Source organism: Equus przewalskii, unplaced genomic scaffold (genome assembly GCF_037783145.1).
Source record: "Equus przewalskii isolate Varuska unplaced genomic scaffold, EquPr2 ChrUn-13, whole genome shotgun sequence".
NCBI lineage: Eukaryota > Metazoa > Chordata > Mammalia > Perissodactyla > Equidae > Equus > Equus przewalskii.
In genome coordinates this window covers 8,733,170-8,862,635 of record NW_027228750.1, presented here as the reverse complement: position 1 = coordinate 8,862,635, position 129,466 = coordinate 8,733,170, and the positions used below count along the sequence as shown (strand labels likewise).

The 129,466-nt window shown below is 44.3% G+C and overlaps 4 protein-coding genes and 1 long non-coding RNA gene across 9 annotated transcripts; 2 read left to right on the top strand and 3 right to left on the bottom strand.

Annotated features, from left to right (window-relative positions):
* Positions 1-10,480: 10,480 nt before the first annotated feature.
* LOC139081657 (uncharacterized) lies at positions 10,481-11,372 on the bottom strand. Its single transcript, XR_011536833.1, has 2 exons — positions 11,282-11,372; positions 10,481-10,756 (listed from the first exon to the last, which is right to left on the bottom strand). It is a non-coding gene; the product is annotated as an uncharacterized lncRNA (long non-coding RNA).
* Positions 11,373-30,519: 19,147 nt separating this feature from the next.
* RBM15 (RNA binding motif protein 15) lies at positions 30,520-39,070 on the top strand. Of its 2 annotated transcripts, none has more exons than XR_011536799.1 (2): positions 30,520-35,083; positions 38,698-39,070. XR_011536799.1 is itself a non-coding variant. In XM_070608054.1 (2 exons), exons 1-2 carry the CDS (start codon positions 31,797-31,799, stop codon positions 38,718-38,720), a joined length of 2,889 nt encoding a protein of 962 aa, XP_070464155.1. In that variant the 5' UTR covers positions 30,520-31,796; the 3' UTR covers positions 38,721-39,070. The 2 variants fall into 2 exon arrangements, 1 of the variants encoding a protein (XP_070464155.1); XM_070608054.1 differs by having other exon boundaries at positions 30,520-34,662.
* A 12,589-nt stretch (positions 39,071-51,659) lies between these two features.
* On the bottom strand, positions 51,660-84,980 carry SLC16A4 (solute carrier family 16 member 4). Of its 4 annotated transcripts, none has more exons than XM_008528152.2 (10): positions 84,438-84,980; positions 75,088-75,133; positions 73,723-73,841; positions 68,299-68,431; positions 67,454-67,597; positions 67,124-67,285; positions 65,041-65,559; positions 62,845-63,056; positions 61,589-61,682; positions 51,660-52,390 (listed from the first exon to the last, which is right to left on the bottom strand). In XM_008528152.2, exons 3-10 carry the CDS (start codon positions 73,807-73,809, stop codon positions 52,266-52,268), a joined length of 1,476 nt encoding a protein of 491 aa, XP_008526374.1. In that variant the 5' UTR covers positions 73,810-73,841; positions 75,088-75,133; positions 84,438-84,980; the 3' UTR covers positions 51,660-52,265. The 4 variants fall into 4 exon arrangements, with proteins under 4 accessions (XP_008526374.1, XP_070464157.1, XP_070464156.1 ...); XM_070608056.1 differs by lacking the exon at positions 84,438-84,980 and adding an exon at positions 78,928-79,011; XM_070608055.1 differs by lacking the exon at positions 84,438-84,980 and having other exon boundaries at positions 75,088-75,249.
* A 5-nt stretch (positions 84,981-84,985) lies between these two features.
* Positions 84,986-90,835, bottom strand: LAMTOR5 (late endosomal/lysosomal adaptor, MAPK and MTOR activator 5). The gene is made up of 5 exons (XM_008528151.2): positions 90,527-90,835; positions 89,155-89,681; positions 88,070-88,131; positions 85,985-86,102; positions 84,986-85,313 (listed from the first exon to the last, which is right to left on the bottom strand). Exons 2-5 carry the CDS (start codon positions 89,187-89,189, stop codon positions 85,253-85,255), a joined length of 276 nt encoding a protein of 91 aa, XP_008526373.1. The 5' UTR covers positions 89,190-89,681; positions 90,527-90,835; the 3' UTR covers positions 84,986-85,252.
* Positions 90,836-123,127: 32,292 nt separating this feature from the next.
* Positions 123,128-129,216, top strand: PROK1 (prokineticin 1). The gene is made up of 3 exons (XM_008528150.2): positions 123,128-123,561; positions 126,187-126,312; positions 127,921-129,216. The coding sequence occupies exons 1-3, from the start codon at positions 123,484-123,486 to the stop codon at positions 128,038-128,040; spliced, it is 324 nt and encodes a 107-aa protein (XP_008526372.2). The 5' UTR covers positions 123,128-123,483; the 3' UTR covers positions 128,041-129,216.
* The last annotated feature ends 250 nt before the right edge of the window (positions 129,217-129,466 follow it).

The window sequence follows — 129,466 nt, the reverse complement described above, 5'->3', positions numbered from 1 at the left end:
AGCAGAATGAATACTCCAACCAGTCTCTCACTGCTTCTGATCTCCTCCCAAAGCTTCCTGTTAATCTAACCCAAACTGGAAGGCAGAGAGCGAGGCAGCCCTGTGACACCATCCACAGGGATCCATCTCCTAAAGCACAGAGCAGGCAGAAAATGGGTCTTGGGTTGGGAGCAAAGCAAAATCATAAAGCCAGCAGAGGGGGTGTGGTAGATGTTACACTCCATCTACAATATGAATCCTGATTTCACTGCTTGTGCCTGTGTGATCTTGGGCAAGTCACTAGCTCTCTGAGCCTGGTTCTCTTCTTGGGGGCTAATCATAGCCTCTTAATGGAGTGGTTGTGAGGCTTAAATGAGGTGCCTTGTGGGAAAGTGCCAAACACATACTAGGTGCTTATCAAGGTCAGTTTCCCCTCCTTCAGAGCCCCTCTCCCAAGCTCTGCTGAATTGGAGGCACCAGGGCAGAGTGGAACGGAGAAAATATACAGGCTCAGATCTGGACCCTGGCTCCACAGCTACCACCTGCATGACCTTGAACAAGTCACTTGTCCTCTCTAACTTTGTTTTCTTAACAGTAAAAAGGGAAGATCCTGCTCATAAGGTTGTTGTGAGAATTAGAAATTGTCACCTAGTAAGGTATTGGGCTCATGGTAGGTGGACCTTGGAGTCACACTAATTCAAACCCCAAGCCCCTTCTTGTTAATCACGTGACCCTGGTCAAGTTTTTGAATCTATCTGAGCCTCAGTTTCTTCATCTATAACATGTGGATGATAAAAACACCTTTCTCTTAGGGTTGTGATAATGAAATGTAGTGGGCACTAAACATACCAGGCGGAGTCAACCCTCAAAGTTTGCTGTTGGTATTCATCGTTACTGTCATCAGTGCTGCAATGTCCCTGTGTTTCTTTCTCCAGTCAAACATCCAACCCCTCTCCTGAGACCCCAAAGTCTTTACTAGAGAAAGGCCAATAGAGAATGGGAGGAGGGGAGATAGACAGCAAATCCCAAGGGGAGGGGTTCAGGGCAGGCGGATGGCTCAGCCTGGTTGACAAACACCCTTGCCCAGCACACGCATGCAGATATGAGGTTCAGTTCAATACTTGGCCTGTAACTTGTCCTGGCCCTCCTCCACCCGGTCACCCAGACCACAGGAAGGACTGTCCTGCTTTCCTATCACCCCTAGGGCTGCCTAGTGCCTTGTTGTGACTCTGGCTGGCTTTCAGTTGGATGAAAACAGAGGGAAGAGGGGATTGTATGGTATGACTAGACCTGAAACTGTCTCCCTCCAATAATAACTTATTAAACACTCCCTATGAGCTAGGTACCGTTGGAGACTTAGTGTAATTAACTCTCATCAATTTCAACAATATCATGAAATTAGTAATGTTGGAATAGTAACATTACTGATATTGGAAGTTGAAGCCCAGAGAGGTTAGGGAACATGGCCAGCATCACACAGACAGTAGTGGGTGGAGTCCTCATTTGAAATCAGGTCTGATCGTTCCTAAAGGCCAAGCTTGGGCAGCCATGCCAGGTGGGCTCCCAGATGAATGGCCCATGTGTTGAACATCAGTGGAGGTAGTTGGAAATAGAATGGGAAGACAAGAGTGACGAATGAGTCTGGAACAGATGTGTGAACTGCATGGTCTGCCATCTCTGGTCATTTCCCAAGAGGGTTGGATACTGAGGATCTCTGGGGCTCCTTCCCCTCTGATACCCTGTGAGCCAGACCCTGACAACCAGGACCTTGGAGAACGGAGGGAACAATCCTGCTTCCCAGGCTCCAGGAATTTGCTCCTTTCCTCTACCCCATCCTGCTCCCTTGGGGCCTTGATCACTTTTCCTACCCTGACCTGCAGATAGCCTTGTGGCTAATGACTTTGTGTGCTAATCCTCCCCCAGGTGTGTCCCAGAGGGCACCTGGAGAGCGGTAGTGGGGTCTCAGTGGTAGGGGGAGCACTTTCCTACATCACAATGCCCAGGTGCTTTTGAGCACTTAATCTGCCAGCTTGTCAGGCAGGTCTGTGGTCTCAGGTGCTGACTGACTGGCCAAAGAGTTATGGGGAGGGGCAGCTAAACCCCTGTGGCCACAGTCAACCCCTTCAGAGCACAGGGGCTCTTCTTGGGACCTCTGAAGCCTGGACAAGAGGAGAGAAGCAGAGAAACCTGGGGGCACCATTATGATGCGCCCCGCCGTGGAGTTGCGTGGGTGGGAGAAGCACACGGCTCTGGGTCTTCAGAACTGGCCCCCAAGGTGCTGTTCTAATTCATTGTTTTTTTCACTGATTCCACAAACAGTTATTCGGAGCTTACTTTGGGGTAAGCCTCGTGCAGGCTGAATCCGACAGCATCCTGCCCTCAAATTGCTCAGATCCAGTAGGAGTGATAAAACATGTGCACACTAAAAAAATATCAAAGCATGAAAGTTATACAAACCTGTCTTTGGCATTTATGAGAGTTACAAGGGTTCAGAGGAGAGAGAGACAGCTGGTGGGGGGAGGGGGATGCTTACATAGCACTTACCCCGTGCCAGTCAAAGTTCTAAGTGCTTTGCATACATTCACTCTGTTAATCCTCACAATCACCCTGTCATTTTGCAGATGATGAAACAGGCGTGGAGAGGATGAGTAACTTTCCCAAGGGCTGGTAAGTGGATTTGACCAGGCTGTGTGGTGCTCTCAACACCTAGGTTATTCTCCTGCTCCTGCCTTGCCCTCATGTCTTACCACCTGATTGTTAAAATGCAATTATAAAAATGAGCACTGGGCCCGGCCCCATGGCCCAGTGGTTAAAGTTCTGTACATTCCACTTAGACGGCCTGGGTTTGCGGGTTGGGATCCCAGGCGTGGACCTGCTCCACTGACCAGCCATGCTGCGGAGGTGTCCCACATACAAAAAAATAGAGGAAGATTAGCACAGATGTTAGCTCAGGGCTAATCTTCCTCAAGCAAAAAAAAAAAAAAGAGCACTGATGTCTGTACCAGTATTCTGTTCAGCATTAAAAACCAGTATATCTACAGCATGTTCGTGTGTGTCATCACTAGATTATAAACTACAAAGAATCTCATTCAGCTACACTTATTGAGTGTCTGCCAAGAGCCAGACACTGTTGTAGCTGCTTTCGCATATTCTAGGTCAATTTACTCCTTGCTACAGCCTTGGGAAATAGTGGCAATTTCCCCTGTTTTCCAGAGGAGGAAAATGGGAGACTGAGAGGAAAGAGACTTGCTCACCAGTAACTCCTGGAACTAAGCTTTGAACACACTTCTTTTAATACCAATTTACTTCTTTTAATTTTAAAGATTAACATTAATACTATTAATTGTTATTATATAGAACCACATACAGCATCGCCTAGAACTACTATCTTTTTCATTTGTTTTTGTTTGTTTTTGCATGTGAGGTAGGCTTTATTTTTTTATTTTTTTAGAACTAGCATCTTAATGCCTCACATTTAAAAGCATGGAACGTGAGCTTTGGATCTGGCTCCCAGTTCAAGTGTTCTGACCATCACTCTAGGTATGTAAACTTGGGCAAATCTCCTCGAATCTCTGAACCCCAACTTCCTCATCTATAAAATAGTGATTGTAATAACCGAACCTACAAGATTATTGTGAGAATTATATTAAATAGCATATAGAAAGTGCCAAGAACTGTGTAGGACACCCAGTAGGGTCCCAGTGAAAGGACACTATTCTGTATGGAGAGCCACACAGCATAGGTCCAATAAATACACATTGGAGTGATGGGTTTTACACAGTACTCTGACATACATTTTCATTTCATCACGTCAGTAACCTTGTAAGATAGATATTCCCATTTAGAGACAGATATTCCACAAATAGGAACTGGCAGAGCAGAATCTCAAATGCATGTCTCAGGACTCTCCATCCCAGTGCTCTCTCTGCCTTCTGTCACCTGTACAACGGAGACAGTGTCCATGTTAGTCTTACCATCCAGGGAAAGGTTGGGAGATTCACAAGATGGCACAGATGCCCAGAAATGCCTTAGAAACAAAAGGACCAAAAAATCCATGGGGGTCTTAGGCTCCCACATCTTTCTTCTTGGAAAATCACAATGTACATTAACATATTAAGGGTCCTAAGAAATGTGTTTTAATTGGTCATGGGTCTCTTTATCCTATAACAGCTATTAATATCCTGCAATCCATAGAATTCATGTTGGGGAACATTGTCCTAGCAGAAGAGATCCCTAGTTCCATTGACCTAATGGAAGAGAACCCGAGTTCCACAAACCCCTTAATGGGCATCCACTTCTGAGCAATCAATAAAGAAGCATTAAAGTTTACCATGTGTAAGGTCCTGTGGGGGAATGTGGAGAATGTGGGAGGCTACAAAGCTGTGCTGAGGCCCTGAGCGTGTTCTCAAGGAATCCATGGCAGGACGGAGAGAGGTGAAGCACAGCCACACCATTGAGGCTCAAGGAGGCCAAGTGTGATTTGGTGCTAAAGATGGTGTAAGGAGATGCACCCAGGAAGGAGGCCAGGGGAGAGAAAGGAGTTGGGTGATCAATTGGTGCTAGCCCAGGCAGCAGGGATGTTCCTTCAAAGAAGAAGGAAAAGGCAGCCCAACTTGGAACCAAAGACAGCAATCCCAGTGAGGCTGAGAACCCGGCCAGGTACACCATCAGGTGTGGAGGAGGAAACTTGGCAGGGTCCTGGCTGAGCGAATGGCAGAGTGGTGGAAGAGCAGCCACCGCCGAAGCCCTGCACAGAAGGAGCATCCGTGAATAAGACGTCTTGGCTGTTCCCAGGGACGGGGGAGGCTGTGGGAAGCCGGGCCCAAGAGAGCAGTCCAGAGATGGGGGAGAGCTTGTTGGCCCCACTTTGAAATCTCTGACTCTAGATTCATATGGGGGCAGTGGGTGGGGAGAAGTGGCTTACATCAGTTGTCCCTAAGACTATCCTTTGCATTTCCCCGTAGTCCAGAAAACAACAAAGTATAAAACAACTTAATCTGAGCTCAGCTTCGTCCTGAGAGCTGAGCACTGGGAGTTAATCATCCAATAAATATTTATGGAGTATCTGCGCTGTGAAAGAGATTCTACCAGCCCTACCTGGGTCTCCATCCTTCAGCGAGGAGAGGGTTGGGGGTAGAGGTCATGCGTGGAAAACGACAGCTTTCAGCACCAGGCAATGCGTGAGGAGCACTTGATAAATGGTGTCAGCTGAAGGTCTCCTCATTCATTCTCTCATCTGTCAGTTCTGAACCAGGACTCACAATCTGGCTTCAGGCAGGGAGAAGGCCTCCCAGGCTGCGAGTCAGGGTGGGCTTCATTCCATTCAACCAGCAGATATGAATGAGCCCAGCTGGGCGCTCGGTGCTAGGGGTAGGTGTGGGGATAGATAAGGAAATAAAACTACAAAACCTCACCTAGGTGCTTTGACAGAACCAAGTAGGACCAGTGCCAGCTGTCTGGCACTAGGGAGACAAGGAATATCTTACAGGGGTTGTGTGCCCGAGCAGATCTGAAAGGTGATGCAGAGTGAGGGCGTTCCTTGAGCAGAAGAGAAATGAGTGGATTTAGAGCTAGCTCACAGAGAACTGTGAATAATCTTGGCTATGCCCAGAGGAATACGCCTTCTGTAGGACCATCATGCCTTGCGTGTGTGAACAAGAGGGGGAAAAAAAGGTTAGTTTCCTGGCCTGATTGGAGTGTGGGGCTGGAGAAGAGGAATGGGTCTTGACACACCTTGTAAGTCACGCTAAGAAGTCTGGACTTTATTGGAGAGCCACTGAGGGTCCACTGGAAGATGTTACACAGTGCAAGACACCTTAGCTCTGCCCTTTAGAAAGAGCCTTCTGGCCCCCATTGTAAGGAGGAGGCCTAGTGAGACCAGAGGCAGGGGAGTCAGGAAGAGCTTGAGCCGGGACTTGAGGATGCTTCAGTTCAGGCCTGTGGAGAGTGGGGCAGCCTTCAAGGCAGAAAGAAAAGCTTGGGCTTGTGGAAAAGTTGACCCCAGGTACGGGGGCAGGAAGCAGACCAGACACCACCTGGACTCCAGCCCACGGGCCCTGCAGCCACACTGTGCCCCATCTCTCTCCTGTAAACATCCCCCTACCACCTTCAAATAGTATTTTTGGGACCAGCCAACGTTGTAGCCTGTAGAGAGGATGAAAACCAGCTCTCCCCAGAGGGGAGGAGAATAGAGAAGGAGAAGAGGGAGGAGAAAGAACTGTGCCGAGAGAGGGGAAGGAATTGATGCAGGTCCTGCCCCTCCAGCTTTGTGCTTGGGTCAAGGGGTGGTCAGGGGGCACTCTTGAGGGTAGAGCAGACTGCAGGACTCAGGCGTTGCTCTGAACACTGACAAGGCAGCCCTGGCCTGGGGGTCCCTCAGGACCCAGATGAACAGCCATGTCTATCGATAATGTTCCCCTTCAGCATTTTGAAGTGATGAGAGTGTGGCAGACAGTGACAATAGGCATCAAAGCAGAGCTGATTTAGCTGGTCTTGGAACCAGGAAAGGGGATGTGCTAGAAAGGAACAAAGTGCTGACGATTCAAAGTGAAGCGGGGAGGGCATAGTGGGGGGAGGGGAATAGCAGGCATCAAAGCGTTCATCGTTGAGACAGTCTGGGCACGCAGCAGGTGAGTGGCAGATGCAATTACGTCTCCCATCCTTGAGCTGCGACATTGCCCTGAGCATCTTGTGGAGTGCATCCGCCAAGCCTCAGTGGCTCAGACCCTTCAGCCCAAAGCCTTGAAACCAAGGCCAGAGAACACTAGCTCCAAGCCCCTTCCGGAGCTCTAAAACTAGGACTATGAAGATTTGGTAATGCTTCCTGGCTGCCTGGCACCCTGACTAATCTCTTCCCCATGTCTTGCTGGTCAGTCTCAGAGACCTACAGGGATGAAAGCAAATGATCTCAGAGGACCAAATCTGCCTAACCCGAGGGTAGAATTCAACCTGCTGTCCACCCAGGACTCATCATAGGCCAAAGCTGGGCTGGAGCCGAGGGCCCAGGTGTAGTGATAGGCAGAGAGAAAGGTCTCTCAGCTAAAGTTACCAACAACCCACTCCCTGCTTCCCCTGGGCTGAAACCATGCTGTCCAATTCCGTAGTGGCTAGCCACATATGGCTATTTGTGTCTAAATTCCTTAAAATTGTACAATTTAAAATTTAGTTCCTCAGTCACACTAGCCACACTTCACGTGCTCAATAGGCACACATGGCTAGTGGTTACCATATTGGACAGCACAGGGAGAGAACATTTCCGTGATTGCAGAAAATTCTATTGGGTAGCTCAGTAACACCCTAAAGTAACAACACCAGCATTAAAACCGAGAGCTACACCTCTTATACCATGCACCAAAGAGGGTCCTTTGGCTCCACGTCTCTGTTCTCCTGCAGTGCCCTTTCTCCTTTCTCTGTGTCCCTCCTCCTCAGATGCCTGGGCTCCCTGCTCACCCAGACCTTCCTGAGGAGTGACACCCCTCCTGCCTGCTGACCTCCAGGTTGTCTCCTCCTCCTAGGTCCTGGCTCCCTGGCTCTCCTTGCACACAGGTGGGGCACAGGAGAATGGCACATGGGATTGCAGTGTGGGGTGTGTCCTGGGCCCCTGCCTTCTTTCCTATGCTGGTGCCCTGGCCAGACCTAGGGCTCCCTATACCTGCCTCATCTGAGCCCAGAGCTCACCCTGAGTGACCAGGCCCTTGCCTTCTCTTCAGAGCATTCTCAGGCCTCCAGAGCATCCTTTCCCCCAGGCTCAGAGCTGCCCAGTTCTTCTAGCTGTCCTAGTGGACTCTAACCTGACTCTCCTACATGTCTCCCTACAGGGCCCCCTCTCCTAAGGCTAAGGAAAGAGGTATCTGTTAAGGCTACCCCAAGGTGGGATGTTGTTCCAAGCCCTCCATGTCTCTTCAATCTGTTGATTTCTCAGGTGGCTCTTCCTAACCCTCTATCATCAAATGTCCTGCGTGATTTGGGGCATGTGGCAGAGATTGCTGACAGATCACCAAACCCATTGCATCTCCTTTCTGGGCACACAGCGAGGCTTCATTTTCTAGCATCACTTGCAGTTTAGTTGTGTCCTTGGGAATGAATTCTGGCCAATGGCACGTGAGGTGGTATGCGCCACTTCCAGGCCTGACCATAAAGATGTCCCAGGTACAGTCTTCATGGTTTTTTCCCTATCAGCTGGGTGTTGGAAGGCAGGGCCGCCTCGTATGAGAGATGGCAAAACCAGGACCACCTGGGCCCCTGAATAACTGCAGAACCCCACCCCACCAACCTGGGCCTGGAGTAGTGAGGGGGCACTCACACAGGCACACATCTGTCCACAGGGCCTCTTCCCATGAAGCTAGAGGTGCTCCTCTGGCTCCCGGTCCTATTTCTGGTAAACAGCCAGGGCATGTCTGCCTTGAGGCTGTGTGGATGAAGGAACTTTTACTTCCCCAGCCACCTCCCCGCCCATGTCACCTTTCAAGTTAGTCTGCAAATTGCTTTGGACAATCTCACTTGGGTCCTGAGGCCAGAAAGACCATTTCTGCCCCTGCAGGCTGGTTAATGACTTGGCTCCCGCCACTTGGCAAGCTTCTGCCTCTCTTGCTGTGGAGAAATGAGCTGAGTGATGGTCAGAGGAGGGAGCAAGGCCTCTAGTTGAGAGCAGCCCCCGTTTCTAAATTATGGAAAGAGGCCTCTAACCTCCTCCCTCCCTGACCTCTTGCAGGTAGAAGCCTCCGTGTCAGCAAATTTTGATTCACGTTGCAGAGATTAGATTTGAAGCTCAGAAAGACCTTGCTTGATTGGACAAAGAGGCGCAGTGCACTGCCGGCAGAGGCCTTCCTCTGTGCTGTCTCTAGCAACTTTCTGTTGCCCCGCCCTGGGCTGAGAACAGGCGGAAGTCTCCATGGACTGTGTCTGTGGGTCTGGGGTCCTTCTGCTTCTACTGCTCTCTGCTCCCTCCTGGGAGGTGTCTTCAGCGAGGCACGTGCTCCAGCTGAAGCCATCTCAGTCTAAACCGAGTTAGAAGGAGTGTCATACTAGCTGAAGAGGCTGAGTCAAGTGTTCATCAAGCCGTAAATGAACAGCTGCCTCCCTCTTTGAGCCCGATGCCTGGATTATTCATTCCTTTTGGCTTTCAGATCCTTCTTTTGGATCCAGACAGAAACTGCTCCTTCCACGGCCACCTTAGTTTGTGATGTCATCCTTTCTGCCACCCCCACCCCCACTCCCAGCCTTCGTCTTATTTTGGTTGGGTGGGTGCGTCTCTCTCTTCTCCAGGCCTCTTCTTTCTTCCTGGACAGTCTCTGGGACACTGCTCCAGGCTTCTCTCGCCTCTAGCCAATTTCTTTCCCCCTCTTGTCCCAGCAGTCTTACACTTATTTTGTTGGCTCCTCTCCATTTTACTGAACTTTCCTTAAAATAACTTCTTTCTTTTTATCAGTCTCTACTCTACCATCCCCTAAGAAGGAAGCAAGTTTGGTCATTAGCAGAATCTTTGTTTCTGCATGTCTCCTGGGGCTGCCTCTTTCTTTCCACCTCACCACCATCCACCTTGGCCAGTCTCCACCCCTCAGGTGTTATAATACATGTAATTTCCTGAGCGTGTAACATGTGCCAGGTACTGTGTAAATGCTTTGCCTGCATTTTTTCTTTTCATCCTCACAACACCCCATGATGGTAGATACTATTGTCTCACTTTAGAGTTGAGGAAACTGAAGGAGGCCCAGAGAGGTTGAGTGACTTGCCCAAGGTCACAGAGTCAGTGGAAGTACGGATTCTGACCCAGGTCTGTCATGCTTTCTACTCACTCTGCCTGACACATCTCAAGTCAACAAACATTTATCAAAAGCCCACAGCATGCAAAGCAATAGGAGTGACAGTTACTTAGAGAGGAAATAAAGAGAAATTACACCACATTCTGTCCATGCCCTCAGAGAGCATCTGCCTGGAACCAGAGACAGATGTGTAAATGCAAATAATACGTGGAAAGTGTAAGGGATAAACATAGCCACAGTGTTCTGAACACTTAGGAGAAGGAATAACTATTAGTGTGAGGGACAAGAAGGCCCCTTCAGGAGGGCCTTGCTTATCTAAACAAAAACCTAAAGACAGAATGAAAGCATATTTCCAGGAAGGATCCTCCAGGCACGGCGGGAAAGTGGGAATTGTTGCAGAGCCTCTTAGATGTTTAGCTCTTGGGCTCTGGGTCAGATTCTCGATCATTTTGGCCTTAGGCAAGTAACCTAACATCTTGAAGCCTCAGTTTCTTTATCTGAAAAATGGGGAGATACATACTACCTGCCTCATAGGAGTGTCAGAAGGCTTAATTGAGATAATATAGTACAAATAAAGAATTGAGCATAGTAACTCATATGTTTTAAGTATTCAATGATTATCATTCCCACAATTTTTCTTCTTGCCACAAAGTCCCCCCACTGCTACCCCATGAAGAACAGAATTTATCGAGTGTCTTCGTAGACTTAGGTGGCTTCACGTGAATTAACTCATTCAATTCTCAGAACCAAGCTACAAGTTTTATTTGGCATGGTTGCTTGTCATCATCTTAACAGATGAGAGATCCCAAGCTTAGAGGGTTCTAAAATTCGCTCAAGGTCATCTGGCTACTGAGAGGCCTCCACCAGGACTCCAGTGGGCTCTGCCTGCTCTGCAAGGCCATGATTTTCCCTCTGCACAAGTCACCAGGAAGTCCTGGAGTGGAGTTGTTGAGTGGAAGTGGAGGCATCAAGATCCAGGGGGAACTCAAAGGACATCAGGTCCCAAGCCCAAGTATCTGTGGAAGAAGAAGGCCACTGGGCATGCTCCTGGTGACCCTGCAAACACTGAGCTGTTTTCCTGCTTACAGTGGGTACAGGCAACCAGAGCAGCTGATTTTCCTCAGAAATATTTACATTTCCAGCAAAATCTGCCCAGTCTTCGTGGGATGGGGGTTGGGGGGTGGTTGTTGTCCATTCTTGCTTCAAGGCAATAGGAGGGCAGTGGGAGTTGGTATCTTATTGGAAATGGACACAAGATTTGGAAATAGTTGCATACACATTATTTCAAATCCCAGCTCCAAGCCTCAGAAGCTAGGCGACCTGGGTGGGGCACTTCTGACTAGTCCTCAGGTTGCTTGTCTGCAGACAAGAATAATCATAATCACACCAGCCTCCAGTGACTCCAGAGAGTGGTCACTAGAGCCAGTGAGTCAATGCTTGGGGCATTTTACAGAGTCAGGGACACCTGGCATTTGTCGTGTTGAATGAATGAAGTGGGTATTCGGGATGGCTCACTGCCCAGGGGAGAAAGACCAACCTACCTCCTGCCTGACCAAAGAGAGCAGACAGCTCTGGGCCACCTCCTGAGAGCCTTTGGAGCCCCTAGGATTGACTTCTCTGCCTCCCCCACAGCCCTGCCCCACCACATGTTCATGGTCCACACCATCTACCTTTCTCATGCATCATAAAGCCCTCAAAGCCAGCCCTGTCTGACCCCTCTGATGACACCCCCAGAGCTGCTCCCCGGTCCCACCAGCAGAGGACAGCAGAATCACTGCTTATGGACTGACTGAGTCAGGGATCAGAGGCCTCTTTGGCCCCTGCCTGTTTGCCTTTGCAGAGCCTCCTCCTCCCAGTACTTCCCTCCTCACAAGGAGTCCATCCCTCACACGCCTTTTCAAATAGGAGACTTCCCCTAGGCCCCTGGCCACTGTTTCCTTGCAGGTCTTCATCATTTCCCAGGTGGCTGAGTTTGTGGATTTCAAAGCAAGGCCACAGAACGTGAGCTCCAGGCTGTTTTTTCATAGCTTCTGCCAGCCCTACTGCTCCTTCTCATCCTTCCCTGAAAAGCTTTAAGCTTTGGCTGGAACTGGATGCCAAGAGGCCAAAGTCCCTGTTGCTTGGCCCTTCACAGCATCCAAACCAGCAAACCAGGGGCTTCCCTGGGGCGGAGTGGCCTCCTCTGGGCAGTGGGCCAGAGCCCAGCAAAGTGCTGTCTGTTTAGCTGCTCTGGCTGTGTGAGGCCTGGGCTGCATCCCAGAGAAGGAGGGCCTGGCTCTGTGGCTGAGATTCTCAGGGGGCACAGGGCTGCAGGGACCTTAGAGATGGCCAAGCTGAACCTCTGCATTGTCCAGAGGAGGAGATGAAGGGCTGAGGAGGCGTAGCAACTGGGATACAGTCACAATGCAACTTGGGAGCAGAGATGCACTGGGCCACCACCCTGTTCCTCAGCCTGGGCTATTTCCACCACCCAAAAGCTCCTAGTGCCTGGACTGGAAGATTCCAAAGTCGAGCTTCCACTCCTTCCTTTTGGGTCCTGCTGTTTGGCTTTCCCAGAGAAAAAGAAGACTGTTTCATTTACTCTTGTTTCCAATTTCAGATTAAGGGACTGGAAAGAATAGTATTTGTAAGGAAAATACTATTATTGTTACCATTTTATAGATGAGGAAACAGGCTCAGGATGTGAATTACCTTGCCCAAGGTCTCACAGCTAGTACACAGCAGTGCTGGGATTCCAACTCAGGCAACTGGCTTGACCACGTTATGCTGCCCAGTCGTCCCCAACCTCAGAAGCACTGGCTGATCTTTGGAGCCCTAGAGGCCAGCCTGGGGCTGGGAGAACTCGGTCTGTCTCATACCTGAGGTTGGGGAATATAAGCAGTGGCCAGAGGTCAAGCAGGGAGGATGTGGGTGCAGAGAATTCCCCAAGGAGAGGGGGAGACTCCTGGGTTTGGGCAGCTCACTGTCGGGATCCAGCCACTTTCTCCAGACAGTCACAGATGAAGATTCTAGAAGTAACTGAAAAGGGCAGGAACTTTCCTTTCTCTGGCCCCACTGTTCTCTGAGCTTCCTTTTTTTTTAGGCTTTTTTTAAAAATCAGTAAAACAGGGGGTTCAAATGAGTTCTCCAAGATTCCCTCCTCATTAACAACCAACAAGCATTGAGCACTGTGCTGAGCCCTCATGTGGAAGCATCAGCGCCTGCCACCCTGTACTGGAGAGGAAGGGGCAGCGCAGTCCTTGCTTGGATGAGTGGAGAAAACAGTCTGGAAGAACGCATAAACAGGTCCTTGACCTCAGGTTCCAGTGGCCCTTCCACCTACACAGGTCCATGGGAGGAGCAGAGTTTCAGGGTGGCCCCTCCCCATTCCGTCCCCCAGGCCCCTTCTCATTCCAGGTCTGTTCCCCCTCCCTGATTTCTCAACCTTCAAAGACCTCAAGAGATCACAGTTTGGTGGGGGGAGAGAGACGTGCTTTCCCCAGCCCTCGAATCTCTCTGTAGCAGGTGCTGTGGGATGGAGAGGAGTGTGGGGAGAGGCGGCCCTGTGGGCTTTTCCAGAACAGCGTCCCTGCAGGATGAGTTCACCCTACCTGGTTAGACTGTACCCAACCGCACAGTGGGCATCCCCTCCTCATGGCTTTGCTCAAAAGGCCTCTGCTTTCACTGTTATCCCCGGGGAAGGGTGCCTGCCAGGGTGGGAGGAGGAGAGGAGGAGAAAGAACAATACTCTGGTGAGCTCAAGTCGTTCTTCCACTTAATCTTCGGAGTAGCACCCCCAGTTTATAGAAAAGGAAACTAAGTCTGGAAAATGACTTGCCCAAAGTCCTATAACCTATAGGTGGCAAAACGAGGACACAAAAGCAAATTTGACTCCAAACCTGACTCCTAACCGTGAGCTGTCAAGTCTCTCATCCACTGATTCACATTCCAGCTAGTTAGCTCTTTCCTCCGAGTCCAAATGGAGGTTTCAAGCCAGCCGGAGTGAGCCTCAGACTCCTTCGTTGTGTCACAGGCTCCCTCTGAAGCAAATCGCCTGACCACCTCTGCCTTGGAAGGCCTGCCCCTCCCTCCCTGTCTTCACTAGTATATGGCTTGGGATGTGTCTAGCTCCATGAAACCCCTGGCTGGGACAAGATCCCTCCAGCCTTCTCCCCCAGCCCTGAGCCATCCCATGTTATCAATCTCATCCTTCCTTCTGCAAGCAGGGGTTACTTCTGCCAGGCCAGAGCCAACGGCCCTGTCAGGTGGCATCTGGGACCTCACAGCCCTTGCTGGGAAGCCCAATGTGCCCACCCTCCTTGGACTGTTTCCCGCTTGGCAGGACTGAGTGACCCAGTTTCCCCAGTGGGGAAGCTCAGCTAGTCGGCTGCGCAGTTTGGCATCTGTGTGTCTCTCCTGCCCTCTGCCGGTCACCGGGCAACAGGCTCTGGAGCACAGGCCATCCCATACAGGGGCCACTGGGGGAATTGACTCTCAGGCCTGTAAATGTTTGCCGAATTAACTGAATGAGTGAGTTGACTGTTTACAGTTCCAGGCTCTGGGGCCTAAAGTGGCTGTGGAGACAGGGAGTGATCTTGGCCAAACAGTGAATTCAGCCGAGCTGAGCCTGCGCTCCCATCAGCCTCCCCCTTGGCAGTCTGTTTCTCCCTTCCTGCGTGTCCCTCTGGCTCCTCCCTCACTGGCATGCTGCATTCCTAAGAGGAGCTAGAATTTCTCAGGCCCTGGTCAACTAGTTTCTCCTCTCCTACCTCATTATAGTCTCCTCTATCACATCCCCCTTGAGTGGTCTCCAGTCTCCGCTTGAAGGCCTCTAGTGACAGGGCACTCGCTATCAGAGTAGCCTTTTCCACTTTCTGAGAACTATAATCAAAGAATGGTCTTCCTTTCTTCTTGAGACTAAATCTGCCCTTTGTCACTTCCCCTCAGAGACCTAGTTCTTGCCTCTTGGGTGAGTCACTCAGAAGTGTCTGACCTGTCCACACTGTGACAGACTCTCAGCTCCTTAAAGATGGCAGTCACATCCCCAAGATTTCTCTTCTCTCCCCTCAAACATGCTTGGCTCTCTACTTCCTGAGACTTCCTTAATAGAGGAGTCTTGAAAACCAGAAATCCTGGGAGACACGGATAATGAATCTCCAGTGGGAATTCTAGTCTTTTAGTCTGACGATTTTCTGAAAGGCAGCTATCTGCTTACTCCTAGGAGAAGCCCTAAATAACAAAATGGGATAATGCCTTAATCACTATTTGCACAGTTTTAGAGTTAGAACTTACAAAGCTCTTTCACAGGCACTATCCCAGCTGAGTGAAATTATTTTCATACCCATTTTACAGGTGAGAAAAGCGAAGACTCAGAGAGAAAAAATGTCATACCCATGATCACAGAGTAAGCAAAAGATAGCTGGCACTCACCCTGACTTCTGAGCGCAAGTCTACCATTCTTTCCACAAAAGTGTTCATTCCTGCTTCTGCCCCCTAAGAATGTAAAAAGACCAAAAAAAAAAAGGCAGGAAAAAAGTACTAAGTGCTTACTATATGCCAGACACTATTCTAAGTACTGAATATGTATGTGTTAAGTTAATGTTCCAAACAAGCGTATAAGATATGTACCATTATTGTTATTTTTAAATTTTTAAAAAATTTTTTGTTTGAGGAAGATTAGCCCTGAGCGAACGTCTGCCAATCCTCCTCTTTTTGCTGAGGAAGACTGGCCCTGAGCTAACATCCGTGCCCATCTTCCTCTACTTTATATGTGGGGTGCCTACCACAGCATGGCTTGCCAAGCGGTGCCATGTCCGCACCCGGGATCTGAACCGGCAAACCACTGGCTGCCGAAGCGGAACATGCGAACTTAACCACTGCACCACCAGGCTGGCCCCGTACCGTTATTGTTATTATTCCCATTTTCCTTACTAGGGTTAGTAAGTCAAAACTCCAGCGTACTGACCCACGCAGTCCAGCTCTACAGCCAGCACTTCTAACCACAACGCGCACCTCTCTGTGCTTGCCTGAGTTTGTGCACACAGCTTTGTTTCTCTCCTGTCCTCTCACGTATCTGCCCGATAGTATTGAGAAGAAGGTTCAAGGAGAGCTCCCTAGGGACAGGGGTGGGGAGACCTTCCTTCTGCGGCAGTGCTGTGCGATAGTCAATCGGGAGCCTAGAGGGTGGTTCAGATCCTGGCTCTGCACTTTTCAGAGCAACTTCGGGCAAGTCGGTCAGCCTCTCCCCACCTCAGTTTCATCATTTGTAAATGGAGGTAACACTGACACCTGCCCCATTGTGTGCCTGTGAGTTATGAGTTAACATTTTTGAAAAGTGCTTAGAGCAGTGAATTTTTACTATTAAATCAGAAACTTTGGCTGTTTGGAGTGACTGGGGAGAAGCCTGGAGGGTGGGTTAAAGCAGAGGCATCCTGTGCCAGCATATAGGGAAAGGGTCCTGGAGCCGGAGCGCACATGGCGGGAGGGGAATGATGGAGGACATGAATGATATTCAGTGGGACATTTTTCATGGGGTCACGGGTTCTCTGAATTAAAAGGATCTTTCTGAGGCTTCTAATCCAGCCAGGCAGTGGAGCAGGCAGGAGTCTCCAGACTCAGACAGAGGCCTTAGAAGATCAGGAATTCCCTGCTTCCTGAGACCATGGGACAACTGCAATAAAATAAATGACACTCGGGAGGCTGGGTGGGGAGAGGGTCTCTTTGGCCTCTTAAGGAAACTTGACAGCAGGGATATAGGGTCCAGAGCATTTACACCTGGCCTCAATCGGGTTTCATATCCTGTCAATTCTTAGGAATGATGCAAATCTGCAGCATACAAATCTGTATGCATTCTAAGCTGATAACTGCACTGATAATAACAGCTGACATTTATGGATTCCCCTGCACCAGGCACAATTCTCAACACTCGCTTATGTTAACACATTTAATTTTTATATCATTGCTTTGACATCAGTATGAGCCTCACTTTACCCAGGAGGAAATGGACACACTGAGAGATTAAAATACTTGCCCATTATCATGCAGTGAGTAGTGATTCAAGTCAGAGGATGAGAACCAGACCCTCTGACTCCAGAACAAGTACTCTTAATCACAATGGAAAGCCAGTCATTACTCTCATTTCAAAAATGATTGAAATTGTGCGTTGAAAAATTCTTTATTTTGTCTGAAAATTTAACTGGATCTTTAAAGGTTTCAGAGAAGCAGGTTTCTCTTACAGCTTGTGGCAGCATTTTTTCAGAACCAGCTGGTCTATGGATAGCATCCTTTATTCCTCCAGCAGTACCTGGGTACCTGTTTTGTGCCAGGTGATGTACTAGGCCCTGGGGATGCTGTACAGAGTGACATGGCCTGAGTCGCTGCCCCATGGAGTTTACCATCCGGTAAGGTAGAGAAATCCTGGACAAACAGTTACACCAGTATATAATTCCACATAATGAGCACTCTGAAGGACAAGTCCAGGATGCTCTGAGAGTATATGATGGGGCCAGGCCCTGCCCAGGCCTGGTGGGGAAGAGGGCACGTGGCAGGAAAAATTTTGCCTCTGAGTGTGTCAATGAAGCTTTTTCATATGAAAGAACATCTTTTTTTTAAGATTATTTCTGAGCAAGTGTAAACAATGGACATGGACTCAAATTTCACCCAGAGAAAAGAGGCTTAGTACTTACTTTCTACCTCTTGGCAGAGGCTCAGAGGTCCAGACACAGGGAGGCACTGCCAAGACGGCTTCCGAGGCTGTGCAGTCCCCAGGTGGGTGAAGAGAGTGAGACACACTTCTCCGGAGTCCAGTCGAAAGTATTTTTGTGATCCCAGATCCCAGGACCTTACAGCGCCCCAGCTCTCCTTTATAAAAATGACAGTTCATACACATTTAGGGTATGCCCACCTTTAGTAGCAGAGTGACACTGTGAGGAGCACTGGCTCTGGAGTCACACTAATTGGGGGAAGTTACTTAATTCCCATAGGCCTCAGTTCCTACTCTGTAAAATAGGTGAATGATTGATACCTCCAGGATTAATATGAGAAGTAAATGAGACAATGCCTTTGAAGCACCCTAGAATCATGCTGGACACATGGCAGGTTGATGAGTGTTAGCCTAAGACTTCAACTATGCAAGGTTAGGATATTAGGATGAATCTGTATTTACCTCAAGAAATATGATGGAATTGAGTTTATTTCTAAATAAACACATTGCTTAAGTTGTCTCAACACTTTGGCTTCTTCTTTCCTTCCTTTTCTATGTACACGACATAAAACTACTTGGTGTTTCTTATGTGAAAGAGAAAGAGAATCAATATGGGAATTGAATTCCATTTGGCGTTCCCAAAGGTTAGTTATAAAATCTACCTGGAGGGAGAAACAGCACTCTAAACATAAAAACCATGTGGAAACTTCCATTTAGGGAGCCCCAACGTGCTTTATTTTTCATTTACTGTTATGACTGTGGAAGCTATTGTTAAATTTTAGGCACTATGTGGTGGCGGGAAAACCCCAAGTGAATTTTGCCCACAACTTTTCTGAGGTCCAAGGGAGGAGGAGTCGCTGTGAGTGGCCCTCAGAATCCAAGCACACGCGGCAGCTGCCTTGGTGGAGGCTTCCAGCAGTGCACTTGGGGAAGGCTTCTCCCTGTCCCCAAAGCAGTAAGGAATGTACAAAGAGAAAGATGACCCTATGGGGGGGTTCCTGCCCAGGTGTGCCCTGGGTGTAAGAAAGCCATATCCAGCTTCCTAATCCTCCCAGGGCAGGAAAACAGGCTCCCAGAGAACATACTATCATCTATCTCCCTATCTTGACAATGGCTGGAATGCTGCCTCTCCGGGCAAAAATAATTACTCACCATAATTACACTTGGCATTTGGGCAACACTTTACAGCCACTAATTAGTTAAATATACACAGCACTCTGTGAGTCCAAGAAGGATCCCTGGCTCTGCTTTCCGGGCAGGAACAAAGGGAGAGGAGCAGAACCTTGAGCTATGGCTCATGTCAGGGTGGCACTGGTTCCCAGGCTCTGCTCCTGCTCTGGACTGTGGCAAGGGTTTTAGCTTTCTTCTCCTCCAGAAAGACAATGAGGTGGTGATTTCCTAAACCATTCATTCTACTATGGAAATGGAAATTGAAAACAGTACACTGAGTGATCTCTTCATTAACCAGAGGGTCTGGTTAATGGATCGCCAAGCATCTCTTGAGCTCCAACTGTAAATGTATGTATGTACTTATCTCTATGCTGAACATCCTGGGGGAAAAGGTAAGCCTCATTCCTTCCCTCAGAGTGCATAACCTAGCAGGGGTGGAAGGAGGCCAAATAACATAAATGAAATAATCAGAGGGTAAGCCAAAATGGAGAGAGGAATGGAGTTTGCTGAAGGTCGAATGGAAGAAGGACTTGAAGTTGAGCCTGGGAGCACTAAGGATAAGGTGTGCCACGGGTGGTGTGACTGAAGAGGCAAAGGCGCTGGTGAATGGGGGATACTCTGGGACAGGCTGCCCCTTTGGGGAAGGACCTGTCGCTCCAGCTCCTGGGAGTGCTGTGAGTGGATGCCTGCAGCTGTCAGCCACTTCAGGGGATTCCTCAACTGCAGAGAGGGGCTTTGCTGGAAGTCACGCTACTTTCCATGGTAGCCTATATAATGACTGAACAATGCAGAAATATAAAGGTCCAGCCATCTCAGCCCATCTCGGGACAACTCTGAAGGCCACTAACTAGTGGGACATTCTAACTCCACTGCAGAGCTCCTCATGGGGTCAGCTGAGGCTGTTGTTGGGTCTGTATTGCAGCTTCACATTTTCTTCTTCTGAATCCTAGTTCCTTCCCCTTCCTTCCACAGGTGTCGATCTCAGTAACTCTTTAAGAAACACCCTGCAAGCTAAACTTTGTCTCAGAGTTCACTTTCCGGGAACCCATTATCAGGAAGTTAGATAAATGGATGTTCATTAGTGGCCCACTCCAGAATGTTGAGTAGAAAAGTGGGATGTGGGATTTGGGAAAGACTAACCAGGCTGGGGTATGTAAAATGGATAGAAGCAAGGGAGAGGATGGAAGTGAGAAGACAAGCTGGGGGACCAAGAGGTGAGGAGGAGCTGGACCAGGGTGATGGCAGGGGATGAAGAGAATCTAAGAGCCAATATGAAGAAGGAAGCAAGGTCAGGATTTGGTAGCAGGTTATTTTCAAAGAAAGAAAAATCAAAGATAAAAGCTTTAGTCTACGTTGCCTTTTTTACCAAAATGGTAAGATTCTTGGGATGGAGGATTATTGTCATAAATTCTATTTTAGACTTGAGTTCGAGTTGACAACAAGACTTCCTGGTAGAGATATCTTGTGGGCAGTTGTGTATATAAAACAAGAGAGTAGATAAGAAGTCAGGATGGAAGAGGTCGATTTGGGACCTATGTCAGACTGTTTCTTCCAAAGATGGCCACAATATCTTCCATCCCACATGCTCTTCTACATTGTTAGGTTGCAATGGTGACGGGAACAGGGCTCATCAGCACAGCGAGAATAGGACCTCATCATTGTGTCCTGCATAACGAGCTCCCATCCTCCCACCTTGTTCCACTGCACTGTATCCTGCCTCACCTACCCTACTCCACACTACCACTTACCTTCCACATAGCTGTCAGGGAGCCTTCTTAAATGGTGCCCAGTTAATCTGATCAAATCACTGCCCTTCTTGAAAAACTTCCATGGCTCCAAATGGCCTGCAAATGTCCTAGAATTTCAGTATGTATTATAAGGTGCTGTGGGGGTTCATTGTATGACCATGGAGTGCTCAGACATTTGGTCAAACACAATTTTGGATGTGTCTGTGAGGATGTTTCTGGATGAGGTTAGCATTTGAATTGTAGACGGAGTAAAGCAGATTGCACCCCCCTTGCCATGTAGGTGGGCCTCATCTAATCAATTAAAGATCTGAATAGAACAAAAAGGTTGAGTAAAAGTCCCCCTGACTGTTGAAACTGAGAAGTTAGTCTTTTACTGCCTTTGGACTTGAATTGAAAAATTGGTTCCTTTGGGGTCTTGAGGCTGTCGGCTTTCAGACTGGAACTTACAGCATTGGCTCTCCTATTTCTCAGGCCTTTGGACTCTGATTAGAACCTCTTGGGACTTCTCTCTCTCTCTCACACATCTATGTTCTGTTTCTTTGGAGAACCCTGACTAATACAGGTGGAATCCAGGAATTTGCTTTTTCTAATGAAATCCCCAGGTGATTTTGATTCTAAACACTGGTTGACCAACCCTAACCTACAGGATATAGTCCTTCACAACCCAATATTCCACTCCCACTTTTGTTAAACATAAAAATCTCACCACTACCCTCAAGAGGACAACGGCTTTACTGCAGAACCTGTGTATCCTCTATATTTATCTACCAGCTTTCTTAGTTTTTGAGCTTTAATTTCTGTAATTTGTATTATGAAAACAATTTTATTCTCATTTTTGATATATAAATGTATAAAACTGAATCTGTAAATTAATAACTTACGTAACGTCGTTTTCAATATGTGTGTACATAACATTTATAAATTAAATAGAAACAGTAGGAAAAAATATCTCTTTTGGATAAACATTATCCTCAACACCAATCCTTCCGTGCCCCCAAAGAATCTGATATTCTGCGCCACTGAGTTGAAAACCACTACTTTAGCCAATAGGGCTCCCTGAAGTTCCCCTATTCATGCTATTCTGTCTGCCTGGAGGGCTTTTGTCCTTTGATAAATATTTATTGAAGATTTAGCATGTGCCAGGCACTGTGCTATGCAATATAGCCCCCCTCCTAGAAAGAAACAATTGATTCTTTCTCTGAGGGCCACAGCCCCGGCGTTGGTACTTCTCTTGCAGCCTCATCATTCGTGATATGTTAGCTGTCTCCTTCACTAGACTGTGCAGCTTCTTAGGTCAGGGACTGTATCTTGTTCATCTTTGCATCTCAGTTACTGGCACAGTGACCAACATGCAGTAGGAACTCAATTAATGTTGATGAATGAGTTCATAAACGAATGATGATAGTCCAGTGTCTGGTACATCACAGATTATCAATAAATATTGGTTGAAATGCAATTGAATTGAAAGTACAGTTCACAGAACCAAGAGCAGAGAGAATTTCAAGAAGGAGGGGTTGTTGAATACTGTCAAAAAGGATACCAAAAGATCAAAGAGGATGAATGGTGGGAAGAAAAAGACCCAGAAACATTGGATTTGACAAAAAGAAAGTCAATGTTAAATCCTAGAATAAATAGCAATTGACAAAACGTTTATCACAAAATCAAGTGAAGACCGGTATTTATTTACCCTCAAAGTATTAGTGGTACCTCTTTAGATCCAGTAACTGGGTAATATCCTTTGAACTCTGTAGTTTATTATGCACAGTCTTCACTGACCAGCTAGTTAAAACGCCCACACATTAACTCTCAGAGCTTAAAATCTTCCACTCACACTTGAATTTTAAGACTAACCATACAATTTTCCTTTCTATGAAGAGATGGGACAACTGGCTGAGGTGTTATCACCCCAGGTATTTCTCCCTCCATTCTTTCTTTGAACTAGTATTTATTGTGCTACAAATTGTGCTGAGTAGAGTCCATTCTTCAGCTAATGGGGCAGCTTCAATTTGTAGAGCTTGCTTGTGCTCCTCGCTCCATTTTTTGAATTTTAAATCCTAGACTTGCCTGGATTCCCAGGGCAGCTTAACCTCTGGGGAAATCCCTCTTAGGAAACATTTAGAACTCTTTCTGCCATTTGCTGCTCCAGAAACATCACCAGCATGGGTAAGATGCTAGCATATCTTCCCTGAGTAGAAACATTGCCAAGAATATGTTCTGGGGAATCCTGTTTTATACTTTGTGGTCAAAGCAAGTTGAGGGCTTCTTTACTGCAGGATTTGCCAGAGTTTTTATATGCAAAGATGTATGGGGTTTGGGGCAGAGGCTTGGATAATATGATATAAAGTGTTTTCTAAACTCATTTGACTTTTTTTCCTTAGGATCATTCTATAGGATATTGGGAAATGCCACAGATTATGTTCATTCATTCACTCAACAAAAATTTTTGCGTCAGTTATGTGCCTTGCAGTGTGCTGAGAACTGTGGGTAAAATGATAAGTAACCAGACACACAGGGCTGTCCTTATGAAGACTTGGGCAGAGATAGACATGAATCAAATGCACTAAGTTGTAAATCAAATAATCACAATAAATGTAAAATTGTAATTGTAACAGGTGCAATGAAGGAGAGGCACATCACATGGCCAAATGAGAGCCTATAATAGGGGACTTCAGTCTGGTCAGAGAAGGCTGCCCTGAGGAGGTGACCTGGAGCTCACCTCTGAAGTATGAGTAGGAGTTGATGTGGTGATGAGGGTGGAGAAGAGCATATGTCCTGGGATGGGGAATGTGTGGGACAGAAAGAAGGCCAGTGGGGGATGGGGAGCAAGATGAGGCTGGAATGGGAGAAAAGGTCAAACCACACAGGGCCTTATAGACCACGTAGGAATTTTTGTCTTTATCTGAGGAGCAATGGAAGCCACCAGATTTGTGTTTTGGAAAGATCACTCAAGCTGCTGAATGGAGAACTGATTGGAGATGGGCCAGAGTGGGTCTACATGGACTCTTTAGAAGGCTATTGAAGTGGCTCAGGATAATGGTAATTTGGCCCATGAGATGGTGGTGGAAGAGAAGCTGAAAAGAATTCATTCTCATGGGTTTAGATCAAGTCCCTCTTCTACAAAGCAGCTGAATCTACACAGAACTGGCTTTGTAATAACATGTAGACATGCATCCACTTCACCAGAAATATTTCCTCTGTACCTGAGGGACTGGGGAGTTGGTAAGGGTACGGTCTGCTCTCACCTCAGTTCATTCAAGTAAAGCATTGTATAGAAACATTTGTCCTAGGATTAGATATGTCTAGAGCATCCACCATTGGGATCCAAGAGCCCCAGGGCTCTCTCTCCAGTCTAGCCCCTACCTGTAACCATGTTCTTTGGTCCCTTTCCTTTACTCTATGTGACAACAGGTTGGTTTCTCAGCATCTGGGAATTTCAAAGCTGGGAGGAATCTTAGAGCTTATCTTCACCCTCAACTGTATGCAAGAATTCCTTCTACGTATCTGAAAACACTGCAAAAAAGAGTCAGTTCATTCTATCCCCAATTACACTAACCTATTAGGATCCCAGATATAGCCGTCTCATCCTGTCCCCAAGCCTCTGGGGTCTTTAGAGCTTAAACACTATCTCACAACTCACCCATTATAATTCCTTACATTCTCATAGTTTACATACTATTTCATTTCCTTAAAATAGCTTCAATTTACAGAGAGGTTAAGTGATGTGTCCAAGGTCACACAGTAAGGAAATTTAGGGTCAGCACCGCTTAGAAAACATGGCTTGGAACTTAATCAGAATTCTACACTGTGCATTCTGTTATGTCTGGAATTTTACAAGCAACACATATAACTCTCCTGATTATCCCCACCCCCCCACAGCCCGTACTGAGCTCTCCTATCACTAAACTTTTATACTTGACTTAACTTTTAAAAATTTACATTTTAGTAATTTATTGACTAATTTTGAGTGTCACTCATTTTTGTTCCCATCCAAGAAAATTCTGGGTAGGAATCGTGTCATACAATGTCTTCCTGTATTTTCACTGTGCTAGACATACAGAACATGCTTACTTAATACTGATTAACTGATTGATTAGTTAAAGGAGCTCATAATTTTTAAATGTCATGAAAATACTGTTTATATTCATGCTACATATACACAAACATTTGCATGAGTCCATTTTTCCACTAGATAATTCACAGCTGTGTTGAGGGGCTGCATTTCCTCAAAGCTGGTCTCTTTTCACTAACAGTGGGCTCACAGAGACGGCTTGTGAAATCTCAGAAGTTAATTGCATTTATATGAGAAACTTTATGTACTAAACACACCGGGAAATATCTGAATCTGCAAGTTTTTGTCCAATTGAAACACAGTTGGTGACAGAAGCACTCACAGTCTATTAACTTTTATAACCTCACCAGTTTTTATAGGTGGGTAGAATTTGACATGTGAAAGATAGGAAGACTATATAGAAAAGACTAGCAAGGGCTCTTTAAATTGGAATCTCCACTCAACACAGGGAAGAACAAGAGGATTTTACCTAATACCCAACAAGGAGTAGCAAATTAAGCTTTCACTGCCTCTGACTTTAGAAGCTTTGTCCAGTAATTGAGAGTCCATGAATCCCCATATCCTTTGCAAAACACCTAATTTTTGCTTCTCAGCTGCCTACAGTCAGGGGCCAGCCTGGTGGTGCAGTGGTTAAGTTCGCACGTTCTGCTTCTCAGCGGCCTGGGGTTCGCCGATTCGGATGCCAGGTTCAGACATGGCACTGCTTGGCATGCCATGCAAAAAAGAGGACTGGCAGTAGTTAGCTCAGGGCTAATCTTCCTCAAAAAAGAAACATTCTCTTTGAAATCAGGAATAATACAGGAGTGCTCACTATCACTCTATTTTTAACGTTGTGTCAAAGATTCTAGTTAGCACAGTAAGACCAGAAAACTTAAAATTATAAGGGTTAGAAAGGAAGAAATATTCTTACTATTTTTAGATGATATGATTGCACAGAAAACTCAAAGTGATCCATACACTAAATTAACATAAGTAACAGGACAGGTTAGCAAGTTGCTGTATTTCAAATCACTAACAACACATAGAAAGCATAACTTTTTTAAAAGAAAGATACCATTAATAATGGCAACAAACCATAATAAAACACATGCAAGAGTACTCATCAAAGTATAGCAATTTTGCTGAAGGAAATTAAATAAGATCTAATTAAATGAAAAGATATCTCCGTTCACTGAAGGGAAGGCTTAATTTCATAGAGATGTCACTTTTCCCTAAATGAATTAATAGGTTTAATGAAACCCAAGTCATAGACAGCTGTTCATGGAAATGAATGAAGTGATTCTAAAATGTATAAGAAAGAACAAAACTTTAATATAAGTGAAAATACTGGTGGCAGGGTTGGGGGAAGTGAAGAGGATTTCTTAGACAATATACAAAAAGTGCTAACTAATAAAGGTTGTTAAATTCAAACTTTTTTAAATTAAGAACTTCTGTTTATTAAAAAACAATTTAAATTAAATGAAAAGATAAGCTGCAAATGAGAAAAAGATATTTTCCATATATATACACCACAAAAGATTAGAATCAAGAATATATGGAAAACTCCTATACATATAAGAAAGATATAACTCAATAGATGAGCAAAAGACATGAATAGATATATCAAAGATAAAGAAACATATATGGCTTATATGCTTCTTATATGTAAACTGATAAAGAGATATGCAACCTCGCTAGTAATCAGGAAAATAAAAGATCAAAGCTGCAGAGAGGTACTATTTGATACTCATTTGTTTGGCAAAAAATAAGTTATAAAATGCAAATGACTGGATCAATGAGATCTCATACATTGCTGGTGAGACTGTACATTGATAAAAACCACTTTAGAAAACAATTTGGCATTATCTTGTAAAATTGACCATTTGATGTACCCTTTAGCCCAGTAATTCCACTCCTAGGTATCCTCTACTCACCACCTCCCTATCCTATCCCAGAGAAATTTTTGCTTGTGTGCCTGACGACACACGAATAAGAATCTTCACAGTAGCACTGTTCATCAAAGCACAAAAACAGGAAATGATCCATATGTCCATCAAAAGAAGAATGGATATATAAATGGTGGTTATTCAATACAATGGAATATTGTACAGTGATGGAAATAGATAAATTACAGCTACATATAAATACATGGAGGAATCACAGTAACACTACGAATGAAAAATGAAAGTCTCATAAGATTACAAATACTATATTGTTCAAATATAAATTTGTATAAAATTTAAAAACAAGCAAAAATAAAATAATGTACTTTTAAGGTGATGTATATGCATGTACATGCACGCACAGGCACACACACATGCATATATACAAATTCTCTAAAACTTCTTTAAAAACTTCTTTCAAGTTCTTAAGACAAAACAAAACAAAACAAGGGATTACTAAATACCAGATTCAGCACAGTAGCTACCTATGAGGATAGGCAGTGGATAAGGAAGGAGCATTTAGTAGATGTAAATTATCAGTAACGTTCTATTTCTTGGATTGAGCGATAGGTTCATGGGTATTCACTATGTTCTTGACAGATAGTGAAAAGTTTAAAGGCCCATGGATGGACCACTGATGATTGTGTATCATGAACTAAGGATTATGATTAATCCAATTCTATGTACTTAAATTTAAAGAGAAAATATATTGGTAATAGCAAACATTTATATAGTCCTTACCGTGTACCAGGCACCGTTCTCAGCTCTTTATATGTTTTAACCCATTTAATCTCCCAGTGAAGAGATTCTATGATTGTTCCCATTTTATAGATGAGAATATCAAGGCCCAGAGAGATTAACAGTAACTCTTCTGAGGCCTACAGCAGAGCTGGGATTTAATCCAGGCTGGCTGTTGCAGAGTCCTTGCTCTTACCCACTGCCCTCTAAAATGTCTAAATAAATGAAAGAGAATTATAGTAGGGCTTAGTCACGTAGGGCAAGCTATAGCAGAGAGCTTCTGTAACAGTGTTAAGGGATGAACCACCTGCACAGCTCTGCTAAGTATACTGAAACCACTGCATTCTACCCTTTAAATGGATGAACTTTACGGTATGTAAATTACATCTTAACAAAGCTGTTAAGAAAACCTCCACCAACCACAAATAAGTAAGTGACTTTATAATGCAAACTGGGTCCTAAATGATTGTTTGCTATTTTAGGGATTTCATATATGCCTGTGGGTAAAATACACACTTTTTCTGCAGACCAAACAAAACCGCCCTCACTGTCAGGAGACCGCTCCCTTTATGAAAGAAGATGAAATAGAAAATTTTAATCCACTATTGGGGCTGGAAAAAAATTTCAGTTCCCAGCTTCAGGCCTTTTTGCATCTGCCAGGAAATCAAATAGCTCCCAGCTCCCAAGATAAATGTCATATTGCAATCATAATTGTCTGCGTGTGTATTGAGGATACACAAACAATAAAACCTAGGAAGGAAGAGGGTAGAAAGAAGACATTTGATTGAAAACATACTGATATCTTTTTTTTTTTTTTGAGGAAGATTAGCCCTGAGCTAACTACTGTCAGTCCTCATCTTTTTTTGCTGAGGAAGCCTGGCCCTGAGCTAACATCCGTGCCCATCTTCCTCTACTTTCTATGTGGGATGCCTGCCACAGCATGGCGTGCCAAGCAGTGCCATGTCCACACCGGGGATCCGAACCAGCGAACCCCGGGCGACTGAAAAGCGGAACGTGTGAGCTTGACCGCTGCGGCACCGGGCCGGCCCCTGATATCTTTTAATTGCTCAATTTTCTTCCCTGTGCACAAATTTTATTTTGCTTTTCCCTTTTAAATGTAAAACTGATTTTAAAGGAGATGGAGCAAGCACTTCATATAGAAACCTAGTTGTGGCTGCTCTCCTGCTGGGCTGAGTCCTCTGGGGCTTCAAGTTGCACAGCTCCAAGGGGCCAACACTGACACCAGAATGGGCTATTGCAGCTTTTCCTCAATGCTATTTCTTGGTTTTTGACAAGGCACTAAAAGAAGAGATCAGCACGCTGCTAGGATGCTCAGGGAATCTGTTGGTAGCTTAAACATGTTTCCACAACTACTGAAAGATCCTCCTCACCCAGGTCAGCTGGCTTCACAAATTTGACCATAGATCACAAGGATATCAGATGAAAGCTTGGACTGGACCTCAACAAGTCCATCAGCAGCACCAGAGAATGGGTTCCAAGTCCTGGCCCTCTAAACGATGGGTCACTTTTATCCTCTCCCAGCCTCTCTAAGGCACATGTGTGAAAATAGGCTGATATAACCTCACTAAGCAGCTTCACACTTTAAAGAACACAAAGAAATGAAAAAATAAATCACTTATTTTGACTATAGCATGGATCAACATATTATGTCATTATTCAGTTCCGTCATGGACACACACACACGTGCGCGCACACACACATCACAGGCTATATTTTGGCTCCACGACTGATAATGGAATCCAGGCCTTTTCTGTCTACACTTTATATTACCAGTCCTCTTGACACAAGACACGCTATCAGTGCCCTTAGGCAAGGCTTCCTGCTGTAGTCAGCTATGGGCAGTAGCTCCCATCAAGCTCTCTAGTATTTCAAATGGTAAGCCATTAAGCCTAGCAGAGCCTCAGGCACTGCCACACATACTGGTACCAGCTCTCTGAATTCTTTCCCTCAGCTCTTGTGTTCCCTTAATCCTTATCATGAGGTTGGGAAACTATACTGGTTTGGTCATTATCTTTTTATTTGATCAGTGAGTCACCTCAGCAGGCCAATTTAGGCCAAAATTTGTCACCCTGGAGCCTGATTTATTTACGTTGGCCATTACAATAAAAGAATAGCTTAACTTTAATTGTGTTGTATTAATACAACCTGAAATAGATTAAATCCTCCTGACTACGTAAAGGTTTTTCTTTGAGCGTTTTTTGCTTTTACAAATAATGTGTTGGTAGTTGTTGGGTTTTTTTTATCCTATAGCATCCAGATTTTTATCTTTAAACATCATTTCCCACTAAAAAGAACCAGAGCTCCTTGGAGAAATGACTGAATCCATGTCTGGAGCAAGAAATGTACCAGATAAGCCGGGAACAAAATAATGAAGAGGGGCGAGAGTGGGAAGAGAGTGCGGATGAAAATAGATTGACATGAGTTGATAATGGTTGAAATTGGGTGTTGGGCACATGGGAGTTCTTTACAGTATTCTACTTTTGTATATTTTTTACTTTTTCCATAAAAAAGTCTTTAAGGAAAGCTAAAAGTAATTTGTTTTAAAAAAATGAAACTAATAGCATGCACATAGTAAAACAAGTTTTCTTTTAACAATGCATAAATATGGTATTCAATGAAAAGTTGTCTCTCTCACCCAGACCCTCAAACTCCTAGCCTGATCTTAGTAACAACTTGCCAAATATTCTCCATGAAGTTTCTACGAATAAATAAAAAGAACACATGTACATACACATATATATCATTTGTAAATACCACAAATGATAGCATATTACACACCGATCTATGCCTGACGAAGCTTGATGTTAATAGCTAGTCTTAATACAATGAGAATGTCTACACACTACAATACCGTGGATTTTTATGCTTTTACATACCGGGCTTCTTTCAAGCTTCTTTGATTTAATTAAGAGATAAAAAGCCCACATCTTTACCTTCCTCAAGATTATTCAGAAAGAGAGGGATGGCTAAGGCAGGGCTAAATAGGTTGCAGTCCCTAATCTTAAAACGTTTTTCAAGCTTCGGTTTGAGCCTTTGGGACACTATTGTTATCTTGAAAAACGTCACGTTTAAAAACATCTCACATTCTCAGACCGTGAGAGGTTGAGGAGAGGATCGATACGAGAACCCTCATGACCTCCGCCCGGAGACACCTGGGAGGCCCGCAGAAAGCCTGACTGGAACCGCTGTGATGAACTCGGCACCGCCTTCTAATCTCGCTATCACCAGCACCTCGCACAGGTGCTTTTGTGTCTGACACGAGAAAGGTCTCCGGAAAGAACGAAAGTTGGGTTCTGAAGCGAATAACTGAGGGAGCCAAAAGAAGAGGATTTAGAGACAGCAGGGTGGCTGTGCCACTGGGTTCTAATACAGAATATAACCGGAGGTGCCGGGCGGGACAAGAAGCCACAGAAAAAAATGCATGGAGCGTAAATTTCACTCGATTGTATAACCAGGAGAGGCATTACACATAAAAAACGAACATAAATATATTATGGGACTACACAATCCAAAGTCCACTTGAATTCGCAACGTAAATCAGGAAGCACACATACACTTTCGTGGCGGCCCTACAGTCCCAGCCACCCGCGGGCGGCGAAGCTGGGAGCGTCGGCCCCTCCCCTCGGTTCCTCTGGGTCTGCGCGGGAACTGGGAGCGCCCAGAAGCCGAGGGCTGCGTTTGGCCTGCGCGGCTTTAGCCGCGGGACCCGAGAGCCCGCGCCCGGCGTTTGCACCGCCCCGGGGCGCTGGTGTGAACCGTGACCTCCCGGCCGGGCCTGCCCTGCAGGCCCACGGAGCGCGGGCGGCGCCCTGGCGCGCAGGGGCTTTTTCAGGCTGTTCACCCTTGGGGCCGGGGGACCAAGGTGGTGTATGGTGGGTGCCCGGGACGGCTGCCTGAGAGACTCGCGGACCTGACGGCCGGAGACCCTGGCCAGCCAGTCCCTTCTCCCGCACAGGTAGGAAGCGAGGAGCCCAGAAATTTCGAGCTCCGAGGGTCGAAGCACAGCCAAGTACGCCACGGGACCGAACCAACGTTTGAAGAGAGAACGCCGAAAGCGCGGAGAGGCGGAGCTGACTCGCGAACCCCACCTCGCGACGTCTAAGTGACGTCGCACAGCAGGCGCGTGTTCTGCTTTTTCACCTTCAGTCAGTCCCTTCAGTGTATGGGCCTACCCCTTTAAGCGAGTGATGGACACTTTTTCAGCCTATCAACTTCCTCATAAACATCCAATCAGATTTAAACTTCTTTCGGCCGCCGGAGGAGTTGGAAGAAGGGAGTCGAAAGAGAGAGCGCTCTCTCTCTCGCGAGATCTTTGTGAGCCGGCCTCTCAGGAAAAAACGCCAGAGCAGATGGCCCGACTTCCCAAATAGTGGGTTAAAAGACGGGGTCATAAGCCAATGAAAGGGATGAGGAGGTGGGATCACTGCTTTCACCTCTCAAGAAGTACCGTTACGGGGCAGACTTTTTGTCCAATCAACGCCTCCAGACTTTGGGTCAGGTGACCATAGAGTGCAAGGGGCGGAGCTACAGCCTGGCGCGAGGAACCGTTAAGATGGACAACGAGTAGGACCAATGAGGTACTCTGACTAGGGCGTTGGGAACCCAATAACAGTGGCCGGGCGGGCGCCTTCCCCGAGCGCGGGGAGATCTGAAGACAGACAAACAGTTTTCCCAATGAGACTGTAGAGGAGAAGTGCTAATTGACCAATGAGGACTGCGGGGCGGGAGCCTTTGCCGCGGCGGAGTCCAAGATGGCGGCGTGCGGTTCCGCTGTGTGAAGCGAGCGCGGGGCGGCGGGTTCACCAGCTCCGCGAAGACGACCTCCGGCGACCCGCAACAATGAAGGGGAAAGAGCGCTCCCCAGTCAAGCCCAAACGCTCGCGTGGTGGCGAGGACTCGACTTCCCGCGGGGAGCGGAGCAAGAAGTTAGGGGGCTCTGGTGGCAGCAATGGGAGCAGCAGCGGAAAGACCGACAGCGGCGGCGGGTCGCGGCGCAGCCTTCACCTGGACAAGTCCAGCAGCCGAGGGGGCAGCCGCGAGTATGACACCGGTGGGGGCAGCTCCAGTAGCCGCTTGCACAGTTACAGCTCCCCGAGCACCAAAAATTCCTCGGGCGGGGGCGAGTCGCGCAGCAGCTCCCGGGGTGGAGGCGGGGAGTCACGTTCCTCTGGGGCCGCCTCCTCAGCTCCTGGCGGCGGGGACGGCGGGGAATACAAGACGCTGAAGATAAGCGAGTTGGGGTCCCAGCTGAGTGACGAAGCTGTGGAGGACGGACTGTTTCACGAGTTCAAACGCTTCGGTGATGTAAGTGTCAAAATCAGTCATCTCTCGGGTTCTGGCAGCGGGGATGAGCGAGTAGCCTTTGTGAACTTCCGGCGGCCAGAGGACGCGCGGGCGGCCAAGCATGCCAGAGGCCGCCTGGTGCTCTATGACCGGCCCCTGAAGATAGAAGCGGTGTATGTGAGCCGGCGCCGCAGCCGTTCCCCTTTAGACAAAGATGCTTATCCCCCGTCAGCCAGCGTGGTCGGGGCCTCTGTAGGTGGTCACCGGCACCCGCCTGGAGGAGGTGGTGGCGGCCAGAGATCACTTTCCCCTGGTGGCGCAGCCTTGGGATACAGAGACTACCGGTTGCAGCAATTGGCTCTTGGCCGCCTGCCTCCTCCACCTCCGCCACCGTTGCCCCGAGAGCTAGAGAGGGAGCGAGACTACCCGTTCTATGAGAGAGTGCGCCCAGCATACAGTCTTGAGCCAAGGGTGGGAGCTGGAGCAGGTGCTGCTCCTTTCAGAGAAGTGGATGAGATCTCGCCCGAGGATGATCAGCGAGCTAACCGGACGCTTTTCTTGGGCAACCTAGACATCACTGTGACAGAGAGTGATCTGAGAAGGGCTTTTGACCGCTTTGGAGTCATCACAGAAGTAGACATCAAAAGGCCTTCTCGGGGCCAGACCAGTACCTATGGCTTTCTCAAATTTGAGAACCTAGACATGTCTCACCGGGCCAAACTAGCAATGTCTGGCAAAATTATAATTCGGAATCCTATCAAAATTGGTTATGGTAAAGCAACACCCACCACCCGCCTCTGGGTAGGTGGCCTGGGACCTTGGGTGCCTCTTGCTGCCCTGGCTCGAGAGTTTGACAGATTTGGCACAATACGTACCATAGACTACCGCAAAGGTGATAGTTGGGCGTATATCCAGTATGAAAGCCTGGATGCAGCTCATGCTGCCTGGACCCATATGCGGGGCTTCCCCCTTGGTGGCCCAGATCGTCGCCTTAGAGTAGACTTTGCAGACACAGAACATCGTTACCAGCAGCAATATCTGCAGCCCCTGCCGTTAACTCATTATGAATTGGTAACAGATGCTTTTGGACATCGGGCACCTGACCCTTTGAGGGGTGCTCGGGATAGGACGCCACCCTTACTATACAGAGATCGTGATAGAGACCTTTATGCTGACTCTGATTGGGTGCCACCCCCACCCCCAGTCCGTGAACGCAGCACTCGGACTGCAGCTACTGCTGTACCTGCTTATGAGCCACTGGATAGCCTGGATCGCAGGCGGGATGGCTGGTCCTTGGACCGGGACAGAGGTGAGCGAGATCTGCCCAGCAGCAGAGACCAGCCTCGGAAGCGAAGGCTGCCAGAGGAGAGTGGTGGGCGGCATCTGGATAGGTCCCCTGAGAGCGACCGTCCACGAAAACGTCACTGCGCTCCTTCTCCTGACCGCAGTCCAGAATTGAGCAGTAGCCGGGATCGCTACAACAGTGACAATGATCGATCCTCGCGTCTTGTCTTGGAAAGGCCCTCTCCAATCAGAGACAGACGAGGTAGTTTGGAGAAGAGCCAGGGTGACAAGCGAGACCGTAAAAACTCCGCATCAGCTGAACGGGATAGGAAGCACCGGACAGCTGCTCCCACTGAGGGAAAAAGTCCTTTGAAAAAAGAAGACCGGTCTGATGGGAGTGCAGCCAGCACCAGCACTGCTTCGTCGAAGCTGAAGTCCCCTTCCCAGAAACAGGATGGTGGGACAGCCCCTGCAGCAGCAGCCTCTCCCAAACTCTGTTTGGCCTGGCAGGGCATGCTTCTATTGAAGAACAGCAACTTTCCTTCCAACATGCATCTGTTGCAAGGAGACCTCCAAGTGGCTAGTAGTCTTCTTGTGGAGGGCTCGACTGGAGGCAAAGTGGCTCAGCTCAAGATCACTCAGCGTCTTCGTTTGGACCAGCCCAAGTTGGATGAAGTAACTCGACGCATCAAAGTGGCAGGGCCCAATGGTTATGCCATTCTTCTGGCTGTGCCTGGAAGTTCTGACAGCAGATCCTCCTCTTCCTCCGCCACGTCAGACACTGCCACCTCTACTCAGAGGCCACTTAGGAACCTTGTGTCCTATTTAAAGCAAAAGCAGGCCGCTGGGGTGATCAGCCTCCCTGTGGGGGGCAACAAAGACAAAGAAAACACCGGGGTCCTTCATGCCTTCCCACCCTGTGAGTTCTCCCAGCAGTTCCTGGATTCCCCTGCCAAGGCACTGGCCAAATCTGAAGAAGATTACCTGGTCATGATCATTGTCCGTGGTGCGTCCTAAAGTCCATGTGTAACGTGTATTTAATACTTTGACATGGTTCCTGTTTTGTGATGTGTAATGGGATACAGCATCAGATGAAATTTTCTTTTTAATTAGTTGTTTAGTTGTAGTTTTTTTCTTTTTTATATTTTTATAAACCTTTAAAATAGAAGTCAAGACACTTTAGCTATTATTTTAAGTGAAAGGGATGCCCTTGTAGGTAGCAGGCAGGTGGATTTACTTTAATTAGGAGTTCCTACTCTTATGAGTAACTTGTTTTCCTCTTTTTCTTCATTTTTTTTTTCCTTATTAACCTTGAGCTTAAAAAAATCCTCAAAGTAACAAAACCAAAATTTTGACAAGTCAGAATTTGGAGAAGAGCCCACTGACTATATAAAGATGGTAATAGACACCTAAAGATGGCTTCATTGGTATGTAGATGAGTAATTCCTGTACCAGAAATGTTATTTGTGTGGCTGAAATTCGATCAGGGATCTCAAAAGTATAAGCTGGTGAATTGTGTAGCAATGTAATTTTTAAAATCAGGTATTTGAGTATTTCTCTTAAAGTACACGGTTTATTCCCAGAGAGTTTGCTTTAATATACGCATTTTTATCATTAGTTCTTGAGTTCTGTATCCCGTATATGCACTTTTGGTTTGTAGCTGTAACTGTTCAGTAAAAATTGAGGAGTATGTTACAAACCATATATGTCTTATGCTTACACTAGTATGCAAGAAGTGAGTAGGTGCTTTGAAAATCAGAATTCTTTGGTCAGTTATTGGTGTGTGGTGGATGTTTTTACTGACTTTTTCAGAGAGGTGTAGCAGGTACAGTTCTAATTTGTGCATATTTCAAAACTTGTGTTTTTCATCAAAGATGAGTTTTTGGTTTTTTATCCATTCAAATTTCTGATTTCAATAATAGAAAGAAGAGTTGTCTGCAGGCTAGTGTGTCACCTTTTGTTTCAGTGGGCATTAATCAGCCATATCTGGATTGCAGAATTTTTTAAAGTCATCATAAAATGCCTTTGACGTGGTCTTTTTAAATTTTGCTTGTATTTTTATTTTCATATTTAAGCAGCGATGACAGTACATTATTGAAAATGTTTTGAATATCTTCACAATTTTGTGTTTAATATTTTCACTGGTCTCTAACCAGAGAATTGAAATGTCACTGTAGGAAAACCCTTTTTTATTGTTTTATTTTCCCAGACATCTGGAATTAATTCAGAATAATTTAATCCACTCACAGTTTTTTTCAAAACTGAAGATTATATCAACTTCTGGTTGTTAACAAGGGCTTTTGCTGCTTAACAGTGATGAATCATTTTCTTTTTTGTCTTACTTTTTTATCTACCCCTCTGCCCCACCCCTAGTTTCTCAGGTCATTAATAAGTATATTTCCCTCCTTGATTTAAATGCTGAGGACGTTAGCTAAGGCCCTTGATCTTTAATTATGATTAGAAACTTTAGGACCTTGTGGATCATGGTCATGTTTCTATTCCGTGAAAATGACTTATTGAAAGCCTGGCAGAACCCAACTGTTCTCTTTCTGTTATCAAAGCTGGTAGTTTTGAAATAGCACCAATAATAACCCAGGGAAACGTCATATAGTTTTTTATTTTCTGTTATGACAGGTGTCTAATGCATGTCAGCATGAAAGCCTCATCACTGCTGTGTCATCCTTTTTGGTTTTCACTGTGCATTTATCAATTTTCTTTTTAAGTTTGGAAGTTTTCGTGTTTTTTGTTTTTAAACCGGAAAAACTAGCCATTTGAGAGAAGGATGGGACTAGGCTGTGAGCGCAAAGGTTCTTGGTTAGCCTGTAGGAAAATGCCTGAAATTCTACAATTAAGACTTTTGGTGCTTTTTGCTTTTAAAAAGTCATACTTGGCATGCTAGTATGAAATAGTTCAGAAACTAATGCAAGTGTAGTCTCTCTATACATGGGGTCAAAGTACAATTTGTGGCTAGATACATTTTTCCAGTTTAAATAATCTTACTAACCATTAACTTTTGAATATCTTGATGAGATGGCTGGATAAGATTTGCTCCTTTAGGGAGTGAAGTCCATCACATCTAATTTTACTATAATCCAAAGTGTGTGTGGTTTCCCCTTTTTCTTTTTTCTTTTCTTTTTTTTATGTTGATGGCAACAGCTTACTGAATAGTACTGTGGTTTTTGCTCCGTGTTTATTTGAATCTTTATCTGACATCGCGACTTTTGTTAGATCTGGGCAATTTGTGCTTCAGTGTTTTTGAAACAATGGCTTGATACCATTTCTAAATGTATGTATTATAAATAACTAATTATGTTTAGTTCAGTGCTTACCTATGGAGTGCTATCACTTAGATGACTCTCTTATTTGTGTTGCCCATTCTGTTGTGCAGGTTCATAATATTGGTAAACTATCTACTTAAACCTTCAGAATGGAATGAAAGCAAAAGTCTAAAACTATCTGGTTCTCATTCTGATTAGCCAGAACTTCATAATCTCAACATTGGGTGTTCCCTATAACAACCAATTTTTTCTTCTTTTTTTAAATATTGTTTAATTGATTTTTCCGGAACTCAATTCAAATGAATGGAAAGAAAATTTCTTCATTATATCATTTAATGACTTATAAAGTATTACTGGTGAAAAACATCAAGCTAATTAAGACTTGTAAATCATAACTGCAAACTTTGTGGAAAGTTAAGCAATCATTCAGCTCCTAGCTAATTTTTTAATATTATTTTGTTGGTTGTAACTGGGATTACTATAAAGAGTTTTCCACACAAAAATTTAAATTCCTGCTTTAAGGTACATACTTTGACTCTCAACTGAGAGTAGGTAGAGTTTTCTCTTTAATGATTATATCTTAAAATGTCCATCCTCTGGCTGGTATAAGCTTTTGTCACATTTTGAAGATAATAGAACTTTGGCCCTTCTTAATTAGATTATTTCAGGTACAGTGGTAAAAATTAGGCGTGTATTTGTTGCTTTCAGAGTCAAACACTGTTTAGGTTTATTTTAAAACTATTTTATGAGCAAGTTTTCACTGACAGTGCTTTTTTTTCCTTAATTTTAAGTCCACCTTCTTTAGATGGTGAAATTGCTCATTATGCAGGTACAGCTTGAACTGCAGTTTGGATCCACAGAGGAACCATTCACCCAAAACTCTGTGGTAACAGAATTAGGAAATCCTCTTGAGAAGACGGCCTTAATGACCTTTCATGTTAAATTTTTGGAGAGAATTTTTGGACATTTTTTTTTCTGTCTGTGCCACAGTGTTTGATTTTGAGTAGGAGTTAGGTATGAAAACAAGAGAAGTGGAGCTCACCCTGTTAACATTCTGGTTATAGTGATGTCTCTAAAGGGAGAAAATAATTTCAGGTAGCTACAGTGAACTGTCTCGCTTAATGAAGAATTTTATATGTATGATTTAAACTGAGTTGAAAAGTAAAAGTCCTAAAGTGTTCTTTGGCTGTTTAGCAATTGTTTGTATGAGTATTTTCTTAAAAGAAAATAACAGCTGCTGTCTTTGGTAACACAGATGAAGGTGGATTTTTAAATGGCTTTGTATCCTGACCCCTTTCTACAATAACAGAGTAGTTCTGTATTGCTCCATATAAATTACAGAATGAAAATAGAGGGGGTAAAAGTTTGACTAAACTCCACCTTTTTATAGTTTCATTTTTTTAAGTTATATTTAGAATATATTGATTATAAATTGATTATAAACTTGCTTTTTTATGAATTTTTTTGATGTGTTTTACTCAGTTACATGAGTGTAAAGGATATGTTCAGGCCTATAATCCTCACTTAATTGCAGTCTTTAAGAAAATCCACCCTATTGTTCTACTTGTTATTTGTCTATTCATACAGTAGATTCATTTCAAAGTTTGTGCCAGTGGGTATTATTGGTGCTTTTTGAAGTCAAGATGGACTATCCAGGAAGGTCTTGTTAACATTATGTTCATCTATAATGGCATAGGGGAAATATATATATTTTTAATATTGTAAACATTTGTACTGAATAACCTTTTTTTCCCCCCCGCAAGCAAAACTGGTGAACAGCGGATGAAGATATGGAATTCAAAGCTCTAATGGACCTTTTTGAAGAGAAGTTGTGGCTTATGTGGAGTTTACATGGGCCTCTTGATGGAAGAAAGCTAATCTGTTTAGTATTTGTGCATTTTACTAAAATGGCAGCTTAAAGTTGTGTATCTGCTATTGTGATGCCAATGCCGGTGTTTTAAGTGGAAAAAAAATGACCTCTTGCTTTGTGCTGTGTACACAAGATTTCTGGAAAAGTAAAGAAAAACCCTTTTTATGGCTCACACAGCTTAAAAGTAGCTGTCACTCAAACGTGCGCTCACAGTTGAGCTGCTTTTGTTTTATTCTAAATAAATTGTTTCTTTTGAGGAAAATGTTTTTCTGCCTGGAAGTGAATTGACGGCAAACCTTTGACCCCTTTGTTTGCAGCTGAGGGGGTACTTGCTGCTGCTCAGATCTTGTATGTCTTGAGCAAGAAGCAGGGAGACCATCATTTTGACTATCACGGTGTGTCAATTCTGAAGGATCACTAGTGTTACCGTGACCCCCTTTGTTTGCAGTGAAGGGGATCATTTGCTTCTCAGTCCTCAACTTGATGAGGAAATGGTGCTGTTTGCTGGCACGCAAGAAGCCGGGGCAAGCACCGTAAGCCTCACCACAGTGCACGAGTCGGGGGCTTTGCTGGTTTGAAGAGCCGGAGTTGCTGAAATTTAAGTTTTGATTTATTTTGTTCACCCATCACGTTTGGCCTTAGTTTCATTTTTAATTTGAAGAAAAGTTTGAAATTGCTTTATCTTGCACTTAACCTTTGCACCAAATTGCCAAAAGAAGGAGAAATGCTCCGTTTGCTTTTTAAATGTTATTGATGATGTTAATAAAGCCTTTCCTGACACATTTGAGGAGCTCCTCCGTCTCCAGGGGCTTCTTACCAGAGTTATGCAGTGATGGGTTTAGTTCTGAATGGATGAAGAGTTCCTGAGAGCTAGCGTTTGTAATTAGAACCGTTACTTGGTATCTGTGCCTTATTTGACCTGTGGTTCCACATGCCTTGGATGTGCATGCACCGTGACGGTTTCATAGGTACGAACGCACACTCAGGCCCAGTCACTTCGGTTGGTAGTACAGATTGTGAGGAAAAAAATGGAGGCATCCTTAAGGAGGAAAAAGTGTTTGCCTTTAGTTCCTGCATTATCCTGTACAGGGGCTCCTGAGTTTTGGAAGCTGTTCCCAGTACAGGAGAACAACTCCCCTGTTTGCAGCAGGAGACTTCGGTGCACAGTGACAACGCTGGAGTTCAAGAGGAAGCCAGCAGTGCTGCACCATTGGCTTCAGACACCATTGTTGTTTGCCAGTTTTAAACGTAACTAGTTGCAGACGAAGACCACCTTGAAATGCAGGCTTGTTGGGCTTGTTTTGAATTTTAACCTCGGATGGAAGAGCCCTAGTGCTGTCTGTCTCCATGCGGGATGATGATTACTTAGGCAACAGGTGATTATCAACAAAGGATGCCACGGTTATACTCTGCAAGGTGGTGTTCCAGTGGCAAACAGCTGTATAAACTCTTGTAAACAGGTAAGAGGGTTTTTAGAGATCAAAAATGCATTATAATTAATAGGGTGAGGGCTTTTAATGTTTTGTATATGTTTCTCTGATTGGAAGTGTGTAGGGACTCTGCTGCTGTTACTAGCTTCTTCACCTCACTAAAGTGTTGTATTTATGAAATTCCAGGCCAGAACTTTTGTTCTACTTGGTATTTTTATTTTTAAATTTATTTTAACATGAAAAAAATATTTTAATGTGGGAGCCAAAGTAGTAAAGTCCTGGTTATGGATTCGGGACCTACAGCCTTAAATCCTTTAACATTTTGACGTTTTCCATTAACTGTGGCCCTCACCCTTAGTGGTGATTTAATGGTGCTGGAAGAACTTGCTGCTGTAAAAATGTTGCTCATTACAAACACTGACTTCTAAACCTCCAAGTTAAGAACATTATGGTATATAGCAAAAAAAAAAAAGTGTACCATCAGACTGAGAATGATAGATAATCTACCTGAAAGTTTGTTTTGTTCTTATCCCACAGAGAGATTAATTAATTATAAAATTAGGTAACTACAACTTTAGGGAAGTGAATAGGCAATGTTGAGAAAAATCTAGTTTTTGTCTGCTCTTACCATTTTCATTGTCCATGTAGTCCTACTAGCCTTCTGAGGCCTTCCAGCCCCTTTCCTTGACAAGCAAGTGTGAAGCTTTGGCAGCTTAACGCAAGCACAACTTTTTAAGTGTATAGTACATTTTAGGTTCCCTTGCTTTGTTTTAAATGGGATCAAAAAATTTTAATAAGAATTACTCTTTCATGAAAATTTTGTTTTTCATCTCTTTCCAAAGGAGAAAAGTGAAGTACAGTGATTTTTTTTCAGGTTCTTAGTGTGTCATTTACAAGAGTTTTTAAAACCTCTGCTTATGAGTTAGCTGCCATCTAAAGCTTTGCTAAATGATTGCTCACCTGTATTTCTTTCAGCATTTTATGCCTTTTAGAAATGTCAGTTTCTGGTATATTTTCTTTCTCTGGCTAGTCCACACTGAAAGCCCGTTAAGTATTTTTTCTGATTAGTGAGCAAGTATTTTAGGTAGCTATGATGATTTGTGGAAGATTATGTTACACTTTATCTCTACATCTTTAGTGTCTTTCTGAGGTCCCAGGCTTCATCTCTCAAGAACAAGAAAAAGGTGTTGCAAACAGGGCATTTGTTTATTTGTATATGAAACCGTATCATGCAAAATGGAAAGGTACACAGCATGACAGTTTTTTGAAACTATTCATGAAATCTTTTTATTTCTAGCTGCACCATGAAGGAAAAATTATTCATTGGGTTGAGTGTTAGATCTAGAGTTCTGGTTTTATAAATTGGAAACTGCCCTTTTGGATTATTTGTGTAGTTTGTCGGTGTGTTTCTTATGATCTAAATTTGGGGTTCTGCTATAAAGGAAATGGTTCCAAGAACATCTCTGAATTGACTTGTGGTCATTTTGAAAAGCCTGGCTATGAGTATTAAAATTGAAAATAGCAATTAGCCTGACTATAGTGAAACAAGCTACATTTTATATATTGTCACTTCTGTAACTTAAGTCACATTACTGTTTACAAGCTGTTTATCTGAGGCAATAAATCTAGTGCTTATGGCTTGTACAGCATCTATTTTTCTTTTTGCACTAGGATATCTGATTATGGCTTAACTAACCATCACCTTCATCTTCCATTCCAATTTACTCTCTTTAAATTTCCATAGGAAAAAGACCCTTTTCTTGAAAAGTTGAATTACAAGCTAGTTTTAAATTCTTAGCAGAGGAATTTTGTGAGTAACAAAATTCCTTCAACCCTCAGACAAGATTGTTCTTAACAACCAAGAAGAGATTTTGACTTTAAGGTAAAATTACTTAACATGATTCTGTCTGAATGCTATAATATTAAGCTTTTAGGTAGGGTTTCTGTAGAATCATTTGAATGCTGACTGTCTGTTATGAACTAAGGTACTGAGCATACAGAGGAAAGTATCAAATAGTCTCTACCTGTCAGCAATTTATACTCTAATGGAGGAAACTAGATATATAAACAGGTAAATAATTAAATTTAGGGAAAAAGTTCACAGTTTAAGACAACTATAGGAAAGATGTTATGAGCCAATATTTGATGAATTGCTAATGAATTTTTACAGGTGATATGAGTATATGAATGAGTATATGAACAGGTTCCTCTAAGCCGCGATGGTCAAGAAAGGCTTTACAAAATAATTTGTTAGTTGGAGTAGGATGTGGAATGATGGAGGGAGATTGGGATTGAGATGTCAGGCAGACAAGCATGAATAATAGTGTAGCAGTTTGTTGATTGATGGAAAAGATGCAGGCTGAAGCCTGGAAAACTAGTAAAATGGTTGGGTTAACAAAAATAGGGAATCCTGAAGAGCAAGCCAGTTTGAGGAGGGTGGGGAGTGAGGATGGATAATCTGTTGAGGCATGTTGATACAAAGTGACAGTACTAATAATAGCAATCATTTATTAAATACCCACTTCAGACCAAGCATTCTGCCAAGTCCTGTACACGTATTGTCTTATGTAAGTGTCACCACAGACCATAATCTGACAGCTAGTTAGTGATAGAGCCAGGGTTCGAATCAGGCTTTTGTTCCGGCTAGGGCTTGTGGTCACTGTACTGTCGTACCTCACTACTTTTTTCTAGAGGCTGGAATGGGATTAAAGCTGCCATCTTGAGAAAATATCTGGGCAGTGGATTTCAAACTATAGAGTGTATCAGCATTTGCAGTTCTTAGTAAAGGTAAAGGCCCTTGGCTCCAACACCAGGCATTCTGGGATTTGTTAGGGCCAGCATCTCCCAGGAGTCTGTTCTTTTACAGGCTCCCCAGGTAATTGTGAGGTAGTCTGTGGTCAGTGGCCACATGTTGAGCAATGCTGGCCCACAGACAGTAGAGTGCCGAAGTATAAACTTGTAATGTATTTAAAGCATGGGAAGGGAGGATGGTGTTGGAAGAGAAGCCCAGGTAGGAGAGCCAGAATAGTGTCTCTGTCTCTGAAGCTGAAAGGAGGAGCTTCCAGAAGATAAATTCAAAGCTGTTGCAGAGACAAGAAGAATGAAACTGCAAATGCCAAGGAATTTATCACTTGAAATTGTCACTTAAGTAACAGTTTTATAGTCATGTAATTATTTCTCCAAAGAATTCAATCCAGCCTAGTTAATTTTGCCTTGTAACAGTCTGTGAAGAAGGGCCACTGTTTAGTTTATGAAATGCTGTAGGGATACCAGAAAAGTTCTGTGACTTGGCTAAGGGACACTTCCAGAACTGATGGAGATATCCGTGAGTTTTCAGATGTTACTCTAAACATAATGTGACTGTAGTCTGTCTTACATTAAAATTGAAAATGATTCTAGGATCGAGTGTGTATGTATGTACACATGTAATTTGTTTTCCATGAATGAACCATCACCTAGCTCTAATACTCGCTAAGTTACTAATAGAATTGAGACAGAATGGAATTATAAAGTTGAGTATATCTTTGACTTGTAAATGGTTGAAATATATCCTATTTTGAATGATCCATACCGTATTTGTCTTCAATTAGCGTAGCTAATTAGTTATTTCTTCAAATATTTAGGTACTGTTATATACCAGGCATTATTCTAGATCTTGGGAGTATATTGGTGAAGAGAATGGAGAAGTTCCTCTTTCCTTGTGGAGCTTACATTCTGATGGAAGAAGGACGATAGTAAACTGCAAGTTAGGGCCTTGTCGCTGAAGACAAAGGGTATGGAGTTATTCTAAAGGCCGAATGCAATGGAAAGCCATTGGAGCTTTTAAGCAGGGGGAGTGATGTGATTTGATCAAGATTTGACTACCTGTTTCAGGAAAGTAACATATAAACTTCCTTCACTTATTCCCAAGATCTAGAATAATGCCTGGTATATAATAGGTACCCAAATATTTGAAGAATTAATTAGCTACACTAATTGAAGACAAATGAAGTATAAGTAATTCAAAATAGGAAATGTTTCAACCCTTTGCAAGTCAAAGATAATATTTCCTTCGAAGATAAATTAGCATTTCAGATTCTCTGTAAGACTGCGAATATGTTCTTGTTCAGAGATCAGCAGTGTTCTTGTATTTAAGTACAGTAATAGAGACTTTATTTCTTCTTCATACTCATAATTGTTGGTCATCCTAGGTTTCAAAGCAGTCTTCCTCCCAGTACCCCCTCATTTTCTCAACATGTCATTTCTTATTTTTTCTGCTTTCAGCAAACTGTCATGACAGTTTCTACTGTAGTCATATATAGTTTCTGCTATAACTCACTGACCATGCTTTCTATATTTCATAACTTGCAGTTTTTCTCGCAGTGGCAAACCAAACTTCCATACTAAAAGTTCAATGTAGAGGGTCTTTTTGTGAAATGGCTGTCATTCTATGCAAATCAGATACATGTGTCTATAACTATACAATTTTTAAGTGCTAAATTGGTATCTGACCTTTCTCAGGTGACCAACAGATTTCTTTACCCAGGAAAAGGACTTACTAAAAAACTTTTATGCATAAGTATGTTATTACATCTATGTCCAGAGTGGAACTATCCTTACAGGCAAAATTAACACTTCGAGGTGCTATATACATGTATATTTTTTATTAAGTATTTTAAGGCATATTGGGAAAATTGATGTTCCACAAAATTTGTATTTTAGTGTATAGAAATTCACTGTCAATAATTTTAACTTGATCCCAAGATAAGCATCTAGTTATGTATACTCTTTATATACAGAAACACTTGAGTAACTAGACTCCTTAATTAGAAGTTTTCTGCAGTCGATAGCAGAGGTCTCAAAGCTGGCTACACATTAGAATCACCTGGGCGCTTAAAACAAAAACAATACTGGGGCCTTGGCAGAGTCCCATTCACCTAGATCAATTTAAGTGAATTTCTGAGAGAGAGTCCCAGCTATTAGAAGTAAAAAGTTCCTGAGGTGTTTCTGATGTGTAGCCAGGGTTGAGAACCACCGCTTTAGAGACAAATCTTAAACATACTCAACACATATACATTCAACCTCTTCAAGACTGTTTGAAAATCAAAACCAAAAACTTTCAGAGTATAGTTTGGGTTCAGTGCGGTATGTATATTGCCCGGTCTTCTAGAATCCGTGCTGTTGAAAGTGTGATCCTTAGATCAGCACCATTAGCATCACCTGGAAGCTTGTTAGCAATGCAGAATTGCAGGGCCTCACCTCAGACCATTGAATGGACGGAGATCCCCAGATGATTTATTTATATGTACTTTAAAGTTTGGGAAGCACTGCTTAAGATGTAGATGCTTAAATATTCTGTATAATACAATGGATGATTAGAATCTTATCCCTTGTGCATAAGATTCTTAGATTTGTGCATTAGTCAATGACATTTGCTTTAAAGCATTTAAAGAATATTTTCAACAAGAAAAGTAGAAACAAAAAAGTTCTTAGATAGTAAGGTTCCGGTAATCAGAGAATTTACTAGAGGTCTCCCATCAAGATGGGGTGAGGGGGGTTACTATTGCCTATCCTAGTTGGTTGGTTCTTGCTTATTTTGTTATGCTTATAATTTTTCTCCCCTTCCTATTCTGTCTACAAGCAAGAGTGTTTCTCCACAGTGTTCTTTCATTGAATGGATGTTCTAGAGATTCTGTCTCAGCTGTAATGAAAAGTTTAAAAACTCTTAAAGGAAGATGTTCCTAAACAGCTACTTGAAAGCTGGGTTCAGCAAGTGTGTTCTTTCGCAGTCTAGAGTGAGTCTTGTCTCTCTAATCCTCTCTTTTCATTGCGAGATAGAACACATTTTTTATACATAGAGATGAGAACATTTGAGCAGCTGTGTTTGCTGATAGGTGCCCCACAATTTAGAAAGTTTGGTAGAGCTGGGTTTAGAGCTTTCAATAGTAGGATGGTTGTGGACAGGATTGAGGAGTGATTCCCAATTGCCCTTGTTTTTTTTTGTAATATGATACTAACTTCATAAATAAACTGATTTTCCTCGCATAGCACCAAGAAGCAAGAATCTAATTCATACTAAAGTTCACAGTGACAAATAATAAAAGAAATATGAAGATTCATATATAGTAAAGGGAATGGTCCAGTACGGATGTTCAGAGAATACTCTAAATTGCAGTATATCAATTTCGATACAGGAATGTTTTTTTTTTTTTTAATTTTATCTTTCCTTTTTCTCCCCAAAGCCCCCTGGTACATAGTTGTGTATTTTTAGTTGTGGGTCCTTCTAGTTGTGGCATGTGGGATGCCGCCTCAGCATGGCCTGATGAGCAGTGCCATGTCCATACCCAGGATCCGAACCGGTGAAACCCTGGGTCGCCGAAGCGGAGCGTGCGAATTTAACTACTCGGCAACGGGGCCGGCCCCTGGAATGATATTTTTAATGTGAAATTTTTTATGATCAAACATTCTAAAATACATTCACCAAGCAACCATGTCAATATGAAATGAAAAATTGCAGCCAGATTATTCTCACATTTCACAGTTTTTTAATTTGTAAATTGGCATATGTGTTTTGGGGGATTTTTCATCAAGCACAGCAATGTCAGCATCTCTAGAAAACTTTTCTAGATTCATTTGTGATTTATAGATTTCTCTTGAGACATGAGAGGTTTGTTTTTAGTGGAGACTTACCTATGTCATCATTTATTTCATTTGTGAAGTTTACCCTTTGCAGTGTTATAATCTTACTGAAAATTCGTTCCACATGAAGAGTGAATTCATCTGAACTTTAAGGTTCGGTGGTTGAAAATACTTTATTTCTGTGATACATCAGTGGGTTTTTTCTTTAATGTATTGGTTTAAAGGTATTTTGAACCTTCAAAGACACCTTTTCTTCTGTTTGCTGTTCCTTAGGATTAGAGATGTCTGAAGCCCTAATTAAAAACAATTTTTAACACATATGGTATTTGGTCTACTCCTCTATTTTTTTTTAATAGCCAAGTTTAATGGAGGGAGCATTTCTAAGTATAGTAATTGGTTAAACGTCTTTTTTTCCTCCTGGGTTTCTTTTTAGGAACTACTGACAAAAACCTATAGCCGACTTTGGGATATGGCTTTATTATTCAGCAACTAAAAGATGAGTTCTAATTGGCAGACTTCTGGCACTGGCACTTGTCCTCCTGTTTCTATAGAAACTGGGTTGGAAGTCAGAGCTGCACAAAGGGAAAGGGTAAGTTTCTTTTAAACTCCATATTTATAAACCCATATCTTATTAACTGTGGCATGGTGTCAGTTTTCACATAAGGATATACATCAGTGAACTAGAACTCAAATGTGAACTACTAATTTTCACTTGAGTGGAAACTGACATCAAGTCATTAAATATAATAGGAGGGTTTAAATATGGATTTATTTTTCTCATGACTCTGACTTCACGTTTCTTGAAGTAGTGAACTCAGTATGATGATTCTTACTTTCAGTTATTTCTAATTTGAGGGTCATAAAATGGATTTTTATCCTCTTAGATCTTATTCTGTTGTACTTTTCTGGTAAGTGAAAATTGGAATATAAAATATGTACAAAGGACATTTTAAAAATCTGCATGAATTATATAAGTCTCTTCTTTAGAGCAAAGTCTGATTCTTTCCATTATAAAATAAGTACTATACTACTGACCAGTTTTTTAGCCTGTCTCCTCTCTTAGCCAAGCAGGATGAGGTCGTCTGTTGGGCACATGCATTTGTTCTCATCCAGGCAGACATCCGTTATTCGTAGAACCTAAGATACCTGCCAATTGGTGAGTCATCTTATTGGTATGGCTTCAGAGGGCTATGTTGCACAGCTGGGGCATTTAGGCTTGAAATTGTTTAATCAAGTCTGATAAAACTCTTCTGACCTACAGGTTGGTGTATATAAATAATTTATACTGATCTCTGACTAGCTTTGAGATGCTGGTAGGAAGACAATATTAGCTCTTACTCTTTAAAACTTTCCTATGTCATTTCCTTGGTCCTGACATACTACTCTTAAGGGATAGACTTCTCTTTTCCTGCAAAAAGGAATTAATGTTTGTTGACATCAACCAAAGAATGGGGCATCTTGGCTTTGTTTCAGCTCAAATCATCAGTGTTATAAAAATAGTATAAGCAGCAAAAATTGGAAGTTTTTCCAGTAGGGAAAAGTGAATTCATTTTTTAAAATTTCACTTCACAAGTCCCTGGTCAGTTTAATGCCTGAAGGTGGATTCTCATTAAAAAGGTATGCCTTCCTTCCTTAATTACTAATGTGTATCTTATTAGTTTCTGTTTGTTCACTGGGGCTCGAATGAGGTAAAAATAGAATTGAGTTTGTGATTTGGGGGGAGGGTAACTAGAAAAAAACTAGTTTTAACTGCATGTTATCAAGTATCCAGACATGTTCTCTACTCCTTAGTAAGGGTGGACAACTCATCCTGGTTTTAAAACTGAAAGTCCCACATTCCCAGGAACTCCCTCATTTCCAGCCAAACCCAGGCAATTGGTCACCTTCTTTTAGTTTATTCTCTGCATCCCAAAAAAGCCTCACTAGGTTGTTATTGATTATCATTTTGGATAGAAGGAGATTTCACAATATACTAGCTTCTGTCAGAATGTACCAGGGATTAGGTTCTTCTTTTTCAGAAATGATTGTTTTACTTGTCTCAGTTATCCTAAGTAATGCCAATTTACTTCTCATAGAAATAAAACATGAATTTTAAACTGGTTTATGTAAAAGTTGATTCCAAGGACTTTCATTATTTTTCGTTTCTGTTTATATGTTAAGACCATAGGTGAGACAATTGGGTAGATAGATGTGGCAAATGAGTAGCCACATGAGGCAAATATGTAGGCGTAAAGCCTCATACAAGTTGATTTTGGCTTAAGAGAAACACTCAAGGTTTTTAAAAAGTATTGGGCTTTGGTTTTATATTGAGGTCTTCAGAGGAACCAGTGTCCAAGTTTTGTATTACATCTCTCGTAAAAACAATTAAAATCAAATATTAATACATGGTGTGTTTTTTCTCATATGGATAAAGCTGATTTTACAGTTAGGCAAGTTTATTTACTAAGGAGCTAAGTTTTTGCAAACAAACGTAGCATCACATATGTTAATATTCCTAGATTATTTGAAAAATATCAGAAAATTATCATTATAAACATTCCAACTAATATTTTAGTATTAAGGAATTATAAGTGGCCTATACTTGGGCAGTACATTCTTTGGTCAGGTTCAGTAAATATTGGAAGACCTAAAAATTAATTATTTTAAAAGCCACACTGTTTTGCATTGTGGCTTTGTTTGTTTTGGTTCCTGGGTACTTTGCATTCTTCGTTTCATTTCAATCTAGATATTAAAATTTTATGCCAATTTGAGTTAGAACACATTTATTCTAAGATAACTGCTTTCAATTAAATTAACTTCATAATCTCATGGTACTGCCAAGAAGTCAGGGTGATCTAGAGGGGAAAGCATAGGGTTTTGTGTGTCTGTGTTTGAATTGTGACTCCACTACTTGCTGGGTGTTTAATTTCTTTGCCCTTAAGTTTATTCATTTGTAAAATGGGCATCATAGTATCTGCTTCTAGAGGCTGTGAAGATTACATAAGATAATATGCAAAATGTGCCGACCTCAGTGACTGCTATATACATGTTACATGTTGAAGTAGTTTTAATCCACCACCCTACCACTCCAAACACACATGCTTGTATATCCTAAGTCTAATATTTGTGTCCTCTCTGTCCTGTAGGGATCTCTTGATGGGAAGGAGAAAGAAAGTCAGTGTACTAGTTTGCTTTTCTTGAAATCCTATATAAATCTGGGATAGTAGTTCTAGATTACAGATTCTTAGAAATGTGTTGACATCTTCTAATATTGTCCCCCAAAAGTAGTAAATGAATAGAAACATTGTAAGTTAATATTAATACAATGACTGCATTAGTTATAGAAGTCTTTAGCTAGGGATTCAGACTTTCTTAATCCACACCACCCAGGTTTAGAGGGGCTATTACCACTAAGTAGGATGAAGAACTACTCTCTTGTATAAGATTCATAAAGCCTGTCTAAATCAGAATTCAACTTGGAGTTCTTTAGTTGGTCCTACTTGAAATGTACAGTTTGCTTTCATAGGAGGAAAAATTCTAGTTGCCGTAGGTAGTTAAAGTGTCTTTTGAAAACAGTTATTGCTCAGAAGGGAAGGGGGGATGGATAAGAGTAGTTCCTCGTAAATCATTGATTTCCTTTATCTTCTGTTTTGATGTAGAAAGCATAAGAAAGGAAATTAGCAGCTACTATGTATGAGGGGTATTTTGCTTAGTACAAGTATATTTTCATTTAATCCTCACGATATACCTGTGAGGTAGGTTGGTGGTATTATCCTCATTTTACAGAGGAGGAAATTGGGACTTAGAGAGGTTGAGTAACTTTCATGAGGTCACGTGGGAACAAGTGGCAGAGCTGGGATTTATTATTAACTATTTTTGCTGTTTGTGTGTGTAAGGGGGGTGGTGTTTCTGTTTTTTTTTCATATTATCTTACATATAAAATGTAAAAAGAATGTTGGACACGTACATCTAAATGTAAAACCTATACATTTTAAATAGAACCATTACTTTTTTAAAGATAACTGAGATTTGAACACAGATTAATTTGGTTCCAAAGTTTATGATGGGCCTCGGGGAATACAAAGATGAATAAAACATTACCCATCTTGTTGATCTTGCAGACTGATGGGAAAGATTGACATGTAAGCTCATATAGTACTCTGTTAAAAGTTAGATGGGATTCCACATGAGAGAATGACAATGCTGGGGAAGATTTTCCAGAAGAGGTGACCTTTGAGTCAGTCAGGTTGTGAAGGATCAGTGAGACTGTGCCAGGTGGGAAAAGGCGAGCCTTTGGGATTGTAGCTGGTGGCAGAGCTCACACAAAGGCATACCTAGGGAATGGAGGGTATGGCGTTTTGGAGCTAAAACCAAGTTTTCGGTTTAGGATTTTTCTCTATAGGGAATCAATAGATATTTTAAAGCAGAGAGGAATGGAAGGATGGAATGATAATAATAGTTTTAAGGAGCATTCTGAAGGAGATCATCAGGGAGGTTGGTGTTGCAGAGAACTCTAGCTGGTTTTTTTTCCTCTTAAAATCACCCAGGTGATGAAGCACTCTATTCACATGTAATTGCTCAATCTAAGTGACATTATTAATTAGTTAACATGATTATTCCATATTTAAGAAACTTCTTTTAATTTAAGTTTATCTCCCATTAAAAGCACCTATTTACCATTCATATAAAATTTGTAGTTCTAAAGACACATCTAGATATTTAGCTTGATATTTTAGATAATTAGGTGTAGTGAAAAAATAATACTGTTTGGATGGGCAGGAATACTGTTCAAATGATCTTGAAATAAAGGTTTATGGTTTGTTTGGGGTTTTTTTTAGCAAGTCCTATTTATTTTTTGTTACATAGCAATACATGTTTATCATAGAAAGTTTAAGAAACAAAATAATGAAAAGAAAAAAAAGATTACTTCTAATCAATACACAAGGATAAACTTTTTGGGGGGGGTGTATACTGTTCCAGTCACTAAGCAAGGTGTTAATATGCATTCAGATTCCAGAGTTGTAGTCAACCAATGGCTGTGTTTAGTAACTCTTTAAACTAGGAAAAACTATTTTCCATCTTCACATATTTTAGTATTGAATTACTATGGTACAATTGAGAGTTTGATTAATTTATTGTTAAAGCACATTCTGATTTTCATTTAATACCTAAGGTAGCTGCTTCTGCTAATGAAAAATGTTGGCCTATTTGATTAACTACTAACAGTTTAATTTAAGTTGCTATTACTCTTTTCTTACTGCCAGTTAGATTCCTCAGAATGCTAAAGCAAAAAGAACTTAAAAACTGTCTGCTTCACCTTCTCATTTTGCAAATGAGGAAACTGTTTTCTTCCTAGCTTTTGTTTCCAATGACTGATTAGTTTAGATTTTCTTTTGTTACGCTCTCGCTTGATTGCAGTCCTCTTTCTTTCTGGTCAGACTCCGTTTTTCCTTCTCTCAGCCAATGGTACAAAGAAAAGGGAAACTGAAGAGAGGAGATAGCATATGCCAGAGAAGAAGAAGGAGCCAGTGTATGTCTGGGTATAATCATATAACCAGCCTGGAAGGAAGAAATGATTTCTGTTAGTGACACAAACCTTTCCATTAGTGATTCACAGCCATGACCTCCTCCTCGAAGGAAGGAGCCCCCTGTACTTACCGGTCTGTATTATGTATTCTGACCCATCAGAAAGTTGGTCAAGCTACTTATCTGTCTTATTTTCTATTGATGAAGTTAAATCAGTTCCACCTGAGTTAGGGACTGAAAAAAGCTGTGAGAGAAAAGTCACTGTGGTCCCAGAACTCATCTTCAATCTTATAAAGGAAGTTGGAGAAAATGAGGGACAAATACCATTTCATTTTACGATGAATCTTATTAGAAGGCCACTATTCTTACAAAGAAAATAATCATGAATTACTATTGTTCTCCAAAGAAAAAAGTGAGAGAGCTGATTATCTTTTTTCCTTTTCACTGAACGAACAATTGAGTACTTATTATGTTCCTAGCAATGTGCTAGGTGTTAAGACTATAATAATGAGCCAAAACAGATATGGTCCCTGCCCTCATAGACTGTACAGTTTAATGGTGACATAAATTACACATGTGATATGGACGATGAAGGGAAGATTCAGGAAGTTATGAGAACATATAAAAAGGAATTGACCACTTGGTCAAGTGGGTTGACTGATGACTAATTCCTCCTGAAATCAAAATGCTCTTTTAAAGCAAAAACGGGAGGGTCCTCAAAATCATTTGGCTAATGGCACATGTTAGAACTTCTTAAATGAAACACCTTTTTTTGAATTGTGAGAGTGTGGTATAGAAGAATATTTGTGCAAGGCACCAGCATTTAAATATGGTGGCAAAAGTCAACCCTGTGAAGAAGAGAAATAATGTCTCATTATGAAAAAAGTTTTGACCTCATAGACTCCCTACAAAGATCTCGGGACCTCTGGGGATCCACTGACTGCACTTTGAGAACCTCTTTTCTAGAGTATCATATACATATTATGTTTGTAATGCAAAGTTACATTATGGCTTTTATAAGTTTTTATGTTTAAAATCCTAAGGGCTGGCCCTGTGGCCACCTGGTTAAGTTCCTGCACTTGGCTTTGGTGGCCCAGGGTTTTGCTGGTTCAGATCCTGGGTGCGGACATGGCATTGCTCCTCAAGCCATGCTGAGGTGGCGTCCCACATAGCACAACCAGAAGGACCCACAACTAGAATATACAACTAGGTACTAGGAGGCTTTGGGGAGAAGAAGAAGAAGAAAAGAAGAAGATTGGCAACAGATATTAGCTCAGGTACCAATCCTTAAAAAAAAAAATTAGAAAAAAAATCCTAAAAGACCTTAAAAAAATTAGAGCTATTATTCTGATCACTTATTCAAAATGGGGTGCCAAAAAACTGCCAGCACAGTTCTGGGTACTGGGGATATACCTACCCATGAACAAAATAGATGAAAATATCTGCCTTCATGGAGCTTACATTGTGTCTTTTGATTTTTATTTATATCTTGGAACATGATTTCTCACTGGATGTGTATACACTTTTATTTTTTGGTCTGATTGTGTCTTTGTCTCCTGTCTTCTGTTTTCTTATTTGGCTCTGATAAAGACTTTTAATTTTTTTGTTTGTTTCATTAGCTTTATGTTTCCTGTTCTTAATGTAATAAATGAATGGAATTTTTTATAGCCTCTTAAATTCAGCTAACTTTAAGTTGCTTTTTACTTATTGACTCCTTGTTTGATCAGTGACCTCAAATGTTTCTTGTAGTTAAGCAAAGGGGTCAACTAGGACAAGTCTTTTTATTATGTTGATTGTTACTGACTTTTAGATAGCTAAGAAATAGGTGACCAGTCTTTCAACTCATCTAAAAATTTCTAGAAAGGAGGGAGTGTGGAAAGAAGCAGCACCCTGTTACTTTCATTCTTGCCTTAGTCCCACCAGTACAGCAAATTTACTAGTACATAGGTAACCTGTGAATTTTAAGACAGGGGTCTTAGAAGTGACACTCTGGGAAAAGACTAGAAATTCTTGGACAAGGAGATAGTGCTACTGAAAGATCAGGAGGGTACAGTTGAAAAATGTGAAAATGGATTGTTGTTTTCTTTATAAATCTCAGAGGGACTAAAACAGTTTAAGAGAAAACTGCTTACAAGCCTTTCATTTCACACACATACATACATTTAAAGTCAAAATGTTGTTTCTGAAACATTAAAGATTAAAATATATTTTATTTTCTTACCAGGGCAGGCAACCATTTAGCATATTTTAGAACTGTTTCCATGTTATTTCCATGCAAAATTTAATGAAATAATTTGTTTTAAATCTGTTTCTCCCATTCATACTTGATAATTGAGATATTAGTATTTTTTCACTCCTCTCTCTAATTACGATCCAATTGCCATTCAGTAGGATAATAATGTACAGTTTAATATTTGCTTTTAGGATGCTATTTATAGTAGCAAATATAAGGTAAAATGTAGGATGCAGACTATATCTTATTTATTGTCTTATGAAAGTATTAGTTGTCATAATAAAGCTTAGATTTAAGTGGCTACTAGGTAAAAGTTAAATTCAGAGCTTCATTGGTATTGAAACATCTACTCTATTGGGTTGAAATTATTAGCCTTTCCCCACCACTGAAAGTAAAAGAAGACTGTGTATTTGGTCTGATATTATTAGATCTCTGTACTTTTTTTGGTAACAGTATAAAAAAGCTATATACAAATGCATTTTCAACCCTAAACACTTTAATGCTTCTATTTCTTTTTAAAAGAAATTATTGTTGGTAGTTCAGAAGCCACTGTATTCTAACCATTTTAAATAGATACACACATATAAGTTGACATTCAAAAGACTGGGTTCCTTTGTGGTCATAGCCAAAGCATTGTGAATGACAGAGAAAGACGTGATTAGATACCAGCCACAATCCAGGAGAGTGTGCATGCATGTGAGTGTCCACTTCATGCTGAGCATTACTGTATGTAGGCAACACTGAGGAGTACCCTGGCAACTGGTGCAGACTTCCCAAGCTGGAGTCCCCTGTCAGCATTTCTTCAGTGTGTCCAGACTACCTGCATCAGATTCACCTGGGATGCATGTTAATCATGCAGATTCATTGGCTTCCCTCAAGCATACCTCATCCTAGGTAGCACTCAGTTGATTCTTACACACAATAAAATTGTTGTCCACATTATTTCCTTATGTCTATGGGTGTGACCCTTGTTTTGGGCAGGATTTGTCTAATGTTTCCCATGATAATTGAAAACAACTAAGAAAATAGGGTTCAGCTTCCTTAAATAGTTTTGCACACCAGTTTTCTTACAGTCAATAAAAAAGGGATTAGAATAATCTTTCAAGTTTGATATGTAATATAAGATTCTGAATTCTTTTTTTTTTTGAAGATTGGCAACTGAGCTAACAACTGTTGCCAATCTTCTTTTTTTTTTCCCCTGCTTTTTCTCCCCAAATCCCCCAAGTACATAGTTGTATATTTTAGTTGTGGGTCCTAGTTGTAGCATGTGGGACGCTGCCTCAACGTGGCCTGATGAGCAGTGCCACGTCCGCGCCCAGGATCCGAACTGGTGAAACCCTGGGCCACCGAACGGAGTGTGTGAACTTAACCACTCGGCCACGGGGCCGGCCCCTGAATTCATGTATTTAAATGTCAACATTTTTAAACTATTCTACATCATTTTATGGGTTAAGCCATACACGTTTAAAAATGAGTTTAACATCCTGTCTAAAAAATATTCTTACCTCTGATATCTCAGAACTTGACTGTCGAGCTGAGTTATGAATCTTTTTTTATTGGGAATATTACTGTAAGTTTATTGTTGGTCATCTTGTTAAAACTTGAAATACCCTGAAGGCTCTTAATTCCAAAGTTCCTTGATGCTGGTTCAAGTTAGTGGTTGAGAATTCTGTAAGTGATTGGTCATTGTTGAACCAGAACTTCCAGCTGTTGGGCTGCAGCGTAGTGGCAGACTCCTGGGGTATACAGAGACAGTGATCTTCTCTCATCCCTGGGGTCACCAGAGCTGCCAGCTGGCTGTTAGCAGCTTTGTCATTTTACTTTGGATATGCTGTACAAATATTTTCTATATGTGCCATGATGGGAAAAATCTTGGGAAACGTGGCTTAGCAAATTTCAACCTCAAGTTCTTTTAAGACAGGAACTCTCTAAAGGCCCTATGATAGAAGCTTGCAGTAATATTTACTGGGAGTGCTTTAAGAATTGCCTCTGTGCTGTGAGTTTTCTTAGAAGGATTGTGGTCTATGTTAGGATTTTGAAGCTTGATTCCTTGGCCATGCAAAGGAACGTATTTTCAAAGGAAGAACTACTCTTCTCCTTTTTAAAAGCACAATAGAGAGCTATTTGGAATTTATTTTTGATGTCTTTGTAGGTATTCATCAATCTTAGGAATACTGAATCAAAGTAAAGTTCTGTGGGGCTTTGTTGTTTATGGGGAAAATAATCACTGGATAGGGGCTGGCCCCGTGGCCGAGTGGTTAAGTTCACGCGCTCCGCTGCAGGCGGCCCCGTGTTTCGTTGGTTCGAATCCTGGGCTCGGACATGGCACTGCTCATCAAAACCACACTGAGGCAGCGTCCCACATGCCACAACTAGAAGGACTCACAACGAAGAATATGCAACTGTGTACTGGGGGGCTTTGGGGAGAAAAAGGAAAAAAATAAAATCTTAAAAAAAAATAATCACTGGATAAATAAATGGTTTACATTATTTGCTTTTGCCTCTTCAGGGTATAATATATTCCTCAGGATTTAGAGGACAGAGAACTTTGCTCTGCCTTCTCACTTGTCCTCTACTTATCCCCAACCTCCAAAATGGATTTACATCAGACCAAAAGGTTGAGTAGTTTTGTTTTGCAAATAGAATTTCAGGCCCTGGAGAAACTCTCAATTGATAGGTCAAAACTGTAGATGGCATGGTTGGTAAAAGGTGGAGTGAGGACCAGGTGGAATATTTGTTTAATAATGTATCTGAAATGAAGATGGACTAGAGATAGGAAATGGCCTGTCATTTCGTGAGGAGATGAATAATTTATCTGTGTTAACGGGTAGAGACAAGTTAAGATGAATGAATTTCCGTTTTAGCCGTTGTCTTTTTTTATGAAACACAGATGAAGAAGCGCAAATTGACCAGTTTCACTCCATGGTATTTCTGATGTGGTGTGAGGTTGGCAAATAATAGCAAGAGAAAGATGTACTTCTCCAAGAGCTAGTTAATTTTAACTTATTCTGGAGTACAATTGACTTATAGTTATTCAGGATTAGAAATGGCTTTCCTTGAGTATGTTGAAAAAAATAACTTGTAAAACGACCTGCTTGGTTGAGTGAAGCTTCAATAATATTTTAAGGTCATTTTTATTATACCATAGCTCAGAATATCTTTATTTAAAGGTAAGAAAATGGAGACATGGGTGACAGTGGCTTACCCAAATTTTCAATTAATGAAATGGAAGAAGAATGTAGATTCTAATAATTCTCAGTTTTAGAGGTTTTAGACTATATTCGTTAGTATTAATATTAACTAGTTAATATTAACTTAGTATTAAGTACTTAGTATGAAGTCCTGGCAGTGTACGTGGCAGAGTGGGTGCTATGACATGACTGAATAAACTCTGAAAGAACGTTAAGAAATAACTTTTGTTTTCTCTGTGTCCCATATAGTAGCTAGCAGAGTGCTGTTAATAAGTTGCTTGATAGTTATTGCATGGATATATTGACTTACAATCAAATAATTATTTATCATGTTTTAAGGGAGTTTTCGGGAGATATTTGTGATTGATTTAAATATATAAAATATATTAGCATAATATATGCATTTATCAGTTGAGATTGTATGGAGGAGAGGGGAACTGCATTTAGTTTCATTTTATAGGCAACTAATATGGGCCCTTGGTGGTTTATTTTTAAATGAAATTGAGCCTTTAGCATTTTGAGCTAACATGTCAAATGCCTTGGAGACAGGAATGGGAATTTCATATAAGTAGCTTACATCTGACCTGTATGTTGGAGAATGTGATTGTATACTTGCTTTTTTTGACCAAGGCACTATTTTTGTACTTCTGTTTGCTTTCTGCAGGTTTACTTTTGTTAACAGTGATCTACTAGAAATGTAATAAGGTTTTAAAATATCAATAGTTTTTATTTTTCATGACCTTCCAAAGCTTCCATATTGGTGGCAGCATGTAGTTCTGGGTGCCATCTACCAGCAAAAAACAGCCCTTGGGTTTGGATGAGTGATGACATTCGGCCCTCACTTAGGTCTTCTGACACCCGAGGTCAGGAAACCTAGAACAACCCTAAAACTGACCTAGTCTGAAGCAGGCCATATTACTAACTAAAAGTGAATTTGTCACTGAGTATTGGAAGGGAATAGAACGGGTTGTGGGGTGGAGTGGGCAGGGCAATGGCTTGTGGAGGAGGTGTGCATGTGGGAGGGTCATTTTTAACTTTTATCAATTTCAATCCCTGTCAGTTTCAGCAAAGATGTGATAAAAAAAACTTTGTTACTACTATATATTTCTTACCATATTCACAGTTTAAAAAGGTGTATAATTTTCTTGCCATATTCTCTATTTACATCTTTTAAAAGAAAAGTCTATATTTTAAAAACTGTTATATGATTCCTATGGATTTCCTATGTTTTTTTTTTCTTTCCTTGAATTATTAAAATATGCTAGATAAGACTAACTTGTTTTTCTTTTTCATTTCCATACAGGAAGGAGAAAAATATTGTTCATGTAATCAGTGTTACCATTTTTAATTAGTGTTTTGATTGAGGATTATTGTGAAAAGTTTTACTGTTTGCTAGATTCCTAATTTAAAATGCCTGTAATCTTTTATAGGAATTTCAGCTTTTGCAATTTGGTAATAACAGATCTAGGTAAGTAAAAAATGAGAATCTCATACAGTTTTGAAGATCTAAGATTGGCTGAGAATTTAATATTTTAGAACCAGTAAGCCTATCAATTTAGTTAAAGTTAAAGACAATAATGTAACTGCCATACTTGTTGAGAACTGAGTCAACCTGTAAATCAAAACTTCTGATTTTTTTTGGTAGTTGCTGCTGGAGTCAGAAGTTAGGAATAAATCTAATGGCTTTTGTAAAATCCTGTCTGTCATTTCACAGAGGAATGACCTTCAGGAGCAAGGGCTATCCTGAAGTTTCTCTCCAACAAGGTGTTTAGCACAATGTTGCAGTCTGTGGGAGATAGAAAAGGAAATTTAACTGAATTATGTATTAATTATTATCATCTTAAGATACTGTGAGCAACTCCCAGATTGATAATCTATATATAAGCTTTCAGCAACAGCCTTATCACTTCCTTTAACTTTTTTGTGGAATTTATGATTGCCTAAATAATACTCTCAGAATTAGTGGGTAAAAATTCTATCGTGAGCTCTCTTTATCCTTACATACAATGCTAGGGTATTGTAGACGTTGGGTAATAAAAGGCTTGTCATTTCTTTTTTTGACCCATTGAGAGGAAGAAATGTATTTTACATCACATAAATTTTATATTAACATAGGTGTGTGTATGAAATAAAAGTTTCACAATAAAGTGATGCACACTGTTTTCTAATCTGCTCTGTTGTAGTCTGTCCTTTTTCATAAATAAAAAAGACCATGAACCAACAAATTGATGTCAAGACAAATACACACATCTATAGCTTTTTCCTTTCGAGTAATAGTCCTCACAGACCCCACCTTGTCTTCTCATATATTGAACTCAAACATTTCAAGATGTATACAAAAACATAGAGAACGTAAAATCTCTAAACATGCTGCAGTTTTGTTACTTGCCTTTATCATTTGAATAAGATAGTCTATGCCCTGGTATTTGTTACCTCCCTATACTTTTGGCCTAATAGGTTTGAAAAGTTCCAAGGTATCACTGGGACAGCCAGTGAAGAAGGATCAAGATTGAAAAAATGCATCAGCAAACTGTATTTCAGCTCTGTTTTCTGTATCTCACTGACCTGGGCACTGGCCACAGAGGAGCTCTGACAGGTACATCTGGTGTTTGATCTCCTTTTACCAGTCCCTATATAACAATTCTGGGCTTGACTTTAAAATTCTAGCCTGCTTTCCAAGTATGAAGTACAGGCTTAGTTAGACCACATGGGAAGAACTGTGTTCACAAATGTAGATAAGGAGTTAGTTGTATGTTTGTATACATTTTTCCTTTAGAATAGGTGCACGTAAAATGAACCTCAGATGGCGGTGCAGTTTTTCCCTTCCAGTAATAATTTTTCTTTTTAAGTTTCTCTACTTTTCTTTTGATATTTGCCTTTTCTAAGTGTTAAGTTTATAAAGGTGTAAACCTAATGTCATTATAAAATTTCATTTTTAAAAAATGATAGTGGGGCAAATCATATCCTTTTTCTGCCTCACTTCAGGACTGAAGGAAACAAAAGTAAGTTTTAGGCTGCGTTCCCTTTTGTGGATGATTGGAAATGGTGTTGAAATTTGTACATTAAAATATATTGAGAACCTATAGTGTATAAAATACTAAAGTTTAAGTCTGTTTCCTAGAAATATTTCTGTGAGTCATCAATCTTTTGATAGCCTTAGATTAAATGCTCAGCAAGCACAAAATGTCCAGTTAGGTAAAAAGTGAATGTAAAATAGCACTTCAGTCTTAAAGCTAACTTACATCATCAGAACTCCCCAAATTTACTGTACTTGTATTTAATGTTCACCAGTGGCCCCACATATTCAACCCACAGAGATTCTGGCCTTTAAGCCAAGTATCCTCCCACCTTTGATAGAGACAGAATATGAAGGGCCTCCATCCCTCTTTGAAAATAAGAGATGTTCGGAAACTCTGGGCAGCTTTATGGTACATCTGAAGAGCTTGTAGCTTTCAAACTCTATAATGACTCCTGTTTAGATGAAAGATACTAGTGGTTTTTTGTTTTTGTTTTTAAAGCATCTCTGAGAATCTGGTAAACTCTGAATTGTCTCCCCAGACAAGTAGACATACAATCCCTACTCTGAAACTCCCAAGACAATATAAGAATCTGCTTAGTACACATCTGTTGAATTAACCCTTACATTCTCCTGGATTGGTGATGGAGTATGAGACTTCGTACAGGAACAGTAAAGATATCGTCAGTTTCTTTTAACCTGATATTGTTACTACATGCTACCTTTAATCATGGATCAGCGTTTTCTTTCATTGCTATTGCAGTTTGCTCAGAATGTGGCTAAGCTGTTACCTGCTATAGGTGGTCCAGCAAGAATAGCCATCCCAGCAAAGAAACTGGCAAGTCCCAAAAACCTGTGTACAGTGGAATTCCCAGACAGATCAACCTGTAGGAATTAGAATCCAATGTGAGCCATATTAAGGGTGAAATTCTGTAGAGTCCTCTGCCTACAAAGGGACAAATACTATTCATATCATCTCAAACTGTGAACAGCTGACTTCTGAGGTGATTTGGATGGCCTTTTGCGCTCAAATTATGAAAGAGCTGAGGCAAATAGGAAACAGTAGTTTCACTGGGTGGGGAATATTTTCATTTTATTAGTAAGGAACATTGGTTTTTGTTTTGTTTTGATCTTTTAGATGATTCAGGGGTACTATTTTTTCCCTGAACCTCACTGCTCTTCTCTATTAGGCAATGGTATTTACAGTCTGACCTGACAGTGGTATTCTTGAATCCACCTATGGCTGAGGACGCAGCCTAACCTAGGAAACTGAGAAGCAGAGTGGAATCCTGCTGATCCCTTTCTTGCTTTCATTTCTTTCCTGTCCCATGTAGATAGTCCTCTCATCATCCCTCCCCCCAAGGTAAGACATCACAAAGAGCTGATTTCAACTTTAGAAAATTTGGTTTTTCCCTAAGCCTCATATAATAACCTGTAGCACTTATGCTAATATTGATATCAGACCAGAAGTTTCCCAGGGATTCTGTTCTAGTACATTGGGGACCTAGTTCTAAGAAGAACCCATGGGGTTACAAGAAGAATCCAGAAGTATCTAAAGTATTTCAGTTCCATTTGAGTCCAGGACTTTAAGCCAATTTGGGGTAAAAAGGGAGAGTTAAAAAAACAATGTCCTTATTAAAGTACGTGGAACTTCTTAAGAGAGAAGCCACACTGGTCAGGAAGCCCCTTTTTCTCTCAGGGAACTCTTCAAGATGGTGTTGTAGAAGGAGCCAAAGAAATTTCTGGAGCTGAAGGAAAGAAGTGAACACAGCCTAACCTAGGAAACTGAGAAGCAGAGTGGAATCCTGCTGATCCCTTTCTTGCTTTCATTTCTTTCCTGTCCCATGTGGATAGTCCTCTCATCATCCCTCCCCCCAAGGTAAGATGAATAACTGGACAGGATATAGCTACAGGGTTTCTGAGGCCTTGGGTATGATTTTTTTAAATTATAAAATTAATACAAAATATGTCTTCTTTTGGGGGAGATGATTATTAATACTTGCTTTTACTCAATTGTTTCACAATGTTAATGAGTGTGTCTACTCACCAGTACAGGAAGTATCAATGCCAGGTAACCACCAGAGAAAATGGCAAAGAAGATGGTATAGGTCATAAGTAGTGGAAATGTGGTGGCTAAAGGAGCAAGCAGGTTAGTGATGCCGCAGAGGATGAGGTAAGACTTGTGGTAATGATACTTCTTCATCCAGTTTTGATCAGCAACCCATCCAGAGATAATCTGACTGACTGTCTCAGTGATACCTGGAACAGTATTGAAAAGGTCTTATGAAATCCTAATTCCATTTTCCTAGCCCTTTTGAAAAATGTAAATGCATAAGGCATCTTTTCCTAAGTAATATGACTTCATCCAGAGGCTAGGACATAGGAGAAAAAAGTGATTTCATTTGTCTGTCAATAGATTCTATCATTTACTTATATATTCCAAACACACCTAATAAAATACCAAAAAAAGCTCCTCCATAGTTGGGTAAGAAGACCCATTAGGTGTTTTTCTGACTGTGTTTGGAAAGCTCATGGCACCAAACTGGGAATGCCTGGTTACAGAGGACCCGGGGCTCAGGAGGCTTCCTCAAAGAGGTCCTGCAGGTGAGAAAGTAAGATTTCTAAAAGACTGTAGACCTCAGGTCAGTGTCCTGGGGAGGTCATACAGTGGAAGATTGGAGTGTAAATAATAAAGTTTTATGTTGAAAAAAAAATAGCTATTGGGACTCTTTCTTGTAATTGCATATGAGATTTTGGTAATTAAGTCCTTGAAAGGTTATTATGCTTAACTTGAAAATGTGTAGGAAGTCTGGTAATGAGCAGTCATATTTTGAACATTGGAGCTATGGTGTAACCTAAATAAGATTTAAGAACCACATTTTTCACTCAGTTTTATGACAACAGAACATTTGTATCCTTTATCCTATTATAAGCTAATGTAGCAGTTAAATACTGAAAGAAAGATTTTTACCAAGAGAAGCATGAGCTGCAGTTGCTTTGTACTTCAAATCCTTCCTATAGTTCAAACATAAATTGCTCCACAAACAAAAAGGGGAATGAAAAAGGCATACCACCATTTCTATATCTATTTTTACAGTTACTTCCCGGGCTACATCTTGAGGCTTTATGCTACGTTCTTTGGTCCACTCGTATAGCCCTAATCTCATCTAAATTGATATTACCGGACATTTTAGTGAAAACAGTTAGTTTAGCTCTGTAGCTTTTTCTTGTATACACAAGCTTTATTTGACTGAAGCAGAATATCTTTGCAATTGGAAATAGGGTACAGTCAGTTTTGTAAGCACTTGGTAAATAGTCTTTTCAAGAAATTAGCAAGAGAAAAGATTTCTAGATAATTAGAGCAAACCAGTTCCATTTCATCCCTTTTCAGTTTTTTAAGGCTCCCTATTTGGTCAGCTGAGAGAACCCATAGCTTCTGGATGAAGCATTCTGTTTCCATACATTTTTATAAATAACTAAAATGGTTCTTTTTATTTTTAACTTACATACTAATTTAAATATTTAATTTCTAGTTAAATATCAGCCAATCCATTAGTGCCTAGCCTTAACATGCATACTTACCTGTCTTACTATGCATTTAAGGGGGGAAATACTTAGCTACAAATATTAATAGAATATTATTGAATGCTTATGATAGTCCAGGCACTAATCTAAATTGTACATGCATTACTTGTTTAATCCCGATAGCCTTATAAGGGTAGGTACTATTATCTCTATTACAGATGAGGAAACTGAGGCACAGAGAAGGCAAGTAACTTGCCCAAGGTCACACAGCTAGGAAATACAGAGCAAAAACTTGAACCTAGGAAGTCTAGCTGCAGAACCAATCCTTTCAGCCACTGCACTATGCTGTCTACCTAGGATTTTTTTGTCTCCTGGAGTGGCTATTGCCACTGAGCATCAGCTTTTTAAGATTTAGTATTTTCCAACAAATACTTAATGTCTGCTGTGTCAGACAGACACTGACTTATGAAAATGAATAAGACTTGGTTTGGAAGTTCACTGTCTGGTAGGGAGATCCGGTGTGCAAGGTGCAGTGACAGATCTGTTGGGGGAAATGGCTGGTGCTCTCACCAGCCTTGAAAATCTTACTTTTCCTGGTCCTTCACAACTCCTTTTTTAAAGAATTGTCTTTCTTCAGCTTTTAAATAAAATTTGATACATTTTTGTAAAACTAAGTTCATTTTTCCTTTGAGTGTGAGGTTGAAGTAGGCTTTCTTACCAGCTACAGAAATGAGGTAGGAGGCATCCATCATGTCAATCCCCAGTGTTTTGGCTCTGGCTACCAGGTGAAAGGTAGGGATAAAATATGCCAACTGACTGAGGAGAAAAGTCCAAGTAAATATGGAAAAGAAAGGATTCTTAAAAAGAGAAATATCAAAGAATTTTTGTTTACAGCTCCATGACATAGCCTTTTTCTTGTGACTTTCTTCCTTAGTTATTAGGAACAGTCTGTTTCTCTCGGGCCCATTGTTGACCTCTTTGTTTTGACTTTGTGAAACCGTTAATGTTGTGCTGGGTTGTCCAGCCTTCTGCACAGTGCTGTCCCTCGTGGTAGACTCTTGTATCTCACGGCAGGATGCTGTTTCTGGCCCACACCCTGCCTCTGGACCACTTGCAGGCAAACTGTTCCCTTTATCTTTAATATCAGAATTGCTCTCACTTTTGATCTGGATGGGTGTTAAGAGCATACTAGAAGGCACCAAATTCAATGTGATAGCTCCAAATAATATAAGGGCACCTAAATAGGAGAGAAAAATTGAGAAGTTAAAAATTTACCACTCTCATTTCACAATACTCTGTTCTTAGGCTCAGAAGAGGCCCCACTACTAAATATTAAGTCATAGTGCAATAATTCCTGAAAACACTACTTACTGAAAGTATTTTAAATCTGCTGACTTAATTGTTAGCCATACACATCGCTGTATCCTTGTGAAATCAGGGTGTTCTTTGGAGGTAGAAGACCAGAAAGCTGCACCAATAGATGATATGGAAGGAGAGAGCGTGTTGTTTGTGGTAATGGAAGAAAGAATAAGGTTTGGGTGGCGGGGTCGGGGGGAGGCATGGAGTATATTTTAAATCTTAGAAAATTACAGTGTGTTTTTAAATAGAGATTTTAAATATCCTGAAGTGAGAGTGTAGATTTAGCTACAGAAAATACAGAATTAGATGATGGGATCATTTGGGAACTGACTTAGAAGAGGGGACAGCCTTTCATCTCTTTACATTTTTAATTTCCTTGAAAGAAGACATGCCAGTCTTGCCTTTGCAGGTGAGTAGTTGCTTGATTCAGCATGGCCTTACCAAAGCTGTGATGTGTGTATGTTGCTTCTAGAGAGAGAACTGGCTGGAGGTTCTTCTATCCTGTCTTAAGGATTTGTCAACTGGTCCTGTTCTCCATGAGACTACTGGTAGTTTTTTACTTAGGAAAGTAGAGATTCAACAAAATTGCTCTGTAGGTAGAAATAGGCTTATATATATTTGTATATATGTACATATACATATATTTTCCCAGTAATTTAAGATTATTTTAATCCAAATATTTTATCTCAGGTACAAAGAAAATTGTGGAGTGAATGGTTTTTATTCATTTGTGAAAATTTATAGTTGACAGTATATAAAAGGTTAAGTATTGAGGAGCATAACGCATAATCCTCTTTTTACCCATGCTTTTGTTTATTTTAGTGAGTTGGATTGAGGAGGCATTTTTATTTTATTTATTTTTGCTTGAGGAAGATTAGCTCTGAGCTGACATCTTGCCAGTCTTCCTCTCTTTTCTATGTGGGATGCCTCCACAGCATGGCTGATGAGTGGAGTAGGTCTGTGCTCTGGATCTGAACCTGCAGGGCCTCGGAGGTAGAAGAGCACTCTGAACCTTAACCACTTGGTGCCACAGCCTGGTCCGAGGAGGGATTTTTTTTTTTTTAATGCAGATTTTTTTCTTAAAGGGACAGTGTGAAAAGAGAATGCTTTGGTTGTGGAAGGGGAGGAGGGGAGAATCCTCATTCCCTCAAGAGTGACACCTTGCTTTCCCTGCAAGGTGTCACCCCAGCCGCAGCGTGCCCTCCATCCCCTCAGACAGGAACCCTGTGGTGAGCTCTGAGTTGTCTGTGTGGGCTGGCAAAACCTGCCAGTAGTTCACCATCTCTTCTGCTATGTATTCTCCAAGGAAGAAGAGCATGTTTCCTGTAGAAATCATGCTCATTTCCTCTAGCTCAAAATGTCTTCACTTCTAGTCATCAGACGGAGAAAGATGAAAATTCAATCTTGCAGAGTTGACGGTTCATAAACTTAGAATGACTCACCTGTCCAGTCATACAGATCCATCAGGACTTTCGTAAAAGGTGCTAACAGAAACGTCAGTCCCATCCCAGAACGGGCAATAGCTGTAGAAAGAGCTAATCGTCTTTTGAAGTATTTGGTAGTTACCACTGCAGCTACTTGGTATAGGAAAGCGGAACCCAAACCTAAAAAGAAAAACAAATACCTTGGAATCACTCACCTGAAGTGGCTTGGTACCAGGTAGATATTCTCCTGGACCTGAGATGATATAACAGGCCTTTTGGAACCATGACCAGTAAAAAGGAAGGTTGCTAGTTCCGTCTTTTATAGTCTTATTTTTACAATGGACTCACCAGGTAAAAGTCCCATAGTCACACAAAGAAAGGGAATGCTTGTAGCCTGGCTGCTGAGCAGATATCCACCAAAAACAAGGAAAGCCCCAAGATGGGAGGCACTTTTCTCTCCAATTATGTCAGACATAATGGCAACCAGGGGACCTTGGGAAAGGAAAGAAAAGCAAATACTAGGTAAATGTGCTCTGGCACCTCATCTTCTGAAGTGCAATTTATACGAGCAGCTGAAGGAAAACAAGATGACTCTACTTTGGAGTATTGTGTATCCTTCAAAAAGATCTCTGTTGGGTTTCTTAATATTCTCAGTCCCACACTATCAGTTTTTGGAAAAAGAGTTGGTTTTTGCTTTTTTTTCTTTTTTAAGAAAAGAGTATTGTAAATAAGTAGGCTTGGAGGGGAAGCTTATTGAAAATGCATTCTAAAACCTCCACAAAATGAGATTGCATCTAGTGACCTATGACTAGAACAAGGTTTGACCATTAATCTACTCCTCCACCATGTGATAGCTCCAAAGGGAACTAAAGGAAGTTTTGAGTGTACTTTTAGATAATCAGATCAAAACGTCATGGTATGACTTTCCAGTTGAGAGGCACTGTGGAAAGAAACAAGGCATGAAAAATTGAATCATGGAATTAAATATTTGGATTCCTCAACTCTGAACCCTAATTTTTCCAGTTTTGCCAAGTGGAGGCTAAACACTACAAGTCCTTACTTTTCTCAGCTTTACATATTAATAAATGAACCTAAGTTTTAGCAACGCTTCAGTCTTGAATGACTGAAAGATGAGTCTTCTTGGAATTGCCCTTTGTGGTCTTTGGACAGCGAACTTATTGCTGGGTTTATACCTCCAAAAAAACGAAGTGATGACATGATGGATCCAATCCAGCCAATTTGCTCTGAGGTGCCTTCAAATTCTTCTTGAAAAACCACAAAGAAAATTGCAAAAGTCTTGGTCATCCCCATCACAAACACATTTACCTAAATCAAAGCAGACCAGAGAGTCCAAGTCAGGTGGCGAGTGAGCCATACAGAGGAGGGTACAGCTGCTCAAGGTTATGATTCCCCTGGCTCACCAGTATTTACCAGTTCATTTGGTGGCTCTTTGTTATATATTATGGGGCGATCATCCCGTTAGAGCATCTAAGCAGCTCATTTAATCCTCATTACAAGGTTATGGATCACTATTGTATTAGAGATCAGGAAATTGAGGTTTAGATTAAAAGTTGCTCAAGATGGGGGTGCTGCAGCTGAGATTTGAATCCAGACAGATTCCAGACCAACCAGTACTCTACTGTCCTGTTAGAATAGCTTCTGTTAAAGACAGCTAATTCCAGTTACCTTTGTGAGAGGCTCATTGGTCTAAAAGATGAAGAAGTCTTCATATCACTTCCTAGGTTAGCTTTGCTTTAACTGCTCTTGAGCTGAGTATCCTCCCTCACTTGGTATACAAATAGGGTGACCATGTAGTTTATCATCTAAACTGAAACATTTGAGAGTGAAAGGGAATGCTAGTAATTTATAGCAGGACAGCAAGGGTAAGCCAGGATGCGTGGTCACCTTGCAGTTGGGTCAGTGTGCCCCATCCGTTTCTTTTGTCCCCCCTAACTCCTTGTCCACACTATCCTCCTCCCTTCCACTAGGAGAACTACTTTTGAGGTCAGGTTTCCCTTCTATAGAGTGTTAACATTTGTTTCTTGGAATCCTGATTGGCTTGGGGGCAGTGAAGAGCCATTCCTCCTCCTCTCCCTTTTTGCTTACCAGCCAAACTATCGTGTGCAGGGGTCAGGAGCGGGAGCTCGAAGGGGAACCAGCCAGAGTCTGCAGTCCCTCTCAAAGCCCAAGAGCTGTGTGTGCTGTCTTCAGGGCCTTCCTAGCTTTTCCTTTCCTTTTTTCAGCGCCCTTGGTTTTTCACGGCCGCTTTCTCTACTTTCAATCTGGCCACCATGCATTGCTTCTCATGAACCACAGAACCCTGGGTTCCCTTTCACTGACTCCACTTTCTCTCTCTACCTGGTAAATAGTTTCCCCCTCTGGTTCTGCACTCATTTCACTTTATACCTGCTCCATAGACAACATTCACTCTCTAGGTTTTAATTACCACTCTTGTACTCATGGTGTAGTAGTTTGCAGACTGTTCTGCAGTCACCCTGCCTTGGCCTGAATCCTGGCTTCGCTTCTTACTACGGGTGTGACCTTGGGCAAACTACTTTGCAGAAGTTAAGTTTCCTCTTTTGTAAAGTGGAGATGAAGTAAATGTTATCTATCTCATAGGACTGTGAAGATTGAGAAAACTGGTAAAGTACTTAATACTTAGCACTTAATACTCAAACTATTAACTATAATTTTGTTAACTTGTGTAACCATTCTGCTTTCCTAAGAAATTCAGACTCATTTATATAACTGTACCATATCTTTCTAACTCAGCTCAACTATCCAAAACTAAACTCATCTTTCCCTTATCCCACATCTACTCTTCATTTCTCTTTTGATTGGTACCATCCACCCACTCACCCAAGTCAGAGACCTGCCTCCTCTTAGGTGCCTCCTTTCTTCAGCCCCTACCTACTAAAGAATCAAGACCTTCCCCCCCCATCCCCGTAGACAGGCACTTATTTTGAGACTAGTATTTTTTGTCTGGAGTAAGGGATTAAGAATCAGTAGTGATGCTCTGAGGTTGCAAAAGTTGGAGGTGGTGAGGAGGAACACTATAATGAGGCATCAGTCTAAAAAAACCCTTCCGTTTTTTCTGTGGGCATGAGTTCCTTGCTTGCTGACCTCTACGTTCTTAGCTACCTGAATTTGGCTAGCTACTGGTCCCCCCAATTCAGAAACTTTTTTCTTGGGTCTGTCCTTGATGTCTGGGCATAGCAGCAGTGAATGGATGTGACTTGTCTCTAGTCACTGGGTCTGTGTCTTCCGCTGTGTATATCAAGAAGGCCAGGGACACAGCCTTTGCATCTATGCTGCCTCCCTCCCTTAACTTCCAACTTTGTTTCTGCTTTGACTCATATTAAAATTCTTTTTTGCAAGGTCTGGATTTTCTTTTAGTTAACTCAGCAGAACAGATAAATCTATATTATACTACTACATCTCATGCTTTGGACCAAGGTTGGTGGGTTTCAGTCCTGTCCCAGAGTCCACATAGACATTATAAATGGGCTCACCCCAAAATAAAAGCCCCTAGAAATTCTCCAGCCCCCTCATTTCCTTTTTATATTTAAGAGTATGCCTCTCCTCCCTCCTCCCTCATCCCACAAGAGCTCCCTCACCAGATCATTTTAATTAGAATATTGTCTAAGGAAAGGGGGCTGGATCAGCCTCAGTGGCCCCTTTTGAATACCGAACATCAGGCTTTGTCAGAAATTATTGTTTAATAATAAACAACTTTCTTCTACCCTAGGGCTCTGTCTAGTATCACCCTAGTTCTTCCTGACATTGACAGACAGACTTCTTTAAAGAATAGTCTATTAGGTTATCTCCACTCTCTCATCCCACCACTCCACCGTACCAGCTCTTATCAAGGTTATCAGAGACTTCCTTGTTGCTAAACTAATAGCCCATTGTCATTTCTCTCATATCTGACCTCAGCAGTACCTGCTCATCACTTTCTCCTGGGCATTTCTGCCTTAGCTTCTGTGACACTACATTTCTGGATTGTCACTTTTCTGACTGCTTCTCAGTTTCCTCTATGGGCCTGCTCTCCCCTAGTCCCCTAGACATAGATTTTCCCCAGGGTCTGTCCTAGGCGCTCTTCTTTCCCTGGTGATTTTACCCACCTTGCCCTAGAGTTCAGACCACTGTGTATGCTGATGACTCACACGTTTCAATATGCAGATCCTGTGCTCCAGATGCACACAGACTGTGCTGGACGCATGATTGGTTATGTCACAAGCCCCTCAGACTCAGTGTCCAAAATTAAACCATCCAAGTCATCTTAAGATTTTCTCCCCTTCTTCCTATGTCTTCCAGCTCAGTGACTGGCATTCATCATCCTCCAAGTGATCCAAACCAACAACCCAGGACTCCTTGACTTCCCCTCTTCCTGACATCCAGTCACTCTCCAAGTCTTACAGGTCTGTCTCCTCGCTATCACTCAGATCTGTATTTTCTCTCCATCTCCATCATTACTGCCTTAATTTAGGGCCTTACTGTTTTCTCACTGGGATAATTGCAACATCCCTCCAATGGATCACTCTGCTTCCAGGCCTATCCCCTACCAATCCATTATTCACCCTGCAACCAAAGCTGTTTTCCTGAAATAGAAATCTGATCCCTTTGCTCCCTGCTTGCTTTTTTTCATTAGCTCCTCATAGCCTCAATATAAAAACCAGTGTTCTTGACATGTCATACAAGATCCCTCCCTGCTCCTCTCTCCAATTTCATCATTTACTACCTTCCTTATTTATTTATACATAAGTATATCCGGTCAGTTCATCCATCCATCCTTCCATCCATCAACAGGAATTTATTGAGTGCCTACAGTGCGTCAGGCTGTGTGCTGGGGCCTGGGCTCAGCACTGAGCACACAGTGGTGAGAAACAGACATGGTCCCTGCCCTCAGGGAGCAGTCAGTCCAGTGAGACACTGAATACAGAAAACAGTCATACAAATATATAGTTATAAAGTATGGTAAGTTCATTATAATGAGGCCTTTTTTTGAAAGTAAGGAGCTCCTGAAGAACATTTAGTTATTGGATTTTTCAGTCCCCTTTTCAGAAGTTCATTTATTGTAGAAAAGTGTACTTGTAACTATGCAGACACAAAAGCATACGTAGTCTTCTATGTATCCATATAACCACTGTGAGAGATTAGCCCCTGAATTAATAGTTAACACTTTGAGGACCATGATATTTTTTATGCTCTTACAAGCAGCATCACACCCAAAAAAGTGGGACATTGTTTATTAATCTGGTTATTAGGCAGTTTGTCTTACCAGCAAATAAATTGGTCAAGTAACTTCCTATCCTCAGAGGATAATATAGGAAAATTAGGGTGGTTATTAGGGAAAAGGTGGGAGAACACAAGATCCTCACCAGCAATGCCAGTTCTGCAAAGCCTACGATTTGAGGAGGCAGCCCAGCCACAGGAAGTGTTCTCAGACTTAGAGCATTCTTAGTTTCCTTATTAGTAACATTTCTGGGAGAAAATAAAAAAAGGTTCCACATTCTTTGGTAATGAAGCTAATGTTTAACAAACAGTCCTCTGGTTAGGAGTTCTGCCTTACATAAATCCTAGCTGAGGATCTCTGCCCCTACTTTCCCCTTCTCTGTCACTGGGGAGGAGGCATGATGTTTTCCCATCGTCTGTTTATAGAGTTCTTAGTTATCCACGTGGTGGACTACAGGATTACTAGTAGTCCCCAGGACCTGCACTCCCCTCCCCTTGAGCTTCCTACTGTAGGACTGGGCAGGGGAGGAGGATCAGGCAGAAAGGGTGTCTGTGAGTACACCTCAATGTTAACAGAACTTACATGGGAACTCTTAAGAGGAATTGTGGAGCTGGTGCCACTCTGTGCAGGGTTGTTGCAGCATAGCTGTGATGGGATTCACTAGTATCCTAGAATGGCCATGCTGGTGACTCAGATCACCACTATCTTACATACGAACCTCAAGAGCTTCTGGGAGGATGAGGGAAAGAAATTAAAAACCAGAGTGCCTAGTCCAGTTGCTTAGGGATGAAAGAGAAAAATCAGGCTCCAGTTTCAGAATCCACATCCTTCTCTCCTTTTCCAGACATATCAGAAATATGCATTGGGCCTAATTCTTGCATAAGTTATGGTTGGTAGGGATGGGTTGGGAAGTGGACAGCAGGCAGAATAAAGGAAATGGCCCCGTCTTCTACGAGAGAATGAGGTTGCTGGCAGCAGTGCTCTGTATATGCTGGGCTGAGCTGGGGAACCCACCCCTAAAGCACTTTTTAGCACTTCCCAGTGCCACTTCTGGGATGGTTAAAGGTATGATTGCCTCCAAATCCTAATTGTCATGCAGCCAGGGCAGAGCTGCCAATAGTGACTGGATCACTCGGCAGGCTTAAGGGATGGTAGGGAGGAGAAGGAGGAAAATGGATGGGAATGCTCCTGCTGTCACTCAAGGGGGACGTTTTCAACTTTCTCCTGGGTTCAGTGCAGGCTGCTGGCTTTAGCAGCTATGGGCAGTTCCTGGCCTTGCTCAGATGCTAAGGATTTCATAAGTGATCTTGTTAGGCTGCTCTGAGCCTTTCTCCAGAGAGCCCTTTTTCAGGCAGTAGGAAAGAGAAAAGTAAATTCTTACCAGGAAGAAATGAAATACAACCATCCATCCCCAACCTCCATCTGGGGTTTTAGTGTAAAGTCGGACCTTCTCTTCCCTCTTCAGCATGATACGTCGCCTGCTTTAAATGCGGAAGATCCCTATGACAAATCCAAGATAGAGTTGGTTCAGTTGACAAGAAACTGATCTAAACTTTTAAACTTTTTTCTCTGTAGTGTAAAGCCACTTGTACTGTATTTTTTGGGGTTGTTTTTAGCCCACTCTATTAAAAATAGATGATTTCTTCTTGTTTGTAAGTTGTTTATAGACTCTCTGATCTCAACCTCAAAAAGGCAAGCAGAGCTTTGTACCATCTTTGGGATTTTTTTGGAGGCCTGCTGCCTGGCCTCACCTGGCAAGTCACATGGCTTTGCCAGTTCTCTTGGAGTGTGCCCTTCGTTACAAGGGCTGCCTCACCATAATGTCCCCCTTAGCTCTGTGTACTCCATAATCATGGTCTAAGCAGAACCATGGGATAGATGAGGAAAAGCTAATGAAAGGCTGTGATTTGAGGAACATCAAAGCTACCGAAGAAATCTCTCTTCCACCAGTTTGAATGGCATCTAAAAGGTGACCACTCAGTTTATTTAAGGCAGGAATTACAAAGGACTTAGCTGCAAAGCCTGACCTCACTGATTGTGGGGTGGCTGCTCCGAGCGCCGTCCTCTGTGTCCTCCTCCCAGGCCTGTAAGCCAAATGGTAGGGGAAGCTGTGCCTCCCTCTGGTCCTCTGGGTGAGCTCTTGACTTCAGAAAAATAAAAAAGGGAGCAGGAGCCAGGGAGCCATGGGTTTAGGAATTCCCTTTACAAAGCACTTGCTAAAATGAAAATATTCTAAGGGACTAGACAGACATGAAAACAAAATGCAATGACTGTTCCAGGACCAGAAATAAAGTTGTAAAGGACATTTTGGGAGGTCAGTTGCAGAAATTTGAATATAGACTGTATAGTAGACAAGGTTAAATCTCTTGGATGTGATGGTAGTCTTGTGGTTCTGTAGGAGAACGTTCTTGTTCTTAGGACATATATACTAAAAAGTATCCAGGAGTTACAGTCTGCTGCCTTCTCACAAATGGCTCAGTAAAAAAAAAAAAAAAAAATATATATATATATATATATATGAAGAGAAATAGCAAAAAGCAAATGTGAATGTTCTGAGAAAGGGGTACAGCATTCTTTATTTCCCACTGTCAGGTTGGGAGGCAGGCTGTATTTTACTGGAAAGGAGAAATTGCTGGCAGGGCCTGTGGAATGGCCGTCTGGTGAGCATGCCATGGGGGGAGAGATGCCGGTCATTCAAAACGTTATAGAAAATCAACCCCAACACACAATCCCGTTTTCATCTTACCTTTGATGTGGTGTTCAGCAAAGGAATCCTACACAGATGAGGGAATCTGGAAAGAAAAATAAATCGTACAATTTTCTAGAATGTTACTCTTTTTCCAAGGTGTTTCCTTCTGCTGTACTGTGAAAACAAGCAAGCATTGTAAGAGCTGGGAAGGTTAGAGCCAATTTAGGCATTCCTGCCAGTGGACTTTACTTCCTGAGGGGAGGAGGCAAGACTGTGATTTGACATCATCCTAGGCCCTCTCCACCCACACTAACTCAGAAGGTAGACTTTTTCACCACAGGCTCAAAAGCAAGTGGAGTAAACCAAGTAGAAAATCCTCTTGGTAACTATTGTTAAATTAATTAACAAGGAGGCCATTAGACTGAGGTGGCTCTAATGCCATGGTGGCCTATGTAAGCAAACCAAAATCTAAGCCTATAAAGCTCACAAGGTTATGAAATCCAAAACCCAAAGACAACCAATCACAAACTTAGGCTCTAAGATACAGCCAATTAATAATTTCCTAGCTTTGCCTCTGCCTTTTCTCTATATGAGTCTCTCCCTGAGTGCCTGTTGATGGAGGGCACCTAACCACTTCCGGTTTGCCACTGCCCAATTTGAATCGATGTTTGCTCAGAGAAACTCTTAAAATTTTTAATATGCTGGGGCTGGCCCCGTGGCCGAGTGGTTAAGTTCGCGCGCTCCGCTGCAGGCGGCCCAGTGTTTCGTTGGTTCGGATCCTGGGCGCGGACATGGCACTGCTCGTCAGACCACGCTGAGGCAGCGTCCCACATGCCACAACTAGAAGGACCCACAACGAAGAATACACAACTATGTACCGGGGGGCTTTGGGGAGAAAAAGGAAAAAATAAAAAAAATAAAAAAAAAAATTTTTAATATGCCTCAGTTTACGTGTTAATAGTTCTGGTGTCAGAAGAGGGAACAAAGGAGGGAGACCCCTGACGACTCCCAGGAAGAATGAGCAACCAGATGTAGGTACCCGCTGAGTTCATTGAGCTTGCTGCTTTCTCGCTGCCTCTGAAGGTCTTGGGTAATCCTTCTTGGATCCTAGCTCCATAGGTTTTGCATTATGAACTTTCAGACTTTATTCGAGCATTTCTTTTTCCAGACTGGATCCAGAAACCAGTTGGAATCAGACTGGGTCCAACTTAAACTGGACTGGGGCCAGTGTGAGGGCTCAGGTGAATAAAATTTTGTTTTAAGGCTGAACAAGTAAGTTAACCTTACCAAAGTTAATCTTAAATTACAGTGGTCACAGTGGAGAACTTTTAACCTAGGTAAGTTTATCCATTTATGAGGTGTCCTAGAGAAAAAGGAGTCTCAGCCAAGCGCTTACTGTAAAGGATAGAGGGAAAATTATTTTTCCTCCTCTCCAGTTTCTGGTGACCAGGATGAGACCTGCTGGGACACTCCACTCACTCCAGAACCTACAGATGGGATCCTGAGAAAACTGGCAGAAGCTCACAAAGGGTGAAAATTTTTACCAAAGTCAGCTCTCCTGGGTCTCTATCTATGGTGCCTGGTTGAGAGAGGAAGGTAAAATTTCACGTTGTCTCTTCCTTTCCAAATTTGGATTGGCAGGAGAAAACCATTTGTAAGAATTAGATCTTTGAATTGGGGCTCATGAATTTGCATTTGGGTATCCACTGGTTATCCATCCTTTCTCTCCCAGTGACAGCTGTTTCTTTCTCATTTGTCTTGCTTTGTGTCCTGAGAACTTGGCTTGGCTTTCTGTCTGTTGGGGCACTCAGGTTGTCAGTTCTTTAGGTACAGGCAGATCAGCTGTCAGGTTGGGGGCTCCAAAAATGTGACTGGACAGAAATGTGGGTTGCACCTCATTTGTGGCTAGTGTCCTACCAACTGTTGCCAGCTATCAGGGGAATTGTCCAAGTCTTTCTTTCTTTTGTTATCTTTGGAAATGGCTGTGGTTCTTTTGCACCCTCTTGGGGATGCCTCTTGCATCCATGGTTAAGCCATAAAAGGCTACTGGTTTTGAGTCATTTGTTAGGGATATCTTTGGTTGAAAAGAAAAAGAAAAGAAAAGGTTGTTCAATACTGCCAGGAATATTTACTGTTTGTCCCACCTAAAACCTGTTAATAAGATATTTGAAAGGATTTATTTAGTGAGCTCTATGGTCAGAAGTTGGCCAAATTGGCAGCTGATATTCAGAGCCTCAGAGGAACTCTTTCTAAGGCCTTCTCTAAGCTGAAATGAAACTATGTACCCAGAGGGAAAGAGAAACATTCTGAAGCCACTGTGAAAGATTTACTAAATCACAAAGACACACAGTTCTAAATATAGAACATAGGAAATCTCCTTTATATAAAGAAGGGAACTGAAGATCGTGTAGTTGAGTGAGAGAGTCAGCCTCTTGATATCATTCAGGTTGAGGAATTAAAAACTGTATTTATGTTACAAATAGAATCTTGACAGAATGTAAATGCAGCTCTAGAAACAATTCAAAGCCCATCTCTTTTATTTACCAACTCCCAAACTCCCCTATTCATCTGAAAAGGCTTGCAGATATTGTAAAACATCTGGATTTAGGGAATAAGAGTCCTCCTGGGTGGATCTTACATCCTTTCTCTGTGCCTTTGAGATGTGAATGTTCTACCCAGTGTTTTCTGGAACTGGGAGCTTTTTCTTTGAAATGCAAACTTCAGGGAGGTAGTTCTTATCAGAAGAACAAAAAAAAAGGGGGGGGGAGGCTACTTGGAAATTAGGGAAAAATTATACTAAGTTAAGTGCTGGATATTTATTGAATATCTAGGTCACTTCCAAATAAGATAAAATAATGAAACATTAATTATTTGATACGTTTATCTACTTTTGGCTTCTTATTACAGAAAAACTAAAGACATTTGGGTCTATTGGTAAATGTGTTTTATGTCACATTGAAAAATTTACTGAAGAAAAATATACTTCTAGAAATTATAAAAGGTATTTCTAAATGTGCCAATCCACAGAACACCAGTGTAACAGTCCATAATTGCTTACTTCTTAGTTTTCACTAGAAATTAAGGATTCTAAAGGTTAAGAATTCTAATCATTATATAGAATTAATACTACTTAGAAATATAAGGGTGAAAGAAACAACTGTGTATGAAAAGTAGGTAAGGAAAGTAGAATGTGTTTTTTTGATAAGGAAAGGTGTGAAGGATATTTTTATTAAAGTCTTTTTGTCATTTACAGACAGTAGTTGTTTTATTCTGATGCTTTTGTAAAAGTGCTTCATCTTCAGAGAGTAATGGAAAGGACTCTGACAAATACCCTAGAATACAGGTTTCTGATAACTTTAAGATCATAAAACTGAACTGGGTAAGAATTTCCAGATTTAATAGAAAAACTGGATTCAAGCAGAACAAGAATTAATAACATGAGATTAAATGAACTAATGAGGATGATTATAATTTTTTTACAACTTTTCTTTGAAACATTACTTTGAAACATTGCTGGTTCCTCAATGTTTCATTTTCTAGATTTAAGGAAATCTTTTTCTGAAGCAATTTATGATTTAAAGCAATTTGGTATAGTATATCTTTGTAAACAGAATTGGAACACTTACTTTTTCTCCCTACCTGGTACCTTTGAAATTCAGAAATTTGTTGAGTATTCTTATTTTCATGACAATATAGTTATTTGCATAAACTCAATAAGAATCTACTCTTAAACAGGACACAATTGGAAATGTTGGTTATATTACCAAGGCTTTGACTAGAACGTCATATTTGAGAATATGCAAATATGCATAAAATCACATATGGCTAGACAGTTTTAAGGAAATAAGGTTGACTTTATGGAGCCAATAAAGGCCCTTGGAAAAACTGGTCTAGTACCTTGTTTATAGAGTTCCCAACATCCTTACTAGGTGAGTAATGAAGGTTACTTCTCGGCAGGCCCAGGAACCTCAGGATATCTTGGGGACCTTGAGAAGAGAGGAATGAACCCAAATCTACAAGTATTCCTGGCAGAGTCTGATGGTGAGTCCATGACTTGCCTTCTTAGTCTGAAGAGGCTTTAAAAGTCCCATTTAAGATTCCTTAAGAAAAGTTCCACCAAGCAGATTTAACAAGAAACTGTACAGTCAATCACTATTCTTACAGCACCTATGTAAATAATTGGGCCAAGTTTAATGAGATTAGACTTATTTTGCAAACAAATTAGTCTTACTGTGATTATCTTTGAGAGAAATGAGTGTGATTGTAGAGAAAAAAAATTCTTTCAGTAGAAAACTATAACACAACTTTGTGGATATCAGATTCTAGTCTTGTTCATTGTCTCTGAGGTTTTGTTATATACCTGTAAAACAGACTGGATCCTGAATTCTTCTAGTTTTCTCAAATATCTCGCTACCCTCCAAACTAAGATTTCCAGTTTTCTCCCAGCCTTCTGATATGAAATCACTAAGAACAAAGACTGCCCTTGAACCTTTTTGGAACAGACCATACCAAGTCATCAGCCAAACTTCAGGGGCTTGAGCCTTGGGTCCACATCTCCCAATTAAAAAGGGCTCCTCCGGACTCTTGGAACTGCACACCATCTGGAGATCTAAAATTAAAATTGGCTAGGGAGGTTCCTCCCTAAAGCAGACAACATCTTGAGGGTGGACAGCTCTCCTGAGATCATGGATCAACATCTTCATTTCTAATGTGAAACCTTTATGCCTTTTGTCTTTTCAGTACTTGCCTTCTCTCTCTGTTAATGCACAGGAAGACAGTGCTCCTGAACTCTGGCAACTATCACTGAGTCTACTGCTAAGGCTATAGCCACATAACAAAAGTCTCTAGGCTTTCTGGCTGAGGCACTTTTAGATAATAGAATTGCTTTAGATCACTTGTTGGCTGAACAAGGAGTCGTCTGTGCAATAGCAAGTACCTCCTGCTGTACCTGGATCAGCACCTCTGGTATTGTAGCAAATATAAGAAATTAAACAAGCCACATGGCTAAAGCAACAAGAGACCATTAGACTGAGTTGGCTTTATGCTGTAGTGGCCTACATAAGCAAACCAAAATCTAAGCCTGTAAATGCCTCAAGGTTACGAAATTGAAACCTAAGGATAACCAATCACAAACAGCTAACTAAGCTTTAAGTTACAGCTGACCAATAATTTCCTTACTTTGCTTCCACTTTTCTCTATAAAGCTTCTCCCCAAGCTCCTGTATGTGGAGCACTCCTAACCACTTCTGGTTTGGTGCCGCCCAATTCAAGCTGATTTTTGCCCAAATAAATTCTTACCATTTTTAATATGCTTCAGTTTCTCTTTTAACAGTATGCTTAAGGCAGGGGGTGGAGCACCAGAATCCTGATACCTTTGCCTCTGCTGTTCCTCCAGGAGGTCCTCGGGACATGCTTATTTTACAGAAGAAAATATACAACTCTCCCAGAGTTGGGAGGTACATTTCCTGGGCTACAAATGGCAATCTTCAGTAAGTTCAGCCTATTTGTATGACCTTTTGTGTATTGACTAAAGATTCAGGTTGGTAATTTGGAGTTACAGGCCCCATTTTAATTGCATTTTTTTACACTTGATTGCTGTAACTCCAAACACCTTCCATGAAAGGTATATACTTGTGATTTTAATGAAACTTTTTTTCTTATTGCATTTTGGAAATGATTAAGGCTGAGTCTCCTAGAAAATTACTGGGATAATTCAGCTCTCTTATCCCATTTCCTTCCTCTTCTCCACCCTCCACATTAAAGAAGAAAGTCAATGGGAAATTGCCTTTGATCTCCCCAGCACCAACATTCCAAGTTTTAAACTAGAGTGTATTTTAGGCCAAAGTGTGTTTTTCTTGTTTTATCTGGAAAATATGCACATATTTATGCATGTTCCTTTTTAAAGAGTAAAGGGCTTCTCAGGCTTTTAAAACCAAACTCTATAATACCTTTTGATTAAAGTGCTAGCAGAACCACAACTTAGTGGTTTGGGAAGATGCTCTATAAGTGTAATGGTGGAAAAGATTATGCAATTATGTGATGCTGGTGGTAAGGATCAAACAAACCTTCAGCAGAAGGCAAACATCCAAAAGAGAGAAGGTGAATGCTTTTCAGAGGGTTGTTTGTAGTTAGTAACATATTCTAGAAAGCATTTTTTAGTAAACATCTGTAGAACTGATTTTTTTGTGTGTGGGTGCTTGTTGCTCTTTCAAAGCACGGCTGTCTCTATGATTCTGATCACAGGATGAGATGAGGCTGGGCTTTATATTGGTAGAGAGCTCTGATGCTGAGGACCGGGGTCAGGTTTGAAATGTGGCAGAAAGAGGAGTTATTCATAGAGGCTAGGAGGGCTGCAAAGTCCTCAAAGATGAGCACCTTGAAGCGTATCTTTCATACAATAGGCTTTGAGGCATAGTGGAAAATACAGACTTGGTTAGAATCTTAACTTTGCCATTTTTAAGCCTGCAGACTCTGGGCAAGTTACCCTCTCTGTTTCCAAACTTATAAAATGTGGCTAATATCATTTTGCAAGTTTGCTGGAGGACTAACTATATATATAAGGTGACTGCACATTAACAGACCCACTATTGGTACTTAGTTCATTAAAAATGGTTCTTATTGAGCCAGCCCTGATGGCCTAAGGGTTAAAGTTCAGCATGCTCTGCTTCAGTGACCTGGGTTCAGTTCCCAGGTGCAGAACCACACCACTCATCTGTCCGCAGCCATGCTATGACAGTGGCTCACACAGAAGAACTAGAAGGAATTAAAACTAGAATATACAACTATGTACTGGGGCTTTGGGGAGGGAAAAAAAAGAGGAAGATTGGCAACAGATGTTAGCTCAGGGCAAATCTTTCCCAGCAAAACAAAACAAAACAAAAAATGGTTCTTATTAATCAGGTGAGGCCTAATATCAAGAGCAAAGAGTTCTTAAGCCACTTTTGAGATGTTAGTTAACATTTTGGCATCTGTATCAAATCAACTTAATGAAGTTTATAAGTCTTTAACAAAACATAAATAATTCCCTCAACCTCTACTTCTCTAACTCTTGTCCCTAAAGCTATTCAGCAAGAATGCAGAACAATTTCCTAAGTCACTACTATCACCCTCATTCCACTGTCAAATAAAGCTTGTAATTTTTAGCACACAGGGACTTAAGAGTATAATGCAGCACTAACATCTAGAATTAAGAGATTTTATTTTTAACTGAATCTTCCCCTGTCCTCATTCAATCTTTCAGCAGAGAAGTTAAGATTTCGGGGGGGTTCCAATGATTCCCTAAATTATGAGTAGATCACTGTGCCTAAAGTATTTGTACAAACAATATGGTTTATGCTGAACACTTGCTTTCCTTGTGGGAGTTTAGAATTTTGAGCAAACTCCAGGGAGAGGGTACCTATATGGTGATACTATATGGTACTATAAGGAATTGGCTCATGTGATCATGGAGGCTGAGAAATCTAAGATTTGCAGTCAGAAAGCCAATGGTATAGTTCTAGTCTGAGTCCAAGTCTGAGTCCAAAGGCAGAAGACTGGTGTCCCAGCTGGAAGACAGGCAAAGAGAAAGAATTATTTCTTACTCAGCCTTTTATTCTATTCAGGACTTCAGCAGATTGGATGAAGCCCATCCACATTGGGGAAGGCAATCGACTTTACTCAATCTACTGATTCAAATGTTAATATCATCCAGAAACGTGGCACACACACCCAGAAATAATGTTTAACCAAGTATCTGGGCACTCCATGGCCCAGTCAAGTTGATATATAAAATTAACCATCTCAGGGGTGGTCTTGGGTAACCCCCATCCAATCCTACTTTAGCTCTATAGTTCAGCTCTGTACAGACTAGAAAATACTTTCTCCAGCCCTGAGCTCTTTCCAGCACAAGTCTTAACGTTTCATCAATAAAATTGGGTGCACTACACCCTACCTCAAAGGTTATTACGAAGAATAAATGAGGAAGTACGTTCATTTATTCATTTCATTCGATCCAAGTGCCTCCTGTGCCAGGCACTGTGCTAGACAGAGGGGATATGTGCAGGCAGAGGGTAGCATGATGGGGCACAAGGGTGGGCAGGGGCTGGATCATGCAGGGCTTGGGAGACCATGCTAAGAACTTCAGATTTTGTCCTAAATGCAACGGGAGGTCCCTGAAGGGAGGTTCAGCACTGTGCCTGGTACACAGTGAGCACCCAGGACATGTTTGTTACTAAGCATTACCACCAGGATGTCGTATCAGAAATTCGACATATCTAAAGTCAAACCCAATCCTCTCTTCTCTGTAATTCTTCCGAGTTGACTGCTTCTTTCTAAGACACTCAGTTCTTCCTATCACTTAGACAATTCAATTGATCTTTAATTCTTCATTCTCTTTTGTTCCTCTTCTACCAATTTGTTCTTTCAGTTGTCCCTCATATTTGATCCTGAGCTAATTATCTTGCTGAGCCTACTTCTTCCTCTCTAATATGGGGATCATACCTCAGAAGACTAAGCGGATTAAATCAGCTAAATGCATGTGAATTGCTTACCCTGTGTCTAGCATGTAGCAAGAACTCACTAAAGGTTGACTTACTACTTGTGCTACAAATTGCAGATACGTACAGAAGAGGAAGCAGTTCTTGAAAAAATGAGCCCTGTGTACCTCAGATTAATCTTAAAGCTCAACCTCGAATCTCAATTGTTCCAAACTCCATTTGTTAACAGGATAGGGCCTAGGATTCTTAAAAAGCAATATTCCAGTTCCTTGAGGTATTTGCCCTAATGTCCAGCTTTTTCACCTCCTACCTCCCTGACCAAACTAAAGCATTTAGTATTACATAAATATTCCTTTTGGTTTCTGACCTGTCTTTGCCATTGCTCCTCCTCCTGCCTGGAAAGGCCCAGTTCATACCACAAAACTCTCCTGCATATATTTACCTATTTGGCAAGTACTTAGGCAGTGTCTACTAAATGCTGGGACTGCTCTAGGTGCTTGGGATACATCTGTGAATACGACAAAGCTCCTGCCCTCAAAGCGTCTATGCTAGTGGGGAAGACAGATAATGAAACAAACATATATATATGTTGGGTTATTGGTAAGTACAGTGAAAACATACATGCATATCCCTTCTATCAAAGTACAAACTCAAAGGCTGGAGCCAGGTCTTATTCAGAATCTTTGTTTCCTCACATAGCACCTTATATTTGTAGATGCTTGATATTTTTGAATAAATAATATTCTGGAGACTTTTTAATACTGTCAAATATTAAATTGCTACAGAGCAACAGGAGTTGCATTCAAATTCAACAAAATGAAGTCTTCTGTGACTGCTTTTGCATCAGTCTGTTGTTGAAAACTACAAACAATGAAGAGAAGATAACGTCCTATACTTTCAAATGGTAGAAGACATTTTTGTGGCTTACACATACCTATTTCTGTAGTGGTCTGAGTGTTGCATCATTTAACGACGAGGATATGTTCTGAGAAGTGCATTGCCAGACGATTTCATCGTTGTGGGAACATCAGAGTGCTAGATGGCACAGTCTACTGCACACCTAGGCTATATGCCTCTAATCTTATGGGACCACTGTTGTAGATGTGGTCAATCAATGTCGTTATGCAGCACATGACTGTACATGCTCTGAGCTGGAATCTTAAGTCCAAATGGTGACTCTAGTAATCCCTTAGCCTTGGTTACACAAATGCAAAATGGGGCAAATAACAGTACCTACTATTTAGGGTTGTTAATGAGAATTAAATGAGTTGCTGACCTATGTTAAGTACTTAATGATATTACCTATTATGTTATTATTATGGGGTACAAGTATGCTTGATTTCTTTTAAATATCCACGGACACTTCTGTGAGAATATATGTACTTCAGGAAGTGTCTAAAAGAGAAGAGAAGAGTTTGGCACAAGGACCTTTTTAAAAGAAATTATAATTTGTTAACTGAAAAAACGAACATTTGATAAGAGTTTAACAAGCTTTCCTCCAACCAAATTTATTGAACATAACAAAATTCTATATACAAAATGACCTGGACCTGCTGCTTCAAAACATGATCCTTTCTTAACTAGTAGTCATACAGTGTCAAAAAGCAGCTTACTCTAAAATTAACAGAAAAGTGCTCAATGTACATTAAATGAATGGCTTAACTACTGGAACTTTAATGTTCTATAAGATAATTAACACAGATAAGATCAAGTGCCTATGACACGCTGCTGCAGAACTGACAGGAGACGTCAAGAAGCCATTTTGTGCACTGCCACTGTGATGCCATCATGTTTCTGGATCATAATGTTCCTGAAAGGCAAAGTGGAAGATATTCAGTAAAATGTTCTATGTGAGAGTCAGTGCAAGATTAAAGATGCTGTTTGGTTTAGAACACAACTAAAAAAATAATATTTATCATTTTCCTATGTATAAAAGCAATACATGAACATTACAAAACACTTGGGAAATATAGAAAAGTGTAAAATATAAAAATTAAATGAATCCTATAATCCTATCAGAGACAACCACTACTAATACTTTCCTGTTTTTTAATCTGCATGTAATATACATTTTTTCTCTTTTTACAAAACTTATCATACTGTGCCTAGTTTTGTATTCTGCTTTTTTTCCACTTACTATTATTCTGAGGACCCTCACGTAGAATATCTTTGGTATTTCTATTACTACAGAAGTAGTTTCTGTTGTTTGTTTAGTCTTCCTCTGTGCTATTTATTACTTTCTTTTTCTTGATAGACTGATGTCATGACAATCCTTACTCTTCATTAAATGTCATTGTGATGTGAAAGCACAGTAGCTTCAGAGATCAATCTATTTGCTCCTGTGGTCCAAAGGGTGAAGACCCTCCCTCAAAGTACTTTGAATGAGGAATCCCTGATGAACACAGGGCGGGCCCCAGTCAAATTTCCCAGGGATTTTCCTGAATAAAAAGGAAAGGAAGGGATCTGCTGACATCTACTCACCCATTATCTGATTCTAGACACACCACAGGAATATCAGTGGGGTCCGAGGTTAGCTTAGCTGCTTGCTGGGCTAGAACAGATATCACCCCAGCATGCTCATCTGATAGGGTCCCACGGCCTGGAAGAGAGAGATGAGATGAGGCCACCTGATTGTCCAAAAATGATTATAGAGCTATAGTAGTATCTTTCATTGAAGTATTCACAAAAAGAAGGTTCAGTTCATGGTCTCTTAGGTTAGGTACTGACATGAAATGATTTTGCCCTGATACAGCTGGTTACATCAGTAAGAAAGCCAAACAACAGTTCTTAAATCAATAAAGTCATAACAGACACTCAATCTTCAAAGTCATTCTCATCACCATCTCTAAACACCTTCTCACGCATATAAGGAAGGTGTAATTCACATCAATTTGAAAGTCATAAATTCATTTTACAGGAACCTTACTGAAACCAACAACAAGTTCAGAGGTGACTGACAAAAAGCAGTCAAAAAAGGCAAGACGCTTGTTGAAACAAATTAATTCCTCATGGGAAATCTGACTTCCTTTTACTGACTCAACCTCAAAGGATATAAAAGTCTTTCGTCAGGAGTTCAGCTGTAAGATCACCTTGACAGCACATGGGAATATTCTGTGAGCAATTACTTCCACTAGAATAAGCTGGCTGCTTTCAAATGTCAACAAAACTGGCTTTTTATTAATGTTTGTTTTAGCCTGTAGCTAATAACTAAATCTTGGGTCCAGTTACAAAAAGTGGTCACTAAGTTTACTCCACAATATATTTCTATATATACAGGCAAGACAAGCCTAAGTGCCTGAGGGTGAGTCAGGTGACAGACACGCCACTATGGCAGAGTCAATCAATAACTAGTGTTATAGGTAATATTCAATCGATAGCAAGTGTTATAGATAACATTAACTAGCCAGATCCAGTGCAGTCTTTCAGGCCTTGAAGGTTTCTGGAAGGAACTCATTGAGTTTTAGACCTCCACACTTGAATTTCAGCCCTTCCGTTAGTGAACCGGGCAACCGCCTCAAAAGAAAATCTGCCTTTTTTCTCCCAACTAACTGATTTGTGTGTAAAACCTAACTGGCTACACGGATTACCTCCTTCAGTTACCCTCCCAGCTGAAATTCAGAGCTTTAAAAATCCCTGCAGTAGGAGTAAGGAGTCCTGGTTTTACTAGTCCTGACATTAACTGGCCGAATGCTTTAGTTATTTACCTTTCTGGGTTTATTTCCTTATCTGTAATTGTTCCCCATGATTGAATACTATGTCTGGGTGTTTTACACATATTATATAATCTTATAGCATTGTGATTAAGAGGCTTTGGAGCCAGACTCAAATCCCAGCTCAACTAGCTGTCTGACTGCGGATAAGGTACTCCACCTCTGTACCTCAATTTCTTTATTGACCTCACAGCGTTGTTAGGAAGATTAAATTACTTAGTATATGCAAAGCATTAGTATGGTGTCTGGCACATAGTAAGAGCTCAATAAATATAATTCTATAATTATTATCATTATTAAACAACAACCAATAAGAAACTGAGGCTCAGAAAGGTTCTTTTTGGTCCAAGTTCACACTATTGAGAAATGCCAGAGCAGGGAGTTGAACCCAGGGCTGTCCAACTCTGAAGTCCCTGTTTTTACTGCCTACTCACTTACTGTTAAGTGTAGTTGGACTGAAAAATAGCACCATCCATCTTGCAGAGTGACTGTGAAAATCAGAGATAACGTATATAACGCCTAACAGTCGCAGCATATACCATACATTCAGTAAATGGTAACTGTTGTCATTATCTGAAGTCCTTTCTAGATCCAACTTAAAGTGACTCCAACACTATTTTAGTAGAAACAACTGTGTGGCACTAGAACTGCACAGAACATTCCTACCTTCACACATACCAACGGAGAAATTTTAAGTTTCTGATCTTGTTATCTGGAGATAATCTCTACTCTCACCAAAGTACCCAGAAAGTGGCAGGGTAACAAGAAATAAAAATGAGAGAATAACAGCACACTAGGCTCCCAGTCAACATCAAATGCTGTGCAATCCACCAAAGGGCTGACGTGAGATACTCACAGCCCAGATTAAGCCCTTGTGAATCTGTGCACAGGACTCCAACGATGGATGGATTCTTCATTCTAATTCCAGGAACACAGGAGGGATGAAGCAGATGACGTGAGAAAATGAATTTAAATGATTATAACAACACATACAGGATTTCTACGGACCAGGCAGTGCTGAAAGTGCTTTCAAGGGGCCCAGCCTGATGGCATTGTGGTTAAGTTCGCAGGCTCCGCTTCAGGGGCCCGGGGTTTGCAGGTTCAGATCCTGGGCGGACCTACACCGGCTCATTGCGCCATGCTGTAGCAGCACCCCATATACAAAGTAGAGGAAGACTGGCCCGGATGTTAGCTCAGGGACCATCTTACACACACACACACACACAAAAGTGCTCTCAATCAGTGTTTCTCCATCTTTTTTCACCATCGCCCCCATCCCGACAAAAATTAAATTCTAATTAGCCAACTTAAACAGTTAAACTAATTTCTCTCTAATGAAAGAAAAGACGATCAGGTACTGTTGAGCTTTGGAGGGCCACAAACACTGCAATATCGAGGATTTTGCTGCCCTCGTTAAAAAGGCATGCTTTAGCATACAAAGTCATTTAAAACTGTTGAAAGACTTAAGTAACACGCGTTGCCTCCTGGAGAGGAAGTGGGAAGCGAGGGGCACTGGTGCGAGGTAGGCGTTTCCCTGTAGCCTTCTTCCACTTTTCCAGTTTTGGATTTTACGTAGATATTACTCATTCGAAAAATTTAAGGGATGTCTTTCATCTTCTTAAGCACCCAGTACTGGTTACGCACGGAAGGGAATACGTGCGTGTGTTTATGTTTACATCGCAAGGCTCGACTTTGCGCGAGTGGTTTCCCCTAAATTAACCCATTTCCTGAAACTCCTGAAGAACGACCCTGGCCATACAGTCAATCTCAACAACAGGACAGGCGATTTGGCCGCGGAGGGTCGCTCGCTCGGGACGGGGCGGAGGCCCGGCGGGATTTTAATTTTAATTCTAAACGGCGGGGCAGGGATCACCGTCTCACCCCGCGGCCCGGGGGACGCCGCGCGACCTCAGGACAGGCCCAGGAGGCCGCCCTACTCACGTGTCCTCTAAGTGCTGCTCCAAAGTCGCCTCCATGCCGCCCCGCCGTCCGCCCTCGCCCAGGACCCGCAGCTCCTCGCGTCCACCGCCTCAGGCCCCCGAGCGCTCCTCGGTCACATGATACGAGCGGGGCGCAGACGGGGACGGCGCCTCCAAAGGGACAAACTTCGCCTCGCAGCGTCCGCTTTGAATACGGGAAGACGTCATTCCGCTTCCGCCGCGCGAGCAGGGCCGAGAGTTCCGCTGCTGGCGCGGCGATCCGCTCCGGAGCCGGGAGGCGCGGGTTGTTCCCCAGGAGAGGGGGCTGCAGCCGAATCTCGGGGCCTGGCCTGTCACTTTGTGTCGGTGACTTAAGCCTTTGGATTCGGATTCAACCCGCTCCGAAACGTCGGGCCAGATCTTAAGTTTTATAATAATCCGGCCGGTCAGGCAGGGTCTGATCCGCGCGGTGGGGCCGGGACAGAGAAGATACAGGACCCCGGCGAAGGGGTCCACAGGCTTGTAGAGGAAAAGACATGCACACAGGGCCTGGAGGACGGGATGGAACAAGGTTAAAACCCAAGCTGGGTATCGGGAAAGTGTCGGGATTTTAACGAAGACTTTTGTTCTTCCTTTGGCGGGGGCGCGGGAAATTTTGGGAAGTTAGGTGAACTTGGAAAGAAGACAGTAGGACTACTTAAAAATCATTTTTTAAAAAAGTTAATTATAAAAGCAGTTGTAAAAATAAGGGAAGAACGCCACCCATCGTCTCTGTCCAGGATGACTATTAATCTCTCGAAGAGTATCCTTTCAGCCCATTGTCTTTGCAAATGTATACTTTTAATGTTTTTTCTTTTTTAAGCTAAATTGACACAGATACTGGACATACAATTCTGTAGCTGGCGTTTTTCACAGAATTGAGCAGAAATGTCTTTCCACGTCAATAAGTATTCATTTATATCCTTCGTAATAGGTACAAAATATTCTATATTATAGCTGTACCTTAATTGATTTAACCAACCCCTTATTAACGTGCAACTGGGTTGCTTATAGCTTTTTTTGAAGGGGAGGCTATTACAAATGCTAGGTGAATATCCTTGTAGCTAAATATCTATGCAGTTTAAGATTTTCATTATGATAAGTTACTAGAATGGAATTACTGGGTCAAAAGATGTGGACATTTTCAAGACTTTTGATATACATTTACAAATTGCCCCCCAGAAAGGTGGTACCAATTTACGCTCAGATTGGTAGCATTTTAATGCAAATGGGAGTATGTTCATAGGCTCTCCCAGCCGCCCGAAGCCTCTACCCGCTCCCTGTGCTTAAGTCCTCCTGACATCGCTCCTAGATCTACGTTTTCTCCGACCCTCTCACCTCCAGCTTTTACTCACAGTCTACCTTCTGGTCTGGGGCCGAGCTTCAAGGCTTCTCTGGACTTGAATTCAGTCTCTCTTCATTCCCTGGCTGTGATGGCAAAACTTGCAGCTTCCTTAAAATTCTAGGCTTGAATATTGTAATTCAGGAGTTTTAGACTCCTGCCCTAGAAAAATTATTTATCTTAATCTTAGGGATAACAATATGGGCCATTTAAATTTTGGAAAAAGCAGTTTAAAACTACCCTTAAAAGACAGCTTTAGAAAACGTAAAGAGCCAACCTCCTTCCCGCCGAAGTCCTGCTGGGGAAAGGGCGGCACTGCAGTACCGCTCCCTTGTGGTCCCACGCGGTGTAAAGTTTTGCAGGGCTAGGACTTAGCTCCGGCTTTTTAACCACGAGGGCAGTCACGTCCAATAGTGTCATGCGAGCCACATCTGTAATTTTAAATGATTTGGTAGCCACACCAAAAAAGTAAAACAGGTGAAATTAATTTAATAAATTTTATTTATTCAAATAATATCTCCAGAATATTATTTCAACATGTAATCAATTGAAATAATACTGAGATATTTTACATTTTTTCGTCTGTACTAAGTCTTCAAAATACGGTGTATATTTTACACTGATAGCACATTTCAACTCAGACTGGCACATTTCAAGCGCTCAATAGCCACGTGTGGCTGGTGGCTCCTATGTTGGCTACTGCAGCTCCAGGGTACCTCTGATTATCTCAAAGCCAGATCAGTGACCAAAAGATTCTGAGCAAAGCAGACCATTGCTTTTCAAACTGTAAGGAAAGCCTCTGAAGGGAAAACGTGCAAGCAGGAAGAGGATGACCGCTGGCCCACACATCCTTGCTGTCCCGGAGGTGGGAGCACAGATTACTTCACACTATCGCTCTTTCTCTGCCCTGCGGCTATTTTGCCCCTGCCCAGGTAGGCAGAGGGAGCAGGGTAACTTATATAAGCAGGGAAAGTGCTGGGGGTCTGGGGTGATGGTTGGAGGTGGCTGACCGCTAGTTTTCTACTGTCTTCAGCTTGTAGGGTATTTGATGATTCTTTGGTCTCGGTTTTGAGTACTGATAAGCATTTTTTGGGTGACTGGAAAAGTCCCATGACACCCATATTAGAGTACTTGTGTCCTTGTCTTGTAATTTTTTATATGTTTACTTTTCAAGGACAAGAAGAGCATCTTCTCCATTTCTGCATCTTGACTGCTGCAGGGCACAATAAGGATCCAGTAAATATTTATTGAAGAATCTCAATGGGTCTTTTGGGGAAAGGACTCTGTGATGTGAAGAACCTTTAAGTCCTGAACTTTAATCACCTTTATCCTCTTTATTCTCCTCTCCTCCGTAAACAAGCTCTTGAAAATGAAAATCCCAGGGGAGTCTGGCAGAGAATGCCCATGCCCACATGTCCCAACTGAGAAGTGGGAGATGAGAAGCTGTGTAGGGGGAACCAGACCTTGTAGGTCATCTCACTGCTGTTGGCCTGAGACCCTAACCCTTCTTCCTTGACCTCTCAGGAGCAGAATCCTCTTGGAGGATTGATTTAAGAAATGCCACTCCCGTAGAGAATCTAGCTCTCTTTTGGGTACAGAGAGCTCTGCTACCCTAGGACCGGCCCCATTGGTCACTCTTTCAAGTGCTTAGGGTCACAGGCCTGAAGCTGGGCTGGGAAATGGGCCTTCTTGTGCCACCAGGGGGCACCACGGCCATGGAAAACTCTGCTCAGGCTGGAGGATCCTAGATGAGGGAAAGGGACCAAGAGTCTACTGAGTACAGCTTGGTGAGGATAGCACTATGCGAGATTGGTGGCCTTGGAGTCAGAGGCAGAATTGAATCCTGGCTTGGCCACTGCCTAACCTTGTGACCTCAGGCTCAGGGGCTCATTGGTAACATGGGAGTACCATTACCTGCCTCCTCAGGTTGTGGGGAGGACTGTATGAGATGTTCTGTGTAAGAGGGGCTGGTGCATTGTGGGAGTCCATAACTAAACTTTGCTAAATCTGAGTAAGAAGACCTGTCTGTTTCCTCAGATTGCTTACAGTCTTGGGGAGGACACACATTGGAAAATAACTAACAGTTCGATGAAGGTGAGAGCTGAATGCCTGCCACAGACCTCAGGCGATCCAGGCTTCTTGCCGGCGTGAGCTCACAGGGCTGGAGTTACACAGCTGCTCTATAAAGCTGTCTTAAATGACATAATTAAATATGTTTTCTTGCACTTTTCTATGGTATAAAAATTATAAACTACAGTGAGAAAGAAAATCACCTGAAGTCCTCGCTCTAACCCTAATGACGTGAATGTGAATGAGCTGCATAGAATGGGATAGGGTTTGGATGAGGTGGAGGTGGGGAAAGGCATGTCTCAAGGTTGACGAGAATCTTGCCAGCTAAAGCATCTCACTGCAGGCGAGCTACCAGATAGGCCCCCGGCGGGGGACATACCCCTGCCTTCTGATAGTGGACACCACCTGAGAGCTGAGTCCTCCGTGCAAAGCCTGATTCCTCATCATCGTAACAGCAGTAATATCGTTTACACAGAGCGACAGCTGCGCGCCAGGTAATTCCCAGGCCTCGTTAGTCCTCATGACCTTTTTGGAGTAACTACTGTCACTATTCTCCTTTTACAGTTAAAAAAAACCCCTCAGGCTCAGAAGATCAACTCCTCTCACTTCGTCAGCGACACAGTTCTAGAAATGTGAGAGGGATCTGGAGGCCCAGCCCAGACCTCTCACTCTGTAGAGAAAAAAATCTGAGGCTCAGAGAGGGGAAGTGGCTAGTTTGGAGCTTAATTTCAGATCCTTAATCTCCTATCCAGTTCTAACTGTATTGTGCTGCCAGAGGCTATCTTAGAGCTTTAGTTAAACCAATTTCAGAGACGTTCTTTGTTATGGGTTCAATATGTCTCCCCAAAATTCATATGTTGAAGTCCTGACCCCCAGTACTTCAGAATGTCACCTTATTTGGAAATAGGGTCTTTATAGAGATAAGTTAAAATGCGGTCATTAGGGTGGACCCTGATCCAATATGACTGGTGTCCTGATATAAAGGGGAAATTTGGACACAAAGACACAGAGGGAAGACAATGTGAAGAGATGGAGAGAAGATGGCCATGTACAAACCAAAGAGAGAGGCCTGGAACAGCTCCCTCCCTTGGCCCACAGAAGGAAGCAACCTTCCTGACACCTTGATTTTGGACATTTAGCCTCCAGAACAACAAATTTCTGTTGTTTAAGCCACAAAGTCTAGGGGTGAAAGTCAGTGTCTGTGATAATCACAGACATTTGGCAGCCCTTGATAATAGAAAAACTGGTTGAGAGGGTCGCCCTCCCAGAGACAAAAGGGTAGAGTGGATAATCTTTGCAGCTTGCTCCCGACCTTGATATTTGGCTAAGACATTTTCCTTCCGTTGGCCAACAGTGGTGGCATGACCCATTTAACTGTGATCTTTTCGAGTCTGTTTTGTATCCCTGAGCCTGGCTTACAGAAGGTGCTCAGTAACTGTGTATAGAGGGAATGAGTGGGCAGATGGGCTGCTGGCCGCTCGAATCCAAGCCTCTCCAAGCAGTGAGCTGGGCAGGGGAGTAGGGTACAGGCTGTCAGTGGATAGAAGTTGACGTCAGGCACTGCCTCCTAAAGTTTACAGCTGAGCCCCAATTCTGGAAGACACAAGCAAAATATATTCTAGATGACTCAGGGTTGGCTAAAGAAGTTCCAGCTCAGGAAGCGATTTTCCTGCTGCTTTAATAATTTTGCTATTGAGGATAAACGAGGTGCAGACTTCCGTATCCAAGTCTTCATTAGATGTCCCGTTAATGCAGCCGTGACAAATGGGAGGGAAGCCCTTACGAATACAAAAAAGATCAACCCGGTGTAAAAGATCGTAGACTAGGGAAAAGAAAATTTAGAGGAGCTGATAAAATACCCTGTCCTTAATTGGACTGTCTGCATCACACATCAAATCAGCCTTAATGCCGAGATTTATTGGCTTTGGAATTGAGTAAATGAAATAAGTGCTTGAAAATGAATGGAAAAGAAATTACCTGTATTAAAATGTATTTGCAATGAGGTCTGTGCATTGATGGTTTTAGTCAAATGCAGATTTCAGCTTCCTTTGCTATGTCTCACTGTCTACCTGGCATGCATCCCCTTAGCCCTTGGTGGGTTTCAGAGAACATGCTTGTGGGGTCACAAGATGTACCATTGTCAATAATCTCTGCCATTGTCCTGGAAAAATCCTTCTTGGGCAGTGAAATACCTTCGTGTCTTTATTTCACCATCTGTGAACTTAGTAAAGTGTCACTGGCCCTTGCTTCACAGTAGAGAATGTTGTGAAGACAAGATGACCTGCCTAGTTCTGCCCATCCTGCCATGGAGAGCAGAGCGAAAGCTTTCTTATTGACTGCCACCATCTATCTTGGAATCCATGTTTAGCTTCAAAAGCTTATCTTCTATCGCAACATTTAATTAACTTCTGGTAAGACCTTGGACAAGTCCTCTAATGCCTTCATAGCTCAAGTTTTTTTCACTGTCAGTGAAGATAAGAATAGTACCTCCCTCCTGGTGGCGTGTGAGAATTCCATGAGACATGCATGTAAAAGCCCCTAGCACAGCCCTGGGCACCGCTGCAAGCAGTGAACAAATGAGACCTGTTGTTGCTAGGACCTCGAGAAATGAGAGCTGGGGCAAATTTGAATTAGACTATCATTAAGTGTTCTTAGTTGTAAGCAACAGAAGCTGACTCTGGCTTATGGGGTAGGAAAGGAAGTTTTAAAATGACGTTGGGTAGCTTATGGTTGCTCCTTTGTTGGGAGGGCTGGAGAGCTCAGTCTAAGCCTCCAGCGACAAAGCTCCAAACTCCCGTGAAGAAAACACCCTGCTGCCGGCCTGACTGCCGTACACCCAGTGCCGTAACCACTGCACCCCTGGAGCCACACCCCTTTGCCGCTGTCTGGCCAGCAAAGTGGGATTTTCTCGGAGCCTCTGAATTGAGGTCTTGTGAAGGTAAATTTAAGCGATGGAGCCTGGATCACGTGCCCGGCTTTAGTTGCAAAGGAGGAGGAGGCTGAGGAGGAAACATTCTGCTTTCTCTGTTTTGAAAGGGCCCTGAACCCAGCAAAGGTATTCACGAGGGGCAGCAGGAGAGCATCTCAAGCATCTCTACAGAAGGCTTCCTGCTTTTGTGAGGGAGAACTCTTGGGCAGGACAGCCACAGCCTTTCCACAGCTCAGACAGCAACTTGCAAAGGGGAGGGCAGTGCTTTCTGTTTTCTCTTCTGCGGGAGCCCAGTGTATATGGAATTCGAGAACGCTGGTCATTTTGCTTTGTGCTCCTAGAGGTAAGGGCTGTAAAAGTGCATTTCAGAGTCTGCCTGTCCGCCAACTTCATGCTGTGGCCTCACTGTAGATCTCCAGTTCCATTTCTTTATCGATTTCTCACTCCTAATTTGCCAAATTCTATGCTGGGAGCAATAGTGGATCAGGCAGAGTTTCCTCAGTCATGGGGCTTGTGTTCTGAATAAGCTAGAGAGAATGAAAACAAACCCAAGTCCTATTTTGGATAAGAGAAACTCTTCAGGCCAATGGTCATTACCAATAACAACCTGCACGTTTGTCCCTGCCTGGAGCCTGGGGCCAGGCACTGTGTTTTCAGGTACCAGACTCCAAGGAGAGGACTCAGTAGGGCAGGCATCGGTCCCTCCCCACACCTTTCAGGGACAGAGCTGCTTCTGGGAAGGAGAAGATGAGAGACAGACAGACAGACAGACAGGAGGATGAAAAGAGAAACCAAAACCTCAGGGTCAAGGTCTTTTCAGAACTTGACAGTTGTGTCTTTACCCTCCATGGTGCCTAGAAGAGCATCTGGCACACAGAAGATGTTCATAAATATCCGTTCTAGTAGTGAAGAAATCCCCTGTGGAAATCTCTTAGGAAACTGAGCCCCTCCAACCCTTCATCTGTACGATATCCTAGCTCCCAAGAACCAGTTGAAATGGGGGAAACCAGTGTTAACAGCAGTGGACAGTCTTGCTAACTTACTTGATGCTACAGATTTCACCTCTCTAGGCCTCAGTTTTAATATCCGTAAACTTGATTAACTTCTCAAGAACTTTTTCAAAAGGTAAGTTTTTGAATTTACTTTTTTACTTAAAGGTGAAAAATTAACATTTACCCAGCACATCCATTCATACACGTTCTCATTTTAATCTCGCAGTCATTCTGTGAAGGATCTCTATCCCAATTTTTTAGATAAAGTAGCTGAGGTCTGGAGAGGTCAACTAACTTGTCATGGTCATAGAATTTGAAAGTGTCATGGCCTTGGGACTTTAAGGCCAGGGCCCGCCACTCTCCAGGATATAGATCCCAGGTGAGTCAGTCCCTCTGCAGCTCTTGTCTTCTCAACCAGGTTAGACAACACAGGCCTGTGAGCCAGTCCCGTAAAGTGGCCAAGGGCTGCTTTCTCCCCATCTGCCCTGCCAGCAGTGGGAGGACTTGTCCACGTGCCTTTGGCCACCACACAGTAAATCAATTCCACATTAATTCTGGACCATCAGCATTTTCCCTTAGGAGAAAGTAGAGGCAAGAGACTAATGTCTCATTGATCTTTCCAGTTGCCAGAAGGGAAGTCAGATGAATCTAATCCCATCTGTCAAGGTAGAGAAGGGCTCCTCTGAAAGCAGCACGGATTACTTTAAGGAGATAACAGTTCATCACTCTCTGGACAAGCCAATATGAAATTGGGGCTTACCTCGTTGATGAGTTGGTAGAAGCATCGATCAGCAAAGAGAGTGTCTAGGAAAGTGAGAAGCAAGTTCCCTGGCCCTTTTTCCACTTGTCCTTTCCCTAAGACTTCCTGTTTTTTATATATACACACCCATACAAACAGGACAGAATCCACCCTGAGCCCCAAGAAAGAGTCAACATGTGTTGAGGATTGATTCTTGCCAGGTACTGTACTAGCTGTTTTATATTTACTGTCCAGCAGCTTTATGAGGAGTTCTTGTTAGCACTGTTTTACAGATGTGGACCCTGAGGCTTAGAGGGGTTGAGTACTTGCCCAAGGTTACTCAGCTAGTGAGGGGGCGAGTCAGGTGCAGGCTGGCCACCCTTGAGCCTGCCCTCAACCACAGCCAGCACGTGCAGGTTACTCAGCCTGACAAGAGGCCCAGACAGCCCTGCTTCGAGACCATCGTGCCTTCTCTGCACTCCACTCCCTCCTTCCTTGGTCAGCCCCTTTGGGAGACCTGCTGACCCAAAGGGGAATGTGCCCTTTACAAGTTATAGAGGCTGAACCAAGGCTGAGGGGTGGGAACACCTGGAGACCTCGGTCAGGGTGTCTGGACAGCAGAAGCTCAAGGAGGGGTGGAGGGGTGGGCAAGCCAAAGGCTGGGGGTCTCAGCAGCAGGCGGGGCTCAGGCTCTGCTGAGACTCCTCTTGGTGACTGCTGTGCATGAATTGCCACGGAGGAGAAGTGAGGACAGTGACAGTCTCAGCCAGGCAGGAACCAGGACATCCAGAGTGTCCAGCTGCAGTGAAGGCTGCTGTGACCACTGGGAGCTTGAGAAAAGTCTGTGGCCCTGGGATGGGAAGTTCAAGTTAGGAAGGCCTGGGGACCACAACAGTGTGATCTCAAAAACCCAAGGAAGAATGTGTACACCCGAGATCCTCAGAAAACATGAGTCTCAACGTTAAATTCTGACCTTTTGCTTCATCCAGAAGCATGCATCAGAGAGTCCCACGAGAGGGGCTTCACTGCCAGCCTTGGCTGGGGACACACGCTGCCAAAGCAAAAGTCACTCGAGGACTGCAGTTTTCATTCTCTGTGGCCAGAAGTAAGTTTCTAGTTAATACCGCTTGGGATCCAACAAAGATGGCTGCTCTGTCTCGGGCTCATTTGCTGTTTATCCCTGTGATTGATGCTGGTAACATTTAGAGTCTGTCAGGGAGATATTTCATGGATGCCCCATGTGGCGGGATGGAGACAGCCAGGAAATGCAATTCTCTAGTTAAGGCAGAATCGGAGATGAATTGAAAGTGTTGATGGAAAGGCCCAGACCCTTTCTAACTTCTTGTGGGGTAGGGGAAGGGGCTGAGGGGGAAGTGGAGGCCTTGGGAGGTGCTGCACTAAGCTGGGGTTGTAGCAGGGACCTGTCGTGAAGGGCTGTGATGAGAAACAACATATGAGAGAGGTTAGAAGCTTTTTTCTTAGGCTTACTCGTGTAAAAGTATCCTATCTGTGCTGGCCATTGGACTTTGCTGGCTAAGATGTCCAAGAAAGGAAGCAAATCGGAAGGAAGTGCTCTTTGCCTTTCCTGGAGTCTTCAACGTCTGCCTCCAACCTCCGTTTCTACCTTCCAAACGTCCACCCATTAATCATAAGGCCAATCTCAAAAGTGAAAGGGCTTCTGAATCCCCCAACCAGAAGTGATCTTCACCCTGACTCCCACACACTTGGCACGTTACTATCAAAACGTAGTGTTCAAAGGTTTGAAAACATGGTTCTCATAAAATATAGACTGGACAGCTGTCAAAGATTCAGTAACTCGTGAATGAGGGAACCGGTAAGATGACAAAGCTGGGTCAAAGAGCGTTTTGAGGAACAGGGTGTTTATAAGCACTTAAAAAAATGTTTGAGTAAAATTTTTAGGTTAAAAACAAAACTGGTTGCCCTCACATATGTGGTCAAATGATTTTTGACAAAAGGGCAAAGGCCATTCAGTGGGGAAAAGACAGTCTTTTCAAAAAATGGTGTTGGGAAAACTGAATATATACATGCAAAAGAATGAAGTTGGGTTCTTACCTTACACCATATACGAAAGTTAACTCAAAGTGGATCAATGGCCTAAATGTGAAAGCTAAAACTATAAAACTCTTAGAAGAAAACATAAGGGAAAAGCTTCATGACATTGGATTTGGCAATGATTTCTTGCATATGACCCCAAAAGAAAAAATAGATTGACTACATCAAAATATAAAAGTTTTGTACATCAAAGGACACTATCAACAAAGTGAAAACATAGCCCACAGAATGGAACAAAACATTTGCAATTATGCATTATGTATCTTGATAAGGAGTTAATATCCAGAATATATAAAAGAACTCCTACAACTCAACAACAACCAAAACAATCTGATTTAAAAAATGAGCAAAGAACTTGAATAGACATTTCTCCAAAGAAGATATACACATGGTCAATAAGCTCAAGAAAAGATGCTCAACAGCACTAATCCCTAGGGAAATGCAAAGTAAAACCACAATGAGATACTAGCTTTTTAGATCAAAAAGACAATAACAAGTGTTGGCAAGGATCTGGAGAAATTGGAACACTTGTGCACTGTTGGTGGTAATGTAAAATTGTAGAGCCTCTTTGGAAAACAGTATCGAGGTTCCTCAGAAAATTAAACATAGAATTATTATATGATCCAGCAATTCCACTTCTGGATATATATCCACAAGAACTGAAAGCAAGGTCTTGAGAGACATTTGTACATCCGTGATTATAGCAACGTTATTCACAATAGGCCAAAAGGTGGAAGCAACTCAAGTGTCCATCAGTGGATGAATAGATAAACAAAATGTGATATATACACATAATGGAATATTATTCGCCCTTAAGAAGGAGAGAAATTCTGACCCAAGCTACAAAATGAATGCACCTTAAGGATATTATGCTAAGTGAAATAAATCAGTCGCATGGACAAATACTGTATGATTCCACTTATATGAGGTACCTAGAGTAGTCAAATTCATAGAGACAAAAAATAGAATGTGGTTGCTAGGGGCTGGGGAGAGGGAGGGATGGGAGTTGTTTTTTAATGGGTGTTGAGTGTCAGTTTTGCAAGATGAGAAGAGTTCTGGAGACGGATGGTGGTGATGGTTGCACAACAATGTGAATGTACTTACTGACCCTGAACTGTACACTTAAAAATGGTTAAGATGGTAAAATTTTATGTTACATGTATTTTACCATGATTAAAAAGCAAAACAGAACTAGTCACTGTCCTATGGGGCAATTAAAAATCTACCTTTGGTCTTGTCTTTTCTGTTGGATAGGAATTGTTTATACCTTTAGTGGACACAATCTACAAGTTAACATGTAACTTCACAGAGTCTGAGTCCTTAATTGATGGTAAGTAGCCAAGCCAAGCAGAGATGCATTCCCCTAGGTTGTTAAGCAATCCTTGGATGGGCTTGTGGAACAATGACCAAATGACCTTGGAAGGACATGCTGTCTTCTCGTGGCCTTATTTGTAGGTTTTGGATTATTAGTAGTATTTTTACTATCACAGTCATTTACATCCTTGTTTTTCCCACCAGTCCCTTGAAGGCAGGGGCTCTGTCTTATTCATGTTTGCCTCCTCACTATGTGCTCTGGTTTGTTGAATAAACTGGAGAAAGAGCAATGTGGTAGAGCGAGTTGGGAGCAGCAGACTAGCGTTTCCATTGTGTCTGTGACAGCGACCAGTCCTGTCGTTTCTCCGGGTCTCCATATGCTCACCCATCAAACGATGACATTGTGCTTAAGTCCTGGGCACCATGCTGGGCGCTGGGGATGCTGCCTAATCTCTGGGCTTCCTTCCAGCTCGAAAATGCTTGGATTCTAGTTTGGTCTCATCATCTGCACAAAAAAGGATTTACTCGATGCAAACACATAAATGAAACTTACTGTGAATAAACAAAAGAGCCTCTTTCGGGAGCAGGCAATACACAGAGGCATTTTTGTCTTGTAAGAGCCACCCTTGATGCCATGTGACGTCTGTGGCCCTGGCTTCTGGGCTGGGAGGTGGATGAGGACGTGTTATTTTGTAGCTTTGCTAGAGAGGGAACAGCTGCTGTTAGCTGGTGGCAGGAGAGTCTCCTCCCAGAAGAAGAGGGCTCTGGGTTAGCAGGTCCCAGAGGGAAGGTCCCCAGCCTCCGGGTCTGCCTTTGAGAAAGCAGCCAATTAATGTCTTATTATGTATTCACAAGATGCTCATTGCTGTTTTCAATTAATTTCTTGACAAATTCTGGCTGTTCCTCTTCTTGTTTTTCTTAGGACAGAAGGACTCCGGGTGATTCATTAAGAAGGTGGAATTATGTGCCCAGTTGGCAACTCTAGGGAGCTCTCACTGAAATTAACTTGAGTGTTTGGGGTGAGATTTACTCGACAGAATGGAGCCGGGCCTGCTCCTTTTGGCAGGCGCTGCTGTGCCACTGTGGATGTCGCCACTATTTTTCCCATGGTGTTCAATGTCCCCAAAGTCCTTTGGAGCCATGCTCAGCCCCATTCTGGCATCCCCATGTCTCTTGTGCCACTACCATGGAGGTCCAGCCACTTTACTTGGCTGTGGGTCTCACCAACTTGCAGGCGAATTCACCTATCCGCCCCGTCCCAGCCCAGCTTGGCTCTTCACTTGCAGGCGCTTACACAGTGTTTCCTAAAGAACATGTCTGCTGGCTGTGTTGGGAGTTGGCGTCCCAGACTCTTGAGGGTCAGCTCACATTAGTTGTGGCCGTAGACAGGGCTGGAATCTTGCTAACTGGAGTCCCAGAGGATTCTGGTTTCTGTGCTCCCCGTGCCTGGGTCGTGGGCATGTGGATGGCATGTGAATGGCAAGTGTGGATGCTTCCCATCTGTATGTTTCCTGGGTTCCCGCAGGCTGCCTCACGTCCTAGAGGGCCCTCAGTCTCAGCAGAGGAAACCTAAAATCTGCTCCTGGCACCACAACCATCTTTTGCTGGCTGCTAAGCATCCTTGCTCTGAAAACAACCAACCCCCGTAAAACAATAGGTCTGCCATCTCTGAGCATGCAGTGTCTAGGTGATCTAGGGAGAGGAAACAGAGGCCCGAGGAAGATCGATAATTTGCCCAAGTATACCAACTAAAAAGAGACAGAATGAGGACCTGAGCATAGTTCTAAATAATCTCAATACTCATGTTCTTTTTTGTTTTTCCCTTTCCCACCCGTTTATAATTATTTTAAAATAGCATTTACTTCATTTTCTATTATAAAGAAAACACATGCTCAAACAGAAAACTTAGAAAACAGAGATGTATGAAGACAAAAGAACCAGCAAGACAAACACATAAATGAAGTCAAACCCAAGGTCATGAGCTATTCCTCCTCACTGGGACGAAACGTTTACATTTCAGTTCCTTTCTTTTTAATCTGTGTGTGTGTGTGTGTGTGGGCACACATACACATAGCCACACATGTGCAAAATGGAATCACGTTGTACATTCTTTTTTGCCTCCAGCTTTTTCCACTCCCCAATATAATGTTAACATTTCCCCACATCAATAAATGATCTTCAGTCCCATGCTCATTAACTCTCTCATCCAAGGCTGGTTCTACCCAATTTTCTTTTCTTCTCTGTCCAGTCACATGTGGCTTTTCTGGGCTGCACCCTAGGGGGGCATGGAAGAACTTTCCAGCAGATTGTGTTGGTTTGTACCTGAGGGGCTTGCTTTGCAAGTGCCACATACTGCCTTTGTGAATCTTCCAAACTCTACTCAGATTGCGCCTGTTATCTTGTTCAAAGTGAGAGAGAGAAAGAAAGAGAGAGAGAAAGCAGCACCACCCATCCGTGGTAGAGTTCCCTTCCCAGAAGGACACTCCCAAACGCAGCGTGGCCCCCTCCACCTCCACAGTCGATTTAGAACCAGAGGGATGTATGTGGAGGATAAGGCACGTCCCTGCTAGGATGGCTGACCCCTCGCAGCCACTCCAGCTCCTTTTTCCTGAAGGGAATTAGTTATTGGCATCTGGGAAACAGTTCTCAAAGTGGTGTTGCATGGGCATGGTGGGAACCACTGACCTTGAGACCTGAACCACTGACCTTGAGACCTGAATGTGCTAGGTCTTATTTTCAGCTCAGAGCTGAAAAGAACCACTTTGAGAGCGTAAACATTAACTGAGGAAAAATGAAGACTATTTCATTGTTTGGGGGGGACCCGCTGAGCCTGTAGGAATCATCTTGGCCCATGTGTATGTGTCACATAGCTTCTGTCCAGGATGGCCAAAGTGGGTGACCTCCCTAGAAAGGACGGGCATCCCAGGAGGCAGCCTTTCTAGGGTTCATCCCTGGCCTCTTGGCCAAAAGGTTAAAAAAAAAATTTATTCCATGAACAACTAGGGCTGGGGGAAGCATTGACGAGTCCTAACCCCACTGGCAACACCAACAAACCATAGCTCTCGATGGAAGGAACTGTGATTCCAACTGGGTGACCTGAACCAGGAGGCTAAAGGCATTCTTAGAATTCAATTCTGTGATCAGAGGCAAACACACAGCCAGGGCCTCCCACTAGGAGTTGAAACTCCTTTGATCTTGAACCTGTGGTTGTTATCTCAAAGATGTTTTCTAATGTAATTGGATTATTTCTGAGTAGAGTCCCTTGGTTAGAAAATACATGGCACCAGTGCCAACATTTCCCATCCTGAACTCACGGCAGACATCACCAGTCAATGCTGGCACCCCTTCCCACTGAGCACAGAGATGGCTTCAGACTCAGTCTCAACACGTTTCTCTACGCAGCCATTCTGATCAGTCAGCACTGGCCTGTGGCATGAAACCCTTTCCCTTCCCTGAATTAGTTTATAGTCATAGGCAGAAATTATATGCCCAGTTCCCATTAGATGGAATACTTAGAAGACCCTCAGATTGGTTATTTTCCCCCCATAAGAATGAGGGCAGGAGGTGGCTTGGAGGGGCCGAGGTAGATGGAGAAAGTTGGGTTAAAGAGAGCCAAGGAGTCTTTTTCTGGTCCTCCCATTTTCTGATTTAAGCCTAGGTGTGTCTCTGTTCACATTGCCACAAGCAGCCTCCACTCCTGCCTGTTCCTAATACAACCCTGGGACCCTTCCCACCTCTAGACGGGCAGCTTGAAGCGAGGGCTGGGGTGGGCTTCTTCCTGAGGGCAGACAAGGGGCAGAGCTCCCTCCCTGGTGCCAGGCAGCTGGTCCATGCCCTCGGGTCATGTGCCCCCTGCCTACTGTGCTTCCTGAGACCACAGACCTTAAAGAATCCAGCTGTGCCCATCCATACCCTGTTCTTCTTGTCTTCAAGAAAAGGCACATTCTGTCATTAAACGTTATGTGGGGGAAAGAAGGGAGAAGCAGCAAATGTCCCTATGCTGAAGCAGGTCCCCAATCTGCCACCAAGAGAACTATTTGTTTTTAATTTAATTGCTTTTATTTATTTTAATGAAATATTTCAAATGCATAAAAAAGCTTGGACTAAAGAATAATATTAAAGCTGTCACCCACAGACTCTCTGCAGCTTCAGAAATTGAAGGATTATCCTTTAATGAGAAGGAGAGAGCAATGTAGCCCCTGAACTGGGCCAGGGATCCCCGGGAGCTCTCGAGGAGGATGCGGCCGACATATTTTAATGGGGAATTGGCTATCGCAGATTTATTGTCCAATATGAAGCTTCGGCTGTCAGAATTCCCATAGCACCTTCTGCTTATTGCCTTGTTCCATCAACACCAGGTGGAGATAATACCCGCTGTGGTATTCCTGTGGGCACCCCCCTCCCTGTGCGTACCTCCCTTCCTGACTGGCCATGTGGGCAGGTGGCTTCTGCGGCTGTCTGCTCCGATGCTCCATTAACGCTGTATTCACACCATCCTGAATCTTTTTCCCCCAAGGGTTTCCGTGGTTTGTCCATGGTCTCTTCTGGAGCTCAGCGGCTCTGCCCTTCTTTTCCAGGGACTGGCAAACAACCATTTGCTTCTTGTTGGTGACTCACAGACCACGACGCCCCAGTAAACCAGTTTGAAATAGCAGAGCACAGAGGGAGTGGCAGGGCTGTGTTGAGCCTTGTGCGTATATGAGATTTCCCAGGTGGACAGGCTCCTAGTGTGAGAGGCTGAACTGACCGCGTGTTTCCAAGAGATAAGCGGGGCTGGACTGGCTTTCAGAGGTTTAGCGCACAGAGTGACCCCACCCTCACTAGAGACCCGGGCGCAGCTTGGTGGGCTGGCACCTCTCATTTGCAAGACAAAAATTGCACTCGAAGAAGCCTCGTCACAGTAATTATTATTATAACAACCATCTGATGCTGCGTACTAAATATCCCATGGCAGTATCCGCTCCAAAGAATGTCTGACTATGTTCTTCTGCTCAAAACCCCTCAGGGGGCCCGGTTGCCTTGGACGTGCTTAAAAGTCCAGACTGGGCGCTCAGGTCCTCCTTGAGCTCCTGTCTGCTAACCTCTCTGATCTGGTCTCTCACTCCTTGCATTCAACTTTTGTTCTAAATACTGAACTGGGTTAATCTCTACACGACCCCTTCCCTGCCCACCCCCTCTCCCATCAGGCTTTGCTCATTCTCAGGATGATTTTCAACTTCCTGCACTTTCAATCTGCCCGCCCCCCTCCCCGAATGTTCTGTGCTCAGAGAGGCCATGTGGGCGGCTCTGTCTTGGGGAACTGTCGCGCTTGTCCAGGTGGCTGTCTCTCGGGCACAAAGACTGAGCCTCTAGTCTTGAGCACAGTGTCTGCCACATGGTAATCCCTAGTCAGTGTCCATCAAGTGGACGCAGGGGCTTGCCGCCGTCCCTCAGCCTGCGGTCCTGCTCCAACCCCAGGCTGTGTTCTACCCTCTGCTGGAAACTGTGAACCAATCCCCTGTTCTCAGGAGCAGATTCTTCTATGTTGTTGATTCATTCACTCAACCAACAGGGACTGAGCCTGTGTCAGCCTAGATGGCTGGGGGACAAGGGTACTCACACTTTGATGGGGAGGCATGTGGAAACCATGACAACAAAGTCCTGTGAGAGAACTTGAAAGAAAAGTGCTGGAGGAGCCCAGAGGAGGACGCTGGCGACTCTCTCTGGTGGCTCTTTCCCAGCCTGCTTCCTTGGAGTGCTTCCTCAACCTTCCCCAGGTCCCCTAGTCCCTTTGCGCCTGCTCTGCATTCTCCAGGAAATGCCAGCCACACCTAAGGTATCTACCTTTCCACTCATGCCTCCTAAGTATTCAGCCCCAACCTCTCTCTGAACGTCAGAGAGGTTAAGTAACTCGGCCAGGCCACACAGTAAGGAGCAGCAGAGCCGGGGCTCTCGTTGGCACTGAGCTGCACTTCTCCAAATCTGCTCTTTACTCAGAGTGCCCATTGGCTCCTTAAATCCACTTCTGTGCCCTGCACTCTGTCCTGGAGGCTGACCTATGGGGGTGGCATCAATGGGTTCCCGTGCTGGCTGGCTTCCAGTTGCGTTTGGCTAGTAGAAAGCCCACTGGAGGAAAGTGGAACTAGGCATTTATTCTTCTGGCATGCTCCTGGTGAGGTCACCTGGGTTGGCTGTCCCTTCGACGAAGAGCCACAGATCCTCTTATGAGAACTTCTCTTCAAGACTCCCTTCTTTTGGTCCAGGTGACTGGTCTCTCCCTTGTCTTCTGGCCTGGAGGTGGTAGGAGCTCCTCCACTCTGCTGTTCCTGGTCCTGGGTTCCTGCATTAGCCCTTGTGTTTATCCTATACCGTGCCCATACCTTTGTGTAGAAACCCTCCATGCATTACCTTAATCCGAGCGGGGCCGCTGTTTCCCCAGGCTCACCATTGGGACCCTGACAGATGCATGTTCCTTCTCCTACTGCCCCGAATTGGTGAATCGCATCAACATCTCCACCGTTCTCTCAAACCTCCATCATCTGCTACTCTTCCTTCTTCCTCACCCAACTCCAGGAGCCACATGCTTCTAATGTCTATCCCTTTGGCCCAGATTGCTTCTGCTGTCTTAGGCTGGGCTCTCCTCCCTCTCACCCATCTGTTGACATGGCCTCCTAGTTGGCCCAGCATCTCATCCATCTTGCATTTCCTGGAATGGACATCTGTTTGAACATCAACCTCCCCAAGAGATGTATGCAGAGCAGGAGTTGGACCCAAGAGCTGATGTCCAAGCTCATGTCCTTTCCACTACTCTGTATCCTGCTCCCCACAAGAATATTTACTTCATGGGGTTATTGGGGGTTGTGCCTGACATACAGTAGGTGCTCAATAAATACTATTATGAATGAGTGACCAGGCTGGGAGTCCCCTACCTCATCCCTGGTCTGTGTCTCTCCTGGTCCTTCTGGTCTCTTGCCTCCCCTGTCTGGAGTATGTTCCTGGAGGTTACAAATTGTTGAGGTTCCAGTGAGAGATGAAGCTCCATCAGCGAAGACTGGATCCTGGGCCAGCCGTCAGGAAGCCCGGTTTGTCAGGTTGGAAAATTAAAATGTCAGTGATCGGCAGCACTTCTGGTGAGGGCGTGCATGAGTGGTTGCACCAGCACGCTGAGGAGGTGCTATCCATCAAGGGCAGGAAGCTGGATCTTGCCTCCCGGCAGTCTTGCCTAGCTGCTGGCCTCATTCGACTGTATCTCCAAATTCCCAGTTTCTTTGGAAATCTCACATGGTCTCTTCCCAGGACCAGAAAAAGTATTTTTATTCTTTCTTTCTGAAATAGGGTACCTTAACTCCATGACTTTACTTGCCTACCACTGAGAGATCTTGGTTACATTAAAAATTGCATTTCTTTCCCATGCAGCTGGCAACATTTCATTCTAACAAAGCCTCTCTCCCCCAAGGTTTTGTTATAATGTGATGGAATTTCATTTTTAGGGGAAACCCCTTCAGTTCAGCCTGTAGAAGCAGAGGGAAAGAGCGGATAGCCATTCCTATGGGGACGTATGGAATTAGGGGGCTCCTCTTGGCTTAGTGGGAAGTAGTTGATGAGGACAACTGTTATGCACCCTATCTCCTCTTCTCCTCCCAAACACCAAGAACAGAGGGGAGCTGAACTCAGCCTTGCTGCTCTCACACCAGAGTCCACCCACTTGGAGACCCACGTTGTCTCAGCCTGGCGTTTGCCTGGATGGCCTGGGTGGGGTGCAGTGAGGGGAAACAGTGCCTTCTTTCCTTCTTTCTTACATTCCTCATGAGCATCAGCTTCTGAGAAAAACCAGAGAGCCCCTGGCCTGGATGGCTGGGGACCCAGGCATCTTTCTCCTCATTCTCCTCCTCCTGGCCCTACTAGGGGTCTGCAAAGTGGACTTGGAACCAACAAGTTCCAGGCCCTTGGTGAGCCTGTCTTTTTTTTTTTTTTGGTGGAAGATTAGCCCTGAGCTAACATCGTGCCTATCTTCCTCCACTCTACGTGTGGGATGCCTGCCACAGCATGGCTTGATGAGCAGTACTAGGTCCGTGCCCTGGATCTGAACCGGCAAACCCCTGGCCACCAAAGTGGAGCACGTGAACTTAACCTCTACACCACTGGGCCACCCCCAGTCTGTCATTTTTCTTATCCTCTCCATCCTCGCTGCCCTCCCTGTCACAGCACCTGCTGACAGTAATTGTCCAATAGAATGCTTCTCCTGGCCTCCCATGGCAGGGTGGGGCGGGGGGTGGAGGAGGCTGGGCAGTGGGAGAAAGATGCCTGCTGGAAGGTTCTGGCTTTGGTTACTCTCCTGACTCAGCCCCAGGTCTTTCCCCATTTTCCCAGCCCATCAGCCTAATGCCCCCAGAGCCAGTCCCCACCCAGGCCTTCCTGGCAGCGAAGTCACAGGTCAGCAGACAGCAGGATAGCATGCCATACCTGTCTCTTTACGGCAGTTATGTAGGATTTCGACATGCTGTCTCCCTTGCTGCCCTCAAAGCCCCTCACTCGTTTCTCTTTCCTTCTTCTTCATTTTTTTAAATTGTGGTAAAATATACATAACATAAAGTTTACTATTTTAACCATTTTGAGTGGCATTAAGCACTCTGCTTCCTTCTTGCTCCTGGCAGCCTGAATGAGATTGGTCCTGTTCCCCTCGACCCCAGGCCACAGGGGAGGGTCAATTTGGATGTCTGATATCTCCCATTTGGATTAAGAGTCTCTATTCCATGTTAAAAAGAAACTGAGGTACATTAAAGTTTTTATTTGCGCATATATCAATTCCAGTCGGGCAGTGCCAAACCAAAGGTGGTGAGGACTGCTCCACGGACAGAAGCTAGGGGCAGGGGCCCAGCCCAGTGGCACAGTGGTTAAGTTCACACGTTTTGCTTTGGGGAACCAGGGTTTGCCGGTTCCAATCCTGGGTGTGGACCTATGTACCGCTTGGCAAGCCGTGCTGTGGCAGGCATCCCAAATACAAAGCAGAGGAAGATGGGCATGGATGTTAGCTCAGGGCCAGTCTTCCTCAGCAAAAAGAGGAGGATTGGCAGCAGATGTTAGCTCAGGGCTAATCTTCCTCAAGAAAAAAAAAGTAGTTAGGGGTAAAGTTTTTACAGAGAAGACCTGAAGTAAAGTAAAGAAATTATTTGATTGGCTGTAGATTAAGCAGTTACCTTATAGGGAAAGCCTAGTTGGCTGCTTGTGGATGGTTGTCCTTACGTTTCCTTTTCTCAGATTTGAGTGCATTGGCTCTGGGTTTGGATTTAGTTGGCTCACATAGATACCAGGGCATCAGAGCCCCCTCAGTGTAACGGCCTCCTTGTTTAAACACTTTAATACCCAAACCACCCATGTGATAAGTGTAAAGTTCCTACTGAGTCTGCCTTTCCTCAGCCAAAGTCTAAGGGGAGGCTTTTTAAATAAAAAAATTAAAGTGAGTTCGTCTTGGTTTTGGAATTTGTAGCCTACTCTTCTCAGCAGTGTGGGTGAGGGAAGAGCGTTGGAGCCTCAGACGCCTGGAGGGCTGCCGGCTTCTCTGGGGCTGGCGCACCGTGGGGAGAGAAGACAGTGGGCAGCAGGTGAGGCAGCTTGGGGCCCAGCTGTTTGCAATGAGGACTGTTGGTCTTTCCCCAGAAGCTTGTCGTTGTTTGGAATAGAGCCAAAGTTCTCGCCGCGTGCAGGGGCTGAAGCTGCCGTGATGTGTGTGTACCAGTGTGTTTTGGCTACAAGATATAGAAAGCCCCAACTTAAATGTGGCTTAACATGTGGTCCAATCAAGGATCCAGATTCTTCTCATCTTTCTGCTCTGTCATGCTCAGCATCAGCTTCTCCCTAAGACTGATGGTCCCAAGCCTTCAACCTCCCATAGTGCCAGGGGAAATTGGGGCTCTGTGCTTCCTTGTTTCATCCAATGGGAGAAAGAAAGCTGATCTTCCAAGCATGGACTTTGTCTGTCTCTGAAGAGAAGGCTGATAGGTCTACCTTAAGTCATGTGTCTATCCCCAGAGCAATAGCAATTGTCAGGTGAAAGACGTGGTAGATGGCCTTTGACTGATGAAAATCCAGCGGGTACAGAGAACACAGTCACTTTCCCCTGAATCACAGTTTATAAGCTTCCTGGGGACTGTGCTTCACGGGGAAGAGGTGCACACTGAAGGAAATTTGGTTTCTTTTAGGGGGAAAGATACGGGGAACAGTGTCTAGAGCAATGTTTTTCAAACCATGGGTTGACCCGTTAGTGCGTCATGAAATCAGCGTAGATTACAGCCCATGGGCCACAGTCAGCCCACCACCTGTTTTTGTAAATAAAGTTTTATTGGAACACAGCAATGCCCGTTTGTTTCCTGTTGTCTATGGCAGCTTTCCCCCTGCAATGAAAGAACTGAGTGGTTGCAACAGAGATCATATGGTCCTTGAAGCCTAAAATATTTACTGTCTGGCTCTTTACAGAAAAAGTTTGCTGATCCCTGACTTAGAGAGTTGCAACCAGCATTAAAAGATGAAATGGGGCTAGACTAGGATAGAAAATATCAGAATGCATTGCATGTGGTAAGAATGAATATTATTGTATGAGCCCTTTCTTTCAGTTTTATACAAACATACATTCACGTTTGTGGGTTCTGGGTTGTAATTTATTTCTAATGATGGGTCTTGGTCAAAACAGTTTTGAGAACTGCACCAGAACACTATTCATTTTCTTTCTGTCTTTTTTTTATCAAGGTATAATTGACATATAACATTATATTAGTTTCAGGTGTGCAACATAATGATTTGATATTTGTATAGATTGTGAAATAAGAGCACTGTTCATTTTGATGTGGAAATAGCTTCTTCAGGAGGTCTGTTTGTAATAGTGCTGTCCCTTGGGGTGGATGTCACCTACCTACCTGAGAGCCCGGGTTCTAGGGGAGATGCCTTGAGTTACCAAGAGAGGCCATGTAACAGTTTTTTGGTAGTGACATGGGAGTGCTGGGTGAACACGCAGAGGACAAGAGGGAGTCTTGGGGGAGAAAGCCGGACTGCTGGGGTCAGACTCAGAAGGATCCACGCTGGGAGGTGGAGGCATGCCAGCGGAGATCAAGAGTCCCAGCCCTCGCCCCAGGCTCCACCACAGCCCAGTCGAGTCAGTCTCCAGCCTCTCATTAAGACGAAGAGACTGTGCTGGAAAACCTTTATGCCTCTGCCATTCTAACATTCTGTGATTTTCAGAGGAGCATCTACCCTGTTCTATGGATGGAATACCAAGGAGCAGAGGAGACCACCCACTGAGAACGCAGGGGCAGGATTAGGCTCTGGCCCCTCAGGGGCTTTCTACCCACCCTCCTCCTGATCCTGAGTTTTCTTTGGCTTGTGCTCCAACTATGCCTAGAAAGAAGCTTGTGTAGACTGGACCAGATGGGACCCCTCAGTTTTCCTCTCCTGAGGACTCTGCTCTGGCTGCACAAAGCGGAAGAAATCTCTCCCAACTGCTCAGGGGAGGGAATCTGGTCCACCACAAGATGTTTGTTTCTGGGCCTCTGGCTTTTAGCAATTGCCCTCCTTGCTCTGCAGCTCTGGGGCATCCACTACTGGGAGTAATTAGAGTGCAGGGAGGCTGAGTCATGGACTGTCTCTGAGACCTCCCTGCCCTGTCATTAGCAAGGCAGCACGAGGGCTGTTTATGGCCGCTGCCACTTCAAAGACATTGCTGGACTCCCACAGAGGGGACGGCTTTGACATTTATAGGGGAACCAACAAGTTAATGAAGCAGAGAGGTTTCTGGTGCCTGGGAGATCCTCTTACGAGAAGAAGAAATCCAACCCAGATAGGACTGTCCAGAAATTTTTTTGAAATATCTAGCCAAGGGCATGTACTAACACCATGAATCTTTTTGATGTGACCTCACGACTAGACAGGCAGAAGGCTCTGAGTGTGTCCTTGGAGAGGCCTAAGTCATGTCACCTCAGAAAAGGGGCTCCCCCTCACCAGGAGAGCCTGGGGGACTGAGCTCTCCTTTCTGGAACTACCCTCGGTACCTGGAGAGAACATTCAAGACCAGTTCAGCCAGTGGTCTTCCAACAAGTCAAAGCACAAGTCCCTTGAAAAAGTGGGCTCACGAGGAGCCCCAACATATAAGATGGCTGGAGGAGCTGCTCTGTTAGACAGCAGGGGATCACTGTCTGGACCTCACTAGCCACTGGAGGCTCCCCTTCCTCTCAGGATAGGCCCTGAAGCACGGTGTCTGGAGCCCCTCCTTATTTTGTAGAGGAGGAAGATGAAGTCCTAAGATGCTGAGTGACATCTTGGCTTGGGTTCCCCAGGAAGCAGAGCCTGAGACAAAGGCTTGGTTGCTAGTGGTTTATTTGGGAGGAGATTCCAGCAAAATGGGAGATAGGGGTGGGGAGAGGGAGGCAGGGAAGGGGAGAATGCCTGTGTTGAATGTATTCTCTCAGCAGTGGGCTGGATTCTTCCGGGGTCTTCCAGGTTGGAGCATTTATCCACTAGCTCCCATCCCCCTGGTTGAAGTGTCCCCTGGGGTGGGGTAGGGAGTAACTCCCTGCACCTGCAGGCTGAGCTTGTACAGGTGGAGAAGGACTTGTGGCCTCAAGTGAAAAGAAGTGGGCTTCTGCAGGAAGACCCTGTCAGCACAGGTAAATCTGAGCTCACACGGAAGTTTCCACCTCAGTTGCCCTTGAAATCAGAAATGGGTCCAAGGGATGTGACATCATGGGGCCCCAGTGGCGCCTTCTATGAAGGACTATCCAAGGTCCAGAAAGTCAATAAGCTGGACCTGGGAGCCCAGGGCTCCAAAAGCAAGAGAAACATGAGAGGTTTACACGAATGTACACAGATATACCCGATCTAACACAGGCATAAAATCACAGACACATTCTCTCCCTGTGTGTGTGTGTGTCTCTCTCTCTCTCACACACACTCATTTGTTTGACTCAGCATTTGAAATGATTATGGAAATTAAGACCAAATTAAAAAAAAAAGGCTATTTTCAGAGCTTGCTATAGCAAGAGAGTCAGCCACCATCGCTTGTGTCTTGGGGGATACTCGAAGGCAGGCAGAGAATGGGAAAGCTCTACAGTGGGAAAATGGGAGGCTTCAGGTGTGCTGTGATTGGAGGCTGTTGCCCTGGGGAAGCTGTAGGCTGGCCAACTAGAAGAAGGCATCCTGCGTGATCGGTTAGGGGTACTTAACTTTCTCTGATTGGTTCTAAGTTGTAAGTAGGACAAAAATTAGGCAAGGTGTCAGTTATTAATCAAGTCCTGGCTTTTGGGGGCTGATTGTTTACAGAGGTTATTGTTTGGCATCCCGGACTGTTGCTAGAGATAGCAATGTGACTTCCTCTAAGTCTGACTTCTAGCAGGCTCGCTGCCTGGGCTGGTTACTCTAGATAAGGGGCTGGCTGCCTGTGCTGGTTGTTGCAGACTGTGGGTCAGAGTTCTATTTTTATATCTGTTCTGGCCACTGTCCATTAGCATATTCAGTCTCTTTGGATCTTAAAAGCTACCAAGGACAAGAATCCCCTCTATGGCCTTCCTGCAGATGGAGAGCCACACGCTTCTTTTTGAGCACACCCAGCAACGAGAAGCTCACTGCGTCCATGACAGCGCCATCCCTTACCTGCTGGGATCGATTGTCTTCCCTATACTGGGCTAAAATCTTTTCCCCTGCAGCTTCCACATGTTCATCCTACTTTTGCCCTCTGAAGCAACAAGAGCCAGCTTGCTGTACCTTCCTTCGAGCAGCCTTTCTCATATGTAGGAGGCAGTGTAGCTGGTGGTTAGGAGCAGGCACTTAAAGTCAGATTTGGGGTCAGATTCTAGCCCTGTGACTTACCATCTGTTTGACCTTGGGTCATTAGGGAGCCTCCATTTCCTCAGCTGTAAAATGGGGGTAATGCTATCTCCTTAGGACTGTGGTAAGAATTAAATCGGACGATGCATGCAGACTCAACAATGGATCATTACAGCTGAATTGGCCTCACACCTGCCTTTTCAAGCAAAGCGTCTGCAGTTCCTTCACCTCTTCCTCACATGCGTGGTTGCCATTTCAAGACCTGCCTAAAATAGCCCACCCACTCTCGGCCTGAAAACGGGCCTGCAGTGGGGGAGGGGACAGTGCCGGTTCTGGGACTCTGCTAGCTAGTGCCTGAGGGTCTGGGAGCTGATGGGCGACAAGGTGGTGGGCAAGAGGACGTCTTGTGGGCTATGTGGGGAGGACGGTGGTGAGGAGATTAGCAGGCTGGACTTCTGGGTGGAGCCTGAGGGCTGGTGAGGCAGGTGGGGTAAGAAATTGTCCTGTCCATCTTCCAATCTAACCTCCAAACTCAACATGATCCCCACAGTTTGGAAACACAGGCTAAGAGGGAAGGGCCCCCAGGCTTTCTCCTGGGCTGGGCCTTATGGGAAAAGCTCCACCGGGTCCAGACCATGGAGAGTGCTTCTGGGCTCGAGGCCGCATGCTGTGCTTTTCCTCCTGTGCCCCAGATTCCCTCCAATACGAACCTCTATGGAGATCCCCACCCAACGGCAGGGAAGGGGCTGGACTGGAGAGCCCTAAGCTGGGTTTGGGGGGCCTGTGGGAGAGCCCCAGAATGGGAGAGGGGAAGTGGGGATGGTATGGGAATGACACGGGGGAGGAGACAGTGGAGTGTACTGACAACCTCTTGTGCCCCTTCTTCAGTCCTTCTTGGCTGGTCAGCCCGCCTGCAGTTCCTGAGAGAGCCCCCATCCTGTGTCTGATGGTGGCCAGGCACGGAGGAGGTACAAACTCTGCTTGTGACGAGGTCCGGCCTGGCTGGGTCTCCTTCCCAGTGCTCTGCCAAATCAACACAGATTTTCTTTAAGGAAGAGTCCCACCCCCAAGACCTGAGAAGACGGTTGGTTACTTTCCTTTTCAACTTTAAAACTAAATGATGAGGGTTCCTGTGGGGCTGAGGACCTATGTCCCACTTCAGTGGAAGACATCACAGTTCAGTCTGTCAGCACACACTTTCTCCTTTGGTCCTCTCAAAAACACATGAGGGGAGAAGTAAGGGAATCCCTGTGATTTAAGTGGCTGAGCCAGGATTCAAAATCAGACTTCTTCATTCTATGCTTTGTTCTCTTCCTCCTCTGCCATAGCTGGGTCAAGAGTGTGGGCTCTTTCGCTGTCTAACTGTGTGACCTTAGGCAATTCCCTTCTGGGCTCAGCTCCTTCTCTGTGGAGTGAGGGGGTAGGGAGAGACAAAGTTGCCTTGAGACTAAAACTTGAGAGTGAAAATACAAAGTGGTCTCCTGCAGTGGATGCTGGGGAGCTGTGGAAAGAACGCTCTTTCCCTCCTGTGGCTGGCCTCCCCCAGACTGCCCTCGGCCAGCCCAGGCCTGTCCTGCAGAGCCCTAGGAATCATGACGGAGGAGCTTCTTCAAAATAATCAGATGCCACAGGGCCCACATATTTCCGCAGGTAAAAAGTGTTCCAGCACTTCTTAGAAGATGTTAAGAAACAAACAAACACAGCTGTAAATTCCTGGGGTGTTTTCAAGAAGCCAAGATACATGAGAGCTAATTACCTGCCCTGCCCTTGAGCGGCGAAGCTGGTAGACCAGCTGCTTGTGTCTGGTTCCCTGGGTTTCCTTGCTCTGGGACATCTGGGAAGCCTGTTCTCTTCCTGGAGCAATGTCTCTGTCCACACTGCTCTTCAGCGAGGCCTTCTCCGTAGCGACTGCATGTAAAGGGAACAGGGTTTTGATGTGCTGTTGGCTGGCCAGGTCCTGGCTTCCTTTGTCCCTAGTCCAGGAGCATCCCTGACGGGGCCCCTGCTGGCAGGGTTGCGGAAGGGAGGAGGAGCACAGATAAATCCACTGAGCGTCTGTGCTAGTTTTCTACGGCTGCCTAACACGTTGCCACAAACTTGGTGGTTTAAAACAACAGAAATCTATTCTCTCACAGTTCTGGAGGCCAAAAGTCAGAAATCAAGGTGTTGGCAGGGCCCTGTTCCCTCAAAGGCCCGGGAGGAGAACCTTTCCTTGTCTCGTCCAGCTCCTGGTAGCTCCTAGCATTCCTTGGCTTGTTGCAGAATCACTCCAGGCTCCGTCTCCACCTTCACATGGCTGTCTCCTCTTCTCTCTCTTATAAAGACACTTGCATTGGATTTAGGACCCATCGGGTAATCCAGGATGATCTCACGTCAAGATCCTTAACTTAATTACATCTGCAAAGACCCTTTTTCCATATAAGATCACAGGTTGGAATGGGATGGGGACATGTTTTGGGGGGCCACCTTTCAATCTGCTATGGTGTCGAAGCACTCCGCAGAGTTACGTCGTGTACTTTTCACAACGCACCTGGGAGGGGGTATCATTCTCATTTTTCAGAAGAGAAAACTGAGGTTCAGAGAGTCATGATAGGTTGTCTAAGTTCATACCATTAGTAAGTGGTTGGATTCCAATGGGAACCTAGGGCTTGACCATCCAGACAAGAGGGCAGGGGACCAGCATGTGAAAGGAGTGGAGGAATGGAACAAACGGGCCCGGTGAGGAGCTCTGAGTAGTTTTAAGTTGCTGGAAAGGTGAGTGTGTGAGAACAGAGATGATGGGAGATAAAGCTGAAAGGAGAGCAGGGCCAGGTCATTCAAGCCCTTGGATGGCAAGCTGAGTGCTCAGTGAGGAGTCCTTGAAGAACTTCTGGTCTCCAAGAGGTGAAGAGCAGATCTCTGGGTTGTGTGGAAGAGGGGCTGAAGACAGGTAAGCCTGCAGGGAGGGGGCCAGGCGGGAAGATGTTAATAGACGGTGGTGGTGAAGACCGAAAGGGAGGGAAGAATCTGAGTTCCAGGGCAGGTCCAAGTGACAGGATTAGATGATTAATGAAAACAGGGAAATTCAGGAATCTAGGCAACTCCCAGGTTTGGCTACTAAGTGCCTTGTGGTGCCACTAACTGAGCAGGGGACACAGGAGGAAGAACGGGGCAGCAGGCAGCCCGAGAGCTTTGAACACTTTCCCTGTATTCTGTTATGAGTCAGTGCCCTTGCGGAAGGGTGCAGGTGGGAGACCCTGGGTCCACAGTCAGACAGCCCACGTGCACCTTCTGTAGGAATGAAGCAACACGAAGAAAGAGGCTCCCCTGGGGGCCTGGATGTCAGCAGCAGATCTGCCTTTGGGAGGTGCTTTCCTCGTTAGACAATTCTGTGTGTGGTTCTGGGCATTGTTCTTAGATGTGCAGCTCCATCCTGTTTCTCAAGACCCCAAACAATTGAGTGAGCTGCTTACTAGTCTTTATTAAATTCCCTTTCTGCTTAAGCCAGTCAGACTGGAGGCTGTTGTTTGCAACAAAGAACCCTGAGCATATAAATGGGTTTGGGGTGAGAGTGAAAAGGGATGCTGGAGGACAGGGCCTGAGAATGTGAGGTGCCAGTGGGGTATCAATGTGGTGACACTCAAGGAGCCTGGGTGGCCTGGGTGGGGGTACAGATTTGGGATCATAAGCACTTCAGTGGCCGTGAAGTTCACTTGGGTGCATGTGGAGGGATAGGAGACTATTGAGTGTGTAACCTCAGGGAACAGCATTGTTGAAGGGCTGGAGGGGAGCAGAGAGACCTCTGGAGGAGGCCGAAAAAAGGGGGAGGACCAGGAGGAAACAGTGTCCTGGGAAGAGAGAAGAATTTAAAGAAAGAGTAGTTGCCTGTGCCAAAAGCCACAAAAGTCTAAGTGAGATGAGGATTGAAAAGGACATTTTGCACGTGGCATTTAGAAGGACAAGGGTGACCTACAGAAAGCGATTTCACTGGTGTGGTGGGAGCAGAAGCAAGACTAGAGTGGACTGAAGGAACAGGAGAAAGGAATGTAGCCTATCTTTCTAGAAGCTGACTGTGCAGGGCAAAAGAGGATAACGTGCAAGCTGGAAGAGAGAAGAGGGCCGCGTTCGAGGCCGAGTGGAAGTGGCTGCAGTGGGCAGAGAGCTTGCGATACTGATGGTGGCAGGATGGCCGCGGTCCCCAGGTCCAGGGTGTGGGGTGTTTATTCTTAGGCACTTGCTATTATCTGATACTGTTGCAGTGGTGTCTTCTCTTTAATTTCGTCTGTGAGTTGTAGAGTAGAGAGGTCTTTGTAATCATTGCAATCATTGGAAACCCCGTTAGACAGTTGGAATCAAAGTAGCTTGAGTGGGGACTCAAGCTTTAAGGACTGCTGGGAACCTCGTCCTTGGCTTTTTAAAACCCAAAGTGTTCTGAAGATGAGGTAGACGGGGGTATACGATGTGTGTGGGTTAGGGAGACTCAGGGGCCCCGGATCGAGTCTCCCTGGACCCAGATTAGGAACCAACTCTTTCTGCGACCTCTCGATGTGGACACTACCCTCTACTCTCTCAGTCCTGTCGTTCTGTCCATCCCCAGAGACTGCCCTCCCCTGCCTGCCCTGTCAGCTGCCGCTTCCTCTACTTCCCCTTCCTCCCCCCCCCTTCTCCTCCTTCTTGACAATTTTTTCTCGAATGTGTCCAGTTTAAGGTTCTCTCTTTTAACTAACCTGAACTTATGCCTGTACACCTCAGTAAACCGAATCTTTTCTCTAGGTTTCCTCCTCTGCCTCAGGAGCTCATAGCTATTTTTGTATCACGGGCCCCTTTGAAGCCCACGACTCCTGCTCAGAATAATGTTTTTAAATGTATACAATAAAATGTGTAAGATTACAAAGGAAATCAATTATATTGAAATACAGTTAACATTTATGTTAAAAACAAATTTGTGATATGGTAATATATGTGCTTCCTTATTAACCCATCAAATACCGCTGTCTCGCGGGGGCCTGACGACTGCCACCACTGCCTGTAGTCAGGAACAGAAACGTTTTGAGCTATTTGCAACAACAGTAATAGGATATTGAAACATTGTAGTTTCTCTTGGTGACAAAGACAGAGGTACTATTAATACTTCTGTGTTTGTGGCTTACAGGTACAATAGAAGAAAATGTTAAAATTGGGCTAGAAGTTAGTGAGAATAGACACAATTCTTTTCTCTACCCAAGTTCATGGATCCTCTGAGTTCTGTTCATGAGCTCCTTGTGAGGCTGTGACCCAGGTTGAGAACCCCTGGTTGGGATGCTAGAGTTTCCATTGGTAGGCCGTATATTTCTTTCTTCATAGCTTTCTTTCTTTCTCTTTTTTGGTGAGGAAGATTGGCCCTGAGCTAACATCTGTGTCAATCTTCCTCTATTTTGTATGTTGGATGCCTCCACAGCATGGCTGGATGACTGGTATGTATGTTGGCGCCCAGGATCCGAACCTGCAAACCCTGGACCACTGAAGAAGAGCATGCCAACTTAACTGCTATGTCACCAGGCCGGCCCCACTTCCTATCTTAAATGAGTCAGAGTCAACTCTTGTTTAATCATTAGCAAGGAACTGACAATCAAGTGATGACATTTTGTCACACTCGGGCAGGAGCTTGAGGCCCCCAGACACACAGTCCCTTTCAATGAACTCATGGTGGAGCTGGAAGGGGCCTCAGACCCTCTCAGAGTCCAACTTACTCTATGACTGAAGGTGAACAATCTCCAGGGGACTACTCCAGGCCAGAGCTGACCTAGGCCCAGACGTCTGTCCCAGGGTTTGCTCTGTGCTTGAGAGAATGGCCTTTGCTCAACACACACACAGAGCTGTACAGTCCTGGAAAATGGTGACACTGCATAAAATAAGGAGAGAAGCAGGGACCAGGCCCCAGTCACGAGGCGCAGACCTCTCATACAATCCCTGAACGGCGGTGGCCCCTTGCCCCCGCCTCACTCCCTCCAGACGGTCCAAGTCCAGGAAAGCCTTGGCCGCACGCTCACTGGCTTTCTTCCCCCTCAAGGGCAGCGAGTACACTGCCAGCACTGGCACCGTTTTTTCCGCTTCCTCCCCTCTCCTCTCCCCTCCAACCTCCTCCCTTGGTCTCCTCCGGTTTCCACCTGCTTGCTTCAGGGCGGTCCTTTCCTTCCCACTCTGCTTTTCTGCACCGCATTTGTCGGCCAAAAAGTAACCCTAATCTGGCTCAAATGTGTCAAGAATACTGTTGAAATCCACCTACACAGGAACAGGAGAACTCCATGTTCTAGCGAGAAATTAGACCCAATAACCGTGAGCTACTGGTCCTGACGGGTGGAAGGCCGCGGCAGATGTTTGCTTAATTGAGTAATTGGGTAAAGAAGCCCCAAGGCTCCCCAAGGTCTCCTCGGAGATTCCCATCAAGTCACGTCCCTCCCTCGCCTTCCTCTTATTACACTGGCCTTTCCTCCAGCGCCACTGCTCCAGATAGATAAAGTGCTCTCCATCAACTGTTGGTTCTGTTTGCAACAGTCTTTCTTGCCACTGTTCTTCACGCCATTGTGTGGGAGAACTAGCTTTGCGTGTTGAGGGGCGGAGCTGAGGGGGGACAGGGAGAGAATGGGAGGTGGGAGGAGACAGAGGCGCTAGCCTGAGAATCAGCTGTCTTGCCAGGTGACCCGTGTGGGGTGGGGCGGTCCGTGCAGGGCACCCAGAGCCCACAGGGCTGCTTCTGTGAGCTCCTCCAAGCGCCCAGCACGGTGCTGCCTTCTCCCCGGGTCCCTTCAGTTCCTGACAGGCGGGGGTGGTCTCTCAGTTTCCTGTTGTGTGCCTGGCTCAGTGTCACAGTGTACAGGTGGGCCATACAGACTTATTATTTTGATTCTCACCTCTCGAGAGAATTTTATGTTAAGGAGACAGGCTTGTCTTTTTATGATAGAAATCGCCAAGAGTTAGCAAACACTGCTATGTGCCGGGCATTGTGCTAAGCACTTCATGCATCATGTCACTGATTTCTCCACGTGCAGCCAGAGAGATCCTTTCAAAGTGTAGATCACATCCTGCTCCTCCCCTGCTCCAAACCCTCCAAGGGCTCCCATCACACCTGCACTCAGGCGCCCACCATGTCCTGCCAGGCTGGCAGGGCATGACCCCTGGCTCCTGCTCCAATGGCCTACCCTTCCCTCCCTTACCTTGCTCACCACGCTCCTTGTTGCTCCTGGAACTGACCAAGAGGGCCCTGCCACACGGCCTTTGCACATGTTCTTCCCCCCAGGCTCTGCCCAGTTCACTCCTTCACTTTATCAGGCCTTCTCAACTTCCACCCCGTCTAAATACCACCCATTGTCACACTCTGTCCCCCTCCCTTGCATTCCTTTTTAATCGCACTCACCACACCTAGCCTTTTTATTAAAATCTATTTGTTTATCTATTACCTCTCTCCCTGGCTAGAATCAAAGTTATGTGAGGGCGGGGACCTTGTTTTGCTCACTGATCTACTGCCAGCATCAAGAAGTTGCCTTTGATAGAGTGGTCATAAACAAACACAATCAATGAATTAATAAATGGACGCAGACTCACAAAGCCCCATGATGTTATTCTACAATCACCCCCCTGTTGCAGACAGGAACCTGAGGCTTAGGGACGTTAACACCATTCTCAGGGTCATGAAGCTGATGACCCATCTCGGATTAGAAGTCAACACGTACGTCTTTGGGATCTAGCTCTTGGGGGCTGTGCTGGTTCCTCTCTCTCTGTACTCACACACACCTGTCAACATTCCTATGTGGGAACCCTATCCCCCTGAGACATGCCAAGAAGAAAGCATTTTGTGTATCAATCTGTTTGGGAAATACTGCAAATTGCATTACCCTGCTTGGTGTTTGAAATGCTTGTTAGCATATGAAAGGCCCTGAAAAGTCCTGCAGTAAAAAAGCTGGTTGAACTTGTGTCATCAGTGTTTCCTAAAGCTTTGACTGTAGAAACCTTTTGTTTATTTATTTGGGTGTATAGCACCTATTAACACATTGCAGGATGGACCATGGGAAGTAAGAGCTTTTATCCCTGTGGAGGGAAGTCAGATTGTCTGACAAACTATCTGGGGAGCTCTCTCTGGGCTGTCTGGCATAGGGGGGTCTGGGGCCAGGGCCTTCCCCTCCCAGCAGAAGGGACCATGCCCAAAGTCAGCCTCCCACAAGACTGGCATCTGAGGCCACGGTGTTGGCTCGCCCATGAATAAGGCCACTCATGCTCACCCAAGAGACAGGAAGCAGCAGCGTGGCTCCCCGTACCTCTTAGCTGTACTCCAGCCCAAGCACACTTCTCTGCAGGGACCTGCATGCCGGCCCACCTTTTGCCCTTTGGTTCCTGTACTAAGCAACACCCGGTGTGCATCCTGAGCCTGTTACAGAGCACGGCCTTATGTGCATCTCTCAGGAACATCAACCCCACAAGCCTGACCTTGTTGTCTCAGTGTCTCATGTCTCCCTATTGGAATTTTAACCTTCCAGAGGACCAGAGACACTGCCTCACCCATTGTGTCCTCTCAGCCGCCAACTCTGAGCTGAGCCGACGGTACATGCCCAGAGAGTGCTTGTCGGCTTGAGTGTGAAGGAGTGGATGGTCCTGTATGCTGCATGGTTTAGAGCAGAGAGGGATAAATGGCAATGTTTAAATCCCTTAATCCATTACCAAAGCCCTTCCTGTGCTCCAAGCAGAACAGAAGGACGCGCCAGAGGCAGAGAGGACTACGGAGTGCAAGGCACAGAACTGACAGGATCGCTGTGTTCCTGGGAGCTGTAGAGCTACGGTCAAAGCCCCCGATGTGTTCATTTTTATTGGTTTTGATGGTGATTTGATGTCATTAGGGATGCAGGTCTCATCTTCGTGTCTGAGATCATCTGAATAACACTGGTGACGGGGAAGGGAAGAGAGGAGACAGGCGTCCATAGGCAGCCTGGATCGGACCATATAAATCTGAGAGGAGGGAGGGGGCCGGAGAGCCTGGTCTTCCCAGCTGATGGCACCAAACTGAGCAGGAGGAAGCCAGTGGCAGTGGGGCCAGCAGTGTTTTGCCTTCACCCCAAATGACCATGAGAGGTGCCACACGAGTCTCACTCATGCTCCTCCTGGTGACTGTGTCCGACTGTGCCGTGATCACGGGGGTAAGTCCTCTCACATTCTCGCCCTGGGTTTCTGGAGGGTGTCAGGGTCTGCACGGGCGGGGAGGCAGGAACCTCACAGGAGGCAGAGCAGAAGGACAGAGCCGTTAGCCATCAGGCAGCACTTCCGAGAGGGGTCCCACACGATTGTCCCATTAGGTACACCCCACTCTGCTAAACAGGATCTGCTTTTGAGAAGCCGTCTGTGAATCAAATCCTGTTTTCAGTGCATTAGGAGGGCCCTGGAAATTTTGAAATTTAGCTCTTTGGTAAAATGACGACTGCTATTGTGTAGTAAGGAATTCCTTTACAAAGTGGATTAGCATCCCTTAATTTATCTGTGGTGTAGGTTTTGGTTTTTATATACGGTCTGGTCCACATGCAAAGTCTGATTTATGCAGCATGTTGACGTAGTTAAAGGCGGGGACCTTATTACTTCTACTGGGTATGTTTAACCTGCCCTTTGCCTACTCATGGGAATGGCCGTTGTGAATCTCTTTCTTCCCCTTGCTGTTAGTGTGTTTTCACTCTGTGCCCAGTTCTGATAGGAATATGGGTGACAGCCATATTTGGCTAAGTGTCCCCAAAAGTAGGCATCAGATAACAGGAGAAATCCAGCCTCACATCAGAGCTTCCGCCCACACAGGCACTGCGCACTTCAGTGTCTGAAACACTCAGACTGTGGCCCTCTCTCAGGAGGGTGGCTTTACCTGGAACACCCCCAGACGGGGAAGAGGTCGTGTTATGGCAGTGGGACCAGTCTCATTAAAACAGAAAGTAACTCTTCACCTGAGAGGTTTCCAGACAAAAGCCACCAGAAAAAAAGAGAGAGAGGAATTCACTTTTATTTCAACCTCCTCCGACTTTTTACAGAGAGAATGGAAATGTAGAGAAATGCCAAACAATTCCTGGAATCGGGTTGTTTTTAATGTTCATAGAAAGGAAAACTGCTTTCTTCTCCTTTTTAGAGAAAAAAGACAGTTCAAAGAACAGATAGTAAAGGCAAGCCAATGCTTTCGAGACCCAGAGCGTAAATCAAATTGTTAGGGTGGAATTACACCTAATGAGCGTACCCCCTGGAGGCTGTCCTCCTGCTGTGCAGCGGGAAGATGACGGAGGGCAAGGCGAAGGAAAGAAGCTGGGGTACCCCACTGAGACGGGAGCAGCAGGTCAGCCCCAAAGCCCGGTTACCTCACCGCGTGAGCTCTGACATCTGGCCCAGAGACGGGGCAGGAAGCAGGTCTGAGAGAGACGGGAGAGCATCTTCTTGGAAAAGCCTTCAAGGGGCCCCTTTGAAAAGCACAGTGAGAGAGAAAGCCAGGGGACGAGGAATGCACGACAGGCGACCAATGTGACCAGCGGTTAGAACCGGGTGCAGCCTCCCTGCCCTCTCCACGCCCTGTGGGGCCCCGAGTGGGACTCTCAGGAAGAGCCGGGTTCTACCGTCTCCCATCTCCGCACTCCCTTGCTCCCTGGACTGCGACCGTCCTGGGTGGTCCCTCCTCCCACAGTGGGATGGTGACGGCCCACCTCTTTGGAAGGAGAGTCACGTGGGGTCTGCTTGGGCCTAACTCGGAGCTTGCAGGGGCTGGTCGGTGTGTGAGATGTGCCCTCACAGGGCTAGAGACTGGCATGGCCAGGTGACTGCCACCTGCACCTCCTCTGAGTGACGAGCAGCCCTGGCATCCCCCACTTTCCCTCCTGGAGCCGAGCAGGTTGGGCGCTTCCAGTTCTGCCACGTCCCCCACAGGCAGCCGGAGGGGGCTCCACGGCCTCCTGTTGGAGAAGAAGAGCCAACCAAAACTCAGCTCCGAACTTCAGCTCCAAAAAGCCGCAAAGCTCCTCTGGAAGTGGAAAGTCTGGGTGCTTCTCCCTCATGGCCCGCCTTGAGTCTGGAGCAGTTCAGAGTTCTGTTTTCCTCAATCCAGGCTCCTGTTAAAAGCGGACTTGTGTGGCTTTCTTTACAAATGACGCCTTCCAGAAACCAGGCATGGCCACTCTGTCCCTGTTCTGGGAGCCCAACCCGCAGGATCCATCTCTATCTAGGGGTCAGGGAGGCCAGCAGAGAAGCCTGGGGGAGATACCTGTTCTCTGGGGTGCTGGCACCTCAGATGAGGCTGGGCTTCTGGTGAGGGCCAAGGGGGTGCCAGTGTGGGGAGGGGAGGCACCAACCCCAGGTGCAGTCTCAGGGCTGGAGAGTCCCTGCCCAGGGAAACCGCACCGATGCCTAGGGGCTGGGGCCGTCAGGGCCCCTCCCCCCTCTAGGAGTTCAAATTAATTCAGCTCCACCAGCATCCACTGAGCATCTACTGGCGCTAGGAAAGCTCTGTCTCCTACCCTCTAGACTTGTCAGAGGAGGAGGACGGCCTCCTTACTGAGCGGCCTCAGAGCAGCTAGGAGGGTTCCTCAGATCCAGGTCTGATGCCCCGCTGAGCCCTGAGCCTCCTGCCGCGAGAGGAGCAGGGGCAATAATGACGCACAGTCCAAGGCGTCCTGTGAGGCGCAGAGGTGGGGGTGGGGGCTGCTCTCAGCCGTCCCCAGCCCCCAGGGGCATTTTGGAGGGGCCCTTCCCTCTGGTTTCTCCCGGGGGCACTACCGGGCAGTAAGGCCCCCCTGTTTCCCCTGCAGGCCTGCGAGCGGGACGTCCAGTGCGGGCCGGGCACCTGCTGCGCCGTCAGCCTGTGGCTGCGCGGGCTGCGGATGTGCACGCCGCTGGGGCGGGAAGGAGACGACTGCCACCCCGGCAGCCACAAGGTACTGCAGGGACCTGCTCGGGGCACACAGCTAGCGAGGCAGAGCGGGGACTGGAACCGCAGTTTTCTGACTCCAGCTCTAGCCATATCGCACTGACGCCGGGCACTGCCTCCTAGCTTTCGGGGGCAGCCTGGGTTCGAGGGGGGTGCTAACCACACAGCCTGTACGATCTGGAGGCTGGGACCCCAGTTCCTCATTTGCTGAAGGGTCTTGGGCCATCAGCATAACCGCTGTGGACTACAGTCACCTCACGTATACAATGAGTCACTTTCGGATCGGATAAACTCAGGTTTTGAAAGGGTCCTGAAGGTCCTTTGCTCCGTAAGAACCTTCCCTAAAGGACGGGAAATAAGACCTGCAAAACTGCCTTCCGTCCAGGGCCGGGCTAGGGCGAGGCCAGCTGGGCGTCTGGGCACACACCGTAAGGAGGCGCTCACTCCTCTCTGCTCTGGGCACCCAGCTCCCGCCCTGCGACCCCCGGACAGCCAGCTCCCAGGCGAGACGGCAAAGCTGGGCCACCGGGTTTTGCTCCTGAAGGGTCGGAAGAAGGCAGCAGCAGGGGCGGGGCCTGCGCGGGGCGGGGCCCAGGCTTGCCAGCCCGCTTTCGGGGCTTCGTGTGGTTCAAGGGTGCTTCGTGTGGTTCAAGGGTCCTTCGTGTTCCTCTGGGACGTGCGCGCACCCGGGAGCCCCGGGTTCATCTGGGATCAGGGCATCCTCCAGTAGTCTCTCTCCCAATCATGGCCTACCTGTAGGACGAGGAGGCGCGGGGAGAGACGATGGGACAGCGCAGCAGTGCTTGTCCCTTGGGTGTGTGAGATGGTTTGGCTGCAGATCTGTATTCCTAAAGGGGACAACAGTGGTAATAAAGGCTAAAGCCGAGTGTTTACTACGTGCCACTCTTCGTACTAAGTGCCTTTTGTAAATACGTAGTTTAAACCTCTTTACAACCATATGAGGTACATTTTAAAGATAATAAAGTTGAGGCACAGAGAGGTTAAATAACTTGCCCATTGTCACACAGCCGGGAAGTGGCAGACCAGGGATATGAACCCAGGCAATCTGACACTACCTATGCTCCTAACCACTAACTGCTTCGGTTCAACCCACCTTGCGGAAACCTCAGTGGTTCAGCACTCCTCTGGGTGTGAGTCACAGGGCAGAGACAGTGTCTGTCTGTCTAGCTGCATCTCCGGCACCCACCAGTGTTGAGCACATAATGGATGAGCTATAAGTGATGTTCAGTCAATGAATGTGTGTGTGTGTTTGCGCGCATGCACGTGTGTGCTGCGTCAGTGAGGGGATCTGGAGGCAGTGTTGGGGGTTGTGGGGTTTTAGAGTTGGGGGTGAACAGCATCATGTTGTGGCTGATCACGTAGTCTCCATAGTCAGATTGCCTGGGTTCAAATCCTGGCTCCTCCATAGACTAGCTGTGTGATCTTGGCACATTGCTTAGCCACTCTGTGCCTCGGTTTCCTCCTCTGTAGTGGCTGTTATTGTGCTGGGGTGGGCTGATGAGACATTGGCCAGGGCTGGGCTGACCAGAGGCTCCTACCAGGAAGCCCACCTCCCTTTGGTGAGGGTGTCATCCTTCCTCTCTTCTCTCCCCAGATCCCCTTCTTCAGAAAACGCCAGCACCACACCTGTCCCTGCCTGCCCAACCTGCTGTGCGCCAGGGGCCCGGACGGCAGGTACCGCTGCTCCACCGACTTGAAGGGCATCAACTTTTAGGAGCTTGTCTGGTCTCAGGATACCCGCTGACCTCTTCCTGAGCACAGCTTGGGGAAGCCTCTTATGGACTTTTATTTCTGCCACGTGGCCCAGCTTCCCCTCCCACCCCCGCCCCCCGCTGCCCTGTCCCTGCTCCTCACACTGCCCACCTCAGTCCCTCCTTCCTAGCGCACATGTGCACGTGTGCAGACACATACCACCGGTGACACGGTCCGCCAGGCCGGCCTGAAGCTGAAGGTGTCCAGCTGGTGGCTGTGGTCCTGGAGGTAGCCTGACTGGCCCTCTCCGCTGCCCAGGCCACCTGAGGGGTGGAAAGAACAGGAAGGGGAGTCTTTTCCCTGGTCCCTGCGTCGCCCACCCTCCCTCTCCTCAGAGGTGACCTGTCTTCCCCGGACCCCCCCGCTTCCCTGCATGTGCTTCTCTGCCTGAACTGGACGTTCCGACACAGGTCCTGGCCGGAGCCTCGGCCCTTTTCGTGAGGCCCATGAGGGTCAACCTGTGAGGTGCTCCTCTTCCTTGACCGACTAGCTCCTTGTTTGTAGGCCTCAGGCCCCAGGTCAGACCTTCCCAGAGCACAGTGGACAGTGACCTGGGGGCAGGTGTGGGGAGCCAGGGAAGTCAGTGGGCCTCCAGCGCCCGGTCCTGACCAGCCTGTGGCTGCCCACCAGGTCGGAATTGCAATGGCCCCAAGGCCCCTCCTAACACTTTACCAGTTAACCTGGGAAGCCCCCCATTCCCACAGCCTCCCCATTAAAATGCAAATAGTGGCAGTCAATCTAATCAGTATTGACATTTTAGGAGGCAATTAGGGAGTTACCTTAAACAGCTCCTTTCCCGGGATCAGGCCCCGAGAGCAGATCCTTGACTTTGAGGAGGACTGGCCTCTGCCCAGCTCCGGGAGGGGGTGCGATTTCCATCACAGGAAGGCAGCTACCACCCAGAGGTCACAGCCGGGCTGCACAGGCCCCACAGCCAGCCAGCGCCTTCCCAAGGGAGCAAGGGCTTCCTCAAGTTCACTAGTTTCTCTGGGGTTGTGTCACTGGCCTCCATCCTTGTTCAAAACACTGGCCCAGCCCATTCAGCACCTCACACCTGGACGCGGCCCGAGGCGTGGTGAGCCAGAAGCTGTGCACACCGACCTGCCAGTTGCAGAATAAAAGCATGAACAAGAGGCGAGTGGCTGTCGTGTTCCTGCTACACCTGTGTGGGGACTGCGGCAGGGGGTGGGCTGGGGTGGGGTCAGGGTGGGGATGGGGAGTGGGGGGATGGGCAGGACCGGACTGTGCCCGTGGAGGCGGGTTGAGACTGCTGTTCCTCCCAGCTAGGGCAATTTTCAGAAAAAGTGGATTCAGGGTCTCTTTAAAGGAAGGGTGAGAGGCAGCTCGGTGGGCTCCGGGCAGGGGCTGTGCAGCTCAGATGGGTCGGT

Bases quoted from the DNA above. Each gene is read 5' to 3' on its own strand.
- RBM15 (XM_070608054.1), top strand. From the start codon at position 31,797: ATGAGGACTGCGGGGCGGGAGCCTTTGCCGCGGCGGAGTCCAAGATGG. The intron at 34,663-38,697 runs GTGCGTCCTAAA...CCCCCCCGCAAG, and splicing joins GGTCATGATCATTGTCCGTG to CAAAACTGGTGAACAGCGGA.
- SLC16A4 (XM_008528152.2), bottom strand. From the start codon at position 73,809: ATGCTGAAGAGGGAAGAGAAGGTCCGACTTTACACTAAAACCCCAGAT. The intron at 63,057-65,040 runs GTAAGAAAGCCT...ATACTGTTCCAG, and splicing joins CTACCTCATTTCTGTAGCTG to GTATCACTGAGACAGTCAGT. The intron at 52,391-61,588 runs GTAACAGCTTAG...TCTTCCTTCCAG, and splicing joins TGCTGGACCACCTATAGCAG to GCTGGTTATATGATTATACC.
- LAMTOR5 (XM_008528151.2), bottom strand. From the start codon at position 89,189: ATGGAGGCGACTTTGGAGCAGCACTTAGAGGACAC. The intron at 86,103-88,069 runs GTGAGTATCTCA...TCTCTCTTCCAG, and splicing joins ACAAGGGCTTAATCTGGGCT to GCCGTGGGACCCTATCAGAT. The intron at 85,314-85,984 runs GTGAGTAGATGT...TTTGCCTTTCAG, and splicing joins TGTCTAGAATCAGATAATGG to GAACATTATGATCCAGAAAC.
- PROK1 (XM_008528150.2), top strand. From the start codon at position 123,484: ATGACCATGAGAGGTGCCACACGAGTCTCACTCATGCTCCTCCTGGTG. The intron at 123,562-126,186 runs GTAAGTCCTCTC...TTTCCCCTGCAG, and splicing joins ACTGTGCCGTGATCACGGGG to GCCTGCGAGCGGGACGTCCA. The intron at 126,313-127,920 runs GTACTGCAGGGA...TTCTCTCCCCAG, and splicing joins GCCACCCCGGCAGCCACAAG to ATCCCCTTCTTCAGAAAACG.